This window comes from Bos mutus, chromosome 20, assembly GCF_027580195.1.
Source record: "Bos mutus isolate GX-2022 chromosome 20, NWIPB_WYAK_1.1, whole genome shotgun sequence".
Taxonomy (NCBI): domain Eukaryota; kingdom Metazoa; phylum Chordata; class Mammalia; order Artiodactyla; family Bovidae; genus Bos; species Bos mutus.
Genome location: NC_091636.1, coordinates 40755439 through 40895820, shown reverse-complemented (window position 1 = coordinate 40895820; position 140382 = coordinate 40755439). Strand labels below are relative to the sequence as shown.

The following is a 140382-nucleotide window of genomic DNA, read 5'->3' as shown; positions in this document are numbered from 1 at the left end:
ATAGAAAAAGGAGAATTTTAGCAGCAAACCACCAGGATTTCACGTATTTTCCTGAGTCAATTGACGCTATAATTTTTAGCCTTCTGCTGTGATTCTTCAAAGCAGGTCCCTGGTCTGAGTTCTGGGAGATGATGCCAATTTATGATTCAACTTCTGACCCTTGTGCACAGGAGTCATCTTTGAGCATTTTGAAGGACTTAAACTCACTGAATTCCTTAAACAGAAAATTACAGAAACTTAGAGCATTGTGTTGTGATCTCAGTCGAGATGAATTTCCAAAAGGAGTTTTTATGGTTGTTGTTGTTTGTTTTCAAACAAACAATGATACAAAAGGCCAGGAAGAGAGATTCAGTTTTTCTTCAGAAATTTTAATTTCCATGTTTTCAGTTTTGAGTATTTGGGCCTTGCAATAGCTATGAGCAAAACCTTTTCAATGCCCTGATGTCCTAGAATTAAAACAAGCCTCTCAATCATTCATTCCTACAGTAAACATTTATCAAGGGCTACTTGAATGGGCTTTCCTGGTAGCTCAGTTGGTAAGGAATCTGCTTGCAGTGCAGGAGACCTGGGTTTGATCCTGGGTCAGGAAGATCTCCTGGAGAAGGAAATGGCAACCCACTACAGGATTCTTGTCTGGAGAATCCCACAGACAGAGGAGCCTGGTGGGCTACAGTCCATGGGATCGCAAGAGTTGGATATGACTTAGGGACTAAAAAGACGCTTACTCCTTGGAAGGAAAGTTATGACCAACCTAGACAGCATATTAAAAAGGAGAGACATTACTTTGTCAACAAAGGTCCATCTAGTCAAGGCTATGGTTTTTCCAGTAGTCATGTATGGATGTGAGAGTTGGACTATAAAGAAAGCTGAGTGCTAAAGAATTGATGCTTTTGAACAGTGGTGTTGGAGAAGATTCTTGAGAGTCCCTTGGACAGCAAGGAGATCCAACCAGTCCATCCTAAAGGAGATCAGTCCTGGGTGTTCGTTGGAAGGACTGATGCTGAAGCTGAAACTCCAATACTTTGGCCACCTGATGCAAAGAGCTGACTCATTGGAAAAGACCCGGATGCTGGGAAAGACTGAGGGCAGGAGGAAAAGGGGATGACAGATGATGAGATGGTTGGATGGCATCACTGACTCAATGGATATGAGTTTGGGTGAACTCCAGGAGTTGGTGATGGACAGGGAGGCCTGGCATGCTGTGGTTCTTGGGGTCGCAAAGACACGATTGAGTGACTGAACTGAACTGAACTAGCAACTAAATCACCTGTATGGGTAGCAGTGTACCAGGTAGGTCTTAAAGGATGCAGAGTGGGAATGGGTGTCCTCCTAGCCATCAGAGGTGAACTGTCAGGACCTGCAGTGGGGTGAACAGTGCCCTGAAGGAGCCCACATTAGAAGTGAGGCCAGTTTAGTGGTCTTGGTGATAAGAGTAGCTACGTGGTTTAGAGCAGTTTGGAAAGATATGGGGTTATGTGTTCTTTGGGACCTGAGTCACTAACTGATCCACAGTGATATGAAGTAGGATGTGAGGTTGTAGTTGAGCAGAACTGTATGGAGCCTTCTAGGAACAGAATCCCCCTCCCCCTATGTCCTTTGCCTGCCTCTTGTCTATAGAAAAACTTAAGCCTCCCTGGGGTCCATGGGGTCGCAAAGAGTCAGACATGATTGAGCAACTGAACTGAACTGAACTGGGGGTAAGGAGAGGAGAAGGTGGGGAGAAAAGCAGGCATTTGTACACTGATGCAAAGGCAGAGGAATCTGAAGGGCAAATGGAAATGACTGGGAGGAAAAACCTCAAAGTAATGAGCGGTTGTTGTTTAGCTGCTAAGTCGTGTCTGACTCTTTGCGACCCTATGGACTGTAACCTGTCAGGATCCTCTGTCCCTGGGATTTCTTAGGCAAGAATACTGGAATAGGAGTCCATTTCCTTCTCTAAGGGATCTTCCCAGCCCAGGGATGGAACCCGTGTCTTCTGCATTGGCAGGCAGATTCTTTACTATCCGAACCACCAGGGAAGCCCGAATGAGCTGATAAACACAGAAAGGTTCTGGTACAGAGCCTAGCAGGGCCAGTATCTCTCCTGGAAAAGACTCCAAGGCTTTGGTGATATTATGAGATGAATTTTTATTGTCTGTAACACTTTCTGTGTTTAGTCACTCAGTCGTGTCCTACTCTTTGCGACCCCACAGACTGTAGCCCGTCAGGCTCCTCTGTCCATGGGGATTCTCCGGGCAAGAATCCTGGAGTGGGTTGCCATGTTTTAAAATCTCCGCCATCTTCCTTCTGCTTTGTCTTTCTCCCTTCCCCGCACGCCCCCACACCTCTTTCCCTCTCTCTAACCACCCATGGGAACTTCCCCCACTCCCTTCATTTAGCATTCCTTTGAGTCTTCAGAGCTTAGCTCATTCAGTTTTGTCTGCGAGGTGGCAGTGCCTAACTCAGCCAGCAGATGTCACTGTCGAGTAGTTACGGAATCCGCCCCCACCAAGTCTCAGGTCAGAAGCTTCAGGTTCCCTTGGATGGATTTACTCCCTGCTTGGTTGGCTTCTGTAAGGTCTAAAACCTGTGCATCATATTTACTCGAGACAGTGGTGTGGCCACCTCTCCACTTCAGATATGACGTTCAAGAAGCGATCTCCCCGGGGTCTGCGATCCCCAGCTTTCACCGGCCCCCAGCGGCAGCACATTGCCTCATGCCCCAAGAAGTCACAGTTGCCCTTCAAGGCTGGTTCAATGGCATTTAATGGTATCTAACCCTGGCCCATTGCCCTCTGGACTTGGATCTTGAAGTTGTGGCCAAAATGTTAGCTCCGAAGATGGAGACGGGATCAGGTACCACGAGGTCCCGAGGGCAGGAGCCAGTCTGAGTATGTCCCGTCACTTGATAGCAGACAGGACTCTTCATCAGCTACTCAGGACTCCAGGCGCCAGGCAGCAAGTTGAGGTCAGGGAGTTTGTTTTATCTACTGATTTGGAAAAATATTTAGCCTCCCTGGAACAGGGATGTGCATTCCGTGTGCCTGAAGCCATGAAATTTGGCAAGTCCCATATCAGATGCCTAAAACCGTTATACAACTCAGTCTAATTTAGAGTGTAAGGCTTCCAGAGGGAACCAAGTCTCTCCCTTGGTCCCAAAGTTCCTGCTGGCAATTCTTAGGGTCCAACACTATGAATCCATAACAATAAAAATGGTAATGATAATAATAACCATTGCTCAGATTTGACCTACAGTTCAAGACACACAGCTTTGAATAATCAGAAGCTTGATTCAGCCCAGAGGGAAATATGAGTACTTGTGTAATAATTTGGCCATTCTACAAATGAAGACAAAGGTACTGAGAGTGTGAACTGTAGTGAAAACATCTCCCGAGTGACTGTTTCTTCCACAATTGGCTCTGCCAACGAGAAAACGAAAACCATTTTTCTTGCCATTTTTCAAAAGAGAGGTCATTCCGTGTCTCATATAATCTTTATTCAAAATTGTCTTAACAGGGTTTAATCCTACTTAATTTTGCATGGTATATACAGATCTGCAAGAGCAAGTACTTAAAACTCTGTTCTCCAGGGAAGTAACACTTAAAATGGAAAAGTCAACTTACAACTAGAACGTCTAACATATAACTTCCACGTGATTTAACGGTACTTGTGTGTGTGTGTATGTGCACAGAACTGCAGAAAGAACATACATTTTAGACTTAAGTAGTTTTGTGTTCAACCTGCTACTCAGCAGATTCTTCAGTTTTCTCATCTTTATGTACTGTTCCTTACACAGAAGTGTATTCCACTAATTTTGTAGAATAAGGGAAAAAAGGTCACAGGATAGAAAAAGGGTACAAAAGTTAAATAAGTTTGGGAGGTGCTGGGTTGAAAAAAGTTCAACTGATGCTTTAATTATAGTATCACTCAGAGCCTTTAATATATTAAAATAGAATGAGACTATCACAGAGGGAGAGCAATAGACAAAGCACAATGAATATCCTGCTGCTGCTGCTGCTAAGTCGCTTCAGTTGTGTCCGACTCTGTGCGACCCCAAGACGGCAGCTCACCAGGCTCCCCCGTCCCTGGGATTCTCCAGGCAAGAACACTGGAGTGGGTTGCCATTTCCTTCTCCAGTGCATAAAAGTTAAAAGTGAGAGTGAAGTCGCTCAGTCGTGTCCGACTCTTAGCGACCCCATGAACTGCAGCCTACCAGGCTCCTCCATCCATGGGATTTTCCAGGCAAGAGTACTGGAGTGGGGTGCCATTGCCTTCTCCGAATGAATATCCTAGAGTTGTCCAAATTTGGGGCAACTATGGAAAATCTTTCTCCTAGAGCATCTCATAGAATTCAGGGAAATAATGACTACATTCCTCAGTGCTCTTCAGGTTGCAAATGATAGAGACCAGACATGAGCTTAGAAACCAATAGCTTGGGGAACCAAATCAAAGGCAGGGCACAGGTGGAGGCAGGTAGCCTCATGGCTGGCTTGAGCAGCTTATAGTAGTATTTATCGTGAAGTGACCATGTGCCAGGCACCAGTCAACAGATTCATAATTTGTTCAACCTCGCCACAGCCCCACGAGTTAAGGACAAGTATTATCTTCTTTTCACAAAAGTGAAGATCAGGTCCGGAGAGGTTGCGTCCCAGGCAGTCTGACTCCAAGCCCACACCTGGAACCATTGTTCATTGTGTGTCTCCAAGGACTTAAATGCTGTTAAAGTTTAATTTCTCTGTGACTCGTGTACCCTTGAGTCTCTTTCATTCTCTTCAGCTCTCCCCATGAGATTAGAGACCCAGCTCCTACCTCTGAGATCGCCCTCTCACCTCCTTCCTACAAAATGCTCCTCCCCCTTAATGTTCTATTAAAAAACCTTCTGCAGAAGAATTCTGACTAGTCCCTGACTTGAGGTCAGGTGGCCAATGTGGGGACAGGAGTGTGGGGTGTTCTAATGAGCTCAGCTCACGTGCCAATACTGTGGCCAGGAGAGTGGAGAACTACAATTAGCCACACCCGCTATGTCAACAGGGTCCTTATAGGGTGATGGGAGCAGTTCTCTAAAAGAAGGTGTGTTTTCCAGAAGAGGCCTGAGGCACTGACATTCTGAGCTCTGACACAACCCATGGTCTTATAAGATCACAGGGGAGATGTATGAATAGTGGCCCACATATTTCCAGGCACCGGAGTAGGTTGTTAGCTCATTGCAGCTACTCTTCCGGTTTCAGAAGAGAAATATCCTCCTTTGATTGGGGCTGCTAAACTAAGCAGGTGGAAGAAACTAGCTGGGAAGAGTGCTTTGTATGAAAGCCACAGAGTTAGAATAAGGTGTGACTTTCAGGCCAAGGTCCACGTCTCAGGGGACAGGCCAAGCTGAAGGACAGACAAAACCAGGTCAGAAGCCCAGGGAATGGGGCAGCAAGATCCAGCTTTGTCATGAAACACAAGATATGTTCAGAGGAAACAGGCCAGAAGTCAGCATGCAGAGGTCTAATCTTGGTGAGCAGGTACAGGCTGCCCAAAGCCAGGTTTGGACATGCCCACTTGGGCTGGAGCCCAGGAGGCTGAGGTTAGTCCTCAAATGTAGAAAGGAGGCAGAGAACAATGCCTCAGATTTCAAAATCTGGGACTGACTAGGGAGCCAAGTGATACCAAAGAGACTTTCCTCCAGTTCCTATAAGGGAGAGTCAGCACAAACCGCACTCTGATTTGCTTCGACCATCTATGCCCACTCATCTGAAGGTCACCATGGACCCCTTGCAGGAATGGGCTGTCAAATACCAGAGAGTGATACACACGGGGCCCTTGGTGCCAGTGGCTTCGGTTCTGACTGGCAGTCTTCAGGGCAGTCTTCGTGTCAGCCACTTTGTTGTCAGGATCGGTAGGGAGTGGGGTCCTCTTGTTTGTGAGACTTGGTCCACATTTGTCAATTGATCGTTTCGTACTGCTGCTGTGATCAGTTACCACAAACTCAGAAGACCTGGGGAAAAAAAACAAACATGAATTTATTATCTCATGGTTCTGGAGGTCAGAGATGAGAACAGGTTAAAGTCATTGGACTGAAATCAAGGTTTGGGCAGGGCTGTGTTGCCATGAAATTAAAAGACGTTTACTCCTTGGTAGGAAAGTTATGACCAACCTAGATAGCATATTCAAAAGCAGAGATATTACTTTGCCAACAAAGGTCCGTCTAGTCAAGGCTATGGTTTTTCCAGTGGTCACGTATGGATGTGAGAGTTGGACTGTGAAGAAAGCTGAGCGCTGAAGAATTGATGCTTTTGAACTGTGGTGTTGGAGAAGACTCTTGCAAGTCCCTTGGACTGCACAGAGATCCAACCAGTCCATTCTAAAGGAGATCAGCCCTGGGATTTCTTTGGAAGGAATGATGCTAAAGCTGAAACTCCAATATTTTGGCCACCTCACACGAAGCGTTGACTCATTGGAAAAGACTGACGCTGGGAGGGATTGGGGACAGGAGGAGAAGGGGATGACAGAGGATGAGATGGCTGGATGGCATTATGGACTTGATGGACATGAGTTTGAGTGAACTCCGGGAGTTGGTGATGGACAGGGAGGCCTGGTGTGCTGCGATTCATGGGGTAGCAAACAGTCGGACACGACTGAGCGACTGAACTGAACTGAACTGAACTGAACTGTGTTCCTCCTGCGGGTTCTCAGGGAGGCTCCCTTTCTTTGTCCTTTTCAGCATCTAGAGGCTGCCTGCATTCTTTGATTCTTGGCCCCTTCCTCCATCTTCAAAGCCAGCAGCCCAGCGTCTTCCAGTGTCTCTAACTCTGAACCTCCTGCCTCCATCTTATAAGGACCTTTGTGATTACCTTGGACCCCAGCCCTTTATAATCCATGATAATCACCTCTTCTCAACGTTTCTCGCTTCATCATACCTGCAAAATCCGTTCTGCTGTGTGAGCAGACACATTGACAGTGTTTGAGGATTAGAAGTGGACCTCTGTGGGGAGAAGCACTGGTGAGAGCCCACAGCTGCCATTCACCTGTGAACCTCCAGACAGCCCTGGCCTTTGTCATGTGCCCGTCATTGTCACGGTGTTTCCATTGGTCCGCTCCAGATTTTAGAAGCACCTTTCTGGGTGCTTGCAGGATGAGAGCTGCACACCCTGGACGTATGAGGTCTCCTTCTTTGGGAGGATGTGGGTAGAAGGGCCATGCTATTTCCCGAGCTGGGGGGCTTCTGTGAGAGCCATTGCATGTGGGAGAGGCCCTAAGCACCCCAACCTTCCCTGACCATTGTGTTTTCCTCCATGAAGGGGAGACTTTCTCAGCAACCTCTAGTCTCTAGTTACAGCCATATACATTGCTATACTTAAGCAACCTTTATGGAAAAGCAACTGGGATGGGTAAATCTCTCTGGAAAAACTCTCATGGCTGTGCTCCAGGAAAAATGCATGAGAATATTTACCAAAGTCTTGTTTGTAACAGTGAAAAACTGAAAGTAAAAAAAAAAAAACAAAAAAAACTGAAAGTAACTAAAATTTCTTTCAATAGCAGAATGGACACATAAATTATTGCTATACCCTACAGTGATCAGCATGAATGGCTTAGAAGTATGCATATTGATATGGAAAAATATTTAAAATATAGTGTAAAGTGAAAAAAACCCAAGTTATAGAATTATATTGTTTAAAGTCATAGGACGTACAAGTGTAAAATTATGTTTGGTATGGAAGCACCCCAGCTTCTAAATGGAACTGGGTTCCAAGTGAAAACGGAAAAATGGAAATATTTATTATAGCTAAGTGGTTGGGACCATGGGTTTATTATTCTCTATACTCCTCTGTTGGAGAAGGCAATGGCACCCCACTCCAGTACTCTGGCCTGGAAAATCCTGTGGATGGAGGAGCCAGGTGGGCTGCAGTCCACGGGGTTGCTAAGAGTTGGACACGACTGAGCAACTTCACTTTCACTTTTCACTTTCATGCATTGGAGAAGGAAATGGCAACCCACTCCAGTGTTCTTGCCTGGAGAATCCCAGGGACTGGGGGAGCCTGATGGGCTGCCGTCTATGGGGTTGCACAGAGTCAGACACGACTGAAGTGACTGAGCAGCAGCAGCAGCAGCATACTCTTCTGTATATTTTAAAATATTTAATAATAGAGCAATAATTAAAAATTTAAGCATAAGACATAGTTATTTGGGTTATTTTTGAAAGCAACTTTTTTTTTCTATCAGTTCAATTCAGCTGCTCAGTTGTGTCTGACTCTTTTCGACCCCATGGCCTGCAGCACACCAGGCTTCCCTGTCCATCACCAACTCTGGGAGCTTGCTCAAATTCATGTCCATCGAGTTGGTGATACCATCCAAACATCACATCCTCTGTCTTCCCCTTCTCCTTTCTTTCCCAGCATCAGGGTCTTTTCTAAGGAATCAGTTTTTTTTTTTTTTCTATAATAAAATGTTAAAAAGAAATTTGAACTAGTTTCATCATGGAGTCAGACTACATACTGAGCCAATGAATGATTCAGTTTTTCAACACTTTACCCTGTTTAAACATTGATCTGAGTAATCAAATGTCAACTCTTCAATTATTATATAATTAGTAATTTTCCTATTTGTCTTTCTAAACAGCGTGGTTAATGAGAATGTATTCTCTTGTTTTCCTTTTGTACAAAATTCTACATGGAAAGGGGGGTAAAGGGAGTTTCTCTATCTAGAATAATTCTTACTGAAGCCCTTGCTAGTATGGTAATTACTGCAAGGACTTGCTTTAGCAGGATCAATGTTCCAGAATTTTTCCTCCAGGGACTTATGTAACAGATATTAATTTTCTCCATGGAATTGGATGTAGACATATGCTAGATAAAATTTTTATATTGAATTCAGAATTTCTTCACCCTGATAATATTCAATTTTGAATATGACTTTATCCAGATACTAAGATGAGAATCCAACCTTACCAGTTCTACATTTCTATCTTATACAAAATGCTACTAGTAAATATGAAAGCAACTGTCACTTAGAAATTTAATCCAGTCTTCCTGCCTATTCTCTAGTCACCTGGTACTATGTACAGTCTTTACTCTGCAAGTATCCTGTACTATTTCTCCAATTCTCCCAAATTACAAGGATGAGATTCTTGACAGTTTGTGGGGAAGGAGAATTTAGAGTTGAAAAACAAGATTTTGAGAGTTCCAAAAGTGCAGTCAGAAGTGAACATACAACCGTTCTTATACATTTTGTAGTTGCTCTCTAGAGAAGTAAAGATAATGCTCCTCTGTGCAAAATTTGAGATGCATCTTTTTCTCTGGGTGGACATGAATGCAATTGGCTACATGCCCTTTTGCAGTACACAGCCTTCCCAACCATACATAGCAGCTCTAAGAGGGATTATCTCTAGTGTTTTATATACATCTTAAAAGAGTAAATATGCTACAAACAATTTAAACGTGCAACCCCTTGCTTGATAGAATTTTGTAAGTGCCTCTTTGCACTTGCAACAGTAAGAATGCAATTGGCTTGGGTCTGCTGAGATAGCATGTACAATAAGAGGCATTTTTTTTGGCATCTGTTTCTGCATGTCTACTCAAATAGTCTTAGAGTCAGGACTGTTGAGTCATTTCTCCCACTCACCCAGAGAGGTTCCAACCATGATGTCCCCAGCAGAGACTGGGGAGGGGTGGTGGGGCAGGCATGTACTTGGGCCAGTGATCCATACAGGGTTCAAGCAGCATGACAACACAGTGATGCAATGGTAAATTGGTTCTGCACACAGATGGCACCCTTGAGTAGAAGTACAGTAGCACCAAGTTATGTCTTCTAAATAATTTTGCAATGCCCCGTGCAAGCTCATCCAGTCAGTGGAACATCAGCAGTCCCAGGCAACAGGAATTCTGAAACTCAGTAAAGCATGGCACCTAGAACTTCCTATGAATGGAATGCATGATGAATTTCTGTTATTATTTAATACACCTCCCAATAATCATCTAGGATTAGAAAATTCCAAAAGGAAATAAAACCTGGACAAGTCTTTGTTGAATTTGTTCGGATCATTGTCTCTGTTTCGATTAGAGTTGATTTAGTGTTTCTACATGTACTTTAGAAATATAATACACACATACATAATATATAAATTTAACATACACACATATATATATGTATGCATGCTAAGTCGCTTCAGTTGTGTCCAACTCTGTGTGAAAAACCTATGGACGGTAGCCCACCAGGCTCCTCTGTCCATGGGGATCTCCAGGCAAGAATGTTGGAATGGGTTACCATCCCCTCCTCCAGGGAATCTTCTTGACCCAGGGGTCAAACCAGCATCTCTTGTGTCTCCTGAATTGGCAAGCTGGTTCTTTACCACCAGCGCCGCCTGGGAAGCCTGCACACATATACACACGTCCACATGATTTTGGACAATCACTCAGAAAATTTGCAAGTGCAGCACAGGGTTAATCTTTACGACTGAGACTTCTCTTTTCCCCTTTGTAATTAATAAGTATTTTGTGGGGAGAGAGTCTGACACTATGTAAATACCTGTACCTATTAATTTGTAATTCAGTGATTGTTTTATCAGTGTGAACAGGGGCATGTATGTTTGGGTAATAAACTATTACTACCGTAATTTATCTTGATATATTAGCCTTGTTTTGCCCCCATTCAAGCTGGATTTTGTGTCCTTTGGGCATCCCCTCATTCTTTGAACACTTCTTGCTTTTTCTAGCATAAGATGATCCAGGCTTATCGTCCACTTTCCCCGCTCCAGCCTGGAGCTGCTGTTTCCTCAAAGAGCCTTGGTTTCTTTCAGTGGAGGCTGGTGTTTGGAATCCAAGAACCCTAGGTGTGCTCATTTCTCTTGGGGTGTTTTTGCTCCAGGCCCTTTTAATGGATAGCTTTTCTGTCTGTCTGTCTGTCTGTCTCTACACACACACACACTTCTTATATACTATTCATATATATATATATATATATATATACACACACACACACACCTCTATCTGTATTTATTGCTATGCAGTGCTGTGCTTAGTCACTCAGTCATGTTCTACTCTTTGGGACCTAATGGTTTGTAGCCCACCAGGCTCCTCTGTCCATGGAGATTCTCCAGGCAAGAACACAGGAGTGGGTTGCCATGCCCTCCTCCAGGGGATCTTCCCAACCCAGGGATCGAATCCAGGTCTCCCACAACACAGGCAGATTCTTAACCATCTGAGCTACTGGGGAAACCCAAGAATACTGGAGTGGGTAGCCTATCCCTTCGACAGTGGATATTTCTGGCCCAGGAATCAAACCGGGTCTTCTTTACCAGCTGAACTACCATGGAAGCCCCATCTACTGATATATCTACCTATTTATTGAAAACTGTGACTTCACATCCATATCACCAATTCCAATCCACCCACTGAGCTCATTTATTCCTTTCCATATTTGCATCTTTCTTCTGCACAAACAACCAGGCTCCATTATCTTTACTTTATTTGCTCCTTTGATCAACCTTACTGTATTTGTACACGCTACCATCCCTTCTCTGCCAGAGGCTCTCCTTACTGCATGCGGACATCCTTTGCTGGGCTGCCTTTCCACACAGACATCCTTCTCAGCCTTGCCTCAGTGCCCCACCTGGCACCTCCTCCCTCTGCTCCCTGTGCAAGAGCTCTGTATCCTCTCGGACTGTGTGTGTGCTGTGTTCTCCTTGCTGAACTCTGACACCTGCTCTGGGCCATTGAGGCTCTTTCCTCTTCTGGTGCACAAGCCACCTTGTTCTGCCTCACCTGAAAGTCTTGGGAGGAAAGAGAAGGGAAGCAGAGGAGGAGGGGGGTAGGAAGAAGAGGAGTTATATGTACTTTTGAATAATGAAAAGCCCCTAACCCTCACCTCACCCAATAATCACTGAGCCATTTTAAAAAGTAGCATTGATTTGAAGACATGCTACATTGTTGGCCTTCCTGGCAACTCCTGCCTCTGCTCAGCCCTGGCTATCAAGCCCTCTTATGTATGTCTTAGTCCCTTCCTTCTGTATGATGCCAGAGCACAAACCCAAGGAAATAGGCTTCTCTCAGCTTCCTGTATCTTCCTGCCGTCCTCCCTGCAGAAATGCCCTGTGATTTACCTTTGTTTATTATTCTCAACAGTCCCATTTCCACCCCTGCTCTTCCTTATCTAAATATGCCCATGGATTGACTTGGGTTTACTGGAATCAAAATTCTCAGGCTCGCCAAAGAGCTGGATAGCAATCAAGGTTTATTGCCAGAATTTGTGTACCAGGAACTCCTGACTGAATTTCCATACGTGTTTATTCCTGAGTCTGGAGCTTTCCTTAGGTAACTATTTCTATCTTTTAAGCCTTGGCATTGTACCTAGTACATGATGGGCAGTCAGCGTGTATTTGTTAGATTAGAACAACTGATCCTGCTTGATATACTAGCCTACATGTTCCAACACTTGAGCTGAAACTAGAAAAACTGTCATTTTCAGTCTTCTGATAATGTATTAAGTTGTCCCCGTGCTCTGGGGATAACCAGTCAGAATAGCTGTTAGTGATGAAAAGTGGAGCAGTGACCCTCCTCTGGGATGGAGGGCTGTGGGGTAAATCATCTTGGAATCACACACACAAGGGCTGTTACTGGGCCAGGCTGCCTCCCCACTTTCTTCCCTCCAGGAAGGGGAGGGCTTTCTAGATCTGGACCCAGGACATGATATTCCAGATATTGGAGCGATGTGTGTTCTTGCTACCGTATCTGAGTGGAGACCCTGACGAGCCTGGCTGCACACACGGGCCACACATTCCCTTCCCTTGTGTGGCAAGAGACATGAGAGACTGTGTCAGGGTCAAGGAACTTTGCTGGGAGCAAAGGGACTCCACATGGTGTTGAAGAGAGAATAACCCTCTTGGCAAATGTACTGATCTAGAATGTGTTCTGATGTCTTTGGGGGCTAAGGAACAACATCCAGTCCCAGGGGGAGAGGATGGAGTCTCCCCTGAAAGGAATGGGCAGTCTGACCACCAGTTGTCCTGAGTAGAGGTTAGTCCTGGGGAAGGAGGTGGGAGCCTTAAGAGGAGCGGGAAGAATGTCCTTCTTTCCCCAGGCCTTGGGTAAGTCTGGCCTGGATGCTAAAAAGCGGAAGCTTCAAAAACCTTGTGTGGTGGTGGGGTGTGCGGGGCTCTGTGCCCTGAAGGCAGATGGGGAGGGATTCAGAACAGGTGGTGTCTGATTCTCATCTTTATGTTGTACTCCTTTTCTGTGATTTTGGAAACACACATAAACAAGCAGACAGACACAAACATAATTCACAACACCTAGATTGGAAGGAAAATATCCTTGGAGCTATGGGTAGATTTCATCATCTATATATTAAGAAAAACAGGATACATCACATAGGTTTGGCACATTCCAGGTAGTGCTAGAGGTGAATCCGACTGCCAATGCAGGAGACTTATATAAGAGACACAGATTTGGTCCCTGGGTTGGGAAGATCCCCGGGTTGGGAAGATCCCCTGGAGGAGGGCATGGCAACCCACTTCAGTAATGTTGCCTGGAAAATCCCACGGACAGAGCCTTGTGGCCTTGGCAGGCTACAGTCCATGAGGTCACAAGAGAGTCAGACATGACTGAGCGACTAAACAACAAAAAAATCACCCCATACTTTTCTAGATGACCCTGGGATGGAAGGAAATAATGTTCTGTTGAGCACCACTAAAGCCTTCATTTTCACTTGAAGATAAGTAGGGTTGATGAGTTCACATAATGTGTCAGATTGCAGACCAATAAGAAAGCCAAAAAGGAAACCAAGTCATCTAACTCCTACAGGTAAATCTTATCACCCTTTTTACCTGGATAAAGAAACAAGTTGAGTGGTTAAGAACATGCCTTACACCACACAGTTCATAAATGTCAGTGCCTGTGTTCAGTCCCAGACCGAGCTGGTTTCAAAGCCCACCCATTGTACTTAAAGCCCACCCATTGTACTTCATCACATGATGCTTATAAGCGGATTCGTATCCAGATAGGAGATGAAGACATCGTATCTAGATAGGAAATGCTTGACACTTTCAGCAAGATGTTTCCTCCATTTGTTGCTCACAACTAATCCGGGGATCATCCAGAGATTTTCTGATATTTCAAAAATTATCTAATTTTCTTTTATAAGTTACTGTAATTTTTACTCATAAGCTACTGTAAAAGTGAGAGATAATATATAAACCTCTAGAAAATTTTTTTTGTTATTACCTACTTCTTAACTCATTTTGAATTGTACAAATAAACTTGCCCAATCCTACATTTTTTCAGTATGACCAAATTCATCAAGGGAGTTTTCATACAGAGATATAAAATGTCAATGTCAGGGTAAAATTACCCTGAACGTACTCCTATTAAAGGTAAATCCTTTAAATACCTGATTGTGGAAATTAATGATAACTGTATTTTGTGAAATGAAGCTAAATATTAAGAGGAGGTTTCTGTGTAGACGTTTTTCACAAACTTAGCATTTTGACTACTGCTAATTCTGTTAAGCATCACTACGAACAAAGCTAGTGGAGGTGATGGAATTCCAATTGAGCTATTTCAAATCCTGAAAGATGATGCTGTGAAAGTGCTGCACTCAATCTGCCAGCAAATTTGGAAAACTCAGCAGTGGCCACAGGACTGGAAAAGGTCAGTTTTCATTCCAATCCCAAAGAAAGGCAATGCCAAAGAATGCTCAAACTACCGCACAATTGCACTCATGTCACACGCTAGTAAAGTAATGCTTAAAATTCTCCAAGCCAGGCTTCAGCAATATGTGAACCGTGAACTTCCTGATGTTCAAGCTGGTTTTAGAAAAGGCAGAAGAAACAGAGATCAAATTGCCAACATCCGCTGGATCATGGAAAAACCAAGAGAGTTCCAGAAAAACATCTATTTCTGCTTTATTGACTATGCCAAAGCCTTTGACTGTGTGGATCACAATAAACTGTGGAAAATTCTGAAAGAGATGGGAATACCAGACCACCTGATCTGCCTCTTGAGAAATTTGTATGCAGGTCAGGAAGCAACAGTTAGAACTGGACATGGAACAACAGGCTGGTTCCAAATAGGAAAAGGAGTACGTCAAGGCTGTATATTATCACCCTGCTTATTTAACTTATATGCAGAGTACATCATGAGAAACGCTGGACTGGAAGAAACACAAGCTGGAATCAAGATTGCAAGGAGAAATATCAATAACCTCAGATATGCAGATGACACCACCCTTATGGCAGAAAGTGAAGAAGAACTAAAAAGCCTCTTGATGAAAGTGAAAGTGGAGAGTGAAAAAGTTGGCTTAAAGCTCAACATTCAGAAAACTAAGATATGGCATCTGGTCCCATCACTTCATGGGAAATAGATGGGGAAACAGTGTCAGACTTTATTTTTTGGGGCTCCAAAATCACTGCAGATGGTGACTGCAGCCATGAAATTAAAAGACGCTTACTCCTTGGAAGGAAAGTTATGACCAACCTAGATAGCATATTCAAAAGCAGAGACATTACTTTGCCAACAAAGGTTCATCTAGTCAAGGCTATGGTTTTTCCTGTGGTCATGTATGGATGTGAGAGTTGGACTGTGAAGAAGGCTGAGCACAGAAGAATTGATGCTTTTGAACTATGGTGTTGGAGAAGACTCTTGAGAGTCCCTTGGACTGCAAGGAGATCCAACCAGTCCATTCTGAAGGAGATCAGCCCTGGGATTTCTTTGGAAGGAATGATGCTAAAGCTGAAACTCCAGTACTTAGGCCACCTCATGCGAAGAGTTGACTCATTGGAAAAGACTCTGATGCTGGGAGGGATTGGGGGCAGGAGGAGAAGGGGACGACAGAGGATGAGATGGCTGGATGGCATCACTGACTCGATGGATGTGAGTTTGAGTGAACTCCGGGAGTTGGTGATGGACAGGGAGGCCTGGCGTGCTGTGATTCATGGGGTTGCAAAGAGTCGGACATGACTGAGCGACTGAACTGAACTGAATTCTGTTAATCTGTCATCAGAATCATGCTGTCCTTTAGAACCAGTGCACACAAGATTGCCTTTTCCTATATGGATGATCTGAGAGTTACTCTTCACTGAAATATTCTCAGTAGTATCTGTTCATGTTTCCAATCCACTTGTAAATAAGGCATAATCATAAATTGCCGCTGCTGCTGCTAAGTTCCTTCAGTTGTGTCTGACTCTGTGCGACCCCATAGATGGCAAGCCGATTGGGCTCCCCCATCCCTGGGATTCTCCAGGCAAGAACACTGGAGTGGGTTGCCATTTCCTTCTCCAGTGAATCAAAGTGAAAAGTGAAAGTGAAGTTGCTCAGTCGTGTGGACTCTTCACGACCCCATGGACTGTAGCCCACCAGGCTCCTCCGTCCATGGGATTTCCCAGGTAAGAGTACTGGAGTGGGTTGCCATTGTCTTCTCCAAATCATAAATTAAATAGTCTGATTTTACTGGTGAAAATCAAAAGCTTTCTCATTGTTATAACATAGGTGGTCAACCAAATAATCCACAACATGCTAATATATAGTTTTTTGGGTTTATTTTAGAAATATAATGCAAAATGTCAATATTCTTGGGGTACTCTTATCTCACATATAAAAGCATTTCTTCATAACTATCTGTACTCTGTCCTTTTTGAAAAGATGCTGTAGTTCTTAGCGTAACTCAGCCATATAATTTGAAGGAACTTTTAGAATGTCAGTGCATGTAAAATTTGGTTATGTTGGGTTGATCTTTTAAAATAGAACAGAATGTCATTTAGTCTCACTGGATGAGAAATATTTCAACATTAAACACTGTGTTTCATAGTCACTAGATAGTAAAATTTCCCATATGTGTATTTACTCAGGAGAATAGCTAATTATTAGCAATTAATAACTAGAAGGGTGATCTGAATACTAACCTCTGCTTGTGAACTCAATTTGCATGCTTTTTCATACAATTTAACAAATAAATATGAATATATTTATGTGCATAAAAGCTTGGAAATTAGAGCTTTCCCCTACTTAATAGAGGTTATCAGAAGGCTGTAAGGTATTTTTCTTTTTAAAATACATTTGCAGGATATCAAGGGCTTAAGAACTATCAGAATGCAGTGGAAATTTTACACCAAACACATATCTAGCAATTTATAGCAGCAAATCATTGTTATACCCTTCAAAGGGTTTATCTTAGGAGGGTACACATTTATACCAAGGATGATGCCATTGACCTAAACCACTGTTTCTCATACTCGGGGGAGGGTCATGATTTCTGGGGTTCCAAGGACATAGTCTCAGATTCTCCATTAGTTTTTTTTTTTTTTTTAAATATATATGTATATATTTTTTGGTTATGCTGGGTCTTAGTTGTGGGACTTTGGATCTAAAATCTTCATTATGGCATGCAGGATCTTAGCTGAGCGTGCAAATGCTTATTGCAGCTTATGGGATCTAGCTCCCTGAGCTGGGATCAAACCCTGGTACCCAGCATCGGGAGCATCAAGTCTTAGCCCCAGACCACCAGGGAAGTCCCTCCACTAGATAGTTTAAAAGTTGCATTTATATTTCTAAGGTATCTCAAAAATTTAATATCAGCATATTATGGATCATCTGAGTGACCAGATCATAACTGAGTACTGCCAAAAATTTCTATGCTTCTGTTTTCGTTTGTGTTCTTCATTCATTAACATCCAGCAACACCACTGTAATTATCATGGGCTAATAAGAAAAGAGCACAGCTATTATCACACCAAACGAAGGCCAAGCAATGACCTGGTCCTGCTGTCCCAAGCTTTCCCAGGAGACTGAAGGGATAAATAAGAGGGAATTGCGTCATCACAAGGCATGCAGTGGTACAGCCGTGCTGAACTCCAGAATATCCATAGTATAGCGGTCAGTGCTACGTTCACGTTACGAGTCACAGCTTAGCTTCAGAAAAACAGCACCTGTCAAATCTTATGTGAGTAATTTGAATTGTATTGGTTTGTCATTTTCTTTGAATTGAATGTTAAACTTTGATGTGGCTTTATAATTTTATAAGTGCCATAAATCCAAGGATTTTTAACCCCTAGTTTTATGTTGGCCCACATCAAAGTAACATTGCAGTAAAAGTAATTTAAGACAACACTAGATGATCCATGAGAGTATTTCGTTTATAACCTTTCATTTATTTTGTTTATTAAAAGTGGTCCTTTGAAGAAGCAGTGCTGTTAATACTTTAGACCCTTTCTTTAGGAAATGCCTCTATTGTGCAATTCTTTGAATATTTTCAAGTGTATAAATCGTTCTGTCTGATCACAGACATGTTAAAGTCATCGCAGCAGATACTTTGCATTTGCCAGACTAGCACCTGAGAAGCCTCTTTTGGTTATTGTCCCTCTGTTTTCCTTTCTGGAATGCAGTCTTGGTGGAGCTGCCAATCACGGTGCCCCATCCTTCCTCCACCCCCCACCCCCTGGCCTGGGGCAGGACAGGGGATCCAAATGACGTCAGTCAGACTCTCCCTGGAATTTGAAGCTTGAAGCAGAGTGACATGAGGACTGAAAATAGTTGAAGCTGATTCATCCCGACAATGGAAGTCTTAAGAGGCTGTCTGTTATTTCCTGCTCCTTTATTCCCTGGTTTTGCCTGGATTCTGATCCTTTCCAAGATTTGCTGGTCAGCTGCCACTTAAATTCTGTGGACTAACCTGACCTTTCAACAAATCCCTTTATCTTTGATAAATTTAGCCAGAGTTGGTGTCTGTTAACAAGTAACCATTGATGGAGATATAAGAGTGAAGTCTGATATAAAGGGTTAGTGACAATGCCAGGAAATTTTATTTGGGGTCAATAAAATAATGTGGAAACACTGTAGGTAGCATTTACTGGGGCTCCTTATCTGGCTGGTGGTGGTTTAGTCTCTGAATTGTGTCTGATACTTATTCAGATATTTATTCCTCTGGCTCTCTCCCTTCAAGGTCACCTTGGGCTAGCTGTGTCTCTCAACTAAAGGTGGTCTCTTCAGGGGGTCTCTACCCAGTTCTCTTCTGATTTCCAGTGGTCTCTCCCTTACATGTCCCTTTTGAGCCTAATGTATTAACTATCCCTGTGGTTTTCCTACTGTTGTTTAGTTGCTGAGTCTTGTCCGGCTGTTTGTAGCCTCATGGACTGTAGCATGCCAGGCTCCTCTGTCCTCCACTATCTCCTGAAGTTTGCTCAAATACATCTCCATTGAGTTGGTGATGCTATCTGACCATCTCATCCTCTGCTGCCCCTTTCTCATTTTGCTTCAATCTTTCCCAGCATCAGGGTCTTTTCCAATGAGTCGACTCTTCCCATCAGGTGGCCAAAGTATTGGAGCTTCAGCTTCAGCAACAGTCCTTCCAATGAATATTCAGGACTGATTTCCTTTAGGATTGACTGGTTGGATCTCCTTGCACTCCAAGGGACTCTCAAGAGTCTTCTCCAGCACCACAATTTGAAAGCATAATTTCTTCAGTGCTCAGTCTTCTTTATGATCCAGCTCTCACATCTCACATTTCTCACACTACTGGAAAAACCATGGTTGGTTGGTGGTTTAGTTGCCAAGTTGTGTATGACTTGTGACCCCATGAACTGTAGCGGTCAGGCTTCTCTGTCCATGGGATTTCCCAAGCAAGATTACTGGAGTGGGTTGCTGTTTCCTTCACAGGGGATCTTCCTGACCCAGGAATTGAACCTGCATCTCCTGAGTCTCTTGCTTTTCAGGCAGATTCTTTACCACTGAGCCACCTGGGAAGCCCCTCATCTGGCTACTCATTCTATAAACACTATTGAAAGAAGCTGTGGAGCCTCGTGGCCTTAGGATCAAATAGAGCTTGTTTTTTTCATTTCCTAGCTGTGTGACCTTAAGCATGTTACTTAAACTCTCTAAGCCTCAGTTTCCTTGTAGATAAATGGGGCTTAATAATAGTATATGGGCTTCCCTGGTAGCTCAGTTGGTAAAGAATCTGCCTGTAATGCAGGAGACCCCAGTTTGTGGTATTGTGAGGATTAAATGATACAAAGTATATAAACCATGTAGTAAACATTCAGTGTCTAAAGATTATGATAAATTTGGAGGAGAATTTTATTATTTATCTGTTTTGGCTGTGCTGTACAGCATGTGCGATCTCAGTTCCCTGACCAGGAATTGAACCTGCACCCTCTGCAGTAGAAGTTCGGAGTCTTAACTGCTAGATAGCCAGGGAATTCCGATGATTATGATAATTTTAATATGTTTTATGAAGTCATCATTGAGCTACATGCTGGGGCTGCTAAAATAATCAAAGAAATTAAATCCACTCATATTCTTCTTGGAAAAAGCACTGACTTTGTTTGAAGTGGCACACTGGTATTCAATTTAGGGAGAAAGCAAGGAATTAAGTACCCTCAAGGAAATGTTTAAGTGATAGCCAAGTGAGGATGGAGAGAGAAGATATGTTAGCCAGGGAATGACAGATTAGACATTTCAGACTGAAAAGTGATGTAATATGATCTGGCCTCTCTAAAATGAGGGGACTCTTGCCATCTGTGTTTTATTTCTGGTGTTCTATGTGGGATTATTGAACTAAGAGACAGCACCTGGTGATAATTCATAGTTGCTCACTTTATGCATAGAAAACAGATCCTTGAAACAGATTTTGGGACTGGGTTGTGTATGTGTTCAAGAAGCACAGAGACTGCTTCCTTAACAAGGCAAGGGGATATGGGCCATGGGTAGCTCGTAGCCTGGAGTGGATCATGACCACTTGAATCATCAACGGAGTGGTATCCACAAGTAAAGTGCAGGTGGAGGAGAGAAGGCATGGGGAGATCAAATGGCCATAGGACTTACTTGTTATGGCGACAGTAATGTTTGTAAAGACTGTGGAGTCACCGGCTTTTTCTGACAACCGTAGATGATACGAGAGAAATGGAAACCTCTGAACATAGATTTAAGAATACTCACAGGGTTTACCCATCAATCCCAATCTCCGGATTCCTCTCCACCCTTTTCCCCCTTGGTATCCATATATTTGATCTCCATGTTTATGTCTTGATACTATGCATAAAATAGATAACTAATAGAGAACATATTGTATAGCAGCAGTCTCCAACCTTTTTGGCAGTAGGGATCAGTTTCATGGAAGACAATTTTTCCACAGACTGGAGCAGGAGGGGGTGGTTTTGGGATGATTGAATTGCATTACACTTATTATGCACTTTGTTTCTATTACATCAGCTCCAACTCAGATCATTAGGCATTAGATCCTGGAGGCTGGGGACCCCTGCTGTATAGCACAGGGACCTCTGCTTAATGCACTGTGGTGTCCTGAATGAGAAGGAAGTCCAAAAGGGAGGGGGAAATTGTGTATGTATGGCTGGTTCATTTTGCTGCACAGGAGAAACAAACACCACATTGTAAAGCAACTATACTCCAAAGAAAATTAATTTAAAAAGAAAGGGTACTCATCAGGAACCAGATGGCAATGTAACCTCAGTGTTGGTCCAACTGCAGGGTGAAGGATGAAGTGTTAAAGAGTCAGTGCAATACTCACACTTGCTAGGCCTCTTAGCCTAGGGTATAGGCCTTATCCAGATAACCACGATGGCGTCATCACTCACCTAGAACCAGACATCCTGGAATGTGAAGTCAAGTGGGCCTTAAGAAGCATCACTATGAACAAAGCTAGTGGAGCTGATGGAATTCCAGTTGAGCTATTTCAGATCCTAAAAGATGATGCTGTGAAAGTGCTGCACTCAATATGCCAGCAAATTTGGAAAACTCAGCAGTGGCCACAGGACTGGAAAAGGTCAGTTTTCATTCCAATCCCAAAGCATGCTCAAACTACCACACAATTGCACTCATCTCACATGCTAGCAAAGTAATTCTCAAAATTCTCCAAGCCAGGCTTCAACAGTACATGAACCGTGAACTCTCAGATGTTCAAGCTGGATTTAGAAAAGGCAGAGGAACCAGAGTTCAAATTGCCAACATCCACTGGATCATCAAAAAAGCAAAAGGTTCCAGAAAAACATCTACTCCTGCTTCATTGACTATGCCAAAGCCTTTGAGTGTGTGGATCACAACAAACTGTGGAAAATTCTTCAAGAGATGGGAATACCAGACCACCTTAAAAATCTGTATGCAGGTCAAGAAGCAACAGTAAGAACTAGACATGGAACAACAGACTGGTTCCAAATAGGAAAAGGAGTATGTTAAAGCTGTATATTGTCACCCTGTTTATTTAACTTATATGCAGAGTACATCATGAGAAATGCTGGGCTGGAAGAAGCACAAGCTGGAATCAAGATTGCTGGGAGAAATATCAATAACTTCAGATATGCCGATGACACCACACTTATGGCAGAAAGTGAAGAACTAAAGAGCCTCTTGATGAAAGTGAAAGAGGAGAGTGAAAAAGTTGGCTTAAAGCTCAACATTTGGAAAACCAGGATCATGGCATCTGGTCCCATCACGTCATGGGAAATAGATGGGGAAACAGTGGAAACAGTGACACATTTTATTTTTTGGGTCTCCAAAATAGTGCAGATGGTGACTGCAGCCGTGAAATTAAAAGACGCTTGCTCCTTGAAAGAAAAGTTATGACCATCCTAGATAGCATATTAAAAACCAGAGACAACCAGTCAGAATGGCTGCGATCCAAAAGTCTACAAATAATAAATGCTGGAGAGGGTGTGGAGAAAAGGGAACTGTCTTACACTGTTGGTGGGAATGCAAACTAGTACAGCCACTATGGAGAACAGTGTGGAGATTCCTTAAAAAACTGGAAATAGAACTGCCTTATGATCCAGCAATCCCACTGCTGGGCATACACACTGAGGAAACCAGAAGGGAAAGAGACACGTGTACCCCAATGTTCATCGCAGACTGTTTATAATAGCCAGGACATGGAAGCAACCTAGATGTCCATCAGCAGATGAATGGATAAGAAAGCTGTGGTACATATACACAATGGAGTATTACTCAGCCATTAAAAAGAATACATTTGAATCAGTTCTAATGAGGTGGATGAAACTGGAGCCTATTATACAGAGTGAAGTAAGCCAGAAGGAAAAACACAAATACAGTATACTAACGCATATATATGGAATTTAGAAAGATGGTAACAATAACCCAGTGTACGAGACAGCAAAAGAGACACTGATGTATAGAACAGTCTTATGGACTCTGTGGGAGAGGGAAAGGGTGGGAAGATTTGGGAGAATGACATTGAAACATGTAAAATATCATGTACGAAACGAGTTGCCAGTCCAGGTTTGATACACGATACTGGATGCTTGGGGCTAGTGCACTGGGACGACCAAGAGGGATGGTATGGGGAGGGAGGAGGGAGGAGGGTTCAGGATGGGGAACACATGTATACCTGTGGCATATTCATTTTGATATTTGGCAAAACTAATACAATTATGTAAAGTTTAAAAATAAAATAAAATTAAAAAAAAAAAAAAAAAAACCAGAGACAAGACATTGCCAACAAAAGTCCATCTAGTTAAAGCTATGATTTTTCCAGTAGTCATGTATGGATGTGAGAATTGGACTATAAAGAAAGCTGAGCACCAAAGAATTGATGCTTTTGAACTGTGGTGTTGGAGAAGACTCTTGAGAGTCCCTTGGACTGCAAGGAGATCCAACCAATCTATCCTAAAGGAGACCAGTCCTGAATATTCATTGGAAGGACTGATGTTAAAGCTGAAACTCCAATACTTGGGCTACCTGATACGAAGAACTGACTCATTTGAAAAGACCCTGATGCTGGGAAAGATTGAAGGTGGGAGGAGAAGGGGACAACAGAAGATGAGATGGTTGGGTAGCATCACCTACTCAATGGACATGAGTTTGAGTAAGTTCTGGGAGTTGGTGATGGACAGGAAAGCCTGGCACGACACGACTGAACAACTGAATTGAAAGGCATTGGTGGGACTGGAGTGAGACAGGAGCCATGGCTCGAAGACATTAGGATCCTACAGTGATCAGCATGGTTGAGGACTTTGAACCTATAAATTCCCCTGACTCCCTTTCTGGCAGAGGAAACCCTACCTCTCTCCCCCAAGGGAACAAACCTTCTGCTGCTTAAAGTCTTTGATATGGAAATACCTGGTGCTGTCTCCCAAAGGAGGTCAGTACTCTGCCTCTAGACCTGAAACAAGAGCTAAAATCTAAAAGAGTTCTTTTTTTTTTTTTTAGTTCTGATGGAGAGGCATGAAGGCCAGTCTTTGAAGAGAGAGTTTATACACAGATGTAAGATGTCACTGATTGGACTTGACAAGAGTCTGGGGAGCTGCCTGAGAGCCTGGTGAGAGTGAATTCTGAAGGTATTACACCAAACAGGACAACAATTAAATCTCTTTTGGCCTGAATTTATTAACACTGGGGCATATGCTGATGACACCACCCTTATGGCAGAAAGTGAAGAACTAAAGAGCCTCTTGATGAAAGTGAAAGAAGAGAGTGAAAAAGCTGTCTTAAAACTCAACTTTCAAAAAAACAAACAGTATGGCATCCGGTCCCATCACTTCATGGAAAATAGATGGGGAGACAATGGAAACAGTGACAAACTTTATTTTATTGGGCTCCAAAATCACCACAGATGGTGACTTCAGCCATGAAATTAAAAGACACTTGCTCTTTGGAAAAAAAGCTATGACAAACCTAGATAGCATATTAAAAACCAGAGACATTATTTTGCCAACAAAGGTCCATCTAGTCAAAGCTATGGTTTTTCCAGTAGTCATGTATGGATGTGAGAGTTGGACTATAAATACGACTGAGCGCCGAAGAAATGATGCTTTGGAACTGTGGTGTTGGAGAAGACTCTTGAGAGTCCCTTGGACTGCAAGGAGATCAAACTAGTCCATCCTAAAGGAAATCAGTCCTGAATATTCATTGGAAGTACTGAAGCTGAAGCTCTAATACTTTGGCCACCTGATGGGAAGAGTCAACTCATTGGAAAAGACCCTGATGCTGGGGAAGATTGAAGGCAGGAGGAGACGGGGATGACAGAGGAGGAGATGGTTGGACGGAGTCAATGGACATGAGTTTGAGCAAGCTCCGGGCGATGGTGAAGGACAGGGAAGCTTGGTGTGCTGCAGTCCATGGGGTCGCAAAGAGTTGGACACAACTGAAAGACTAAACGACAACAACAAAATTCCAACAGGATTCCAGATTTCACATGTTGACTAGACTTGGCCCTGGTTTGGCAGCATGGTATATTATCCAAGTTGTTTGGAATATATATCACATTCCATATTTATCAGTTCTTCTGCTATCACAGTATAGTTTGGAGAAAGAATGGTTATTTTGATATTCCATGGTAGATGGAATTATGCTAATGGGACTTGATGTTCAGGAAGTAGAAAAATTCCTTGAATGCCTTGGCAAGACACATGCATGCCCAAGCATGAAAAGTAAGCCCCAAGAAAGATTAGGACTTTGCTATCTTAGTACCTTTCTAGAGTCCAGTGATCCAGGTATTTGGGGATACTTCTTTTACAGTGAGGGATTTGTTGCTGCACCCTGCCTCTCTCACCACTAAGAATGAAGTATAAAGCTTGGTGAGGCTCTGTGTGTTTTGGAGGCACATCCCATTTGGGCACCAGTTTTGAATAGGGCTTCTCTGGTGACTCTAGGGGTTCCCTCATAGCTCAGTTGGTAAAGAATCTGCCTGCAATGCAGGAGACCCTGGTTTGATTCCTGGGTCGGGAAGATCTGCTGGGGAAGGGATAGGCTACCCACTCTAGTATTCTTGGGCTTCCCTTTTGGCTCAGCTGGTAAACAATCTGCCTGCAATGTGGAAGACCTGGGTTCGATCCCTGGGTTGGGAAGATCCCCTGGCAAAGGGAAAGGCTACCCACTCCAGTATTCTGGCCTGGAGATTCCCAAGGACTGTCTAGTCCATGGGGTTGCAAAGAGTCAGACATGACTGAGTGACTTTCACTTTCTTCCTGGTGGCTCAGCAGTAAAGAATCCACCTGCCAATGCAGCAAAGGAGACACGGGTTTGATCACTGGGTCGGGAAGGTTCCCTGGAGAAGGAAATGGCAACCCACTCCAGTATTTTTTTCCTGGAGAATCCCCATGGACAGAGAAGCCTGGTAGGCTATAGTCCATGGGGTCGCAAAGAGTTGGCTATGACTGAGGGACAGACTTTTGCTGTTTTTTTTTCCCCCTACTTTAAATGGGGCCTGGAATAAAAAATGTCTCTGCAGTGGGTCTATGCTGTGACCCCAGCTGCCCAGCCATTGGAGCCTTGTGACCTGACAGAACCAGCAGTAAGAGAAAATGACTTTGGGAAAAGATTTCCTCATTTTTATACAAATAATACATACTTCATATAGAAATTTTAAGAATACAAATATGGGAGAAAGAAGAAAATCAATCAACTATAACTTCACAACCCATATAACTTGGAGTCTATCATGGTGCATACCCTCAGTATCCTCCCAGCCCCTCCCCAACTTTTTTTAATGCATGTAAATACTTTTCTTTTTCTTCGGAAAACTAGATCACAGAGAACACAAAACTTTGCAATTTACATTTTTCATTAAGTAGATTGAAAATACTCATTGTTCTTCAGCAACATTATTTTAAATGTCTGTTTCATTTTTCATTGTATGGATGTCTCATGATTAACTTAATCTTTTAGTTACATATGTTTAGATTGTTTTCAATTCCTAGCTACTCTGATAGGTTTTACTGATAAACACATTTCAATTTTTATTCTATTAAATTAAACCCAAACTTAGGAAAGAAAGAAAATTGATATCAGAAAAGTAATATACCTTTAAATGAAAAAATACTGATGTGGAAGGAAATAGAGACATACATTTTGAACTGATATAGAGAAAGGTAAAGCATCCATCTATCCTTTAGTTCAGTTCAGTTCAGTCACTCAGTTGTGTCTGACTCTTTGAAACCCCATGGACTGCAGCAAGCCAGACCTCCCTGTCCCTCACCAACTCCCAGAGTTTATTCAAACTCATATCCATTGAGTTGGTGATGCCATCCAACCATCTCATCCTCTGCCATCCCCTTCTCCTCCTGCCTTCAATCTTTCCCAGGATCAGGGTCTTTTCTAATGAGTTGACTCTTCCCATCTGGTAGCCAAAGTATTGGAGTTTCAACTTCAACATCAGTCCTTCCAATGAATATTCAGGACTGATTTCCTTTAGGATGGATTGGTTGGATCTCCTTGCTCTCCAAGGGACTCTCAAGAATCTTCTCCAACACCACAGTTCAAAAGCATTAGTTCTTTGGTGCTTAGCTTTCTTTATAGTCCAACTCTCACATCCATAAATGACTACTGGAAAAACCATAGCCTTGACGAGATGGACCTTTGTTGGCAAAGTAATGTCTCTGCTTTTTAATATACTGTCTGGGTTGGTCATAACTTTCCTTCCAAGGAGTATGCATCTTTTAATTTCATGGCTGCAGTCACCATCTGCAGTGACTTTGGAGCCCCAAATAGTAAAGTCAGCCACTGTTTCCACTATTTCCCCATCTATTTGCCATGAAGTGATGGGACTAGATGCCATGATCTTCATTTTCTGAATGTTGAGTTTTAAGCCAACTTTTTCACTCTTTCACTTTCATCAAGAGGCTCTTTAGTTCTTCTTCACTTTCTGCAATAAGGGTGGTGTCATCTGCATATCTGAGGTTATTGATATTTCTCCCAGAAATCTTGATTCCAGCTTCTGCTTCATCCAGCCCAGCATTTCTCATGATGTACTCTGCATGTAAGTTAAATAAGCAGGGTGACAATATACATCCTTGATGTACTCCTTTCCCTATTTGGAACCAGTCTGTTGTTCCATGTCCAGTTCTTACTGTTGCTTCTTGACCTGCATACAGATTTCTCAGGAGGCAGGTCAGCTGGTCTGGTTTTTGCATCTCTTGAAGAATTTTCCACAGTTTGTTGTGATCCACACACTCAAAGGGTGTGGCATAGTCAGTAAAGCAGAAGTAGATGTTTTTCTGGAACTCTCTTGCTTTTTCGATGATCCAACAGATGTTGGCAATTTGATCTCTGGTTCCTCTGCCTTTTCTAAATCCAACTTGAACATCTGAGAGTTCACGGTTCATGTACTGTTGAAGCCTGGCTTGGAGAATTTTGAGAATTACTTTGCTAGCATGTGAGATGAGTGCAATTGTGTGGTAGTTTGAGCATGCTTTGGGATTGGAATGAAAACTGACCTTTTCCAGTCCTGTGGCCACTGCTGAGTTTTCCAAGTTTGCTGGCATATTGAGTGCAGCACTTTCACAGCATCATCTTTTAGGATCTGAAATAGCTCAACTGGAATTCCATCACCTCCACTAGCTTTGTTCGTATTGATGCTTCCTAAGGCCCACTTGACTTTGCATTCCAGGATATCTGGCTCTAGGTGAGTGATCACACCATTGTGATTATCTGGGTAGTGAAGATTTTTTTTGTATAGTTCTTCTGTGTGTTCTTGCCACGTCTTCTTAATTAATATCTTCTGCTTCTGTTAGGTCCATATCATTTTTGCCCTTTATTGTGTCCATCTTTGCATTAAATATTCCTTTGGTATCTCAAATTTTCTTAAGAGATCTCTAGTCTTTCCTTACACTAATGTTAAACTTCCTGAACTTAATTATACTTTGGTCATTTAGGGGATTATTTCAGTAATATATCCTAGCAGCACTGATCAATATCCAGGACAAAACCCCATGTAAAATCCACAAACTTTGTAGATTTTTGTCTTGCTTGTTTTTTTTTTTTTTTTTTCCCATATGACAATGAATATCAAAGAGCTCTACTATGATATTTTATTTTTGGTTAACTTTGCCTAAGAATGACTTGCTCAATAGATGCCTTCTGTATTAATCATATCTTTATTTTGTGATACTTTGACATCTTGGAGCGGTCTTACTGTCTAGAGAGAGACTTGCCCCCCCAGGATGAACTGCTTCTTAGAGATGGTAAGCAACTCACCTGTGAGCGGAACTTTCCTGTGTACAGTAATCCATCCAAGGGCCCTGTCCCCAGCCACTAGACACCAAACCAATTTCCCTGCCTTAAAAATTGAGATCTGGACAACAGGAGACCACTCCTACAGCCTGGAATCCTGTTACAAAATTAATTATTCAAATGATTCGATTCTATGCTGTTCAAACTTGCCAGCCCTGCCTCACCCATTCCTTCCCACAGAAACGACAATAAAAGCTCTTTCATACTTTCTCCTTTTCTCCTCTCTCTTGACCCACTGACTGACTTGGTACTTCCCCACGTGGTGCTGGGGGCTGTGTCAAACCCCGTTACTTGGGAAATGTAAGCGGTGAACTGTACTTTCAAAGGCAGTTATGTTCAGTAGTGTGCAACTCTTTGCAGCCCTATGTACTGTAGACCACCAGGCTCCTCTGTACATGGGATTCTCCAGGCAAGAATACTGGAGTGGGTATTGTCATCTCCTTCTCCAGGGGATCTTCCTGACTCAGGGATTGAACCCGTGTCTCATCTCATCTCCTGCATTGGCAGGCAGATTATTTACCACGGAGCCACCTCAGAAGCCCCTTATCACCTCACCACACCTGACTGAAACAAATTCCGGGTACATTTTAGAACACCTTCTTTCTCTCCTTAACTGTAAGCATCCAAAAGCTGCCTGGGGTTCGAATTCTATGCCTATTCTCAATACGCTTTCCCAGTTTATAGCAACATCCAGACAGGGTCCGTTGTGCTTCTGAGGTTTTAGGATTGCCCAAGCCCTGTGTGGGCAAAGTTTCTTCCATAATACAGAATGCCTTTTGGGTATTGAAATTTGTTTTTTAGTTTTCTTGAGCTAGATCTTCATGGTTTTTCCTTGTTCAAAGAAGAAAACAATCTGTTATTTTGCTTCCTCATCTTTAATAGCTGTGACAAAAATACGACTCCCTCAATGCAAATTTTACACAATGTGAATCTTTCTCCAAAGCCCAGTAACTGGCCGTGTAAAAGATGTGTCAACCAAAGGCTCCATTTGATCTCTGTAGCTCTAGCAGCTTAAAAATAACTCCCGTTGAGAAATAGAAGGGTGGCTACTCACGATGACAGTGGGGAACACAAGGACTTTGAAGAACAAGTGATTCACTTGGAGAGGATAAATCAAATAGAATCAAAACCGAATTAAAACCATCTTTTCCTAAAAAAAAATGAGCTTTGAGATTTTGTAAAAAAAAATGACTTGATAAAATTCAGAATTTAGAACATTTAGAAAATCAGGTCAAATACTCAACAATCACTGAGTAACACCCCCACACACTTCAGGCTCAGAACAAAAATGCTCAAGGTTCTCAATAACGTAATGTATGATGAGACAAGAAGATGTATCCTCCTTAGGAATGACAGAGTCATGATGCCTTAGTTCTTGTTTTTGCTTCCTTGGGTGGCACTGGGCATGCATTGAACTTGTGAGGCTCTCGTGTCTGTGAAATAAAAGGAATTTTATTTTAATTCCTGGCTGAATTCTAAAAACCTGACATGTTAGTAATTTACTTGGAATTCACTCTATGACTATTCCATGCTCATTTTTTAGGTCTTACAACAGAAACCCTCAGGAGTAGAGCCCTTTCCTCTTAATTATTCAGTTCAGTTCAGTTCAGTCACTCAGTCGTGTCCGACTCTTTGAGACCCCATGAATCGCAGCACGCCAGGCCTCCCTGTCCATCACCAACTCCCAGAGTTCACTCAGACTCATGTCCATCGAGTCCATAATGCCATCCAGCCATCTCATCCTCTATCATCCCCGTCTCCTCCTGCCCCCAATCCCTCCCAGCATCAGGGTCTTTTCCAATGAGTCAACTCTTCGCATGAGGTTGCCAAAGTACTGGAGTTTCAGCTTTAGCATCATTCCTTCCAAAGAACACCCAGGATTGATCTCCTTTAGAATGGACTGGTTGGATCTCCTTGGAGCCCATGGAACTCTCAACAGTCTTCTCCAACACCACAGTTCAAAAGCATCAATTCTCTGGTACTTAGCTTTCTTCACAGTCTAACTCTCACATCCATACATGACCACTGGAAAAACCATAGCCTTGACTAGATGGACCTTTGTTGGCAAAGTAATGTCTCTGCTTTTGAATATGCTATCTAGGTTGGTCATAACTTTCCTTCCAAGGGGTAAATGTCTTTTAATTTCATGGCTGCAGTCACCATCTGCAGTGATTAGCAGTACCTCTTTTGATGGGCTTCCCTGGTGGCTCAGTGGTAAAGAATCTGCCCGACAATGTAGGAGACATGGGTTTGATCCCTGGGTTGGGAAGATCCCCTGGGGGAGGAAATGGCAACCCACACCAGTATTCTTGCCTGGGAAATCCCACAGACAGAAGAGCAGTTCATGTTGTTGCAAAAGGGTCAGACGTGACTTAGAAACTAAACAATGATGATACTTTTAGTATATGTTGAAAAATAAATGCATGCACTGACATTTTGTAATAAATGAAGTGACCTGACTTCCACAGCAGAAGGCAGAGCACTGAATTCCACCTATCTCACCTTAAAATTGAGAGGAGTGGAGGCTGGGGAGGCTGTTAGGGGGTGAAAAAGCCTGATGAATATTCATTGCAGCCAGCACCTTGGCCTCTCAATTTTCACCCTCAATAATATCCCCATATCTCACAGCCAAACAAGAAAATCACCAAACACAGGGAGTTAGTCCTTATGTACCTAAAAATGCACAGAACAACTCAAATCACATCACTGGTCATAGTAACAGGATTCTGAATCAGAATTTCTTTTTTAAAAAAATTTATTTGGCTGGACCGGGTCTTTGTTGTGGTGTGAGAACCCTCAGTTATGGCATGTGGGATCTAGTTCTCCAACCAGGGATGGAACCTGGTTCCATGCACTGGGAGCTTGGAGGCTTAGCCACTGGACCCCCCCCGCCCAGGGAAGTCCCAGGATTTCTTGATAGGGTCCATTATTTCTCTAATTCTGTGGTGTTCCCATCTCAATATTCCACAGCTGATGGACCACATTGTAAAGTCATCAGTATGACAGTGGAGCAAACAGAGAGAAAGAAAAGCAGAAAATAGGTAGAATACAGAAACATACATGGGATAGAAAGAGGATGGAAACATGAGTAGAGATTAAGTCCCTTGTATCTGTACCAAGTCAGGAGATTGTAATTGGGTTTAGGGACTTCACCATGCCATGGACTCCTTGACTTCAGTCAGTATCTCAGCTTGTTAGTGCTCTTCACTCACTGAGTTGGCCCCAACCTTTAATTCACAGAGTCTGATTCCTGGCTCAGATATGCTCCTGTATCTATTTATCACTTGTATTGATGTGGGAGGAGGCCCCTCCTGGGAGCTCTTGGATTCCATTCATATTTCTCCTGCTCACACTGTGTTTCAGCATACTGAGTTCCCCTTGACAGTCAGGGTCAATCTTTCTGGCCAATTTAGGACCAGTTTAGGACTTATCCCATTTTTTGCTTGTTTACCCATTGGTATCAAGATCCTGAGTAGCCACTGTCAATTGTGAAATCATTCCTTCCTAGGTTCAAAACCAGCAGAACCCAGAGGCACAGAGATGGGAGCGTAAAATTTGAAAGTGGGTCATTAGGAATAACTGCAAGGAGATCTAACTGGTCAGTCCTAAAGGAAATCAATCCTGAGTATTCATTGGAAGGACTGATGCTGAAGCTGAAACTCTAATACTTTGGCCACCTGATGCGAAGAATTGACTCATTTAAAAAGATCTTGATGCTGGGAAAGATTGAAGGCAGGAGGAGAAGGGGACGACAGAGGGTGAGATGGTTGGATGACATCACTGACTCGATGCACGTGAGTTTGAGCAAGCTCCGGGAATTGGTAATGGACGGGGAAGCCTGGTGTGCTGCAGTCCATGGGGTCACAAAGAGCCAGACATGACATGACTGAACTGACTGATGAGTAATAACGAAAGGTGAATCCCATTTCTGTTTCTTCATTCCTAGATCCATGTACTTTGGCTCTGGGAGCAATAGCAGTGTGTATTGACTGAAACTCAAATAGGTCATTCCTACATACTTGAAAACCTTCTGCTTCTGATCAGTGGTGAGTATATGATAAAATCTGCAGATCTCACGGGAATGAGAATATTACCTACCTTTTTTCATTGTTAAGTTAATTCCTTGGTCATAAGGGATGGTGTATGGGATACCAGGACAGTAATTCCACAGATAGTGGAGCTGGCAAAAGCATTGTGAGGAGACGAATCTAAATACAGAATAAATGTACATTTCAGTGAAAATACACTGCTACCCAGAGGAAGGGGTTCAGTGTAGTTAGCCTCCCTTCAGAGAGGTGAATGGCTCACCCAGAGAATGGTCCCTGCTGCGGTCAAACTGGGTACTCACAATAGCACTAGTTAATTCGGTTTTGCCAAAGTGAAAGTAATGAAAGTGTTAGTTGCTCAGTCATGTCTGATTATTTGCAACCCCATAGACTGTAGACTGCCAGGCTCCTCTGTCCCTGGGATTTTCCAAGCAAAAATAGTGGAGTGGGTTGCTATTCCCTTCTCCAGGGGATCTTCCAGACCTAGGGATTGAACCTGGGTTTCCCGCATTGCAGGCAGATTCTTTACTGTCTCAGTCACAAGGCGAAGTCTATTTTGTGGAGGCTATGCATGAACTCTGCTCCTGACAGCACAGGCACTTTATGAGTCTTCTGAACAGCAATGGAGTGACTGGGAGGGAGCTTCTAGACCAGGTCATCTTTCCCATCTGAATAACTAAGAGTGAATCTGGAGGGGGAGCGGGTGTCTATAGACCCACCAGTGAGGAATATCTTCAAAAAACTTTTTGGTATAACAGGAAAGAACACAAGGAAAATAAAAGCAAGTTTTAAAAAGCCATACAAATATCCCAGTTTACATAATACAAGTTACTCAACCTACTTTGATATACAAGTTTGCATTAGGTTCATATGTATTGACCAAAAACTAAAAAATGTGAGTTGATTCACTCCTGTAAAAGAAGCCTGCAGGTCTATCACTGGGGACTCAGACGCTGATTTTTTTCTTTTCCACCATCCTGAGCATAAGGGTTCCATTCTCAAGTTCATTTCATGGTCTAATATGACTGCTGAGCTCCAGCGATCATGTACATTTTCCAGGTAGGAAGAAGAGAAAGGACCACAGGCTTCAGTCTATGCCCTACCTTTAGAAACAACCTTCCTGAAACTTTAACCCAACAACTTCTACTTACATTTGATTAGTCAAACTTTGTTTCACATGGCCATGCTAAGTGTCAAGGGAGGCTCATCAATACAGTTTTTAAGCAGAGAAGATTGCTTCCTTGAATAAAATGGGGTGCTAAGGACAAAGGGAAGAATGAACATTGGATGGACAGCAGCTGTGTTTGCCATAGATTGCTTCCATGGCTCAGAAAACCTGTTCAATAGATGTCTTTCAGCTTTAAAGAGCTGGCAAAAGCCCAAAGCCACATTGCCTGTATTCTGTCTGTACCTTGAGCTCCTTTCTGGAATATCCATGATGGGGAGCTGTCATGTCATGTCATCCAGCATGGGGAGCTGTCATCTTAGAACCCATCACCTCAGTGCTCCTTCAGCCTCCCAGGGTGTCTCAAGCCAGAAGAGCCAACTTTTTTCTCTGGGCTTGTCCTACTTGGTTTCAGGTTTTGGCCAGGAAGTTGTATCTCTTCCCTAGGTGACTCTCAATAAAACTCACCATTGTAAGGTAGTATGCCATGGAAACATCTGTCTTCTAGCATGGTAGATTAAAAAAATTTTTTTAATTGAGTTATAATTTACATACCATACAGTTCACTTTCTTTACTTGCACAATTCAATAGTATTTGAATTGTGACTATGCAAAAGTCATATGCAAAAATTTGCATATGCAAATTTCAAAATTTTTAAAAATTTGTTTGTTTGGTAGAACCGCATGTAGGATCTTAGTACCCTGACCAGGAATGGAACATGGGCCCCTTACTTTGGAAGCATGCAGTCTTAACCTCTGGACCACCAAGGAAGTCCCTGGTAGATTCTTATTTTAACAGCCACCAATGAATCATAGATGGCTTCCCTAGTGGCTCATCAGTAAAGAATCTGCCTGCAATGCAGGGGACACAAGTTTGATCCTTGGGTTGGGAAGATCCCTTGGAGAAGGAAGTGAAAACCCACTCCAGTATTCTTGCCTGGAAAATCCCATGGATAGAGGAGCCTGGCAGGCTATAGTCCATTGGGTTTCAAAGACTCAGACACAACTTGGTGACTAACAACAGCAACAGCAATGAATCACGTATCTGGTACTCCTTCCCTTATGTACCTCCTTCCCCGAGTGACTCTGGGCTTGGCTATGGGACATGCTCTGACCAATGAGGCATCAGCAAATGTTGGGTCAGAGACTTGCTATGTGCTCTTGTACTGAAGCTTGTGTTCTTGGATCACCTCTGTGTAAGAAACCCAGGCAATCTTGTTGGAGAGGTTAGCCCCAGCTAACGTGAGTGAGGCCCTCTTGGATTTTCCAGCCCCAGATAAACTACCAGATGATGGTAACCACGTGAGAAACTGTAGATGCAAAAACCCCAGAAGGACCACCCAGCCGAGTTCACTTGTAGAATTATGAGTAAATAAATGGTTGCTGTTCTACGCCATTACATTTTGAGGTGGTCTTTTATGTAGAAACAGAAAACTGAGACTTATTGGATATTGCTCAGAGAAGTTATGGCTGGGATTAGGGTTATGGGTTGATCATATCCCCTAACCACAAGGCTGTAGTTTTAAGAATATATTCTTCAATGAGCACTTGTTGTTTTTGGCCACTCAGCATCCATTTCACCCTAGGTAAGAACACTAAGATTTTACTCAGGGCAATCAATTATTTAATTCTCACATGTGATTCTTTTGGCCACAGTGTTTGGACGGCTTGAGGTAGATGACTTAATTCAGACAATTAAAGGTCAGGTCTAGGACTTTTGGTCAAATTCTCTTTTCCTCTAGAAGACAGACTATGAAGTTATGAAGGATCTGAGGATATTGTGGCCCTCCATTTTGGAAATTAAGGCATACCAAACAGCCACTGGAAGCATACTAAATTTTGTAAAGAAGTTCCTGAAGGAAGCCTTCATGTAGAGCTAGCTGGTGGGAGTGTAAATCGATGCTGCCCTTCTGCTGTAATAGGCCATAGTAACCAGAGTAAAAACACATATACCTTTGATGAAACAGCATATACTCCAGGGAAACACTCATGTAAGTCCATAAGGGAACACAGATAAAGATTTTTAAAGAGCAGTTTCTTGTGGCAGAGAACTAACACAGGTACCAAAAACTAGGAGAATGGAAGTTCCCTGATCGCCTAGTGGTTAGGATTCTGGTCTGTGACTCCTGTGGCAGATTCAATTCCTGGTAGGGGAACTGAGATCCAGCAAGCCATGCAGCTTGGCCAATATCAAAAAACAAACAAACCAATCAAAAAATGGGCAGAATATGAAATCTAGAAAGATGGTAGTGATGAAACTATATGTAGGGCTGCAACGGAGACACAGACATAGAGAACAGACTTGCGGATGCATTACGGGAAGGAGAGGGCGGGACAAGTAGAGAGCGTAACGTGGAAACATATACATTCAGATCAGATCAGATCAGTTGCTCAGTCGTGTCCGACTCTTTGCGACCCCATGAATCGCAGCGCACCAGGCCTCCCTGTCCATCACCAACTCCCGGAGTTCACTCAGACTCACGTCCATCGAGTCAGTGATGCCATCCAGCCATCTCATCCTCTGTCGTCCCCTTCTCCTCCTGCCCCCAATCCCTCCCAGCATCAGAGTCTTTTCCAATGAGTCAACTCTTCGCATGAGGTGGCCAAAGTACTGGAGTTTTAGCTTTAGCATCATTCCTTCCGAAGAAATCCCAGGGCTGATCTCCTTCAGAATGGACTGGTTGGATCTCCTTGCAGTCCAAGGGACTCTCAAGAGTCTTCTCCAACACCACACTTCAAAAGCATCAATTCTTCAGCGCTCAGCCTTCTTCACAGTCCATCATATACATTACCATATGTAAATAGCTGGTGGGAATTTGCTGTATGACACAGGGAGCTCAAATCTGGTGCTCTGTGACTACCTAGAGGGGTGGGATGGGGTGAGAGGTGGGAAAGAGGTTCAAGAGGGAGAGGACATATGTATGTCTGTAACTGATTCATGATGATGTATGGCAGAAACCAATACAATATTGTAAAGCCATTATCCTTCAATCAAAAATAAATCTTAAAAAATGGGCAGAATATCTAAATAGACATTTCTCTAAAGAATACATACAGCTAGACAAAAAGCTCATGAAAAGATGCTCAGTATTGTTAATTATTAGAGAAATGCAAATAGAAATTACAGTAAGATTCCACCTGACATGGGTAAGGATGGCCATCATCAAAAAAATCTACAAACAATAAATTCTGGAGAGGGTGTGGAGAAAAGGGAACCCCTCTACACTGTTTATAGGAGTGTAAATTGTTAAAAACATGATGCTAAAAGTATAGAGGGTCCTTAAAAAGCTAAAAATAGAGCATATGACCCAGCAATCCCACCCCTAGGCATATACTTAGAGAAAACCATAATTCAAAAAGATACACACACCCCAATGTTTATTGCATCATTATTTACAATAGCCAAGAAATAGAAGCAACAAGAATGTCCATTGACAGGAATAGGTAAGGAAGATGTGGTGCATTTTTACAATACAATACTGCTGCTGCTGCTGCTAAGTCGCTTCAGTCGTGTCCGACTCTGTGCGACCCCATAGACGGCAGCCCACCAGGCTCCCGGTCCCTGGGATTCTCCAGGCAAGAACACTGGAGTGGGTTGCCATTTCCTTCTCCAATGCATGAAAGTGAAAAGTGAAAGTGAAGTCGCTCAGTCGTGTCCAGCTCTTAGCGACCCCATGGACTGCAGCCCACCAGGCTCCTCCATCCATGGGATTTTCCAGGCAAGAGTACTGAAGCGGGGTGCCATTGCCTTCTCCACAATAGAATACTACTCAGCCGCAAAAAGAGTGAAATAAGCCATTTGCAGCAACATGGATGGACCTAGAGATTGTCACATGGAGTGAAGTAAGTCAGACAGAAAGACGAATAGCATATGATATTGTCTATATGTGGAACCTAGAAGAAATGGTACAGGTGAACTTATTTACAAAACAAAAATAGAGTCACAGATGCAGAAAACAAAATTACGGTTACCAAGGGAGAAGAGGGGGAGGGATCAACTGGGAGACTGAGACTGACAAGGACAGAGAAGCCTGGTGTGCTGCAGTCCATGTGGTTGCAAAAAGTTGGACATGACTGAGTGACTGCACAACAACAACAACAAATATTACTGTACACAAAACAGATACTAATAAGAACCTACTCTACAGCACAGGGAACGCTACTCAATACTCTGTAATGATCTATACGGGAAAAGAATCTAAAAAAGAGTGGTTATATGTATATGTATAACTGAATCCATCTAACATAGGTCCGTCTAGTCAAGGCTATGGTTTTTCTAGTGGTCATGTATGGATGTGAGAGTTGGACTATAAAGAAAGCTGAGCGCCGAAGAATTGATGCTTTTGAACTGTGGTGTTGGAGAAGACTCTTGAGGGTCCCTCGGACTGCAAGGAGATCCAACCAGTCCATCCTAAAGGAAATCAATCCTGAGTGTTCACTGGAAGGACTGATGTTGAAGCTGAACCTCCAATACTTTGGCCACCTGATGCGAAGAGCTGACTCATTTGAAAAGACTCTGATGCTGGGAGGGATTGGGGGCAGGAAGAGAAGGGGATGACAGAGGATGAGAGGGTTGGATGGCATCACCCACTTGATGGACATGGGTTTGGATGGACTTCAGGAGTTGGTGTTGGACAGGGAGGCCTGCAGCTCATGGGGTTGCAAAGAGTTGGACACGACTGAGGGACCGAACTGAACTGATAACTGATTCACTCTGTTGTACATCTGAAACTAACACAACATTGTAAGTCAACTGTACTCCAATAAAAGTTAATTTTAAAAAACCTAGGAGAATGAACAAGTAAAATGTGGTAGAACACATCAGTATTCAAAAGTAATAAAACTAAGTTTTAAAATGCTGAGGGCCTCAGTATACGCCCTCCCTTTAGAGACAACCTGAGGTGGCCAGCAACATGGCCACTGGGAGGCCCCAGTGCTCACCTCCCCGGTAAAAACAACAGTATATCATCTCATCACATTGCACACTTTAAATATGTCTGATTATATGTGACTATTATTCCATGCTAAAGTTAGAAAAAAGAGATGAGCAGTTCTAAAAATTAAGTAAAACAAAGGTAATGATGTAGAATTTTCTTCTAATAGTTTTGTTAAGATCTATCCTTGATACTCTATGCGAACATATAAGAAATAGCGTAATACAACTTCTGTACTGGAATAACACATGCATGCACAAGAAACACTCTTTTTCAAGAATACAGACTTATATCTATGGCATATATGGAATGTGAAGGAAGAAATGAAGGGAGAACTTGAAATAAGACAAGAACCTTGCAGATTGATCATGAATGTGCCAAGAATGGAGGATATGGTTAATTAAAAAATGTGTACATGAAGTTAAACAAAAACCCCAAGGTGATTCACTAGAACATGAATGACTCGCAATTTGAGACAATTTGTACATTTATATACACTCAAATATGAGAGATTACCCAAGAGGAGAGTCATTTCCACATTCTACCTCCAGACTTCCAAAAGCAACAGGGTTCAAATTAAAATAACTCTTACTATTTTCCCCAGGCAGTTAGTAAAGGGAAAAAGAACAGAAAGACTGAAAAGGGAATAATTTTGTAGGAAGGATGAAGAGAAAAGAAGAACATTTAATGTTAGAGGAGTTACCAAAAATTGAAGTAACAATGTTAGCTTGATTAAACAGTTTTCTCCACTAATGTCAGGGTGAAATCTGATGTCACAACCTGATCACCAAAAATACGAGAGGGCAAATGTCAGGAATTTTCCTGATGTTTTCCTCATGGCATACTATTCTATTTTAGTCTTATGCATCAGCTATCCAAGATTTAATACCTCATGGAATGTACTTGCTGGAAAGAAACAAAAAACTATATCTCACAACATTGCACATGATGGTAATACAAATTTTCCTCATCATCTTTAATTACTGTTCATAGCATTATAAAAGATAATGATTTAAAAAAATTTTTTAGGATACTGATTTTTCTCTTAGCAAGGAAATAAAAATTAGGTATGAGTGATGAGGTGCTGGTATATCAATGTATGAAGATCTCTTGAAGTTAGTATTTAGGATCTTTGGCTTCTTATATTGCTTGTGCAATCATAAGTACAACATGATGATATCTGAATGTTTAAAAAATTATTTTAGAAGTTATATCTATGAATATATAAATATGAGCTAACTTCTCTTTGAATTATATTTTTCCTTTCACTGCTTTATTATTTCTCTTTTAAATTCTGTTTTATAGGAAACTTGCATTCTTTGGGTTTATTACTGGTAAAGTGAAATTTCGAGTGCTTACTTCATCATGGAGGATTAAGGAAAAAAATAATCCCAGCTCTCATGGAGTTTACATTCTAGTGGATTCAGTTCAGTTCAGTTCAGTTCAGTTGCTCAGTCGTGTCTGACTCTTTGCGACCCCATGAATTGCAGCACGCCAGGCCTCCCTGTCCATCACCAACTCCTGGAGTTCACTCAAACTCACGTCCATCGAGTCGGTGATGCCATCCAGCCATCTCATCCTCTGTCATCCCCTTCTCCTCCTGCCCCCAATCCCTCCCAGCATCAGTCTTTTCCAATGAGTCAACTCTTCACATGAGGTGGCCAAAGTACTGGAGTTTCAGCTTTAGCATCATTCCTTCCAAAGAACACCCAGGACTGATCTCCTTTAGAATGGACTGGTTGGAGCTCCTTGCAGTCCAAGGGACTCTCAAGAGTCTTCTCCAACACCACAGTTCAAAAGCATCAATTCTTTGGCGCTCAGCTTTCTTCACAGTCCAGCTCTCACATCCATACATGATTACTGGAAAAACCATAGCCTTGACTAAACGGACTTTTGTTGGTAAAGTAATGTCTCTGCTTTTGAATATGCTATCTAGGTTGGTCATAACTTTCCTTCCAAGGAGTAAACGTCTTTTAATTTCATGGCTGCAATCACCATCTGCAGTGATTTTGGAGCCCCCCAAAATAAAGTCTGACACTATTTCCACTATTTCCCCATCTATTTGCCATGAAGTGATGGGACCAGATGCCATGATCTTTGTTTTCTGAATGTTGAGCTTTAAGCCAACTTTTTCATTCTCCTCTTTCACTTTCATCAAGAAGCTTTTCAGTTCCTCTTCACTTTCTGCCATAAGGGTGGTATCATCTGCATATCTGAGGTTATTGATATTTCTCCCGGCAGTCTTGATTCTAGCTTGTGCTTCTTCCAGCCCAGCATTTCAGTGCTGATTAATTTGGAGTATTAACTGTTCAATATCATGGCATAATAATAACAGGAAAATTAGTTTTATACAATTTTTTGATTTTCACAAAATGTAATAAGATGTCCACAAGGTGAAATTTGATCTATTTTTGTCCTGATAATGTTTCTCTTAAACATTGCACATTTGACTATTATGATTGACTATCACACAGATTTAAATATAACTTGGGTCAGATCATATCTTTGAACAAAAACAAGTGAATGTCTGATGCAATAGGTTTACGCTATAGAACACCACCATCCTTGACACACTGAAAGTCGCTCAGTCGTGTCCGACCCTATGGATTATACAGTCCATGGAATTCTCCAGGCCAGAATACTGGAGTGGGTAGCTGCTCTCTTCTCCAGGGGATCTTCCCAACCCAGGGATCGAATCTGAGTCTCCTACCTTGCAGATGATCTCCTGCATTGCAGGCAAATTCTTTACCATTTGAGATAGAGGAACTTGGTGGGCTACAATCCATGGGGTCGCAAAGAGTCAGACACGACTGAATGATTGAGCTTGCATGCACGCAGGCAATATTCCATTGTGTATATGTACCACATCTTCTTTATCCATTCATCTGTCGATGGATATCTAGGTTGCTTTCATGTCCTGGCTATTATAAATAGTGCTGCTATGAACATTGGGGTACATATGCCTTTTTCAATTATGTTTTTCTCAGGGTGTATGCCAGTAGTGGGATTGCTGGGTAATGTTGTAGATTGATTCCTAGTTTTTAAGGAATCTCCATACTGTTCTCCATGATGGCTGTATCAGTTTACATTCCCACCAACAATGTAGGAGGGTTTCCTGGAGAAAGTAGCATTGACCAGCAGACACTATCATGTGTAAAATAGATAGCTGGTGGGAAGTTGCTGTATAGCGTGGGAGCCCAGCCTGACACTCTGTGATGACCAAGAGGGGTAGGGTAGGGGGAGGGGAGGCAGGCTCAAGAGGGAGCGAACATAATTATATTTAATAATACATAATTGTGGCTGATTCACGTTGTTGTATGGCAGAAACCAACACAACATTGTAAGGCAATTTACCTTCAGTTAAAAAATAAATTTAAAAAAGATCCAGCACAGCCAAAAATAAATAATTTAGCAACTAAACAACAATAAATACATAAATAATATTCTATTTAAAAAAAGAACAAACGTGTGAAGGGCAGCCGTGGGGTAGCAAATATGAGCTCTTGTTCTCTTTGCCCTACTATGTAGAGGACAGAACACTGAACAAGCTGCTGTCTCAAGCTTACCAGGAAATGTCTCAGTTTGGGAATCTAGGGCCAACATCAAGTGTTAGTCATTCAGTCATATTTGACTTTTTGCAACCCCATGGACTGTAGCCTACCAGGCTCCTCTGTCCATGGAATTCTCCAGGAAAGAATACTGCAGTGGGTGGCCACTCCCTTCTCCAAGGGATCTTTCCCATCCAGGAATTGAACCTGAGTGTCCTGCATTGCAGGCAGATTCTTTACCATTTGAGCCACCAGGGAAACCTAACATCAAAGTGATCTGCCAAAAGAGTTCCTCCAAAGAGGCCACTATTACAGAGCGTTAAGTAAAGTCTGTTGTGATCAGGCAATAGATAATTCCAAACAAGGTATGCATAAGTAATCTTGGTTTTGGGTTTTGAATTCATTCATTCATTCATTCCATGATGAATTTATGGAACATCGTTCAAACACTTACTTGGTATAGTGCTCTTCACCAGGCATTGAAGGGAATGTAATAACAGCTGCTATTTATTAATTTCCTACTTACACAAAGCACTGCACATCTTTTTTTTATTTTTCTGGCTTTTCTACAACACCAGGACAAGATTATTATCTCCATTTTAGGAGGGGAAAACTGAGGGAAAGGGAAAACTAAAGGGCAGATGCTGCTGCTACTGCTAAGTCGCTGCAGTCGTATCCAACTCTGTGCGACCCCATAGACGGAAGCCCACTAGGCTGCCCCGTCCCTGGGATTCTCCAGGCAAGAACACTGGAGTGGGTTGCCATTGCCTTCTCCAGTGCATGAAAGTGAAAAGTGAAAGTGAAGTCGCTCAGTCATGTCTGACTCTTAGCGACCCCATGGACTGCAGCCTACCAGGCTCCTCTGTCCTTGGGATTTTCCAGGCAAGAGTACTGGAGTGGGGTGCCATTGCCTTCTCCGAAAGTGCAGATAGGTGAGGAGATAACCTTGGGACACATTGTGAGACTTCTAAATGCCTTTTATTCCCACAGGATATTGCCCTGAGAACTGGATCCCCACCCAGACTGGCTCCTTGTAAATGAAAATAAAATTTCTGGAAATAAAATCACATGTGATCACGACCTCAAAGGATGCTGTGGGAACTCAGATGGGAGAAGTGATTGTTGCTGAAGTTTGGAATAGTCAGTAAAACCTTAAGAAAAAAAAGAGAGTAGGATGCAACGACTATGCACTTTGCCCTGAGGAAAATTCTCTAAAATCCCGTTTCATATTTTTACATGCCTTCTTAAGTCCTTTTTGACATAACGCCATGTACAACTATGTAAACCAATTAAATGGAGTCAGAATTGGCATGGATGGAGTTGAGGCACATACACTTATCTTTGTGAATCTCATGATTTATATTAAATAACTGGTCTATAAATCAATGGTGAGAATTCTTGATGTAGCTTGCCAATCCCAGAAAACCTCATGCCAGAAATTCAGACTAAATCACATTTGAGTTCTACATTTTTCAGAAATGTTTCTAATGTCATTCTATCTCAGAAAATTTCCAAAGAAATGAAGAGAGATTGCGGTTGATGGAAAGTGAGGAGGACAGTTACAAATACATTGTAATACAGAAACAAATCTGGCAATAAGGAGCTAAATCTACTGGAGCTGCATTTTCAAAAGGGTCCTTCGAGACCACACTTAACTGCATTTTCTGATGAAATTAAATCATAAGTTTAAATTTAAATAAATGTATGTAATTGCTATTATTATAGTGCTGGGAAAAAAAAAACTGTAGATTTGTATAAAAGAAGGGAAGAGATCAATTAACAAAGTCTCTGCTAAGGAAAGCTAAAACCTAGAGGTAAGTTTTCAATTTAATTTTTTGGCCATTTATTGATTTTCTTCCCATATCTCCCTCTAAAGAATCAACTGTATGTTAAAAACAAAATCTCAGCACTCATTGAATTACAGAAATCTTCTTGAATTACATGTAATATTCTTTCATGTTTTCTGCCTCTAGGGGGAAGTGTGTTTTCAACAATTCTGTTCCCATAAGATACTTTCTTTGTGGGCTACAGGCTTCATAGCATTATTCTTCAATATGACTTCAGGGCTGGCTTAACAAGGAAAAGGAGAGTCATTTTGAAAGTCACTTTAGAAATTGCAGCCAGGCTTCTGAGGGAGATGGTACAGACTGTGACAACTGGTGGAGAAAACTTCGTTCTGATGGCATGTATATTTCAAACAATGGCTGGTTGAGGTTCCCTATAGAATGTTGTTTTTCCTGTTGGCAGAGTAATGCCATAGAGACATGATTTCATTTCACAGATGGAAAAAAACAGCTGAATACTTCATAGAAAACTTGCCACTTGATTTTAATAATAAAGTTAAAAAACAAGATTTATAGATATTGATGACAAGAGATCTAAATCTTATTAAAAGTGTGTTGGTTTCTATAATATCACATTTAGGGCTAACATTGCTTTTCATTTGGCTAATTTTATTTTGCAGCATTTCCCTGTAACTTTCTTTTGTTTTCATTTGGAATTGTAGTCAGAAAGAATGCATTGAGTGAAAAGGTTAGTAATCTTTTGAACGTTAAAAAAAGTGCTTCTCTCTCCCACTCCTGCCTCCCATTTCAGTGTTTTACAGAACTGAAGAGAATAATGTTTAAAAATCGAGTCCAAGGCATGAGTTACTCCTTTTTTCTTTTTTCCTACCTACATGGTTTGATTCATCTTTATGATCATGATGCTGCAAAAATTAGACTACAATCTATTAGTATCTTTCTTACTATGCTGCAAGTTTTCAAAATAGCAACATATAAAATAAATTTTTGATATAAAATGTGTTACTCTTAAATGGCATTAAGCTTTGTTCCCAACCCTTTTTTACATGCTGTAATAAATATTCATTTCTAATTCAGTGCCATTAAAAATTATCTTCCAGGGGGTGAAGAGGCATATAAGTATGACATTTATATTATTTGGCCTAGATTCCTCACGTAGAGAGCAAAATGTCTCAGGTTAGGTGACTTCTAAGGAGATCCAACCAGTCCATTCTAAAGGATATCAGTCCTGGGTGTTCATTGGAAGGGCTGATGCTAAAGCTGAAACTCCAATACATTGGCCACCTTATGCGAAGAGTTGACTCATTGGAAAAGACTCTGATGCTGGGAGGGATTGGGGGCAGGAGGAGAAGGGGACGACAGAGGATGAGATGGCTGGATGGCATTATGGACTTGATGGACATGAGTTTGAGTGGACTCCGGGAGTTGGTGATGGACAGGGAGGCCTGGCGTGCTGCGATTCATGGGGTTGCAAAGAGTCGGACACAACTGAGCTACTGAGCTGAACTGAAAATTTTTCCAGCCATAAGATTGGAGAACTCCATGATACTCACACACACTCTCAGCTGCCAGGGTAAGTCTGATGGAAAGAGAATAAACTGATAATGTTAAGTCCATATACTTATATTACTTGGCAGTTCTTCCTATAATCTTGTGCCTATTTTCATTTGAAAAACTTAAAAAAAAATCCTAATTTCTATAAAATGATTGAGTCATGGCAATGTACTGTACAGCATAGTGACTACAGCTAGTAACGCTATATGACATACTTGAAAGTTGTGAAGAGCAGATACTAAAGTTCTCATCACACAAAATTTTTGTTTTCTAACTACATGGTGATGATGTCAACTAGAGTTGTGGAGATGATTTCATAGTATATACAAATATCAAATCATTGCGTTATATCCCTGAGGTTAATATAATGTCATATGTCAATTATACCTCAATAAATACATCCTAATTTCTGCTCAATGGAAAAATGTAAGGGATGTTTTGAGCACTGGATTCTCTGGTTCAGCTGCCTAGTTTGGGGGCTCTTCCCTTACAGGGCTTAGTTTGTCAGGGCTCTTGAATGACAAACTGGAAGCTGAGAACTCTGATGCAAAGGCCACTCAGAGGCTGTGATACTCACTCCACCGTAAAGGCATTGCCCTGCCCGTGACCCTTGGCGCGAATGGGCAGCGCCTGCAGGGGGAGAGGCGTTCTTGCCCGGGGTCACCCCAGCCCTTCCGACTAAGCTATGCTACACCATGCGCAGCATCAAATCGCCATTGGCCAGTGTTCCCCAGACACAGAGCAGAGCGAGCAGTAATAGCAAACCCTGGTTCCTCCACGTCTCCTGGCAACCAGTTTCGAAATCTATTAAGACCCTTGGAATTCGGGATTTAGCCTCTCTCTCTCCCTCTCTCCCTTCCTTCCCTCCGTTCCTTCTTTCTTCTTTCTCTCTTTTCCTTCCTAGGAGTTCAGGGTTTTTTTTTTTTTTTTTAATCACTGTGAAAAGCCCTAAATCTTAATTTCCAGTGTGTGAAAACTACGTTTTTTTGTGGAATTAAATTGTATACGGATGCCTCGTTTATTACCGGTTAGCAGCTCTAATAAGATAAATGAAAGTTTTCACAGGAGTTAGAAGATCCTACTTGAAGATTCAGGGATCGCAGTGCAAAATCTAAAAGCCCTGCAGGGTGAAACGTTACTCATCATTATATTTATGGTGCCAGAAAGAGCGATAAGGAGGGTGCTGGTAAGGCTGATGAGCGCTGATGCCTCAAGTTGTAACATCTCCGGAAGCCCCAATTTACCTTTTTCATCCTCATAAAAGAGAGCGATTGCTCTTTGAGGCCTCGGCTTTCAACAAAACTAAAAAAAAAAAAAAAAGACAAAAAAGCGAACTCGGGATGATGGCATCGGGGATACAAGTCGGCTACAAGTTTCTGCCGAAAGAGGGCGTTGGTCTAAGACGAATAGAAATTTGTGGACACGGATGCCCAGTCAAATGAAAGACCTTTGAAAACATTTTCTAATTTATTTTAATTTGTGGGACTTAAATATCAGAATTCACCAATCGAATACAGCACGTTCATACTGCAAATGACCTCGGCGCGTTACCACGATCGAAGGGTCAAGTTCCCTTTGAACCTGCCCTGCAGCTCGGCGGACCCTGGGGAAGCTCCTCCGGCCACCAACTTCTCCACGACCGTGTCCATCCTCGTTTCCCCCGCTGCTGTGCCTGCCTGTGACAAGTGACAAGCGACTGAGTCTTGGCCGCAGGTCCTTCCTCCGCATTGCAGGATCCGGAGCATCGGGGAGAAGCGTTGGGATTTCCGAGCGCACGGATGGCCGCTGATGACGCGCCTGCACCCGGGGGACCCTCAGGGGTGAAGCTTTAGGGAGAAGGTCTCTTTATTTAGTTACCTGGCTTAGCTTAGCACATAAAGCCCAGAGGACGCCTTGGAGATGCTTTTCAAGCTTTCTGCTACCTTCAGAAGAACCGTTTTTCCCTTTGGAAGCAACAAGTTTCGCTTTTCTGCTCACTGCGCGCCGCGGGAGATGTGGGTGCGCTGGGACACTGGATCCCGCGCGGCACGGCGACTCCGGCGCGAACCCGCGGGGCTCGCGGGGAGGTGGCCGCCAAGGGTGGGGAGCGGGGGAAGAAGTGGGGCGAGGACGCCCGGCAGCTAGGCGTTCCAGGCCCTCGACCCAGCCGTCTGCCCCGGGACCTTGGTCCCTGTTTCCTGACCTTGCGCCAGGGGACCGCGAAGGTCGAGAGCCCGTCCCAAGTAGGCGCGTCTGGAGAGATTGTGGCTGGAGTGAGAGAGAGGTGAGAGCAAACGGGACCTAGGGTGTTTGTTTGTTTGTTTGTCAACCAAACCACCAATTTCTGGGGCCATCCCTTTCCCTTAATCCTGTTTTTTTTTTTTTTTTGTGTGTGTGTGTGTGTGTGTGTGTGTGTGTGTGTGTGTCTGCGCGTGTTTCTTTACTTTCAAACACATTTCCATTTTTAAAGCCCGGAGCTGGAGACAGAGCTGCCGCGTGCCGGGCCAGGGAGAGGCGGGGACCCTGGTGGCGGTGTAGCTTTGTGGGGGCTTCCGCGGCTGTAGAAGTGAGCGATTGCGGTTTTAAGGAAAACGCAAAAGGACTGGCGGGGAGTGGGAGTGAGGGACAGGGAAGGGGTGGGAAGAGTAGGGGTGCGGGGAGGAGGAGTCCTGATGTAAGAATGTTAATAAGAGACTCCCCTAGCCCAGCCCCCACTGCTCCCCACCCCCACCCTCCCCACCCGCTGGAAATACCAGCCCGGCCTCTGCGCGCCTTGTGTGGTAACACGCTCCGCCGCTGCCACGCTATTTAAACGCGGGTTATGGATCCGGGAACCGGCGCGAATCAATGAGATCAAACGCGAGGGAGATGCACCGTCAATTACAAGCACTTGGACAAGTCTAACTTTTTCTTCTTTTACAAATGCTCTTTCCAAAGCAACCTTAGCAACGCCCATATAAGAAGCCACCTCTAAGCAAAATAGTATATATCAAGGGAGGGCTAATCTATGTATTTATAAAAAGTATATATATAAATATACTATAGGAGTACAGGTTTACACCCAGTTAACTTTTTCTTTTTCTTTCTGTCTTCTTTCTTTTTCTTTTCTTTTTTTTTTTTTTAAACGAGTGGCATTGCAAAGGAGGACTCTTCCTCTCTTTTGGCGAGTTAGTGAAGGGGGTATTCTTTTATTTTTTCTTAGAGCGCCCAAGGGGGCGCAGGAACCTCGGAGAGGAGTGGGGAGTTAAGAGGTAGGGTGGGTGGGGGGCAGAGGGCGAGTCCGCAGCGAGGGCAGGCGCTTTCCTGCGGCACGATGCCGTCCCTACTGGTGCTCACTTTCTCCGCGTGCGTCCTGCTCGGTTGGGCATTACTGGCCGACTGCACTGGCGGCGGTGGCAGCGGGGGCGCGGGCCCGGGCCGCGGGCGCCGGGAGAGAGAGGCACTGCCGCCGCAGAAGATCGAGGTTCTGGTGCTGTTGCCCCAGGACGACTCTTACCTGTTCTCCCTTGCTCGGGTGCGACCGGCCATAGAGTACGCGCTGCGCAGCGTGGAGGGCAACGCGACCGGGCGGCGGCTCCTGCCAGCCGGCACTCGCTTCCAGGTGGCCTACGAAGACTCGGACTGCGGCAACCGCGCACTCTTCAGCCTGGTGGACCGCGTGGCGGCGGCGCGGGGAGCCAAGCCGGATCTCATCCTGGGGCCGGTGTGCGAGTACGCGGCGGCTCCGGTGGCTCGGCTAGCGTCGCACTGGGACCTCCCCATGCTGTCTGCCGGGGCCCTGGCAGCCGGCTTCCAGCATAAGGACACGGAGTACTCGCACCTAACGCGCGTGGCACCCTCGTACGCCAAGATGGGCGAGATGATGCTCGCCCTGTTCCGCCACCACCAGTGGAGCCGCGCCGTGCTGGTCTACAGCGACGACAAGCTGGAGCGGAACTGCTTCTTCACCCTCGAGGGGGTCCATGAGGTCTTCCAGGAGGAAGGCTTGCACACGTCCGCCTACAATTTCGATGAGACCAAAGACTTGGATCTGGAGGACATCGTGCGCCACATCCAGGCCAGTGAGCGAGGTGAGCAGCAGTGCGCCCCGGGTCCCGGGCCCTAACCCAGCCCCTTTCCGAGGCTCTCCCTACATGCCTGTTGGCTCCCCTGGAGACCCCACTACTCCCTGCTGCACTGAGGATCAGGGTAGGGAGCGCCCACCGGGACTCGCCCGAGTGTGCGTAGTCTGGCTGCGACGACCTTCGACCATACCCATGGTTATGGTGGGGTGTACGTAGAGGGTCCTGGGGAAGTGATGAAGCCTGTGGGTGGGGCATGTGAGCAGGCAGACTTCCCGGGCTCGTGCCCTGGTCCAACAGGTGCTGTCAAACCTCTTGGGTTTTTTCTTCCTCGTTCTTCTGTGTCCGGCGCCGAGTTAGGGGCTCACTGCGGGAACCCGCCTCCAACTACAGTCTCAAAGCGTGACAAGGGCCAAAGAACTTGTTACCGGGTCCTTTTCCGACGTGCGCCGGCTCCTAGCGAGGAAGCGTACACTGAGTTCCACAGCCCGCGCGCCGCCTCATGGTCAGCTCCGGTCTCCGGATTTCTCTTGCTGCTCCTTCCACAGACCTCAGCTTTCTTTTAAAGACTCATTGTATTGGCCTTCTCATTCCTTCCATGGCCCCTCCAGCCCCGTATAAACGGGCTTCTGTGGTTTCCATAAAAAATGCCTTGCAGTGTCTGGACCCTGGTGACACCCATTGCCCCCTGCGCGTTCAGCGTCGTGGTCTCCAGTGCGCCAGCAGCTAGGCTTTGGGAGAGCGCGCGCGCTGGAGAAGCGGGCACTGGACCTCCTTTCCCTCTCTAGTTTTCTCTGTGGGTCTGTGGGGGTTTGGAGCTCAAGGTTGAGGATAGTGGCTGTGGTTCTAGGGGATGGGAGGAGAAGTGGGTGGTCACGGATACAGAATCGCAGAAGCCCCCAGTGCGGCTCATTTTACTGCCCAGTAGATCTGTGCGAAGGCGGGCGGAGAACCCAGCATAGCGCAGTTCCCTCCTTACCAGTGTCAGGTTTGGGGTGCAAACGCTCGCTCGCGGGATCCCGCCGGCTCCCGCTCAGCGCTCACGCGCCTGGATTGTCAGTGGCGCAATCCCAGTAAAGCTCCCCACTACCCACGCGGGGAGACGGAAGGGGAGAGGGGCAGAGCCAGGCGCAGGGCTAGCCTACGACTTGGCACGGCTGGTCACCTGGGCGCTGGCCATGGGATCAGCGCAACCGGAGGCAAGGGGTCTCGGAAACAGGTGAGAGAGGGTAAAGACGCCGCGGAAGAGGGCTCTGCGGCCATCCCCTTCCCAATTTGGCCACCCCGCACTCGGAGTGAACCGCACTCTTTAGAGTGAAGAGGCGCGAGGTGTTGACAGAGGGGAGGCATGGCCAAGTTTTGAGCGTTCGTACTCCAGGCTGTCTGCGCCGAGTTCCTGCCAGCCAAGCAGGCAGGGCGCCGGCTTTGCTGATTATGAAAAAGGGCACTTGTATCCAAGGGCGGCGGATTCGCCACGCCGGGCCGAGAAAATCACATCTACTTCTTTCCTGTTCTCAGTCCCCAGGTCACTGCAGACCCCGAAAAGCGTTCTTCAGCTCTCGGCTCTCAAGGGCTTGGAGCTAGACTTCCCAGCTTGGGCTGGGGATGGGGGTGTGTCCCCCTACCGGCAAGAACCGCGGTTGGCCAACGTGTTTGTGCTGCCACCGCCCTGAAGGTCTTAGTGCCCGCCGTGACTCCCTGCGCACGTGGCCTGGGATTCGTGGTCGAGGTCAGCCCGGATGAGGGCATATCGAGGCCACCGGGAACCCCTCGGCCTCACATGGTGTGTGGCTGAGCCAGGGGGTAGGGAGGGGTGGGGCTAGAGGGCTTCGAAGAGCTTGGGCTACAGTCTGCGGCGGCTATTTTTTCAATTCCAAAAAGCAGATGTTCCCAAGTTTCTTTACTTTTTTTCTTCAAAGTTTGAATTTAGTGGTCACAGTTTGCTTGGCTGACCCGTATGTTTTGCAGGTGATAAAGTTACCATTTTTACTCTAAAAAATATTTCTGACAGCGACTTGGCAGATGTTCAGAAATAAAAAATGAAAATAATTTCTCCCCTTAAGCCCTCCTCCCTCAGCAGAAATTCCCTACACTCAAGACAGAAAGATGTTTGGTAACAGCTGTCTCTGGGGGTCTCTTAAGTTTTACTGATCACCTTTACTTCACCAAAAGTGGTTAATGGGTTAAATAGGGGCCCAATACAATGAGTAGAGTTTGAATTTTCAGAGCTCTTAGCCTGCCTCAGGCATTCACTGGCCAGGGAGCTGGGGCTGCTATCAGACTCCAGTTATAACGGGGGTAGCCAGGGTAGTCTGTTTAAGTTGTGTCTGACTCTCCCATGGACTGTGTGCAGCCCACTAGGCTCCTCTGTCAATGGGATTCTCCAGGAAAGAATACTGGAGTGGGTTGACATTTCCTTCTCCAGGGGATCTTCCTGACCCAGAGATCGAACCCAAGTCTCCTGCTTGGCAGGCAGATTCTTTACCACCCAACTGCCAGAGAATCCCCAGTCAGGGCATATCTACAGAGATAATATCCTTTCCCACAAAGTGAGACCGCACCGTGGGAAGAGAACCCAGAGGTGAGAAGCAGACCCTTTGGATCTGGCGGCTGCACTCAACTGCTGCAGGGCCTGCCCTAGTCATTTCCTGACTTTCTCAGAGTTTCCTCCTCTGTGAAACAGAGGTGGGGTGAGAATCAGGCCTGTTCAGACCAGTGTTTGGTGGTTCTGATTTCTGCTCAACTCAAGTGTAAAATGGAACGGTTTTTGTCTTTGAAAATTCCACATTAAACATCATAGAACTAGGGAGTCTTTTTCCTCCCTCTTTTGGAGATACATTTTTAGCACTTTTTTTTTTTTTTGGACTTGAAGTTCACCTTTAAAATCAGATCACAAAAGTTTTAATCTCTTAAAGGGTTAAACTAATAATGCCACCATTTCAATAATATGACTAAATTTTAATTTGGCTATGTGTGTGCTATAGAATTAAACACTGAGGGGTATTATTTATTCTTCTTAGGGATTTAATATCAAAGTCAATAATAAGCATTTTTTTCTCACAAGTCGTAGCCAATGTATATCACTAAAATACATGCATGTGAGCATACATTGTTTTTAAAAAGTCAACTACGCCCTCAATATTTAACACTCAATAATAAATTTATTTTTATAAAGAGGCATTAAAAATATTTTTTCAAGCAATAAAAGTGAGCAGTTGCTTTGTCATACATATCATAAGATGCAGAACCAGAATTATTGTGCACACAACATTTTTGTATGAAGAACTGTAGTTCTATCTTTTTTGGTTATTAATATGTCATTATTCTTGGCCTGTATAACAGCTATGGTGATAAAAGCATTTAATCAATACAAGAGTGATTTATTTTTAGAATAGGCTGGGGTAAATGACCGAGCATTTGGTCAGAGTTTGTAACCAAAGATGTTAGACTTTCTGATTCAAGACTCTGTTTTTGTTATCCCTTTTCTTGTATTTACCACCTGTCATTTAAAAAAAGTTCCTCTTACTTAGTTATTTCTTTGGATGCTCCCAAATACTGTTGAGTTTTAGTTTTAAATTTCTCCTGTCATATTTTCAATTTGCAGCACATGGCATATCTTGCTTTGCTTCCATGGAAAAACATCTCTTTTCCCTTCTAAGTTTAGAATTAAGTAGAAGATGGATGTAGGCATCAGTTGGAGAATATGAAAATATCATTTTTATTATTGATAAAAAACCTATTGCAGAACATGGATTTAGATCAGTTACCAAAAAGGGCCTGCCTGCTATTATTTTCCCCATGAATTCGGCTGGGTCATCCTCTAAATCACAGCTAGTATGGCACACCCCACTCCAGGACAGACCTCACTACAGGGCGAAAGTTACCCATGATGTGTGCTCTCTGCAAGCAGATGCACCTCAAAGAGGAAGAAAGGGCTGAGTCCAGTATGCCCAGTTTTCTCTTCTAGACTCAGCCATCAGACAGGTCCCTCCTTTCCCTCTGGAGGTGGGAAGAGGGGGGTAAGTGAAGGCACACAAGGAGATGAGGAGTGTCCTTCTCTTAGAGATTGCTCCAGATGGAAAGCTGAAATGGGTGAAAGGGTATCTCCCTCATTCAAATATGCTTCCTGGATTGTTTCGGGGGTCCCCAAATTGACTTCTCTAGCCACGTCTTTGCAAGTGATTGCAAGAACGTGTTGCTATAGGGAGAAGCCACTTACAGAAGACACTGTGGGAATCAGGGAGTGGAGGGTGACATGGAACCCCACAAGTTCTCCAGCAAGGAGGGAAAAATGGAGCAAAATGATCAAAAGCCTATCCGGAAACTTGGACTCACACCACCATTTCCTCTTTTAGAAGTTTTAACAATTTGACCCCCAAAATTAGTATTTATTTATTTAATATGCTTAAGTATATATTTAAATACGTACATTTTAAATCTATTTAAGTACAGAAGGAATTATCTGAATTGACCTCCACTTAAGCAGCTTTCAGGATTAGCTGATGCTCTCCTTTTCTCTATAAACTTTTTTGGCTGCTGGTGAAAGCTGGTAGCTAGTCTTGCTTTTCTGAGGTTTGCCAGCACACTTCTCACAAATCTGTTTATACCAGTTGTACTTATTATAAGTATGCAGTTTAATTAGTCATTATGTAAACTGATGAAACATGAGAAGAAGAGAAAGCTATTTTAGTGAACGCTATTTTAAACCTTCCAAAAGATTGTATAAAGGCGTGTTGCTAAAAATACATGCTGTTGAATTAGGCATGAATGAAAAAGCCATGACAGATTGGGGAGCATCCCACAAATCTAGAAGGACTCTGCGTTCTGACTGCTTGGCCAATGTTTTTAAGTGTTTGCTCCAGCTTAAACTGGGTGACAGTGTGCACTATGGGTTTTCTTTTCTGGAAGGAAAACAATACCTAGCCCACGAAGTTGGGAGTTAGGATTTCCTTTTGAGAGCTGGACTACATTTGTCCACATGTCCATTTCATTTGTCATGAAATGGCTGAGATCTAAAATAATTCCAGACTGTTTAGATCGGCCCAGTGCTGCTCCAGGTCACTCTTGCTCAGTTTAAGCAGGTACTGACATTTAAAGAAAGAATGTGCCCATTGGAGGGGGTTGATCTTGGTGGTGATGAGGAAAGAGAGGAGATGGGCCAGGGCTGTAAAAATAGAAAAGAAGTGACAGGCCAGTGTAGGGCACGGCCCATCTAGGGCTTGGGGAAGCATGTGCTCCGGCCTGAGGACACAGACTGTTCGGACCTGAGCCAGGTGTAGCTCTCCCATGGATGCTTCAGGTTATCAAGGCCTGATGCCTTTGGATGCCTGGACCCTTCAGCTGACCCTCCTCATCCTTCTTGCATCCTTACTAACATCCTGCTGTTTACAATTTGGCTCCTTAATTGGCACCTCCAGGTCTATATTGACACAAACATATTTGTGACTATTTTGGTCCTCATTGAAATTAATCTTCATTTCAGATTAGCTAAAAATATCTAAGTTAGGTTATTAGAATTCTTTTCCCCAAACAATGACTCTACACTTTATGTGCTAACAGAGTCCTGTTGGGGAGTGATCTAGAACTAGACTCTTGACTATGATCAGTTGATAGAAAAATGATGACTGCAGTTGGACAGTCAGCCAGAGCTTCCTGGAGCCTCTTGGGATCCACTTGTCCAGCCTTAGCCCAGGCTGTTTTGTGGGACACCTTGGCTCTTTTGTCTTCCTTGGTGGTGCTAGTGGTAAAGAACCTGCATGCCAATGAAGGAGACTAAGAGAAGTGGGTTCGATCCCTGGATTGGGAAGATCCCCTGAAGGAGGGCACAGCAACCCACTCCAGTATTCTTGCCTGGAGAATCCCCTGGACAGAGAAGCCTGGTGGGCTACAGTCCATGGGGGTCACAAAGAGTCAGGCTTGATTGAAGTGACATAGCTCACGCACATGCATAGGTTCTTATCATTTAAGGGACTAGAATCTAATGAGAGCAGAACAAACATTTAGGTCACAATGAGTAATGAGAAATTTCTTCAAAAACTTTGTTACTGATACATCTTGGAATTCGACTATTTATTCTAGATATATAACTATATTTCCAGGCACAAACAGCACTTACTCCCGCAGTTAGACATCTTAAGAAGTTTGGTATGGTTTTAAAAACTTGCTCTGCAGAGCTTTCAGCCTGTACTCTGAGCTGTTATGTCGTAAGAAATGTCAGAGTCATGACCAAACACTCTGAATTAACCTATGCAGTAAACGAAATGTCAGCAAGCGCCTGGCCCTTGGCGCAGGTTGCCAAGGCGGCTTTGGCACAGCCTGAAGTTTGTTCTGCATCATTCCTCACCCGTGCTTTTACAAAGAACAAACACACGGCACGGGGCCGGCGCGTGTGGTGATAATGCGGTTATGGCACCCAGGCCTCTCCTCTCCTCTGTCTGTGCAGAAAAGCACAGCGGGTGCTGTCATGGGGGTCAGGGGCCGTCGACAGTGATCCAAATAAGTGGATGAAGGCCAGGTCTCTCTTCCCTTTCATCCCTTGTAGTTGTTACGTGACAGGGAACAGTATTCTGCAGCTGCTTAAAGCCTCTCGGCTCTGACAGTGTGGATGTGAACCGAGAGCGTGTGGGAAGGGACCTGGAATCTTGGTAACTATTTCCTCTATGTGTTGAGACAGCTTTAAAAAAAGTGTTCTCAAACATCAGAAAGCCTGTCCCACCTGCTGCATCCTCTGATTTGCCAAATGAAAACCCTTCGAGTTGTTTTCTGAGGAAAATGTATTTGCTATGCTGTGCTAAAGTTTCTTCAGTCGTGGCCGACTCTTTGCCACCCCATGGACTGTAGCCCACCAGGCTCCGTTGTCCATGGGATTCTCAGGCAAGAATATTGGAGTGGATTGCCATACCCTCCTCCAGGGGATCTTCCAGACCCAGGGATCGAACCTGCGTCTCTCTTATGCCTCCTGCATTGGCAGGCAGGTTCTTTACCACTAGCACCACTATGCTGCTGCTTCTGCTGCTGCTAAGTTGCTTCAGTCGTGTCCGACTCTGTGCGACCCCATAGACGGAAGCCCACCAGGCTCCCCCTTCCCTGGGATTCTCCAGGCAAGAACACTGAGTGGGTTGCCATTTCCTTCTCCAATGCATGAAAGTGAAAAGTGAAAGTGAAGTCGCTCAGTCGTGTCCGACTAGTAGTGACCCCATGGACTGCAGCCCACCAGGCTCCTCCTCCATGGGATTTTCCAGGCAAGAGTACTGGAGTGGGTTGCCATTGCCTTCTCCGCTCCACTATGCTAGTAAGGTATAAAAAGCAGTTGACATGTCTCACTATCTTATATTGGGCCAATCTGGGAATTTACTTGAAGTATTTTAAAAAGATTTATTTTGAAATAATCTTGTGTTTTTGGAAAGGATGTAGGAAAGTATAAAGCACCTCTGGCTTGCCTTCACCCAGATTTTCACTAGTGGTAAATGTTCTGCCACTATGCTTTGTCATTCCAAATCTCTCCCTTCCCTCCCCTACCCCTTCCAAATATATACTCACATACGTATATATGCACAAATATTGCTATCTTTTTATGAACTATTTGAGGGTAAGTACAGTCATCATGCTTTTGTACCCCTAAAAATTGAAGTGTGCACTTCCCAAGAAGAAGAACATTCACTCATAGAACCACAGTAGAATTATGAAAAGCAAGAACATTAACACAAACATAATACTATTATCCAATTTATAGACTTATTCAAATTTCTCCAGTTGTCTCAACAAAGTTATAGAAAAACTTTTATTATTATTATTTTTGAGGCCCAGGATCCAATCCAGGATCACACAGTGCATTCAGCTTTCTGTTTCCCTGAGTCTCTGCTAGTCTAGAACGTCTCAGGCCGTTTTTGTTTTTCATGAAAGTGACCATTTTAAAGGGTGTAGGTTCACTGTTTTAGTCACTGTCTCCCAAACTGGGTTTGCAGCTGCTTCCCTCTGATTAGATTGAGGTGGCCAGTTTTGAGGTTTGGGGCTCCTGATGTGTTACAGCAGGGGGCTCATGAGTCTGCTCACATGGTGGGTACCGTTGGCATCCATCACTTGGTTGTGGTGGTGACAGATAGCTTTCTCCACTGCCAAGTTACTCTTCTGCCCTTTGTAACTCATGAGTAATTTGTGAGGATTCTGTAGGACCTTAGCAGAGCCCTGGTCCACATCAGATGCTGTCCTCTGTGCAGGGCCATTTCACGCATCCGTTTTTTCCTCCCCACAGTGGTGATCATGTGTGCGAGTAGCGACACCATCCGGGGGATCATGCTGGCGGCGCACAGGCACGGAATGACCAGCGGGGACTACGCCTTCTTCAACATCGAGCTCTTCAACAGCTCCTTCTATGGTAACTCTGCCTCCGGTTTCCCCTCCTGCTGCTGCTAGGCTGTCAAAAAGGGGTTGTGAGACAGGGCCAATAACTCGTTTCAGTCGATATGATTTCCATAGGTGGTGGTGTTCAGTTGCTCAGTTGTGTCTGACTCTGCGACCCCATGGACTGCAGCACACCAGGCTTCCCTGTCCTTCAGTATCTCCTGGAGTTTGCTCAAACTCATGTCCTTTGAGTCCGTGAAGCCATCCAGCCATCTCATCCTCTGTTGCCTCCTTCTTCTCCTGCCTTCAATCTCTTCCAGCATCAGGGTCTTTTCTGATGAGTTGGGTCTTTGCATCAGGTGGCCAAATTACTGGAGCTTCAGCTTCAGCATCAGTCCTTCCAATGAGTATTCATGGTTGATTTCCTTTCCATAGATAGGATTTTGGAAATTTGTGATTCTGAATACTCCCACTTCTCCTAAATTCTCAAGCTTTTCTCCCCTGAGAATTCAGAGCAGAAAAATAGCACCACCTATGAGTCTATGGGACTAAATGATCATAAATCCAGGCCCTGAAGACTCCTCCCAGTGCATTTTCAACTTTGGGTTGCTACCATGGTGGACTGCTGGAATATTTTTATCGAGATTTGGATGGAAATTTTAGAAGCATGGAATAGACTAACACATCAACATAACAGAACATGTCAAAGCGTGTCACACATAGCATACATATGGTTTCACAAAACTTTTAAGTAATGTGATTGCATGTTTCTGCAGATATATTTATACATGTCACACATATATTTGTAATGAACCATAATGTGAAACGAGAAATAAATAACCATTTCTGTAAACTGAGGTAAAATATTTTGGAAGTTGCTGCTACTAACCCCTCCTCCTTCCAGATCGTTGTTGTTGTTCATTCACTAAGTCTTGTCTGGCTCTTTGCCCCCATGGACTACAGCACGCCAGCTTCCCTTCCAGATTACTCCCTCTTAAATTTCTCTTATAAAATGTTCAGGGGCCACTAACAGATATGATCCAAAGCATTTAATTCCTTAAAATGGGTCTGGAGAAGTTCCCAAGGTACCTGCGATGGAGGCTGTCTAAGTCTTCAAGATCACAGGTCACAGCATTTCCTCCCAAGTGTGATTAGGATTCTCTCTGAAGTCAATAGTGTAAGGCCATGGAGCATTTTCTCAGGTACCACACACTGGCAGTTACAGGGAAACTGTAAGTGTGTATATCACAAATGGCATGTTTGCATGGAGCTCCACTTCCCTGCTATTGCAGTTGAGGTGTAGTCAGATGGGATCTAAACCTTAGAGCATGTGCCTCAGTTTCCTGCTTTGGTATACTGGCTTACTTAAGCTATCAGGCCAGTTCAGTCACTCAGTCGTGTCTGACTCTTTGTGACCCCGTGGACTGCAGCATGCCAGGCCTCCTGGTCCATCACCAACTTCTGGAGTTTACCCAAACCCATGTCCATTGAGTCGGTGATGCCATCCAACCATCTCATCCTCTGTTGTCCCCTTCTCCTTCTGCATTCAATCTTTCCCAGCAACAGGGTCTTTTCAAATGAGTCAGTTCTTCGCATCAGGTGGCCAAAGTATTAGAGTTTCAGCTTCATCAGCATCAGTCCTTCCAATGAATATTCAGGACTGATTTCCTTTAGGATGGACTGGTTTGATCTCCTTGCAGTCCAGGGTACTCTCAAGAGTCTTTTCCAGCACCACAGCTCAAAAGCATCAATTCTTTGGCACTCAGCTTTCTTTATAGTCCAACTCTCACATTCATACATTACTGTTGGAAAAACCATACCTTTGACTAGATGGACCTTTGTTGGCAAAGTAATGTTTCTGCTTTTTAATATGCTGTCTAGATTGGTCATAACTTTTCTTCCAAGGAGTAAGCGTCTTTTAATTTCAGGGCTGCAGTCACCATCTGCAGTGATTTTGGAGCCCCAAAAATGTAAAGTCTGACACTATTTCCACTGTTTCCCCATCTATTTGCTATGAAGTGATGGGACCAGATGCCATAATCATAGTTTTCTGAATGTTGAGTTTTAAGCCAGATTTTTCACTCTCCTCTTTCACTTTCATCAAGAGGCTCTTTAGTTCTTCTTCTCTTTCTGCCATAAGGGTGGTGTCATCTGCATATCTGAGGTTATTGATATTTCTCCCAGAAATCTTGATTCTGGCTTGTTCTTCCTCCAGCCCAGCATTTCTCATGATGTACTCTGCATGTAAGTTAAATAAACAGGGTGACAATATACAGCCTTGACACACTCCTTTCCCAATTTGGAACCAGTCTGTTGTTCCATCTCCAGTTCTAGCTGTTGCTTCTTGACTTAAGTACAGATTTCTCAGAATGCAGGTCAGGTGGTCTGGTATTCCTATCTCTTGAAGAATTTTCCACAGTTTGTGGTGATCCACACACTCAAAGGCTTTGGCATAGTCAATAAAGCAGAGGTAGATGTTTTTCTGAAACTCTTTTGCTTTTCCTATGATCCAGTGGATGTTGGCAATTTGATCTCTGATTCCTCTGCCATTTCTAAATCCAACTTGAACATCTGGAAGTTCACGGTTCACGTACTGTTGAAGCCTGGCTTGGAGAATTTTGAGCATTACTTTGCTAGCATGTGAGATGAGTGCAATTGTGCGGTAGTTTGAGCATTCTTTGGCATTGCCTTTCTTTGGGATTGGAATGAAAACTGACCTTTTCCAGTCCTGTGGCCACTGCTGAGTTTTCCAAATTTGCTGGCATATTGAGTGTAGCACTTTCACAGCATCATCTTTTAGGATTTAAAAGAGCTCAACTGGAATTCCATCAGCTCCACTAGCCTTGTTTGTAGCGATGCTTCCTAAGGCCCACTTGACTTCGAATTTCAGGATGTCTGGCTCTAGGTGAGTGATCACACCATCATGATTATCTGGGTCGTGAAGATCTTTTTTGTACAGTTCTTCTGTGTATTCTTGCCACCTTTTCTTAATATCTTTTGCTTCTGTTAGGTCTCTACCATTTCTGTCCTTTATTGTTCCTATCTTTGCATGAAATGTTTCCTTGGTATCTCTAATTTTCTTGAAGAGATCTGTAGTCTTTCCCATTCTGTTATTTTCCTCTATTTCTTTGCATTGATCACTGAGGAAGGCTTTCTTATGTCTCCTTGCTATTCTTTGAAACTCTGCATTTAAATTACTTAAGCAATAGATCAAAACTGGGTGTTTATCCTGCAAGCCTCAAGTCTTCAGTTTTATCCATTACAGGGGAAAAAATTACTTTTGCTTCAATAACTTTTCTTTATCCCCATGAGAAGTGTGATTTATTACGTTCATTCACAATGATCTATTGCTTCAGATCAGATCAGTCGCTCAGTCGTGTCCGACTCTTTGCGGACACGACTGAGCGACTGATCTGATCTGATCTGTGGACACGACTGAGCGACTGATCTGATCTGATCTGATCTGATCTGCGCACACGACTGAGCGACTGATCTGAACTGATCTGATCTGATCTGATCTGAAGCAATAGATCATTGTGAATGAACGTAATAAATCACACTTCTCATGGGGATAAAGAAAAGTTGTTGAAGCAAAAGTAATTTTTTCCCCTGTAATGGATAAAACTGAAGACTTGCGGCTTGCAGGATAAACACCCAGTTTTTCTCTCCTTGCTCTCATCATTGTCCTTTCCCGTCTCTTTACATAAGCAGAGTGGCAGTTTTGCTTCTTGGCCCAAGATCAGAATGTAACTACACTATTGAATACAATTTTGAATTCATTGAGATACTGGTAGAGATTTGTGAAAAAAGAAAACAGTTTATTGAGTTTAGCAAGTTGGCTACTGCAAACATAGAATTTGGAGACAGTGCATGAGAATGCAAGTACACAAAAAATTAGGTACTGGAATTTCTTTCATCTCTGGATAAAGCTTGCATTACTTTTTCCTGCTCATTACAATACATGAGTATTACAGAAATTTTGAGAAATGTAGAAAAGCACAGGGAAGAAAATAAGTTGCTGCAACTCTACTATCCAGATAAAAGTACACTGATAATATTTAGGTGTACAGCTTGTCTATTTCATTAAAAATATGAATTTATGGAAAATATTTTTCAATAAAATGATCACATTATCTAAGTATAGTTACATAGTATTTTATAATGCTAATATGTCATCTTAATCAGTCTTTTAGTTTTTGGTGTTTTTGTTGTTTCCAGATTTTTATTATAAGAGCAATGTTATATTGAGTTGCCTCGCTGTGGGGATGCATTTGTGCGTACACATGTGCTGTGCTGTGCTTAGTCGCTCAGTCATGTTCAACTCTTTGCAAGCCCATGGACTATAGCTCGCCAGGCTTCTCTGTCCATGGGAATTCTCCAGGCGAGAGAACTGGAGTGGTTTGCCATGCCCTCCTCCAGGGGATCTTCCGAACCAAGAGATCGAACCCAGGTCTCCTGCATCGCAAGCAGATTCTTTACTGTCTGAGTCACCAGGGAAGCCCAAGAATACTGGAGTGGGTAGTCTATCCCTTTTCCAGTGGATCTTCCTGACCCAGGAATTGAACTGGGGTCTCCTGCATTGCATGTGGATTCTTTACCAGCTGAGCTACCAGGGAAGCCCATACACATACAGACATTCATATATATATGTGTGTGCAATCTGTAAGACGTGCTTCTAGAAGCAGAATTTCTGGGTCAAATGTTATATGCATTTACCTTTTGATGGATATTGCCAACTTGTCCCTTTAAAAGGTTTGCCAATTTACACTTCTGCAACAACATATGAAAATGTCTGTTTTCCTGCATCTCTGTCAATTCTGCATCATCTAACTTTTAAATTATTTTATTTATTAAAATTTCTTTTTATGTATATAACAAAGTTTTGCAGTTTTCTTTATTTGAATTTCGCATCATTCTTGCTGAGTTCATTCTTAGATATTTTATGTTTTCTGATTGTTGTTATGATCCTGACCTCTTCCTATTACATTTTGTAGTTGTTACATAGAAACAGGAATTCTACATATTAAACTTTCTATTCTAATAGTTTTTAAAATCATTTTCAAATAATAGCAATAGCTAGCTGTCCATTTTGGTAGTTGAATATTATTTTTCATTTTTTACTCCATTGACAATAGCCTCCAGAATAATTTTGTTTAACAATGGTGGTACTTAATTTTTAGTATCTTGTTAGAAGTAGATGTTAAAATACTCCTTGGTTTATTAAGTGTGGTTTAAAAAAATTGAAAGTGAGTGATGAATGTTATCAAATACATTTTACCTATACTTTTAAATAAATTTACTAGTATTGAGCCATTATAATATTCTTGAAATTAAACATAGTCTGCATGATTTTTTTTAGATGTATTGCCGATATAAGTTTTTAGTATTTTATTTAGGATTTTTGAATCTATATTCACGAGTGAGATTAGACAGTTTTCTTGCCCTTAGCTCAGTTCAGTTCAGTTCAGTTGCTCAGTTGTGTCTGACTCTTTGCGACCCCATGAACTGCAGCACACAAGGCCTTCCTATCCATCACCATCTGCCGGAGTCCACCCAAACCCATGTCCATTGAGTCAGTGGTACCATCCAACCATCTCATCCTCTGTTGCCCCCTTCTCTTCCTACCTTCAATCTTTCCCAGCATGAGGGTCTTTTCCAATGAGTCAGCTTTTTGCTTCAGGTGGCCAAAGTATTGGAGTTTCAGCTTCAACATCAGTCCTTCCAATGAACACCCAGGACTGATCTCCTTTAGGATGGACTGGTTGGATCTCCTTGCAGTCCAAGGGACTCTCAAGAGTCTTCTTCAACACCACAGTTCAAAAGCATCAATTCTTCAGCACTCAGCATTCTTTATAGTCCAACTCTCATGTGCATACATGACCACTGGAAACTTAGGTGGTACTCCCCTATTTTAATAGGGCGATATTGCAGGCGGAAGATCCAGGGGATCTTCCCAACCCAGGGATTGAACCCAGATTTCCCTCATTGCAGGCAGATTCTTTACTAGCTGAGCCACAAGGGAAGCCCAAAAATACTGGAGTGGGTAGCCTATCCCTTCTCCAACGGATCTTCCCAACCCAAGAATCGAACCGGTGTTTCCTGCATTGCAGGTGGATTCTTTACAAACTGAGCTATCAAGGAAGCCCTATTTTAATATCAAGTTAATATTAGCTTTATAAAATCAATTGGGACACTTTCCATTGTTTTTCTGCTCTAGAACAGTTTGTGTACCATTAAGACTATTCCTTGAAAGATGGAAACAATTCAACTTTGTCTCTGGACCTAACATCTTTTTACAGGTAATTTTTTGAAAATTAAAAAAACTTTTGAAATAATTTCAGGTGTACAGAGAACTTGCAAAAATAACACAGAGTTCATGTATACCTTTTACTCAGATTTTTCTAGTTTAAACAATTTATATAACTATAGTGCACTTATCAAAATAAAACTAACATTGGTACAATACTAAGAACTAAACTACAGGCTTTATTTGAAATTTACCACTTTTTCTCCTAATGTTCCTTTTCTGTTCCAGGATTCAGTCCACTGAGTTGTGTCTTCTTAATCTTCTCTAATCTGTGATAGTTCTTCAATCTTTCTTTGTTGTTTATGACCTAACACTTTGAATAAGTCTGTTATTTTGTAGACTGTCTCACATGATAAGTTGAGTTTATACATCTTTGGCCAGAATACTACAAAAGTAGTGTTTGTCCTTCTCATTGCGTAATATCAGTGAATGAGAAGATATATATATATATAACTTACTGTTGGTGATTTTGGGACAACTTTTTTTAACTTTTAAAAGCTTTTTTAATATGGAAAATTTTAAATGTACACAAAAATGGAAGGAGCAGTGTAATAAATCCCCATGAATCCATCAATTAGCTTCAGGTATTGATACATGGCCCATCTCATCTCGTCTATATCATTTTCTTTGGGAAAACTTTTTAAAAATTTAAATTTATTTTTAATTGGAGAATAATTGCTTTACAATATTGTATCAGTTTCTGCCATATATCAACATGAGGGACAACTTTTTAAAGCTTATTTTTTCACTAGTTCAGTTTTTCTTCTTGAAAATTTAACTGCATGGAGTTATACAGTGTGCTCTGATACAGTCTACAAAGTATCCTTGGTGTTTCTTTTTTAAAAAATAGTCTTTATTATTGTTATTTTTTATTAAAAAAATTGGCTATGCTGAGTCCTTGTTGCAGTGCTCAGGCATTCTCTATATATTAAGGCACGTGGAAGCTTCTCTATAGTTGTTAAGTCACCTATCGAGGGCTTAGTTGCTCTGTGGCATGTGGGATTTTAGTTCACCAAACAGGGTTCGAACCTGTGTCCCCAGCATTCAAAGGCTATCCTTGGTGTTTTTGCTTATATCCCTTTCTTTTGCCTTTTAAAGCCTGGTTGCTTAGGCTTTGAGCTCAGCTGTCAATGTGCCTGAGAGGCTGTGCCACAAACCAGCTCTTGGCAAATTGATATCACCCTGCCCTCATCCTCAAGCTTTAGTTTCTTCTAATAATAATAATAGTGCTTATCTCATGGCATCAGGCAGAGTAGTAAATGGTGTGGTATGTGTGAAATGCATAGAAAACTTCTTGGAACATGATGAGTGTTTAGTAAATGTTAGTTATATTTACTATTAATTTCAATTTACATCAACAGTTACATATAGTACTTTAAAAATGATAATTTTGAAAAAAATATGTCTGTACATTTTCCTGTAGTGTAGTTTTATAGCTTGATTTAGGCCATACATTGTTCTTTTAGCAAATTAATCAGCTTTTGTCTAATACCTCATAAGGACCTGGGTGCATTAGGAAGTATATCTGTATGCAAATAACCAAGACTCCTAATTATAGTAATTTAAACAAATGTAGAGATTTATGCTCTCACTTGTAAGAAGTCCAGAGATGGGCAAACCAGGGCAGAATGATGGTTCCATAAAGTCATCAGGGATCTAAGCCTTTTCGCGTTTTTGGCTACCTCAGTCCTAGTGAATGGCATCCATCCTCAAGATGATGAATTCGTGGCTAGAATTCCAGGGATTAGATCTTAATTCTAGGGAAGGCAGAAGGGGAACATGAGAGGCAAAAGAGATCCTTTCAGTTGACTCAATTCTGTTTGAAGGGTTCTCTGGAGGCCCCACTCATTATTTTTTGGTTACATATCATTTGCTACCCCTCGTTGAAAGGGGGAGGCAGGAAATGTGTGCTTTTAGCTGGTCTCATTGGTACCCCAGATCAATCCAGGAATCTATTACTGAGGGACATGGGAGAATAGATGCAGGGAGGCAACTGTCCGTGTTTCTCACAGTCCCTGAAGCGCCTTCCCTCCTCAGAGCAGAAGCAGCAAACAGGATCTTACAGAAGGCACAGTGACCTACCCAAGGCTCTGGAGTCTGCTGCTCACAAAGGGCCTTCTCTGAGATTTTACATCCTAAGAATCAGCGTTTCCCACGTGGCACAATGGTAAATAATCTGCCTGCCAATCAGGGGACACAGGTTTGATCCCTGGGTCGGGAAGATCCCCTGCAGAAGGAAATGGCAACCCACTCCAGTATTCTTGCCTGGAGAATCCCAGGGACGGAAGAGCCTGGTGGGCTACAGTCCATAGGGTTGCGAAGAGTGGGACACGACTAAGCGACTAAACTACCACCAACACACATGTTCACGAAAAGTTATCCAACACCCTCCTCTCCCTGTGCGTCTTCACGTGAAACTCTACACCACTGTTAGAAAAAGGCTCTATTTTAAATAATCTTTGAGATTTTTTTTTTAAGAAACATATTGATAGTGTGCCCATATTTACTGATTATCTGATTGTCTTGGTGGGCACTCAAAAAATTTCTCAGGTCTGCCCCCAATTATATTGTTACAGGAGTTCTGAATTTATTATAAGGAATTCAAATGATGGAGAATAGATTGAAAGCATAGATTTAAAAAAAATCTAGAGTGAAATTGATATATATTGTTCTGTAGAGTTTTGGATGGCACTTGTTGGCATTTCCATTCCCTGGCATTATCTTGTCTGGATGTAAGTTTAGATGGAAAGTCATTTGGGTGATCCTGTCTGGGGCTCTGTTGTATTGTAGCACTTCTCCTGACTTCCTGAGAACTCAGAGTGCACTAGTTAAGGTGAGGATGGAAGTATCCCAGGGCTGGTAATGCACTTAAATTACTTGACTCACTAACAGTAGGATAATGACAGGGAAACTGGGGAGGAATTGGATTTATATTTTGTTGTTAAAGTGATATGTTCCCAGGTGGCGCAGCGGTAAAGAATCCACCTGCCAATGCAGGAGATGCAAGAGATGTGGGTTCAATCTCTGGGTTGGGAAGATCCCCTGGAATAGGAAATGGCAACCCACTCCAGTATTCTTGCCTGGAAAATTCCATGGACAGAGGAGCCTGATGGGCTAGTCCATGGGATCACAAAAAGAGTCAGCCACGATGGAGCAACTGATTGTGAGTGCATGCATGGTATAGTCAGTTTGGAGTAATGAGAAAAGAGAATTCTCACACAGTCTTGTGGTCTGTGTGGTCTTGAGGGAGAGCTGAGTATTGGAACAGCGGGAAAAACTGACACCTTTTGTGGGTTATTAGCCAATTTTTGTAGCCTCAAGGCAAAGAAAATTCCTGTTGGAAGGGTGGCATTAGGTGATTGGTTAGGATGCTATAGGGTGGGTATGTTTACCTAGTATGGGGTCAGGGAGCTGGCTGGTTTCGATCAGGATTCTCAGGGCAACAGTTCCTATGGGGCTTGGTCTGTTTGGGAGATGACCTTGGTACAGGGCCTTGGCACAAGACTTTATGTCTGTGACCTTGGTACAGGGCTCCACGAATCTTTCAACTGTGACAGTTGTTAAACCGCGTTTAAACACTTCCTTTTCTAATCTTTCTTCCTCTGTTCTTTTTTTTTAAAGCACTTTTGCTCTCCCACTGAGTTTGCAGTTTTATTTATTTTTTAAAATAATTTAATTTATTTTTGGCTGTGCTGGTCTCATTGCTGTGTGGGCTTTTCTCTAATTGTGGCAAGCAGAGGCAAGTGCCGAGTTGCAGTGCTTGGGCTTCTCATTGCCGTGGTTTCTCCTTTTGCGGAGCACAGGCTCTAGGGTATGTGGGCTCAGTGGCTGTGGCTCCCAGGCTCTAGTGCTCAAGGGTTGTGGCACTCAGGCTCGGCTGATCTGTGGCACGTGGGATCTTCCCAGACAAAGCATCCACCCTGTGTCTCCTGCATTGGCAGGCCGATTCTTTACACTGAGCCACCAGGGAAGCCCCCCATTTTCACCTTTAAGTCTTGGAACATCCTAAACTTCGATGAAGTGAGGAGGAGCAGGCATGGCACCGGTGTTTGGAGGCTGGGCTTGTGTTTGAATCCTGACTTCCCTGGTGGCTCAGATGGTAAGGAGTCTGCCTGCAGTGCACGGTTTGATCCCTGGTTTGGGAAGATCCCCGGGAGGAGGAAATGGCAATCCACTCCAGTACTCTTGCCTGGAAAATTCCATGGACAGAGGAGCCTGGCAGGCTACTGTCCATGGGGTCACAAAGAGTCAGACATGACTGAATGACTTCACTTTCTTTTCTGTGTATTAACCAAGTGACTTCAGGCATGTTTAAGCCTCAGTTTCCTCATCTGTAACATGGGGATCATACTTCAATATTTCTTATAGAGTGTATATATATATATATATTTTTTTTTTTAAATGAGGATTAAAGAATAAAATGCTCTAGGCAAAGCTGTTCACAATGGCTTCGCTCAGTAAGTGGTGCTGTTATCACTGGTGGGAGGAACTGGACCAGCGAAGGTCAAGGCAAGCATGTAACATTTGGAGAGAGTGGCTTAGGCAAGGAGGCTGATGCTTTTCTCTCACTTAAATGGCTGCCAGAGGTCAGGAGCCACAGTGTTCTGCAGCCATCCTGGTTGTACTCCAGGTGTCATTTCTTGAATGTGGTCTGTGATGTCTCAGCTTGTCACTCAGCCCACATTTACCAAAGGCTTACTATGTGCCGAGTCTTTGGTAAGTTTGGAGAACTACAGGATGACATGATTATCCCAGTGTGGGTACCACCAGCCTGAGCCAGCTACCTGGCCACAGGATTGCCAAGTCTAGGGCTTGGTGCTGAGCAAGATATTTCCTCTTTCACAAATACTCTGTACCCTTCTCACACAAAATGCAAGCTTGCATGCATGCATGCTAAGTTGCTTCAGTCATGTCTGACTCCTTGCAACCCCATGGACTGTGACCCACCAGGCTCCTCTGTCCATAGACTTCTCCAGACAAGAGTACTGGAGTCGGTTGCCATGCCCTCCTTGAGGGGATCTTCTTGACCCAGGGATCAAACCTGCGTCTCATGCCTCCTTCATTGGCAGGCGGATTCTTTACCACTAGCGCCAGTTGGGAAGCCCAAATGCAAGCTTGGACCTCCACAATGTTTAAAACCAAACCAAATAAAGCAAATGTACTTTTCTTTATTCCTGAGAAATCTACCAGAGTCACCTTCTCTGCCTACCCTCTCATTAGCTGCCTTCTTTCTTCTCTTCTTAATCCCTTGTTCAGGATGACTGTAGGAGTAAGACAATAGACCCATCACTCCTCTGAGAGTGCTGGGTCACCACTGACACCCTCACCGCCAAAGCCATCCGCCTTACCGCAGACCACGCTTACGTGGCTCTAAAGCAGTGCTGGCCAGTGGAACCTTCTGTGATGCTGGTGGATGCTATTCTGTGTCGCCCAGTACAGGAATTATGGCCACATATGACCATTGTACGTTGAAAATGTGGCCAGTGTGACTGAGGAACTGAAATTTTAATTTAATTTAATCTTGGTTAATTGAAGTGTAAATAGTCACACATGTGGCCTGTGGCTGGTATATGAGGTCAGCTCTAGTTCTTGCCCTATTGCTTCTGTCCATTTCTTTCTGGAATCCCTGTTGTTTTTTAGCCTTGGTGGCACAGCATTCTTCTGGCTTTCTGTTAGCTCCTCTCACTCCTGTGCCCATTAAAACAGCACCCCCAAAGGGTTTATGTTCACCTTCCGCCCTCTCCTCTTGAGTTCTGAGTGTAAGACCTGTGGACGTGACCTCCAGCACTTTCTCTAGCCCTCATTCTTCTTGCTGGCTTCAGACCACTCTTTCCATCCGCAGCCTGGTGCTGCCACGTGGGTGTTCTGCAGTCAGTCACCTTGAATTGACCGTGACCCTAACTGAAATCACTATCATTTCCACATCCACTAACCCTTTCCCCTCCCTCTGGCTCTGCTGTTTCCTCTGACAGCCGTTGGCCTTTCCTCTCTGGCATCACCGGTGACGCGCATCCTTCTCGGCTGTCGTTCACTCCCTCACTCTTGTGGAGTCTTCACATTCCTCTTGCACAGCCCTCTGCATTCATTCTCAAGGGCTCGCCCTCTTTTAATGATTCTAAAAGCACATGCTGCTGAAAATTTGCTAAATTCAGAAAAACACGAAAGGAAAAGAAAACTTGCCTGTGATTTGAACCACCTGGAGACCCATGTACAATTTTTTTTTTTGGGTGGGGAGCTGTGACTTCGCACATGTAACCTCTTGTAACCTCTTGCCTGGATTACTGTGGCTCTGAACCCTCAGTGTCTCCCCAGTCTAATCCACTGCTATTTCCCTAGGCATGAGTCTAATCATGTCATTCTTCTGTTCCGCTCGTAAATCTCCAGAGGCACCCAGTTGTCTGTTGAATTAAATTTGTCCCCACTGATGGGGCATCACGCCAAGCTGACCTCCGCTTTCCTAGCTTTCAATGGCTCCGTATGGGAAAGGTTACTGACGTAATGCAACAAGAGACTCGCTCAAAGCAGGAAGTCATAGTATCAGTTTTGCTTGTGACTATATACCTGTTTAATTTGGCTTACATTTATTAGTCATTTTTATTTCCATTCTTTTTTTTCTAGAAAACAAGATTGTGGTAGACAGCTGTATTGTACCAAATTTCGCTTCTTTCAAAATAAAAAAATGCTTTTCTCCATATTATCATAGTAACTGAGATAGTTGCTATTTCCGGTTCTATGTGTATTTTCTAATTATGCAACAGAATACGTTATAGGGTTATTTCCTTTCTTGTGCCCTTGGAGAGGACTCATACCCAAAGCTGAGAAACACTGACTCTCTTTGCCCAAGAAGCATCATTCCTGCTGACTCTTCATACCTTGAGTCAATTCAAAATGAATCAATAAACATGGATTGCACTAGAAGAAATGGATTCCGTCATGGGCTGAAGATCTTCTGGATGTTCTTAGAATTTGGGGTCTTTCTAGCAAATGAAATTTGGCCCCTTGACAAAAGGCCATGTTGTCTGTGTCTTGAGCACACAGCAGGGTTGACCCTGGCCTGGCCAATGACAGTGACACACAGCTCACCCGCTCTCTGAGCACTGGCGTAGCTGTAGCCTCATCAGTGTTCAGGAGGTTTTGTCCGGGAGAAGAAGGAGGACAACTTCATCGAGTTTTGTTTGGTGGCCTGAAATTTAATCTTGTGCTTATTGCGAACGGATCTAGCCCTTAATGAATTCTGTCCTTGGCTCTATCTTATTTATCTTTTAACAGCTCCCTGGCACATAGTAAGCAATTAATAAATGGTTGCTATTATTAGGATTATGACTAAAGAGAGGTCTCCACAAACAAATTCTTTGTCCCTGTCTTTTCTCCTGCTCCAGACTGAGGTTCCCAGCTGCCCACTGAATGTTATACACATTTGCACCTTTGCCTGTGCCATTGTAGGTCCTGCCAAGCATGCCTTTCCATCCTCTTCTCATCTTATTAAAATCCTATTCACACATTTCAGGCCAGGTGGATGCCTCTTTCTGGCATGAAACTTCCTTCATTGGAGCTGGTTACCTCTTCCTCTATGCTCTGTGTGGTTTCCATGTGCCACTTGCTACCCTGTGCTGATAAAGAGAAGAAGAATGATTCTTATCCATGTAATTCGCCTTTGCTTTTGTGAAAGGGAGAGCCATGAAACAGCAGGTTTCTGAATGCCTTGGTTTCCAAGAATGCTGGGGTGGGCTTCCATGCCCTCCTCTAGGGATTCTTCACAACCTACGGATTGAACCCAGGTCTCCTGCATTGCAGGCAGATTCTTTACTGTCTGAGTCACCAGAGAAGCCCCTATCTGTAAAATAGAGAAGATAACTATACCCAATTTTCTGTAAAATTGTATCCCAAAATCTGTAAAATTAATATGACCAACCTAGACAGCTATTAAAAAACAGAAACACTACTTTGCCAACAAAGGTCCATCTAGTCAAAGCTATGTTTTTTTCCAGTAGTCATGTATGGATGTGACAGTTGGGTCATAAAGAAAGTTGAGCACTGAAAAATTGATGCTTTTGAGCTGTGGTGTTGGAGAAGACTGTTGAGAATCCCTTGGATTGCAAGGCAATTAAACCAGTCCATCCTAAAGGAAATCAATCCTGAATATTCATTGGAAGGAATGATGCTAAAGCTGAAACTCCAAGACTTTGGCCACCTGATGTGAAAAACTTATTCGTTGTAAAAGACCCTGATGCTGGGAAAGATTGAAGGCAGGAGGAGAGGGGATGACAGAGGATGAGATGGTTGGATGGCATCACCGACTTGATGCACATGAGTTTGAGCAAGCTCCAGGAGTTGGTGATGGACAGGGAAGCCTGGTGTGCTGCAGCCCATGGGGTTGCAAAGAGTTGGGCATGATTGAGCAACTGAACTGAACTGAAATTGTACCCACAGTCACACAATCTTGAGAGGGTTAAATGAGTTTATACCTTAAAGTGTTCAATAATGAGGCTTTTATTATTATTATAATATATATATGCTCAATAAATGCTAGCAATTTTTATTTTGTTACTGCTGATGCACTGATGAACTTGTCTAATAAATAATCTTTATGATGTTGCCAGCACTAAAGAGATACATTTTCAAGTTCACCTAAGCTACTTTTCATCCTGAAGAGATTTGAGAAATAGTTCAATAATCTCAAATCTCTTTTTCTTTTAGTACCAATTTTATAATACTTTATAAATTCATTTTCATACGTAGCCATCCTTGCCTTCCACATCTACATAGCATCGGGTTTATTGTAGCATGTTAACAACTTGGTTGACCTTCATAGTTGATTTTAGGTATTGAATAATTAGGTATTCAATAATTAGGTATGATTATTATGTATTTAATAATAAGTGAATTTGTTGTTCAGTCACTAAGTCGTGTCCAACGCTTTGTGACCCCATGGATTGCGGCACTCCAGGCTTCTCTGTCCTTCACTGTTTTGTGGAGTTTCCTCAGATTAATGTCCATTGAGTCCATAATGCTATCTAACCATCTTTTCCCCTCTCATCCCCTTTTCCTTCTGCCCTCAATCTTTCCCAGCATCAGGGTCTTTTCCAATGAGTCAGCTCTTTGCAGCAGGTGGCCAAAGTATTGGAGCTTCAGCTTCAGCATCAATCCTTCCAATGAATATTCAGGGTTGATTTCATTTAGGATTGACTGGTTTGATCTCCTTAAAAAATAAGTGTGAATGGAAAGGGATAAACTTACTTCTTACTCCTGCAGTGCTGTAATTCTTGAGGGCCTAAAATTCCAGTTACATGGTTATTATAAGGCAATGAATCTAACAGTGCTTTTCTCTGTCTCACATTTCAAAGGAACACGTGTCCAGAGGCCTTCTTCTCCCTTGGTGATATTGACTTTGTCACTTTACACCCAAGTGCAAAACTGTGACAATACCTCCTGCCCCAGCCGCCAAAAGAAACACAGAAGCATATCGTGGTAGAAAAGGGAGAATGGCCCCTTTGTGGTGACTGGCTTGGAATTATAAATATTTTTACTTCTCCCGTAGGAGATGGCTCGTGGAAGAGAGGAGACAAACACGACTTTGAAGCTAAGCAAGCGTACTCATCCCTCCAAACAATCACTCTACTGAGGACAGTGAAACCTGAGTTTGAGAAGTTTTCCATGGAGGTGAAAAGTTCTGTTGAGAAGCAAGGGCTCAGTGAGGAAGATTACGTAAGTGTTTGATTAGGAGCCTAGACCTTCAGTATCCTCAAAACAGTCGTCAAATTAAATCAGATGTGATAAAGCATCCCGTTCTGAATCATTCAGATTCCTAGGTTCAGGTCTGAATGTCACTGTTGCTCTATGTGTGTGTGTGTGTGTGTGTGTGTGTGTGTGTGTTTCCTGGCCAACCTTCCTCTCTCCTCCCCATTTCGCCCCCATCACCCCACCCTTCACTTAAACTTTTCCAGCTGCTGCAGGAAGAGAAGTTGCTTTCTGTGGGTGATTGTGGTCATGCTAAGCAGAGGTCTGGAGACTTCCCTCACCTCTTCTGCTAGCAGCATGTTGGGAGAGAAGACAGATGAAGGATTGCCAAAGTTTGGCATGCCTAACTTTTCCAAAGCTTGGTGGAGGAAGGTATTTTGGATTTTAGAAGGCTCCTTCTTTAGGCCCTCTGTCTTAGCTTCGTGGCCCATCTGCTTCGCTCGCTTGTGGCCCTGTTGTTGCCTCTTTCCGCTGCGGGCTGTTTCCTACTGAAGTACTCCAGAGCATCCCACTTCATGAGTGTGGTTGCTACTCAGCATCTTCCAAGATGCGTCTTCTAACTCCGACTGGAGTCAGGAGCTCAGAGGCCAGGCTCAGGATTAAGCAGCAGGACTTCTCACTGTGTGATCCAGGGCAAATTCCTCAGTCTTCCTCATTTAGACGAGGGTGGGAGGATCATAGATAATCTAGCTGAAATCTTTAGTCAGATCAGATCAGATCAGTCGCTCAGTTGTGTCCGACTCTTTGCGACCCCATGAATCACAGCACGCCAGGCCTCCCTGTCCATCACCAACTCCCGGAGTTCACTGAGACTTACTTCCATCGAGTCAGTGATGCCATCCAGCCATCTCATCGTCTGTCGTCCCCTTCTCCTCCTGCCCCCAATCCCTCCCAGCATCAGAGTCTTTTCCAATGAGTCTTTAGTACTATCTGGTCAAAAAGTTGGAACCCAATGAATGGTGCCTCTTTTGTACTATTGTTATAAGATCATACTTGTCTTTGTAGGAATTTGCTATCCAGTGACATATAAAGGGTCTTATAAACAGATATTAATGTCTTAAATGCCATATATATACATGTATATAACACATCACTTAAAATATCTTTTGATTTTCTAGATCAGCACTGTCTTCTAGATATGTAATGTGAACCACAAGTGTAATTAAAAATTTTTTGGTAGTCACATGTGAAAAAGTTAAAATCAGGTGAAATTAATTTTAATAATACATTTTATTTCACTTAGATATAAAAATATTTCAACATTTAATCAGTGTAAATTATGATTGAGATTGTATATATTTTTTCTTATATGAAGTCCAATATGTATTTTGCCCTTGCATGCTAAATTATTTCAGTCATGTCTGACTCTTTACAACGCTTTGGACTGTAGCCCACCAGGCTCTTCTGTCCATGGGATTCTTCAGGCAAGAGTACTTGAGTGGGTTGCCATGGCATCCTCCAGGGGATTTTCCAGACTCAGGGATTGAACTTGCATCTTTATCTTGTGCACTGGCAGGCAGGTTCTTTACCACTAGCACCACCTGGAAAGCCCATTTTACCCTTACTGCTGCTGCTGCTGCTAAGTCGCTTCAGTCTTGTCCGACTCTGAGCGACCCCGTAGACCGCAGCCCACCAGGCTCCACCATCCCTGGAATTCTCCAGGCAAGAACACTGGAGTGGGTTGCCATTGCCTTCTCCAATGCACAGAATATCTTAATTCAGCTAAAGTGCTTGACCAGTGGCTGCCATATTGGACATCATGGTCTGAATTATGAAAGAAGTAGGGTTTCTGTAATAGAGAGGGGGCTTCCCAGGTGGCTCAGTGGGTAAAGAATCTGCCTGCAATGCAGGAGATGCAGGAGACTTGGGTTCCATCCCTGGGTTGGGAAAATCCTTTGCTGTACTGACTGCAATACGGTAGTTACATTTGGGAAAGCCACCTCACCTCCCGGGCTTCCCTTGTGGCTCAGATGGTAAAGAATCTGCATGCAATGAGGGAGACCTGGGTTCCATCCCTGGTTTGGGAAGATCTCCTGGAGAAGGGCATAGCAACCCACTTCAGTATTCTTGCTTGGAGAATCCTCATGGACAGAGGAACCTGGTGGGCTATAGTCTATAGGGTCGGAAAGAGTCAGACATGACTGAAGCGACTTCAGTTCAGTTCAGTTCAGTTCAGTCGCTCAGTCGTGTCCGACTCTTTGCAACCCCATGAATCGCAGCACGCCAGGCCTCCCTGTCCATCACCAACTCCCGGAGTTCACTCAGACTCATGTCCATCGAGTCAGTGATGCCATCCAGCTATCTCATCCTCTGTCGTCCCCTTCTCCTCCTGCCTCTAATCCCTCCCAGCATCAGAGTCTTTTCCAATGAGTCAACTCTTGGCATGAGGTGGCCAAAGTACTGGAGTTTCAGCTTTAGCATCATTCCTTCCAAAGAAATCCCAGGGCTGATCTCCTTTAGAATGGACTGGTTGGATCTCCTTGAAGCGACTTAGTACTCTGTAATAGAGCCCATGTTTTTTTATAGAAACTTATAGGCTGTAGTCCATGGGGTCGATAAGAGTGGGACACGACTGAGCGACTTCACTTTCATGTTTCACTTTCATGCATTGGAGAAGGAAATGGCAACCCACTCCAGTGTTCTTGCCTGGAGAATCCCAGGGACGGGGGAGCCTGGTGGGCTGCTGTCTATGGGGTCGCACAGAGTCAGACATGACTGAAGCGACTTAGCAGCAGCGGCAGCATGATCGTTTGTCATCGTCGGAATCCTTTGCCCCAGGAGCATGGAAGGGCACAAAGGCCATCATGACTCCTTTAGTAGTTCTGCCAGAGGTGGTCTGTGCCAATATTGAAAGCATCTGAGTCTTTTACATATGCCATTATAGGCTATTTTGCTTTACTAAATTCATATTAATTTTCTGCTTCATATTAAAAACTCAAAAATGGTGTCATCTTGTCTAATGACAAATTTTGTCTTCTTCCTGAAGTTGTTGAAGTTCAAATATTTCAGTATAGGTTGGCCAACACTGATGATATTCAGCAGGTGACAGTTGGCATTCCACTGCTCCACCAGGTATATCTTCTTGATCATTAGTTATCTTGTGTTCAACATATTAAATCTTATTTTAATGGTGAAGTGAAAGTTGCTCAGTCATGTCCGACTCTTTATGACCCCATGGACTATACAGTCCGTGGAATTCTGCCAGGCCAGAATACTGGAATGGGTAGCCGTTCTCTTCTTCAGCGGATCTTCCTAACTCAGGGATTGAACCCAGGTCTCTATTTTAATGGTAGTCTGGGCAAGATCTTCCTGAAAGGTGTACCTACTACAGAGATCCAGAATACATTCCAATCAAAGACTGCTGCTTTAGAGATTATTTGTAGTTGTAGATTATAATACTACTTTTCTTTGATGGTGGGATCATTAAAACAGATTTCATTTTATTTATTTTTTGATACTTAGCATTGGTGTTTATTTAGTTTTGCCACACCATGCAACATGTGGGATCCTATTTCCCTGACCAGGGATCCAACCTATGCCTGATGCATTGGAAGCTCTAAGTCTTAACCACTGGACCACCTTGGATCTTATAAATAGATAAAAATGATCATGTAAAGTAGAAATCGGAGCTCCTCCTAATGACTTTGTCTTTCTAATTATGTGTGTTTTAGCTGTGCTGTCTTGAGTGTCATTGCAGATGTTTGTTGGGTTAGTTTAGACAGGTGGTTGTGGTGGGTACCATGAAGGAGGGAGCTATGGGGCCTGACATTGGTTAGAGCTTGATCTCCTGCAGCAGGAGATGCCGGAGCAGACTAGCAAGACATGGTGGTCTTCATCTTAAGGCTCAGCTCTTTCCTGGGTCTGTTTCTCTTGTTTGTACTAATGGGTTGTCTCATCTGCTTACTTGGAACTTCTGTTCATGACATTTGTCATGAGTTTTACAGTCCTGGCTATTGATCTCAAACCCAGAAACTTTGGTGGACTCTCTTGATTACTTCTGAATTTTTACTGTGCATTTCCTAAGCAATCACCTGAACTGTGAATGGTAACAGTTTTGTTTCTTTCTGATTCTTCTTCCTTTAAGTATGCTTAAGAGCATACTTAGTTACGTAAGTATTCTGAATTAAAATTAAGTAAAATTAATTAAATAAAAACCTTTAAGGATACTGGCTAGGATCCCAAGGCAATATTGAATATAAGTAATGGTAGTGGGTGTCCTTGCCTTCTTCTTAACTTTAAAATGAAGAATGTACCAGGGATAACATTTTGGCAAGATCTTTCAAAGTTCAAAGGCACATACTTAGCAAATTTGTATCTAGGGATTTATCGTTTAGCTATGTAAAGCACTTGGAACAATAAAGCAGGTGCTGAAGTATAAGCACTGGCATTACAATTGTACAGAGTATTCACTGCAGCATTATTTGTTATGGCTGAAAACTGGAAATAATCTAATTAATTGCCCATCAATAAGAGACTATTTATATAAATTATAACATATGCATGCAATGGGATAGGATGGAATTGTGAAAAATAAGGACAAATCTCTGTGTACTCAGGTGGAAAAACCAGCATGATATATTAAATGATAACAGCAAAGTACAAAATAGTGTATAAATAGTAAAAGAAAAAAATAAAATGAGCATATAACACATTTCGTATCTGCTCATATCACCATTCAAGTGTGATTTGGGGAAAGAGTGGAAGTTCTCTTTTATTTTTATTTGTTGGTGAGTTCTGTTTTGGCAAAATGATGCCCTTTATTAGGATAATTGAAATAAAAATAGCACAGAAAACATTAAGATTCATGTAATGTACATTAAGGGAAGGATCTGGACACAGATTTTTTTATTTCAAGTATAACTATTTGCAATGTTATATTATTAATTTCTGATGTACAGCAAAGTGATTCTGTTATATATGTTTTATATATATAGTGATTCTGTTATATATATATTATATATGTATATATACATTCATTTTCATATTCTTTTTGATTAAGGTTCCACAGATATTGACTATAATTTCCTGTGCTATACAGTAGGATCTTGTTGTTTATCCAGCCTATATATAATAGTTCGTATCTACTTATCCCAAACTCCCAGTCCCACTCCCCTACCCCTCCCTTGGCAAACACATCTCTGTTCTCTATGGCAAGACACACATTTTCATTGTAGGCATTATAAACTGTTGGATATCCTTGACTCCATGTCATGCATATTAGCATTGTGGTTGTCATATTAGCACGTGGTTGGCGTCTTTGGAAGGCTTGTGATCTCAAAATGCAAAAGTTTGAAGCTTTAAAAATTTTATAAGGCTATATTTAAATATTGGAAGGATGGAGTGGCAATAAAATACAATTATTATTATAATTTTAAAATAAATAATTTTATTTTAAAAATAAATAAAAAATTTTAAATAAAATTATTATTATATATTTTAAACTTACCAAATTTTATTATCAATGTGATTGTTTCTCCCCTCTTTTTCTCTCTTTCCTTCTCTCTCTCTCTCCCTCCATCCATCTCCAACTCTTGCTTTCTCTTTTTTTAAAGTGACTTTTTAATTGAGATAAGAGCAAATTTACATGTAGTTTTAAGATGCAATACAGAGATATTCCTTATATATATTGCCTGCTGCTGCTGCTGCTGCTAAGTTGCTTCAGTCGTGTCCGACTCTGTGCGACCCTACAGACGGCAGCCCACCAGGCTCCCCCATCCCTGGCATTCTCCAGGCAAGAACATTGGAGTGGGTTGCCATTTCCTTCTCCAATGCATGAAAGTGAAATGTGAAAGTGAAGTTGCTCAGTCGTGTCCGACTCTTCGCGACCCCATGGACTGCAGCCTACCAGGCTCCTCCGTCCATGTGATTTTCCAGGCAAGAGTACTGGAGTGGGGTGCCATAGTTTTCCCAATTGGTAGCATTTTGGAAAATTTCATGCATCATCACAACCAGGGTATTGACACTGATAACAAGGCACTGATTTGACTCAAATTTTCTCAATTTTATTTGTACTTACGTGTGTATATATGCATGTGTTGGTATAAATTCTATGCAATTTAATCACCTGTGTAGGTTGAGGTGATTAAATTTTATCAAATACCTTTTCTACATCTGTTGAAGTAATCAGATTTTTTCTTTATTCTCTTATAATGTGGTGAGTTGTGTTACCAGGGTTTTCCCCCTGAACCCCAGTTGTACTGAGATATAATTGACATATAACAGTATAAGTCTAAGGACAACATAAGGATTTGATATTTATGTATATTGAGAAATGATCACCATAGTAAGTTTAGTTAACACTCATCATCTGGGATAGTTACAAAATTTTTTCTTGTGATGGAAACTATAAAAACTATTCTTTTAGCAACTTTCTAATGTATAATACAGTATTGTTGACTATGGTCATCTTGTTGTATATCACATCTCCAGAATGGATTTATCTTATAATCGGAATTTGTATCATTGGACCTCCTTCATTACTAGAGTTTTTAAATTTTAATAATCTCCAAGCAACTTGGAATAATATTTCTGCTCTCTCTCTACATCAAGTCTTGGACTCTTCTATTTCCCGGTTCTTATCTTGGAGAATATAATCGCAGTTGAACCTATACACGTTTGTCAGGGTGGAGCTTTCCAGGCCATTGACAGCCTGTAAACTAGCCTTTCTGGGTCAAAAGTCTGCTCCTGTCTCGCTCACCTCTGGTGGGTGGTTGGGTAGGTATATGTGTGATATGATGGAAAATAAGATTGCCCAGGGTTGGGCTGTTGTTGGGGCTTTGGGTGTTGTGTATACTGTCATGTCTAGTTGTTAGCACTTGTATCTTATGACACTGTCTCCACCATCCCTGTGGGTGATACAATAGTATTTATTTATTTATTTTTTGGCCGTACTGGGTCCTTGTTGTGGAATGTGGGATCTCTGGTTGTGGCATGTGGGTTCTTAGTTGTGGCAAGTGAGATCTAGTTTCCTGACCAGGGATTGAACAGGGCCCTCTGCATTGGGAGTGTGGATTCTTAACCCCTGGACTGCCAGGGAAGTCCCAGTAGTATTTTTAAAGTATATTTGTTCTTTTACTAGTGAATCTGGTGAAAACCTAATCTAGTCGATGCATCATGTTTTAATAGGGCCCATTATATCCGGGGGACAGTATAGTGTTTAAATGTGCCAGTTTCCTTTTCATAGACCTTGATCTGCCTCTCACTGTTTTTATCTTGAGCATGTTTCTGAAACTGTGCCTTAGGTTTCTGACTATAGAGTGGAGATAATAATTTTGAACTGACAGGTTAAAAGAATTTCAGCATTGTATATAAATATTTAAATATATTGAACACAATGCCAGGCACTAAGTAAATATTCAGTGGATGGTAGCCATTATTTCCCTTCCTTTTGCTTTTTATATTCCAGAGCAGTGTAACCCATGTGTCTGAGGTTCCTGCATATAGTGTCCTCTTTAGCTCCCCTGTTCATCCTTCAGATGTTAACTCAAGTAACACTTTCTCAGGACATTTTCCCTGATACTCCAGACTAACTCATGCACTCTGCTCCTTGACATCATAGCCTACCTCTCTGGTCGTAACCACATGCCTGTGTGTGAGATTTTTAAATTACTTCTGACTTCCTCTACCACACTGGAAGTTCCATGAGAGCTGTCTACTCTTGCCTCCCCCTTACTATATGCTTGACACTTAGGAAGCAGCCAATAAGTTATTATTGAACAGGAAGACATCAGACCCAGCCCCCCTCCTATACAGTGGTCAAGACTGAAGCCCTGGGAGGTGAGGTGTGTGTGTGTGCTTTGTCGCTCAGTCGTGTCCACCTGAGCCTACATACGGAATAGATTGTGACCCTGTAGACCATAGCCTGCCAGGCTCCTCTGTCCATGGGGATTCTCCAGGCATTCTGAAGTGGATTGCCATGCCCTCCTCCAGGGGATCTTCCCAACCCAGGGATCGAACCCAGGTCTCCCACATTGCAGGCAGATTCTTTACCATCTGAGCCACCAGGGAAGCCCAGGAGGAGGTGGCTTTCCCAAATGTAACCACTGTATTGCAGTCAGTACGGCACTGTTGGGTGGTGACAGAGTCCTGTGCTTAGACCTTAGCAGGTGCATAGCGCCAGGAGTTCAAATCCACTCCTACTGTGGGAGATGGTACTGGGGGGTTAGTTTTTATAGTGGGGATTCTGAAGGCCATCTGAGGGGGCATCAGAAATCTAAAGTTAGCAGTAAAGTCCCATGGGAGAGGCCCTGTAGTATCAGTAGAGCTTCCAGCGGCTCAGACAAGTGCTCGCCAACTGTCTGTCTAGCCTTCTCTGGTGGTTTTTATTGGGTTGCCCACATGTGCAGTGGCTCTCACTCAAGGGTGTCTTAATGGAGCTGTTTGGCTTCTGCCACCGAATGGTTTCAATTCTAGAGCACTGGTATTTGGTTTTAGAATGCGCTGTGTGGTGGCCAAGCCAAGATTAGTGGCGTCCCCTGACTCCCAGTGCAGTGACTTTCTTTTTCCACTACATCAGTCTGACCTTTTTAACAACAATGTGCCCAATACGAGGGCAAACCCATGACCCAGAGATTAAGTGTCTCAGACCCTACAAGTGAGCCTGGCAGGCAGCACAGGCAGGAGCGCCCCCTTCCTTTCCCTGCACCCCGCTTGCCCACATACACACTTTTAAGGTATCAGTGTCTCTTTACTCTTTCACATACTAGACAAAGTCTGATCAGGACTTGGTCTTCTCTCCATCTGCTGGGATTTATTTTGCATGTTTTCTTCTGAAGTGTAAACAATCATGTCCTAAGTCATCAGAGGCTGTTTATTGAGCACCCCAGGGAGCATGGCTGTGAACTTGATCCTGGACCATGTAATGGTCCCATCTTGGGTGGGATCTTCGTCACCTAAAAATACTTGAGCAAGGATATAAATATCCATGAGCTCTGGGAGCTACAGAGGCTGCAATTCTGGTGCTAGCATGGACGTAAAACATCATTCACTTCAGTGTCAGCACTCTGACACACTGACGGCATTCACACAAGTCTGGACAATTTATCTTTTAGTAGACCAAATGTGGCACATGTGTGAAAATATCCATGTTTCAAGAGAAATGAAATCAAACACAGTGGAGTGGGTTCACTTAGTTCTTTAGTAGGAGGCTCCTTCCAAATTCATCCAACTTTCCATGACCTCTTTACGTAGATGACTTAGGGTGCATTAACTCTTTATAATTATGTACAAAATTTTGTATGTAAGTGCACATGTGTATATTTCTCTCAAGAAATATGCAGCCTTCATCTGACTTTTAATGGCATCAATCTCACAAAAAGGTGAGAATCATTGAATTAGACCAGGGTTAGTCAGCATATCATTTGACCTGTTATTGTCCCAAACCCTGTTTATTCACACGGATAGTCTACAGTGTAGTGTAAGCAGGGCTACATTGAAAACTCACTCCCTTAGAAGAAAGTGAAGAAACACCTAAATGCCCTACTATTTTTTAATCTTATTCTGAAACCATTTGTTTTATTCCTGAGATGGAAGGAAGAGATACTATTCATTTAATCATACTTTCATTCTGTACTAGGGAGTCAGTCTAGTCTTTACACCTACCAGTGTTTTCACATCTTTAAGAGGGAGACTTAAATTTGTCCCAGCTACTATTTCTCAGTTTAGCCTGAGCCAGTGCTGGAGACATCTTTTCCCGTCTGGCAGCCGCCCTGACTCCCCGGTCCTGTAAATCCCGCTCTTGGCTTTGCCCCATGCTCCTATTGTGTTTGGCACTTCCGACACCCATTCAGCGGCTGGCCCTTTAACAGCTGGCTCTGCTCTTGGGTGAAGCTCACCCTCTTTCCTTGATGTTGTAGTTGTTTAAATCAAAATAATACATGAATTTCTAGATTGCGTACAATGAAAAACGACCTACACTAAATTAAAAATACATTCATAGTACTCTTAAACACGAGTCTCCCATTCTGCTCTACTCCACTCCTAACACCCATTCTTTGGAGGCCATAATTCTTAATGTTTTTATTTGTCCCTGCTGTTTCCCTTTATAGTAAACTAGCTTATTTATATTGATGTTTTTAATATTATAATTTTTGATATTATGTTGCAATTTCCTAAAATGGAAAAAGATTTAACTCCTTTATACACTCTTCCTCTACCAATACTACCCATCCTACCAATATTTTATGACATAATTTTCAGTTAAAGGTATAGTCACAGAATAAAATCTGAAGAAAGACTAAAAAATAGAACTTTTATTATTATGACATACATATATGTGTATATAAATATGTATGTATTTACAACAGAATCATGTAGTATTCTATGATTATATTTCCTTCCCTACGTAGCTTTTTGTTTTTTCTGGAGTTAGTAATTTCCTTGGTTTTTTATTTGCTTCCATGTAATTCTCACTATTTCATTCTCATTCCTTCAGTCAAAATTTTTAGAAAATGATGTTTCTTTTTTTTTTTCTATTGTCTTCCTGCTCTAGTTTAGAGTAACAGCTTTCTTTCATATCAAACTTTAGTTCTGTCCTGTACCAGATCCTTCTTTTTCTTAGATACCACATCTCCTTCTTTGTTGAATTTCAACTTAGTTTTGAAGGACAAAGAGAGTATGAGTGGAAAAACTTTTCACACCTTGCATGCAATCAGAAAATATTTTTTTTTGTTATATTTAATTGATTACTTATCTGGATATAAAATTGTAGTTTGAAGATTATTTTCTCTAAAAATTTTGGGGTCATTGCTCTATTTTTTTCCAGTTTTTGGTATTACCATTATGATTATTTATCTCTTTCATACTATTTTCTTTTTCTCTACTTCTAGAAGCATTTAGTACTTTCTCTGTATCATTGGTTGAATCAGTTAGGATCCAGTCAGGAAAACAGAGTCTACACAAGGTATTTCAACAGAAGGAATTTAGTAGGAGAAGCTAACTTTAAGGTATAAGAAAAGCTAAGACACCAAATAGAAGAGTAAGGCAAGCCAGCGATTGGCAACAGCAAAGAGCCATTACTGCATCTAGAGCTAGAAGGCTCAGAGAAAATACAGTTTTACCAGGAACTCCAGAGTTAAGGCTGCTCATGAGAGCTAGAAGCAGGGAAGAAGCATCGCCCTGCCAGAGAGGCTATCTAAGGCAAAGAGAGAGGGAGCACTATCCTGGGTTTCCCTCCTTTCTGGCTCTTTAACCAGTGCTTCTTGTTGGCATCTTCATGCAAAGATGGGCTCGATAAAGGACAGAAATGGTATGGACCTAATAGAAGCAGAAGATATTAAGAAGAGGTGGCAAGAATACACAGAAGAACTGTACAAAAAAGGTCTTCAAGACCCAGATAATCACGATGGTATGATCACTCACCTAGAGCCAGACATCCTGGAATGTGAAGTCAAGTGGGCCTTAGGAAGCATCACTATAAACAAAGCTAGTGGAAGTGATGGAATTCCAGTTGAGCTATTTCAAGTCCTTAAACATGATGCTGTGAAAGTGCTGCACTCAATTTGCCAGCAAGTTTGGAAAACTCAGCAGTGGCCACAGAACTGAAAAAGGTCAGTTTTCATTCCAATCCCAAAGAAAAGCAATGCCAAAGAATGCTCAAACTACCACACAATTGCACTCATCTCACACGCTAGTAAAGGAATGCTCAAAATTCTCCAAGCCAGGCTTCAGCAATACGTGAACTGTGAACTTCCAGATGTTCAAGCTGGTTTTAGAAAAGGCAGAGGAACCAGAGATCAAACTGCCAACATCTGCTGGATCATCGAAAAAGCAAAAGAGTTCCAGAAAAACATCTATTTCTGCTTTATTGACTATGCCAAAGCCTTTGACTGTGTGGATCACAGGAAACTGTGGAAAATTCTGAAAGAGATGGGAATACCAGACCATCTGACCTGCCTCTTGAGAAACCTATATGCAGGTCAGAAAGCAACAGTTAGAACTGGACATGGAACAACAGACTGGTTCCAAATGGGAAAAGGTGTACATCAAGGCTGTATATTGTCACCCTGCTTGTTTAACTTATATGCAGAACATCATGAGAAACACTGGGCTGGAAGAAGCACAAGCTGGAATCAAGATTGCTGGGAGAAATATCAATAACCTCAGATATGCAGATGACACCACCCTTATGGCAGAAAGTGAAGAGGGACTAAAAAGCCTCTTGATGAAAGTGAAAGAGGTGAGTGAAAAAGTTGGCTTAAAGCTCAACATTCAGAAAACGAAGATCATGGCATCAGGTCCCACCACTTCATGGGAAATAGATGGGGAAACAATGGAAACAGTGTCAGACTTTATCTTTTGGGCTCCAAAATCACTGCAGATGGTGATTGCAGCCATGAAATTAAAAGACATTAACTCCTTGGAAGGAAATTTATGACCAACCTAGATGGCATATTAAAAAGCGCAGATATTACTTTGCCAACAAAAGTCTGTCTAGTCAAAGCTATGGTTTTTCCAGTGGTCATGTATGGATGTGAGAGCTGAGAGCCAAAGAATTGATGCTTTTGAACTGTGGTGTTGGAGAAGACTCTTGTGAATCCCTTGGATTGCAAGGAGATCCAACCAATCCACCCTAAAGGAGACCAGTCCTGGGTGTTCATTGGAAGGACTGATGCTGAGGCTGAAACTCCAATATTTTGGCCACCTCATGCGAAGAGTTGACTCATTGGAAAAGAGTCTGATGCTGGGAGGGATTGGGGACAGGAGGAGAAGGGGATAACAGAGGATGAGATGGCTGGATGGCATCACCGCCTCGATGCACATGAATTTGGGTGAACTCCAGGAGTTGGTGATGGACAGGGAGGCCTGGTGTGCTGCAACTCATGGGGTCACAAAGAGTCGGACACGACTGAGCAACTGAACTGAACTGAACTTGTTGGCTGAATGAACCAAGAATAAGCTGACAGGGAAATGCAACCTGGATGAATCACCCTTCTATGATATAACACAGCAAACAGATGTAGGGAGGGAAATAAATTGGAGATCTAATAGGTAGACTGTTGGCTCAGTGGTGTTCTGAAATTTCATGATGGTGAGTTTTGGTGTGGGTCTTTATAAATCTGTACTAATCACTTTGTTTGCTCTTTCTGAAAAATTTTAAAGTTGGATGTCATGTCTCCTCAGTTGATTCTTTAATTTTCTCTTTTATTGTTCAACTCTGCCAATTTCTTTTATTTTCTGAGATTGCCACAAATTTATCTTCCAATCTGTCTATAGAATTTTTAATTTTTGCTATCAAAATTTTAATTTACAAGACCTCTTTTTCATTCTGAGTGCCAATACACTAACCCTGTTTACTGGATGCAATATCTTTTTTTTTTCCTGAGTATACCCTTTCATCAGTTCAAGAATATACTTCTTTCACATTTTAACTTATCTAAAGTTGGGATTCATTTTGTTATTGGTGGGCTGTCACAATTTTTTCTGTCTAAGGGCACATAGGAGAAGGAAATGGCAACACACTCCAGTGTTCTTGCCTGGAGAATCCCAGGGACAGAGGAGCCTGGTGGGCTGCCGTCTATGGGGTTGCACAGATTTGGACACGACTGAAGCAAGTTAGCAGCAGCAGCAGCAGCAAGGGCACATAAAACAAAGGTGCTTCTTGTAATTGCAGGCATTTCATATTTGTTGATATTTTTAAAAAGTTTTATTTTATTTCCTGCATTGCCCGTGTCTTTCAAGTTTTTTTAAAAATATTATTTTTGAATTCTTTCTATGTTGTATTATAAGCTTTTCTTAAACTGTTGGTAATCCTTATCTAAGTTCTGTGTGTATGGGAACTTGTCTAGTGGTAGATTTTAATGTAGGGTAATAAGATGTCATGGAGAAGGCAATGGCACCCCACTCCAGTACCCTTGCTTGGAAAATCCCAGGGATGGCAGAGCCTGGTGAGCTGCCGTCTATGGGGTCACACAGAGTCGGACACGACTGAAGCGACTTAGCAGCAGCAGCAATAAGATGTCAAGTTGGCATTTTCAAAAGGTCGTCTCAAATATGATTATATGGAGGTTGTTTCTCTTAGGGTGGTCTGTTTCAATAAATAATTGTTCTCCAAATATCTTCTTGAGAGTCATAAGGCTGCCCTACATTCTGGCAGCCTAGAAAGGGGGGACTCTTACCTTTAGGACTGAGGGCTTTTCACTTATACCTCAATTTTCAGCTGTGATTATACCCTCCTGGTCAGACATTCTTTGCATCAACATTTGGGAGTAGGGGATCTGACATTTAAATGTTCTTTGTACAGATTTTCAACTAGCCCCGTTATTTCCCACCCCACTGCATCCTTGCCTCCAGAGGTAACTAGTGTCTCCAACTCTAGAACCTCTAGACTGGAGTTCCTTACTTCTTGTTGGAGTTCCCTGTCATGCTCCCCCACACACTTGGATTTAGGTTTCTCAGGTCTGTTGAGTTACTTACCCCTTTCCAACTTCCAAATTTTATCAACTCTCCTCATCCACTGTTTCCTTCCTATATTATTTGAACTTTTAAATTTACATCTTAAAAATTTCATTGTCATTTTCGTGGGGATTTTGCAGGGTATGTATGGTTAAGTGGTTGTGACTACCAGCAGTCTCTGTGGATTGTTGAATTTCAGCACCATGCAAGTAGGCAGAGATGGTGGTGCCATCCTATTTATTTTTGGGAGTGGTGGTCGTTGTGAAGGGAGGGGAAAAGAGAGAGTGTGTTTGAGAGAGGGAGTTAGTGTATTTCTTTTGGTCCAGAATGTCCTTATTCCTTTAGAAATTCTCTTTTGGTTATAGTTTCTCTTCTGGTGGCTACTTAATCCTGATTTATTAGCTCAGTGCTTACTTTCTTACCCTCACAGTTATGCCTGTCCTCTCTGATTCTTGAAAAGGAACTATACAGAGGCAACATCCATTAACAATAATACATACTCACTAAGAAAAGGGCTGTTCTTTTCCAGTTTTATCATACTGATGTAGGAAGGCTTCATTTTACTTTGTGTCCAGGGGTGTTTCCTCTAATATAGCTCTTGTGCCAGATTCATTTGAAAAAGGAACATAGATAAGAATGTCGTCTAGGAATCCTGATGCCAGCACAAGTAGAAGTCTAAGTTTTAAAGTAGATTTTTAAAAAGCTAAGTTGGCTGACTTTTAAGGTTGAGAAATGGGATATTTACATAAAATAACCTATTTATGTCCTGGTGGGTTATTTGCAACTTATCACGATGCAGTGGCAGCGGTTTTACACCTTTCATAGAATCAGAAAAAAGTTGAAAACATTGGAATACATAGACTTGTTTAGAGGGTTCCAACTTGGGATTCAGTCATCTTCCAATGCACCCTTGAGTAGTAGAGACCATCTCCTCTGAACAGAATATGTTGGGCTTCCCTGGTGGCTTAGACGGTAAAGAATCTGCCTGCAATGCGGGAGACCTGGGTTTGATCCCTGGGTTGGGAAGACCCCCTGGAGGAGACCATGGCAACCTAGTCCCATATTCTTACCTGGAAGAATTCCCATGGACAGAGGAGCCTGGGAGGCCACAGTCCATGGGGTCGCAAAGAGTCGGACATGACTAAGCACAGTACCCTAGTGATCTCCAGTGTCACAGGCAGCATTGTTTTAGACCCAGAGGCAATCCAGCTGGGAAAGGAGCTGTAGGAGAGAAGGCTGACCCTGGACTTGGGCTGAGAAAGCCCTTGGCTTGGTGTCTTTAGTTCTTGGGGCTTCCTCTGTTGTAAGACCAGAGATCCCATTCCTAGGTTTCTATTATTATATGTACAAAGTGTTTTTCTAACTTTAGTGTTAATTTAGAGGTTGTACTTCATTGTCACTATCTGGGTATGGAATTATTACAGTAAAGCATTCTGCTGCTTATAACATTACATCATAAAAGTCTCTTGGAGATTTTCATTACTCCAACTTTAAAATACAAATGACCAACTTTTCTTCAGCTTCAAACTGGTCATCATTCTGCAGCCTGAAACCACCTGTATGTGCAAAACTCATCTTTGTATACAAAAATTAAGTAATTGTAATGTTCTGCATCCAATTTGCATTTGCAAGGATCCAGCTACAAGTGTAGTTTTGCAAAGACAAAATTAGAGCCTAGTTTTTAAGAGTGTATTAGAAGCTTTTTTTTAAAAAAAGTATTTTTCCAATTAATCTCAGAGATGGTTTTTTGACGCTATTGTCAAAGAAAGGTTTTGTAGTTATAGAGAAAGTGCAAAGTCCATTTTTTTATGAAATAATGCCGCATCCTTGGTACTCTGGTTTTCAAATTCAGTTTCATACTTCTTAATGCAAGCTCTGTTTTTGACTTGGGGTAGAATTTGGTAAATGCTGTTTTTATTTCTAACCAGGTATCCTGAAAAGGGGGTGATTTTATAACCTTGGATATTTGCTCATTTGAGGTTAGCAGGCCACCCATAGCTTGTTTTTTCTCTTTATTTAAAAGTTGAAAATGTAACTAATTAAACAAATATTCCAGCCATGTCCGATGGCACAGCAGTATTGTTAGGGAGGTAGGATGTGTACTGGGCAATCCCTCTCTCCCAGGTCTCCCTCTGACACTCAGAAAAGAAATGGGGGCCTGAAGTCTACACCTTATCTAGCCACAGTATTCAAAAAGAGATAGGGTTTAATAAATCATTGTTTAGATAGGTGAAGCATTGCAGTTTGGAAAGTCCAAGATGTTGAATAGTACACATGTTATTTCCTTCAATGAGAGGAAAGCCCAGCAGTAAATCTGTCTAATCCAGCTTGTGTTTTGACCCTGGTTTTGCACAGAGGCAGTGTGGGAGGTGACATTAGTTGAGAAGTTATCAGTTCAGCAGTAAAATCTTGGCTGGGCCTTTCCCTTCCTCTTGTCTTAAAGTGAAAGTGTTAGTTGCTCAGTTGTGTCCCACCACCAGGCTCCTTTGTTCATGGAATTCTCCAGGCAAGAACACTGGAGTAGGTAGCCATTCCCTTCTCTAGGGGATCTTCCTGATCTAGGGATTGGACCCAGGTCTCCTGCATTGCAGGAAGATTCTTTAAGATCTGAGCCACCAGGGAAGCCCCTCTCCTCTTGTCTTGTATATCATTTAATTGGAACTGTATACTCTCACTGAGGGCTTCCCAGGTGGTGTGAATGGTAAAGAACCCACCTGCCAATACAAGAGACACAAGAGACTCGGGTTTGATCTCTGGGTCGGGAAGATCCCCTGGAGAAGGGCCTGGCAACCCACTCCAGTATTCTTGCCTAGAGAATCCCCATGGACAGAGGAGCCTGTTGGGCTACAGTCTATAGGGTCTCACAGAATCAGACATGACTGAAGCGACTTAGCTGGCATGCATGCACACACTCTCACTGAAATTTCCAGTTAGCTCTTCAGTAAAACCAATGAAAGAAGGAAAAAAAAAATAATGCAGCCAAGGCAAGCAGGATCTGCCCCACTTCTGGTGAGAGTGTGCACAGGCTGCTTTTGTGTCTACCAGGGCTGCCTCAGAATAGAGGACCTGCCCCACACTACCCTGCCCTGTGCCCTCACCCTCTTCCTTTCAAGTCAGCCGGAGAATAATTTGTCCAAATGAAAAGACCCTTTCAGGCACTGGAGGAGGGCTTTGCTAATTGTATTTGAAAGAATAAAAGCAAACCACAAGTTGACTTTTAACAACAGAAAAATAATGTATTCACAGGCCAACATATCAATAAGATTAGTTTTATTAGAAAAATGTAATCAGGCAGAATGAGGATGCCAAGAGGAATGGCTTATTAAAAGCCATTCTCTTTTTTCTTCTAGCTAAAGAAATTATCAGTCGACTTGGAAAACACATTTAAATAAAGATGTCCTAAAATCTAAAAAAAAAATCACTTTTTTCCTTGACCTAAAAGAGAAAATGCTTTAAAATTGTCTTTCTGTAATTTTAAATAGCTTTAGTTGTGCTACTAAATATTAGAATACCAAAATATTAGAATTAGAATATTAAAAAAGTTGGGACTCTCCTGGCTAAATCATCTTTATTTGATTGTAAATAGGCATTCATCTGCTTGTGATTCCCACATGTTGGCAGATGTGGGTCTATTCATTGCTGTTGAACTGGTGCAATTGGCAAATGTTCAAGGAAGCTCCATAGCACCCAGGAGAAATGGTTTTTCCACGCAGTGGACCTCATTTGGACCTGTCAAGTGACAATCACTGCGTTTTGTTTTTGTTTTTTACTGTTATGTGCAGCGATGCAATTTTAGTTAGAAAGGTATTTTGCAATAATGGTGACAACATACTCAAATATGCACAACTAAAATAGCAATGCCGTGTGGAAATGTTTCACAACGAAGGCCAAGCTGCTTTCCTTTGTTTTTTTTTTTTTCTGAATTGTCACTGAATGGAGTAGAAGGGCCAAACTCTTTAAAGTGGAAGCACATTCTTTTTTTTTTTTTAATTTTATTTTATTTTTAAACTTTACAATATTGTATTAGTTTTGCCAAATATCTAATGAATCCGCCACAGGTATACCCGCGTTCCCCATCCTGAACCCTCCTCCCTCCTCCCTCCCCTACCCTCCCTCTGGGTCGTCCCAGTGCACCAGCCCCAAGCATCCAGTACCGTGCATCGAACCTGGACTGGTAACTCGTTTCATACATGATATTATACATGTTTCAATGCTATTCTCCCAAATCTCCCCACCCTCTCCCTCTCCCAGAGTCCATAAGACTGATCTATACATCGGTGTCTCTTTTGCTGTCTCGTACACAGGGTTATTGTTACCATCTTTCTAAATTCCATATATATGCGTTAGTATACTGTATTGATGTTTTTCTTTCTGGCTTACTTCACTCTGTATAATAGGTTCCAGTTTCATCCATCTCATTAGAACTGATTCAAATGTATTCTTTTAAATGGCTGAGTAATACTCCATTGTGTATATGTACCACAGCTTTCTTATCCGTTCATCTGCTGATGGGCATCTAGGTTGCTTCCATGTCCTGGCTATTATAAACAGTGCTGCGATGAACATTGGGGTACACGTGTCTCTTTCCCTTCTGGTTTCCTCAGTGTGTATGCCCAGCAGTGGGATTGCTGGATCATAAGGCAGTTCTATTTCCAGTTTTTTAAGGAATCTCCACACTGTTCTCCATAGTGGCTGTACTAGTTTACATTCCCACCAACAGTGTAAGAGAGTTCCCTTTTCTCCACACCCTCTCCAGCATTTATTGCTTGTAGACTTTTGGATCACAGCCATTCTGACTGGCGTGAAATGGTACCTCATAGTGGTTTTGATTTGCATTTCTCTGATAGTGAGTGATGTTGAGCATCTTTTCATGTGTTTGTTAGCCATCTGTATGTCTTCTTTGGAGAAATGTCTATTTAGTTCTTTGGCCCATTTTTTGATTGGGTCTGATTAAAGACAATCTCTTTAACAAGTGGTGCTGGGAAAACTGGTCAACCACTTGTAAAAGAATGAAACTAGAACACGTTCTAACACCTTACACAAAAATAAACTCAAAATGGATTAAAGATCTAAACGTAAGACCAGAAACTATAAAACTCCTAGAGGAAAATATAGGCAAAACACTCTCTGACATACATCACAGCAGGATCCTCTATGACCCATCTCCCAGCATATTGGAAATAAAAGCAAAAATAAACAAATGGGACCTAATTAAACTTAAAAGCTTCTGCACAACAAAGGAAACTATTAGCAAGGTGAAAAGGCAGCCTTCAGAATGGGAGAAAATAATAGCAAATGAAGGAACGGACAAACAACTAATCTCAAAAATATACAAGCAACTCTTCTTTTTTTTAATTAAAAAATTCTTTATATTTAATTTAAGGATAACTGCTTTACAGTGTTGTATTGGTTTCAGCCTTACATCAGCAGAAGCACATTCTTTCTAGAAGAGTCAAATCACTTAAACTATGGACTAAAGACACATTGCCAGTTCAGTTTCCAGAAAGAACATATATCAGTGTGAACCATTGCACCCATTAGCAAAGAAGCATGGAGGCAAAACTGTAGAGGAAGAAAGCTCAGATTTCTGTTTTCTGCCTTTCTCTTCCCTTTCGATGTCTTTGTGCTCTGGGGGTGTCAGGGCCTCGGCATCCCCCTTTCTCTACTTGGTGAGGAACTCATTTCCACACAGATATTGAGGGGTCAGTAAATTAGCTTTATTACCAGGATATTTCATTTAAAAGAGGAAGCTGGAAAAGGAAGACAACGTAAATGAATCTAAAGGTGATATTTTGCTTTCGGGTGGAGGAGATGAGCGAGTCTTTCAGATGTCAGGGTTTAGTTTTTCTACAAGAGAGCTCTACTCAGGAAACATTACTTTAGTCGGGCCACCTGTGGCTGGAGCAGTGTGGTGCTTTCTGAACATTAACTCCTTTACATGAAGCTTAGCATTTTACTAATAGAACAGCAAAGCCCCACATTTCACATAACTTGACAGGAACCAGGAAGGATCTCATGTGTTCAGCCTTGCAACTTGGAAGATGGGAGGCCAACAGGCCCCTGTCAGTTTCGCTCGCCACTGCACTGACAGAGGACTCTGGTGTTTGATGCTGGCAGCAGCCACAGGTTCTGGAAGTCCTCGGGCAGAGTCGGTTTGTAAGGCCTGGCCACAGATGCTGCTGTCCGTGTTTGTGGATGTGGCGGAGGAGTTCAAGGTCACGGTTCAATAAATGTTCATTGATGGGCATAAAACAATGGATGACCCCGGGGCATGCCACCTTGTGTGCCCAAGACTTTAATCTGTGAAATGGAGAAAACCACACCAAGTTGCTCTTGGACGTTGTGAAAAATGATTGTAAAAGGGTTTTAGAAGCTTAAGCATTTTGAGTGATGGTGTCCAAAGAAAACAGACCCAACCGCAGAGAGCAGAGCATCCCCATGGCCCTGTAAGCAGTGTTCAGCAGCAGTGTTGAGTGGCATCCTTTTCGGGTCCAGCCAAAAGAGGGGAACTAGAATAACATTGCTGGGGGCTCAACCCTCATTCTGGCTATGAAATTTGAAGTGGCTTAAGCTGTAGGAAATTATTTTGGATTAGTCTTTATCATCTGATTTCCCCCTGGAGTGAAATTACTTCATTTTATAAGGTTCTAAAAATCTTGCTCCCACAGGCTGCAATTTAGAGGTAGAGATTTTGCGTGCCTGCTCAGTCATGTCTGACTCTTTGCAACCCTTGGACTGTACCTGCCAGGCTCCTCTGTCCATGGGATTCTCCAGGAAAGAATACTGGAGTGGGTTGCTACTTCCTCCTCCAGGGGATCTTCCCAAGGTAGGGAGGAAGTGAGCAAAGGATTTTGTGTGTGTTTGTATAATGAACAGTTTAACAATTGGCATAAATTTGGGACCTGTGTTATTTATTTCCTTTGCCCAGTTATCTCTGGGATAATTACTAAATCACTGCAGTCAGCCAGCTGTGTTTTTATCTTATCCTTGAGATCTTAAAGAGATTTCATTTTTTTTTTAAGTAAATAGTCCTACATCAAATTGCCACTCTAATTTGCCCACTGTTGCCCTACAAATCATAGTCATTTCAATTTGGGGCCATTTTTTTCTTTTTTGTAACTCAGCAGTGACTGAAATCTACTCAACAGTATATTTATAGTAACCATATGTCTATGAATTCCTTGGGTAGGACAGATTTCAGATATAGCTCATATGCTATCTATATGCACATGCATTTTTGTTGATCACTTGACCCTGCTTATTACCAGGCATGCAGTTAAGCCTGCAGACGGTTTTGATCGAATGCCCACCACTGCACACTTACTGAGTGCTTCCTTCAGGCAAGGCACTGTGTCCTGTGAAGACAGTTCAGCACTTATGTGGGTGGCTCTTGAAGGATGGGTAAGACGAGGTGGTACAGAAGAGCTTCCTCAGAGAGACCAATAACAGGAATCCCAGCTTAGAAATAGGATGCAGTAGAAGGCAATGGCACCCCACTCCAGTACTCTTGCCTGGAAAATCCCATGGACAGAGGAGCCTGGTAGGCTGCAGTCCATGGGGTCTCTAGGAGTCAGACACGACTGAGTGACTTCACTTTCACTTTTATGCACTGGAAAAGGAAATGGCAACCCACTCCAGTGTTCTTGCCTGGAGAATCCCAGGGACAGGGGAGCCTGGGGGCTGCCATCTGTGGGGTTGCACAGAGTCGGACACGACTGAAGCAACGCAGCAGCAGCAGCAGCAGACACATCTAGGGAATAGTAAGCAAAATCACCTGGCTTGAATGAGGGGATTTTGTCGAGGAGGGTGTTTGGAAAGGTCTTTCTTCTTTGAAAGTTGCTCCTCCCTTGGCTGCCAAAGCACCACCATGTCCAAGTCGTCTGCCTGTGTTGTAGACCTTCCTGGTCTCCTTTCATGACTCTTCTTTTCCACTTGCTCCACAAATATTCGTGTTTCCTAGGTTCTTCCCTTGGCTCTTTTATCTCTCAAAACTTTCTGGGCAGCACATCTACTCACTTGAATGAGATGCTCATCTCCATGTGGATAACGCCTACATTTCTATCTCCAACTCCAGACTCCCTGGGAGTGGCAGGCACCCAGTTCCAGTTGCCCATTGGCACCTCTGGCTGAATAATACTGTGTCTACCTGTCTCATCCTTTCATTCAGAATTGCTCCATTCTGAGATCTGCTGAACCAAGTGTAGAAGGGGAGTCAAGCAGGACGGAAGTTTGAGTTCAAAGAATCTGTTCTGTATGCAGAAAAAAGTAGGAGACTGTAGTCAAAAAGAGATTTTCAAGAATTTGGAAAGTGGAACAGTACTAGGTGATGATAAGACCTAGGGTTTTGCTACTCAAAGGGTGGTCTGTATACCAGTGCATCAGCATCACCTGGGAGATTGCAGAAATGAGGAGCCCTAGTGCTCTGCCCCTCAGACCTATTGAATCAGAATCTGCATTTGAACAAAATTCTCAGGTGAGCTGCATGCACAGTTCTGAGAAACTTTGTTCCAGGGTATGTGCCTGAGAGTGAACTGAGGAAGTTCAGTGGAGTAGAAATTCATCAAATAATGGCAGTCAGGGAACCAAGAGGCTACAATATTGAATGAATGGATAAAGCACAGGGACATTGAAATGGTTCGGTATGAGTGCAATAATGTGGGTGGCGAGGAAGAATTTAAGCTGACTGCCAGCCTCCTCAATGTATTATGTCCCGGAGTGAGGGAGGGTCCTTGCATCGGATGACAGTGATATTTGATGTGGGATTTTTGACATCTTAGTTCATTGGGAACAGAGCCTCTAATTAGGATCTTTCCCCTTTCAAGTTCTGTTGCTGTTGCTTAGTCACTGTGTTGTCTCTGATTCTTGTAAACCCTTGGACTGTAGCCTGGCAACCTTCTCTGTCCATGGGATGGCCCAGGCAAGAATACTGCAGTGGGTTGCCATTTTCTTCTCCAGGGGATCTTCCTGACCCAGGGATTGAACCTATGTCTCCTGCTTGGCAGGCAGATTCTTTACCACTGAGCCACCAGGGAAGCCCCTCTAAGTTCTGTGCTTCAGGGCTTAAAAAATATAACAAGTCCTTATATAATGGTAAATTGACTTTATAAGCAGTGGGCTTATACAAATCAAGCCCTTTGATCAATTTACTTCTTCTTCTTTTTTTCTTTTTTAAAGCAACCCTGGAGGTTTAACAATCTGGTATCCAACATCACCATCCCTCCTACTTTTGATTCTGTTTTCCTGACAGTTAATTAAAAATGTGTTTGCTGGGGCAAATTTTTTCTTTTTTTCTCTCTCCTAATACACATGAAACATCTTGAAAATCTTATACATGTTAGAGAACTCATATTGGTGCCATATCCTTGGGTATGGGTTTGGTCTTTAAGGAGATGCTTTGCTTGATAGACAAATCAACAGTGATGATGAAGGTCCTGATTTGGAGTCAGGAGATTTAAGTTCCAGTCACAGCTCTATCCTTACTATCTGTGCGACGTTGAGTGAATCAGGCAACTGTTACGGCCTTCAGGTTCTCATTTACACAACATGCTGGTTGGATTATATGAGCTCTGAGTTCCCTCTGAGTTGTAAACTTGTGATTCTGTAATTCTTTTAGGCTGTTAGGAATGCCTATAAGGTTAAAATTATGCATCTCCCTAAGACATGTGGGCTGCCGCCTATGGGGTTGCACAGAGTTGGACACGACTGAAGTGACTTAGCAGCATAGCAGCAGCAAGACATGTGCTCAAGAGTCTCTCTTGTATTGTGGCCAATATATTTATTAAGCTCAGTGTCGTTCTATCCGTGATTCCAAATGAAGACACATCTGCATCTAGCATACTCTGCATAGTTCTGGTAGCTTTCTTAGGAGAAATGAGTCTCCTCACAGAAGCAGAATGTGTTAGCCCTAAATATTTTAAAAAAGAAATAGGGTATCTTTTAGTTGCCCAATTAGGTGAATTAATTTTCTTATGAAATAGACTGAAAAAGATCAATCTCTTCAAAATGTCACATGATCCAAACGTGTGAAGACTGTGGGGCATTCCTTGAAATGTGAAGACGTAACTGAATTCTCAAAACTGTAGACCTGAAGGGATACTTTCAGGATAATTACAAGGAATGACTATTTTTCCTGGTAGTTAGTAAGCATATGAAACTCATTACTTGCCTAGTTTCCAAAGGCTGTCTTCACATGGGTTCCAGAATGATTTAGATGAGTTCATTATGATGGATCCCAAATGGGATTCAGAATGTGTTGATCTTTTGGTGTGAGGCCCCATTCTTTAGAGCTGATATCTGAGATATACAAATGCCTTTAAAAATTATTGCTTAAAAATTTTAGTTCAGTGATAGAAAACAGAACTTGATTGGACAAAACAAGAACGTTGACCTTATGATTATGTATTTTCTTATAGCGGCAACTGTGGACAAATTTTCCAGGCTTGTCCTGGAATATTCATTTAGGGGATTAATTAAGAAAACTTTTTACTGTGGGAAACTTTCAGTATATACAAAAATGGAGAGCACAGTATTGTGAAACTCCATGCTCTCATCACTTAGCTTCGTAATTAGCCAAGTCTAATTTCATCTCTAATATTTTCCCTACCCTTACCTTCAGTTTAGTTCAGTTTAATCGCTCAGTCATGTCCAACTCTTTGAGACCTCATGAATTGCAGCACGCCAGGCCTCCCTGTCCATCACCAACTCCTGGAGTTCACTCAAACTCATGTCCATCGAGTCAGTGATGCCATCCAGCCATCTCATCCTCTGTCGTCCCCTTCTCCTCCTGCCCCCAATCCCTCCCAGAATCAGGGTCTTTTCCAATGAGTCAACTCTTTGCAGAGTTTCAGCTTCAGCATCAGTCCTTCCAATGAACATCCAGGACTGATCTCCTTAAGGATGGACTGGTTGAATCTCCTTGCAGTCCAAGGGACTCTCAAGAGTCTTCTCCAACACCACAGTTCAAAAGCATCAATTCTTTGGCGCTCAGCTTTCTTCACAGTCCAACTCTCACATCCATACATGATCACTGGAAAAACCATAGCCTTGACTAGATGGACCTTTGTTGGCAAAGTAATATCTCTGCTTTTCAATATACTGTCTAGGTTGGTCATAACTTTCTTTCCAAGGAGTAAGCATCTTTTAATTTCATGGCTGCAATCACCATCTGCAGTGATTTTGGAGCCCAAAAAAATAAAGTCTGACACTGTTTCCACTGTTTCCCCATCTATTTTCCATGAAGTGATGGGACCAGATGCCATGATCTTCGTTTTCTGAATGTTGAGCTTTAAGCCAACTTTTTCACTCTCCTCTTTCACTTTCATCAAGAGGCTTTTTAGTTCCTCTTCACTTTCTGCCATAAGGGTGGTGTCATCTGCATATCTGAGGTTATTGATATTTCTCCCGGCAATCTTGATTCCAGCTTGTGCTTCATCCAGCCCAGCATTTCTCATGATGTACTCTGCATATAAGTTAAATAAGCAGGGTGATAATATACAGCCTTGATGTACTCCTTTCCCTATTTGGAACCAGTCTGTTGTTCCATGTCCAGTTCTAACTGTTGCTTCCTGACCTGCATATAGGTTTCTCAAGAGGCAGGTCAGGTGGTCTGGTATTCCCATTTCTTTCAGAATTTTCCAGTTTATTGTGATCCACACAGTCAAAGGCTTTGGCATAGTCAATAAAGCAGAAATCGATGTTTTTCTGGAACTCTGCTGCTGCTGCTGCTAAGTCGCTTCAGTCGTGTCCAACTCTGTGCGACCCCATAGACAGCAGTCCACCAGGCTCCCCCGTCCCTGGGATTCTCCAGGCAAGAACACTGGAGTAGGTTGCCATTTCCTTCTCCAATGCATGAAAGTGAAAAGTGAAAGTGAAGTCACTCAGTCGTGTCCGACTCTTAGCGACCCCATGGACTGAAGCCCACCAGGCTCCTCCATCCATGGGATTTTCCAGGCAAGAGTACTGAAGTCGGGTGCCATTGCCTTTTCCTTTCTGGAACTTTAGGCCCTGGTAATTGTGAAGCAAATCCAAGGCATCCTCATTTTGTCTTAAGCATTTTAATATTTATCTAAAAGATTAGTTTCTTTATTATTTAATTAAAATAAAATTTATACCCAGAGAAATCCAAAGCTCTTAATTGTACACCTTGATCACCTTTGATCCTTGTGTATGTCTGTGCAACCACCACTCCTAGTAAGATATAGATTTGCATGACCACATAGTTTCCCCATGTCCTTTTCCAATCAGTTTCTACCTCCATAAGCAACCTGTCTCCTTCCCTCTACCTTTAATGAGGTATAACTGACAAATGAGTTTAAGGTATACAAGTATAAGGATTTGGTATATGTATATATTGTGAAGTGATTATGACAATAAAGTTAGTTAATACAACTGTCACCTCATATATTCAGTAGTTACCTTTTTGATTTTTATTTTCTGGTGGTGAGAACATTTTAAGATTTACTCTCTTAGTAAATTACATGTCTACAATACAGTACTGTTCACTATAGTTACCATGCTGTGCATTAAATCCCCAGAACTTACTCATCCTATCACTTAAAGTTTGTGCCCTTTTACCAACAGCTCCCCATTTCTCCCACTTGCCAGTCACTGGCAACCACCATTTAACTCTCTTTTTCTGTGAATTTCACTTTTTTAGATTCCACACACGTGAGATCATTTAGTATTCCCTCTTTCTCTGTATGGTTATTTTACTTTACCTAATGCTTCTCCAAATGTATCCATATTGACCCCAATGGCAGGATTTCCATATGGTTGAATTCTGTCTATCATTTATCTGTCTGTCTTTCTCTGTCACAGAAACTAGAGCACAAAGCTGTTTTCAAGTATGAGCTGGCTGAACATATGTGCCAGTTGGATAGATGTCATAACTAGGCAAGACATGGTTTGGACCCTTACTTAAGAACTTGCCCACTCAACATTTTCTGGACTTTAGACCCCATACACTGACCAAGATCTCTTCTTTCTGTTTAGAATGTTAGAGTCTCCATCACAGGATAATAACAGTGTCCATTCACACAGTTTTGTAAGGACTAAACACGTGCTATTGTCATGCTCAGTAGCTTCAGTCATGTCTGACTCCTTGTGACTCTATGAACTGTAGCCCGCCAGGCTCCTTGTCCATGGGATTTTCCAGGCAATAATACTGGAGTGGGTTGCCATTTCCTCTTCCAGGGCATCTTCCCAACTCAGGGATTGAACTTGCGTCTCCTGCATTGCAGGCAGATTCTTCACCGCTGAGCCATCAGGGAAGATCCTAAACACAGTAGAATTTAAATTCTAGTAAGTTCAGCTCCTAGAATATAGGAGATGTTCAATATCATAGCTATAACCTGGAAGTAAAGAGCACTGTTTGACTTTGTTCAATCTGGCATTTTGTGAACTTGTTTAACCATGATAGTGCTATTTCTGGAAGCATCTATTAACATTTTAAGGAATGCTGCTGCTCTATGGAATCCAGGTTGGAAACCCTGAATTAAGAATTGAACAAAATCAAGCTGTTGACTGTTCACAGTGAGTGAATAAATCAGTGCTTGCTTAAACTAGAAGTTGGGCTTCCGGATCTTAGCTCAGTCCTCACCACATGTTGCTTGAATAAAAAGGAGAGGTTTCATTTTAAGATACAAGACAGAATCAAAAAGGTGGCACTAGTGGTAAAGAACCTGCCTGCCAATACAGGAGACATAAGAGATGTGGGTTCGATCCCTGGTTGGAGAAGATCCTCTGGAGTAGGAAATGGCAACCCACTCCAGTATTCTTGCCTGGAGAATCCCATGGACAGAGGGGCTTGGCGGGCTACAGTCCATGGGGCTGCAAAGAGTCAGACAAGATTGAGTGATCTGTCTATATGAAACCTGGATTTTTGCTCATCTCTTCCTTCTAGTCACATCTCCAGGTGACTCAAGAAATTCAAGGAAAGCTATCTGAAGTTCTCTGGATCAGCTGTCAAGGATGTCATCAAGTTGGATAAGTTAGAATTTACATGGTCCTTCTGATTTTGGCCTTTCGGAAACAATGAGGCCAGACACTGTCCTCCCGTGTTCCCTTGTCTCTGTCTCCCTCTGCCTTGGTCACCCTGCTTCATGTCTTGGGGCTGCCTTACTGCCCAGCAGGTGGCTGCTCCCTGCCCCTGCCCTCCACCTTGGGTGGGGTGTGTGTGTTCACCCACCTTGATGTTGTGTCTGACAGAGGAACTCAGATCCCTGGAAAGTGAGGCCAGTGAGTGACCAGAGCAATGTGTGGAGGTCGGGTCCCCAAGCTTTCCAGAGGCACAGATGGTCGAGCACAGGTGGGACATCCAGGTCAAGGACAGACATTGCTCACTTGATCACCTGAAAGCCAGGGACGATTATGTCATTAGGAATGTGCATTTCTCAACTAAGCCTTTAAGAGCGATGGGTGAGGAGAAGCATCCTTATATGACATGTGTGTGTGACACGTTCAAAGGGCACACATATCAGATGACTGAATTCCCTGCGTGAGCCATGGGAGAATTTTAAAAAGTCATTCTTGTGCTTGTGCTCCACACCCACTAATCCCAGGAGTCCAGTTCCTGTTCCAGGAGTCCAGTTTTCCTCCACTTCATTTCTCAGGTGGCTCTCCTGGCTGGGGTTGGTGCACGGATGTGATCTGCAAGCACTGTGATACCTGCGGGCAGTTTGCACTGCTTTTCTCTTCATTAGAGGGACAGCCGGTTGCGGTAGTGTGGAAGATGCATGAGGGGTCAGAACCAGACTTAATGATCTCCTCAGGACTGCTGTTGTTTAATGATCCATTTTGTCTTAGGTAATGAGAAAGAGAAAAAAAATCTGCTTTTATTTGCAGGCGTCAGCCACATTTTAGGCTAGCTGATCCGAGTTAATTTACCAGTCTTGGGCATTACTCTGGGGGCTAGAGCCGAGCCTGGGATGGAGACAGTCATTTATCAACTTAGGGCCCACTTCCATCCCAAAGAAGTCTGCCAGGGGATACGGTGGTTCTTTGGCCAAGCATAGGGCTGGACCCCGGCTCCCTCCTGAATCTGCTGTCTGACGGTTAGAAAGCCATTTGCCCTTTGCACGAGGATAGTGTTCTTCAGAGTTCACTAGGATAGGGAGGAAGGTTTTCAGCTTCAGTTTCCTCAAGGCTAAAATCAGACAGCAAGTGACCAAGTATGAATTCCCTGAAGGCAGGCCCAATAGAAAAGAGCAGATGTTGGGGGTGTCTTCCAGTAAGAGTGAGAACTCCTTTTTTGATGTTGAAGAATTTGTGATATCACTTGATTTATTGTTACCCTATATTGTAGATTTTTAATTTTATGATTCAAAGAAAATTGCATAAAAATAGACAGTATCTATATGTTTCTTGTATGGAGGTCACGTGTGTAGTGTTCATCAAATGCCTAATATCCTTTAACCTTTGACCTCCCCATGCAGCATGCCCAGGCCAATTTTTTCTCATCCAGTGGCCTGGGAGGGCAGGACAAGGTTCATCTTCAGGGTCTTGTTTCTCATCATTCCAGATGAAGCTGCCATTGTTCTTGCTCTGATAGGGAGAAGCAGGTCCTGGGCCATGTCTCCTCTTATTTACTTGCCATCACAATGTCCCTGTCCCTGATGAATGGATACAGAAGCTGTTGTACATATACACAATGGAGTATTACTCAGCTATAAAAAGGAACACATCTGAGTCAGTGCTAATGAGGTGGATGAACTTAGAGCCTATTATATAGAGTGAAGTAACCCAGAAAGAGAAAACAAATAGCATATTTTAACACATATATATGGATTCTAGAAAGATGGTGCTGATGAACCTATTGGGAGGGCAGTCATGGAGATGCAGACATAGAGAACAGACTTATGGAAATGAGATCAGGGGAGGGAAGGAGAAGGTGGGATGAATGGGGAGAGTAGCATGGAAACATATATGTAAAATAGTTAGCCAGTGGGAATTTGCTGTTTGATACAGGGAACTCAAACCGACGCTCTGTGACAGCCTAGAGGTATGGGATGCTGTGGGAGGTGAGAGGGAGATTCAAGTGGTAGGGGACATAGGTATCAGTTCAGTTCAGTTGCTCAGTCATGTCCGACTCTTTGTGACCCCATGGACTGCAGCACGCCAGGCTTCCCTTTCCATCACCAATTCCCAGAGCTTGCTCAAACTCATATCCGAGTTGGTGATGCCATCCAACCATCTCATCCTCTGTCGTCCCTTTCTCCTCCTGCCTTCAATCTTTCTCAGCATCAGGGTCTTTTCCAATTAGTTGGTTCATCGCATCAGGTGGCCAAAGTATTGGAATTTCAGCTTCAGCAATCAGTCCTTCCAATGAATATTCAGGACTGATTTCCTTTACGATTGACTGGTTTGATCTCCTTGCAGTCCAAGGGACTCTCAAGAATTTTCTCCAACACCAGGACATAGGTATCCCTATGGCTGATTCATGTTGATGTATGGCAGAAACCAACACTATATTGTAAAGCAATTACCCTTCAGTTAAAAATAGTTTAAAAAAGTATTAAAAAAAAGTCTTTGTCCCTGACCACCTCTTTGACTGAAGGAGAGGTTAAAGGTCACCTTTTTTTCAAAAGACTTGAAAAATGCTGCCCAGCACCCTCCACTTTGCTCATTTGCACTGGGAACCATTGATTTGTGGTGAGGAAGGTAGATTCACCTGATGAATACTTGAGTTCATGTGGATTCCACTAGCCAAGCCCTGGGACAGCCTCCCCCTGTACTCAGCTTTGGTAGGTTTCTCCCAGTTGCCTCCATCTGAGAGCTTTATAGGCTTTCTTGGATGTCTAGACAGCCCTGGGAGCCAGATACTGCCAGCCTATTCATTCTCTCTTTACACAACAGCTGAGGCATGTAGCGTTCTCTGCTGACTTGTTTGGAACACAGCCACTGAGGAATTCACCTATGAATTTGTCTCCCCAAAAAGAAATGAGAAAAGACTCTGTCCACAGTTATAGGAGCCATGGTAGAAATGGCAACTGTTTATGCTCAGTTAAAAAAGAACTCTGCCTCTTTTTTTTAAATTGAAGTATAGCTGATGTACAATGTTATATGAGTTACTGGTATCAATATAATGGTTCATGATTTTTAAAACTTTAGTTCATTTGTAGGTATTATAAAATATTGGCTATATCCCCCATGTTGTACAATATATCCTTGTAGCTGATTCCATATCTGATAGTTTGTACTGCTTAATCCTCTATATTACTTCTCCTTCCCTTTTTTCTCCCCACTGGTAACCACTAGTTTGTTCTCTATACCTGTGAGTCCACTTTGAAAAAGAACTAGATTTCTATTCTGCCTTCCCCATGATGGAGATTTAAAAAGAAACCACATTAGCAGACAGACATGGCTAACAGGTACTATCAGAAAGAAAAGTCAAAGGCAAAAAATGGCTTTCTTTTGCATGGAATAGCCCAACTCCAGAGGATAAAATCAAGGGAATTGAGATGAAATGAAGGGAGAGCATGCTTCCTTGTTCTGGCAAATTCCCCAGAATGAATGAAAGATGGTGAATGATGATCATCTTATTTGAACCATAAAAGCAAATCATTATTACCCTGGAGCTGGTCCCTCTTGGGGGTTAACTTCACAGCTGCCTTGTGTGGAATCCGTCTCTGCACCCATGGGGAATGGTGGTGCTATGTAGGGAGACTGGAGACTCCTAGGGATCATGGACTATATGGTTCTCTTAACTCCATTTGGTGTCCAGCAGGGGAATGGCTACATTTACAAATTTAGTGAAGGCTTCTTTCTTGCTGGAAAGTGAAAGTGTGTTAATCACACAGTTGTGTCTGACTCTTTGCAGCCCCATGGACTGTAGCATGCTAGACTCCTCTGTCCATCAGATTCTCCAGGCAAGAATACTGGAGTGGGTAGCTGTTTCCTTCTCCAGAGGATCTTCCTGACCCAGGGATCGAACCTGGGTCTCCCACATTGCAGGCTGATTCTTTACTGTCTGAGTAACCAGGGAAGCCCTGGCTAGAAATGAGGCTTAATACAAGAGCAGGTCAGTCAGAAGAGGGAATCCTATTTTCTTCTGTTGGTAATGACACCATGCTTTGTCAGTCAGGATTTTGAGGTTTGGGTGTTCTGTCCAGAGGCAGGGGGTAGATCAGATAAACTTACAAAGCCTTTCAGCCTGGAAGGCCAGTGGAAAGAGTTCCAAAGGCAACTTAATACTCTGGATTTATTTTTCTCCCTCGCTTTTTACAAAAATTTGCACTTCCAATTTGCAGTGTCTATAATGTGCTAACGGGCTTTCCTCCCATTAAAAAACACGTGTGGATGTGAGAATGTTTCTCCTTAAGAAAAGACGGTCTCTGGGGCTTTGCTTCTGGCTTGAGGTCCTATGAGGTAGGTGTGAAGAACCCTCCCCCGCAGTGGGTGGGGGTGTGAGCGAACCTCACTGGGGGCCAGCAGCTCTCCTGCTAATTTTGGCAGGAGAGGGAGACACTCAGCTACTTGGCGAGGAAAGAAAGTAAATTTTGTGATTCATTTGCAAATCGAGATAAAGTGAGTTTTCAGACATGTGTTCAGAGCCTGTCTATTCTCTTCTACCATTAAACCTGTGTGTGTGTATGTGTGTGTGTGTTTGTGTATATTAGTTGCTCAGTTGTATCCGACTCTTTGTGACCCCATGGACTGTAGCTCGCCAGGCTCCTCTGTCCATGGAGTTCTCCAGGCAAGAATACTGGAGTGGGTTGCCACTCCCTTCTCCAGGGGATCTTCCCAACACAGGGATCGAACCCAGGTCTCTCACATGGCAGGCAGATTCTTTACTGTCTGAGCCACCACGGAAGCCCTTAAACCTGTTAGGACGGAGGTAATCCAAGTTCACGTTTTTCAGTCAAATCATTGTTCTTCCCATTCTGGTGCTTTGGGTGGCCAGTGGCAGCATGGTGGCCTCTGGATTAGGATTTTGAGAAGATGGAGAGAGAGAAGTGGACAGGTGATGTCTAGCAGCTGAAACTTTATAGTCTGTGTGGAGGCTGTCTTAGGCTCCCAGAACAAGGAATATAGATGGAAAGCTTCCAGAATTCTAGAAGGTTGAGAGAGAGTGATGCTCTTTAGGTCCTCAAAGTAAGGAGTCGATTAGATCAGAGCTTTTTAAAAGCACCTTATATTCACCATATCCCACCATCTGTGATTCTTCCTGCTATAGCAGGGTGATTTTTATATAATTATCAAAGAGAAGATAGATCTTTTGAAAAAATATTTTTTATTGTAGCTTGAGGATTAAATCACACAGCTCAAGTCCACTCATGAACTCATTAGCATACATACTTTCTCAAGCCATGATGACTTCATGGGCTAAGTGAAAATTTCATTCCTTTGGAAAATTGAATTAGTCTAGCCAAATCAGCAGAAAATTATCTTTGACTAGTAGGTGTTATTTCTACACCATTCTGCTTTGCCTAAAAAAATAATGACCCTGAGACTTCAGCTAGATGGCTAAGCAATAAAGCCAGTGTCTGCCATTTTCTTTCACAGTCCCAAGAACTGTTGTAGATGTTTTACACACACTTGTTCATTAATCCCCAGAAGAGCTCTAGGAGATAAATTGATACTAAACTCTCATTTAATCGATAAGGAAATTGAAGATTAAAGAGATCAGGCAACCTGTCAAGGCTTGGATTAAACTTTGGGTGTAGCAGCTAAGTGATGGCTCTCCTGTAAACTCTACTAGTCTGACCTCTGCCTCTCCCAGGGGGTCAGTAAAACTGACCAGCTGCACTCATCATACTTGGGTGGAATTAAGGATGAGGCATCGTGGAAGATCCCTGTTTGGGATATGAAAGCATGAACAGGGAGTCTTAGTTTCCATGAAAGTGGGTCAGTAAGATATGCTGTAACAGTAAGTAGATCACTTATTTTCTGAACACTGCTATTAGGAATTAGAAGCCTTAGCAAGATCCTTAGGTTTATAATTCTCTGTCTCCAAACGATAAGAACAAAAGGTAACAGTGAGAGCTGACGTTTGCAGATTTTATATCTGCTAATTCATTTAAAATGACAACAACCCCTTGAGATAGCTATGGCTATCTTCCTCATTTTCTGGATGGGGAAAACTGAGACCCAGAGTGGTGCAGAAATAGCCAGGAAGTGGCAGAGCTGGGTGTGAACCCAGGCTGTGTAAGCATTATTCTAGCCTGCCTGTCAGCAGCAGCACTCGGCTTTGGCAGTTCTGAAATATTTGCTTCTGTGATGCATATAGGACTTAGTCATTCAGAGTGGGATGAGGCTGAGAAGAACTGGACATTGAGCTATGTCTTCTGTGAATGTTCGTGTATTTGAACCAGGTGGCTCTCCTCCTCTGGGTTTTTTTCCTAGGGATGGGGCAGGAATGTCCCTCACAGGGCTTCCCTGTGGTTGTCTGTGGGATACCCAATTCACCCTGCTGCATGGAACTGTGTTCTTGACACACTCTTCTGAAATAAGAAGGCTGGAATTTGGGGGTACTCTTCTACAGAATCTGTAACTCTTAAGTGTTTCAAGATTGTATTTGCTTATTTCATCTTCAGTGAACATTAATAGGTTTAAATGTGGTATCAGAACTTGCCAAATGGTGCTTATAGAAGGAAACAGGCTCAGAAAGATTAAGTGACTTCTCCAATTTCACACGAAGTTGTACGTTACTGAGTGCAAAGGCTATCTTACTTGAGCCAGGACTCAACCGAGATAAACCAACGGCCTGTTTCTGCTCTTGTCCTTGGAGCTTGGCAGGGACCGGAAGTAGGGAGGACTCAGATGCACTGGAACTACTCAGAACACAAATGGGAGAGAGAAACTGAGATGCTGATGCTGATAGAAGAGAGGACAGAGAGGGGAGAGCCACACCCACTCCTCTTTGCACACTTAGGCATCTGTGCTCCTCAACTAGGCACGTGATAGTATTTGAATATGAATGAATGGATCCCTACTGTCCCTTCAGTTCTGCTCCATATTCAGAGCATGGAAAGCAGAAGGGTTGGTGAGGGTGGAGAAGACCTCAATGGGGAGATGGCTTCAGGTAAAGAGCAGACGTGGGAGTAGAGGGCATGTGTTCAGAGGTATCTGTGGGCAAAGGCTGATTGAACCTGGAATACTTAACGTGGCCCACAGGTACATTTTCCTTAACTTCGGTAATATCTTGTCTTTTCTCCAAATACTCAAATGGGGAAAGAGTTTTCCTGACATGAGCCAGTGCCAGGAAAATTGTAGCCTTTTCTTTGTTAGTTGCTCTTCTGCACATTTCTGCCATTGCCATGCGCTTCGAGCCTAACCTGTTAACCATTTGGATTCTCTCACATTATTCCTGAATGTGAGTCATGTGGTGTCTGGGCTCACCCACCTGGGCTTTCCTTTCCAGGTGAACATGTTTGTTGAAGGATTCCACGATGCCATCCTCCTCTACGTCTTGGCTTTACGTGAAGTACTCAGAGCTGGTTACAGTAAGAAGGATGGAGGGAAAATTATCCAGCAGACTTGGAACCGAACATTTGAAGGTGAGGATTCAGTCTACAAGCTCACAGCATTCTGCTGCCAATCAAGTTGCTTTCTTCCTGGTTCTGTTTTTCTCTCTTACAACTATGGGACCTTGCTAGTATCTTAGTTTTCCCAGCTATAGAAGGATAATAAGTCATGATCGACCTACTTCACAGGCTTGTGAAAATTAAATGAGATAAAGCTTATGAAAGTGCTTTGAAGGAGTCCCACTGAAATAGGAAGCACCTTGTTTCCTGACGGCAACAATTCTTTGCTAAGTCACTTCAGTCATGTCTGACTCTTTGCAACCCCTGGACTGTAGCCCATCTGGCTCCACTGTCCATGGGATTTTCCAGGCAAGACTACTGAAGTGGGTTGCCATGCCCTTCTCCAGGAGATCTTCCTGACCCAGGGATCGAACCCCAGTCTCTTGTGTCTCCTGCGTTGGTGGGTGCATTCTTTACCTCTTTACCACTAGTGTCACCTGGGAAGCCCCTAGGCTTCTTTATTTTATTTTTTTCCCTAGGCTTCTTTAAACGTGTCATAAGCCTCATTCACAGCAATCAGTTTGTGAAGAGTTCTGTGATCAGTTTTAGAAGGAATTATCCCAGGTACACTTTCCTCTGTTCCAAACATCTGGAGGTTTGAGATGATGAGCAGGTCCAGTTGAGCTCTCTCCTTTCAATTTTTGAAATGGTGAATACTGGTTGTTGCTTTCTTAGGAACAGAGGAATTATAAGAACAACAAAAGAAATGGCATGTCATCTCCTCACTCAAGCAATTTTATTGACATTTAAAAATTGTACAAGAGTGAGACTATTCTTGGCTGGAAAGTTAAACACTACAAAAATGTACAAAATGAAAAGTGAAAGTTTTCCTTTCCACCCTAGTCCCCTCTCCCCAATGTAATGGCTATTAAAAATTTCCTATGAGTCAGCCTAAAAATATTCTGTGCCTCCTGCCAGCACATATGCATTTGTATATCTTATCTAAAAAATTTACACAAAAGGGTCATACTAGGAATGCCATTCCTCATCTTAGCTTTTTCACTTGTATGTCAAGCAGAAGAATTTTCCATATGAGCGCTCATAAATTCAGCACATTTTAAAATGATGGTTCCACATTTTTCCATTGTTTGGCTGTACAAGGATTTCTTTACCCAGTCTTCTATTGATGGATACTTCAGTTGTCTAGGTTTTGCTATTATGCAAAATGCTATCATGAGGTTACACATCTTGATGAATTTCTGTGAGTACACCCAACAGGGAACAGTCTTAGTCATGGCCTATCTGGGTCCAAAATTATATTGGTGCCTTTTAAAGTGCGTTGTTGTTCTGTCACTAAGTTGTGTCCAACTCTTTGTGACCCCAGGGACTGTAGCATGCCAGGGTTCCCTGTCCCTCACCATCACCCAGAGTTTGCCCAAGTTTATGTCCATTGAATTGGTGATGCCATCCAACCATCTCAGCCTCTGTTGTCCCCTTCTCCTGGAGGAGGGAATGGCAAACCACTAAAGTATACTTGCTGTGAGAATCCCATGAACTGTATAAAAAGGCAAAGTACATTAGATATTGCCACATAGCTTACAGAAAGGTCTACTAGTCCATATTCTTGCTAATGGTGTATAAAATACTAGTTTCCTCTCACATCAGTTCAGTTCAGTTCAGTCGCTCAGTCGTGTCCGACTCTTTGCGACCCTATGAACCGCAGCATGCCAGGCCTCCCTGTCCATCACCAACTCCCAGAGTTTACCCAAACTCACATCCATTGAGTCAGTGATGCCATCCAACCATCTCATCCTCTGTCGTCCCCTTCTCCTCCTGCCTTCAATCTTCCCCAGCATCAGGGTCTTTTCAAATGAGTCAGCTCTTTGCATCAGGTGGCCAAAATATTGGAGTTTCAGCTTCAACATCAGTCCTTCCAATGAACACAAAGGACTGATTTCCTTTAGGATGGACTGGTTGGATCTCCTTGCAGTCCAAGGGACTCTCAAGAGTCTTCTCCAACACCACAGTTCAAAAGCATCAATTCCTCGGTGCTCAGCTTTCTTTATAGTCCAACTCTCACATCCATACATGACTACTGGAGAAACCATAGCCTTGACTAGAAGGACCTTTGTTGACAAAGTAATGTTTCTGCTTTTTAATGTGCTATCTAGGTTGGTCATAACTTTCCTTCCAAGGAGGAAGCGTCTTTTAATTTCATGGCTTGCAATCACCATCTGCAGTGATTTGGGAGCCCCCCAAAATAAAGTCAGCCACTATTTCCACTGTTTTCCCATCTATTTTCTATGAAGTGATGGGACCAGATGCCATGATCTTCATTTTCTGAATGTTGAGCTTTAAGTCAACTTTTTCACTCACCTCTTTCACTTTTATCAAGAGGCTCTTTAGTTCTTCTTAACTTTCTGCCATAAGGGTGGTGTCATCTGCATATGTGAGGCATATTTCTCCCGGCAATCTTGATTCTAGCTTGTGCTTCATCCAGCCCAGTGTTTCTCACGATGTACTCTGCATATAAGTTAAATAAGCAGGGTGACAATATACAGCCTTGAAGTACCCCTCTTCCTATTTGGAACCAGTCTGTTGTTTCATGTCCAATTCTAACTGTTGCTTCCCGACCTGCCATCAGTCAAAAATGAGGATGAGACTCAATATTAGAACACCCAGTTGCTGGAGCCCTGGGGACATCAACTTCATATTCACTCACTCATTCATTCATTCATCAGGTATTCTTGAGCACTTCCTATGTGCCAGGCACTGGGTTAGTTCAGTTCAGTTCAGTCGCTCAGTTGTGTCCGACTCTTTGAGACCCTATGAACTGCAGCATGCCAGGCCTCCCTGTCCATCACCAACTCCCGGAGTTCACTCAGACTCACATCCATCGAGTCAGTGATGCCATCCAGCCATCTCATCCTCTGTTGTCCCCTTCTCCTCCTGCCCCCAATCCCTCCCAGCATCAGACTCTTTTCCAATGAGTCAACTCTTGGCATGAGGTGGTCAAAGTACTGGAGTTTCAGCTTTAGCATCATTCCTTCCAAAGAAATCCCAGGGCTGATCTCCTTTAGAATGGACTGGTTGGATCTCCTTGCAGTCCAAGGGACTCTCAAGAGTCTTCTCCAACACCACAGTTCAAAAGCATCAATTCTTCGGCACTCAGCTTTCTTCACAGTCCAACTCTCACATCCATACATGACCACTGGAGAAACCATAGCCTTGACTAGATGGACCTTTGTTGGCCAAGTAATGTCTCTGCTTTTGAATATGCTGTCTAGGTTGGTCATAACTTTTCTTCCAAGAAGTAAGCACTGGGTTAAGGAGCTGATAACTCAGCAGTAAATTAAAGATGTTCCTTGCAGTAAGCTGAGCTTCTGTGGAATAAATACACCACTTCAGGGGCTGGAAAGTGAATCAAGTTAAGGGAGATAGAAAGTTATGGGAGGGATATAGTAGGGCTACTAATTTAAATAGAGTTCAGCGAAGTTCTCTCTGATAAGTGGCAGTTGGGTACAGACCTCAGGGAACTGAGATACATGACACAGCTATTTAGGAGAGAATAGTCTAGAGGTAGTAGCAAACACAGAGACCCTGAGTGTAGCTGGGGAACAGTGGCGAATGCCCTGGGAAGAGCCTGTGGGCCTGTGTGGCTAAAGCAGTATTGGAGTTGCAGTGTGAAGTGAGCCAAAGACAGTGTGAAGTAGGACCAGACTCTGTGGGCCTGGAAGCTACATTGAGGACCTTGAATGAGATGGAAGCCACCAGAGGGTGTCAAGGGAAACAGGATCTATCTTGAGTCTTTAAAAGGGAGCCCTCTGGGATCTGGGTGGAAAATAAACTGTAGGGTGTGTACAAATCTAAGAGTTGGATCACAAAGAAGGCTGAGTACTGAATAATTGATGCTTTCAAATTGTGGTGCTGGAGAAGACTCCTGAGAGTCCCTTGGACAGCACGGAGATCAAACCAGTCAATCCTAAAGGAAATCAACACTGAATATTCATTGGAAGGACTGATGCTGAAGCTCCAATACTTTGGCCACCTGATGTGAAGAGCCAACTCATTGGAAAAGATCCCGATGCTGGGAAAGACTGATGGCAAGAGGAGAGGAGGGTGACAGAGAATAAGATGGTTGGATAGCATCACTGACTCAATGGACATGAGTTTGAGCAAACTCAGGGAGATAGTGAAGGACACACCAGGGAAGCCTGGTGTGCTGCAGTTCATGGGGTCACAAAGAGTAGGACACGACTTAGCAACTGAACAACAGCAATGCCGATGGATATCATCTGAGGACCACTGACATACAGGTCACTAACCAGGTCAGAAAACCAGCATCCTAGCCACTGACTGTCACCTCAGTCCTTTCATTTTCTCCTTGGTCACCTGTACCAGGACGGGTTGGATCAGCTGATGACTGACAAAGGCCCTTTCAGTTCTGCATCATGCCAACAATTTGAGCCCTTGAATGTACTGGGGCTGTGCCTGTCTGCCTTACCAAGATTAGATTCGGGGCACATACTGTGTTTCTCACTTAGGACTCTCCTCTACTCTACTGCCTCACCTTGTTCTTGGTCATTAGAAAGGGTAAGATGGTATAGAGGGGTCAGGTTCCAGCGAGAATTATCTGGGCAGCAGCTATGGTGACAGTTGGTGGATTTCATTTCTCCTTGCTAGTTTTAGTAGATGCCACATCTTACTCTAACCCAGAGTGGCATCTGCTTTAACTTTGAACAGATTGTGGGATGTGAACAAATCAAATAACCCTTCAGGGTTGTCTTGCTTGACCTCTGACAGCTTTAGTTGAGGAGCTGAAGTCAAATGGGATCAGTCAAGGGTCATATTAGGACAGAATCAAATTTCCCAGAAGTTGTGTCCCATGCCCTGAGAGCTGGCATGTGTGGATACAACCTTGGTAGGCCACATCCCGTTCCTAGCTGTTCCTCTCTGCATGGTGTGGTCATTTGCTCTTGGTCTTCCAAGGGAGGTTGTTAAGGGAAGGGCAGGTGCCCATGATGGCTGGAACTCAGTTTTGCATAAAGGGCATGGACTAAATTTTCCTGTGGGCCAATCTGAGGCTTCCTTTCTAGAGCTGGTCTACACAGACAATACTAAATGAGTCCCAGAATAATCAGCTGTATAGTTCAGTCCAAACTTAGAATCTCATCTGTCCAATGTAAAGATAACTGAAGCCAAGCTAAGTGTTGACCTTGAATTGTTTGGGGAGCTCGTTCTATTTGCTAAACAATGATCAACCTGAGGGTAAACCCCCAAAGAACTATAAAAAATCCCTAACTGTTCTAAAATTAAAAACAATTAAAATTTTAATAGTCACTGTAAGTGACCACTAAGTTGTCAAGGGAAAAATACTCTGGATGTTATTTGACAAATTTGGATTTTATTACCGTGAAACTTATGACCAACTCTCAAGACTTTCAATAATGGCCTGGGAAGAAGCTGAATTTCCTCACTGTGGGAGAGGTCAGGGTGACAGGGTAAATAGGACTGTGGCTCAAACCCTGAGCTCCACTGCAGGCCAATAGAAAGGAGGGTAGGAAGTCTAATTACTTATGTACAGGAAAATTCTGCTGTCAGCCTGACGCTCTCACCTTATGTAGAATACTCTCAGGTGAAGTCTCACTTGCTAATTGGCCACCCTGAGGGTTCACACCCCATTTCTTGGCAGAACTGTAATAGCTTAAAGCGTAATGAGGTCTTGGATTACTAGGGCCACCTTGTCTTATAAAATACTCTGCAAAACACTTAGCAGAACACACCATCATAAATACCTCCAAACAGAACAGCATATGGTTTTGGACAGCCAGTATCTTTGGAGATACATCTGTATCTATTTTTCAGTGGCATTCATTACTTAAAAGTTGTATAGATTGTCAAGAATAAGCCAGCTTGAGATACGTGTATCCTCTGTAAGCAGTCTCTATTAAGAAGACAAAAAAAAAAAAAAACCAAATTAGGATGAATAGTAGCTCCATTCTGTTTCCGGCAAAGTAGACCAAAGTCTGGAAAAATCAGAGGGCCTTCAAACCACAACCCAGAGGAGAGCAAACCCAAATACTTGCTCTCTCCAAACCACACTAGAGGATGGAACTTTCCCTTGGGACTCCTTTTCCCAGACATTCATTTTATTTCCGGTGAGAACCAAATCAATAGAGACCCCAATTAAGAACTCTACTGAACTCTGCCACAGTTTAAAATGAAAGAAAACAAATACTTAGGATGTGGCTGACACATATATTCTCTTACTTAGTTAAGGAAAATGACAATATAGACATAGTGAATATCAGCTGATGATATATACATGTTCGCTTTTATTGATTAGCTTCTGTAAGCCACCATTGCTAGCCTAAGCAAGCCTAACCCTTTGTGTGGCAGTCCGGGCCCTCCACGCTCTGGCCTCCCTGCTCGAGGTTTACAGCTCACTGTTCCCTTCCATACACATGAGCCACCTCCCCCCAAACCCCTCTGTCCCCTTGATTCCTTTCAGCATTTGTGCCTTTGTAAATACTTGCAAGGCTGCCTTTCTGCCTAGAGCACTCCCACACCCTGCTGGCTGCTTGTCCAAATCAGAGGCTTCACCAACATGTCTACTAAAGGTCTGCTCTTCTACTGGGTCCTCTGCGAGTCTCCAGCTAGATGTTCCAGCCCGTCTCCTGAATGGTGTGGACACCATCCTAGGTCCTCTCCCAGATTCCAGGCATAGCGATAGTAATAACAAAAGAAGAAAACAACTGACTTCTCTGAAACCCACAAGTACTTTACCTGTGTTAGCTCCCTTAATCTTTTCAGCAGCCTCTTGGCAGAAAGGTACTATCCTGCTTTTTTTTCCAGTTCTGGAGACTGGGGCTCAGAGGTCTAACTAAATCCTTGCCCAAGGTCACAGAGCTAGGAAATGTGAAAGCTGGGATTCAGATGCAGGTGGTCAGATTCCTGCGCCAACAAGATAAATTCCTAGTCCAGTCTCTTGAGCAGACATTGTGTCCGGTTCATCTTTGCCTCTGCTGCAGTATTGAATCCAGCCCCTAGTAATTGCTGGATAAACAATGAATGATTTATTGTATCTATAGGAGATGATGAGTGTTAACTAAACTCATTTCACAATATTTTTGTCAAACCTTTATGCTGGACTCTTGAAACTTACACAGTGAGATACGCCGATTACATCTCAATTTAACTGGAAAACAAAGATAAAGCCCCTCAAAGGATGGATGCATGAACACAAGTGGGATAAACTAGCTCTTCTTTGGTTCTCGGCTCCCGTGACCTGTGAAGCAGGCCCTCTGCTCTCCTGTGCATTCAAGGAGCCCACACGGAAGCACATTCACTGAATCCTGGCCCTGGAACAGGTTTTCCTTTGTAATGTTTGTCCAGTGATAACATGAACCCATGACAAGTCTCGGAACGTGCTACACCTCTGCTTCTTACTCTGCATTAAAAAAAAAACAAAACAAAACTCTGGGATAAGCATACTGCTTTCAGGATTAGCCTTAGCCTTTTTTTTTTTTTTTCTTTAACATATTCCCCAAAAAAGGTCATTTGTTTCTTTTTCTTTTCATTTTTAAATGGAGAAATGTTAAGAATTTAGGAATGCAGACACAGATGAAATTACAATGTCTTTCTAAATGCCAACAAAAATGCTCCGAGTCTGATGAGATTCCCTGTGGCATGAGTTTGTTTAAAAAATCCTGTCAATTCATTTTCTTGTTTTTGTTGGCGGACAGAGGTATTTTAAATAACCAACTGGAGCTCCTTGCATCTCATCTCCTAGGTATTGCTGGGCAGGTCTCCATAGATGCCAACGGAGACCGGTATGGGGATTTCTCAGTGATCGCCATGACTGACACAGAAGCGGGTACCCAGGAGGTAAGCAGATGGGACCTCCACCCCAGCCTCCTCTGCTTGTTGAGATTCCAAGGAATGTATTTGTCCTGGTATCCAAACAGCTGCCCCCAAAGCAGCTTCCAAATAAAAATGAGCTGAACACTGGGAGTTTCCAAGTGAGGGGATTTCCTTCTGGCTGAGGGTATCAGGGACGGCTTTAGGAAGTGGTTCCTTGTTTATCCTAAGTGGAGACATCCTACCTTTCAGGTGGCCGAGAATCACACCTCAGCCCTAAGATGCAGGACAGTGTCATTGAATGAGAGACTTAAAGTGAATTTGTGTATTTATTTCCTCCCTTAAAATTTGAAAAAAAATTTTTTTTTGGCAGGGAGTAGTTACAAACTGGACCATGCATTAGTATGTCAAAAGATGATGGAGTTTCAGGATAGCATCACTAGAAAGAAAAGGGTGCCCTGGACATAGAGATGAGTCTCTGACACTTACTGGGGTATGAGCTCTCTGCCTCAGCTTCCTCGGCTGTAACAAGGAGATTGTCATATCTCCCTTGCTGACCTCACATGGTGGTCATGAGCACCAGATGAAATGGAATCTGAAGAAGTATTATATAAATTTTGCATGATAAATATAAAAAGAGGATGTGAATCCACCGTGTTTGAAGTCAGATGATGCAGTTCCTTCTTTAATTCTCTGATGGCTCTCACCCAGGGTTGATGACTGCTGTCACACTTCCTGTGACCTGGCATGAAGGACTTGCTGTTCTTCTCTTTGTCCACATGGACCTGGCCTCTATGGGAGGGGCCAGGCCACCAGGATCTGTACTGGCTACCTTCGCTGTAAGATTTTTTTACCCTCGATGATCTGAGTCTCATGTATATTCCAGTCTCTCCTCTATAGAAGGCGGCTAGTAATAGAGAGGGTCACGGTAAGGACTCAGGTGTGAATGTGTGTAAAGTACTTGGTACATGCTCAGTACATGCCAGTGACTGTTGGAGTTTGGTGATTATCTAGAATTCTTTTCATTCCAACATGAGAGCCTGTGGGGCCTCTTTCAGGAGAGAGAAGGCAGGGGGTGTCACCGTCCCCCGGGAGCAGGGTGCTGCTGTCCAGACAGTAGGGAGGTGGATTCTGAGAACCTGGGTGCGAAGGTAGTGCTAGATCAGGGATCGGTAGCTGATGAAACAGTTGTTTAAACCAGAAGCTGAGGGTAACACTTGAACTGAGCCATAAAAGAATACTGATTTTTCAGAGGCCACAGGAACTAACTGAAAAGAGTTCAGCTTGGATGTGGGGTGCAAATAGGATGTGTTCAACAGAGAGGAGAAGGTAACCCTCAAAGTCAAGATGGAGAAGAGCCTTCGAACCAGAGGAAGGTGCAGTGGAAGGTTCCTAAAGAGGCTCTTTGATGCTTGAATTCTGTGTCAGGCTTCACTGACCCGGGAATAAGATGGGTCGTGAACTCCCTCTTCTTGGAACAAACTGGGGCCTGACAGATGGCTGACCTGCAGGCAGGAGGGGCACCACTCTCTCCCAGGAGCAAGGGGAAAGCCATACCTTCCGAGGTTACTGCTTTCTGCATAACCACCTTCCCCACCATGGGAAGCCTGTGCTTTCTAAATTATGCTCACTTTACAAGCACTGTTGGTACTTTGATTTACAAAGATTTCAGAAACTCACTATTGTAGTCAGCCTGGAGGGTCTGGGGGCCTACTCTGGGCCTCCTTTGCAGAGAACTTCGACCTTTCAGTTTGTGCATTTTTTTTCTTTTATATAGGTTATTGGTGATTACTTTGGAAAAGAAGGTCGTTTTGAAATGCGGCCGAATGTCAAATATCCTTGGGGACCTTTAAAACTGAGAATAGATGAAACCAGAATGGTGGAGCACACGAACAGCTCTCCTTGCAAAGCATGTAAGTTTAGAGACTTAATTCGCTCTGTTTCATCGTCTGCAGTACCCATATAACACAGGGGTCATTCAGGAGCTCCTGTTCTGAAAAAACAGATTTCTGTCTCTGATGTGGTAAAATCCACGGCAACAGTTCACAAACTGGCATCCACCTTCATTACAGGCTTCTAGGTCCTTTTTCCCTTCTATCCTTTTCCAAGATGGTAGAAGGTGTCTTCCTATCTTTACATCTCTTACCATAGTCTGTTATTATTTGAGGTTTTATACTTTTAGGGAAAATTAAAATATCAAATACCAAATGTCACTCACTATTCATCTATTGTTTCAAAGTTTATTTATTCTCTTACCCACCCAGAACCAAACAATGTTCCTTAGACACCTAAAAATTTACAATTAGCAAGTAAATGTAAAATATGTAGCCTTGTCATAAATGTGGAAGCAAGTGGAGGTTCTTATAAGAAGCTTACAAACGAGAAAGTGGTTGACATCATTGCTTTAGAAAGACCCTTTGATAAGCAAAGTGGGAGAATTAAGTGAGTATCGATCTTTCAGGGAAGTGGTTCACTTTAATATCTGGTGGCTCAGACAGTAAAGAATCTGCCTGCGATGAGGGAGACCTGGGTTCAATCCCTGGGTCAGGAAGATCCCTTGAAGGGGCATGGTAATCCACTCCAGTATTCTTGCCTGTTGAATCCCCATGGACAGAAGAGCCTGGCAGACTACAGTCCATGAGGTCACAAAGAGTTGGACACGACTGAGCAACTTTCACTCACTCACTCACTCACTCATTCACTCACTCATGTGTGCTCCTTATGTTTTGGGAACAGTCTTCAAACTGTGATGCATCTGTGTATATGCAATAAGTGGAAAGGCATAAATGTGTTAAGAACACAGTCTCTGGAGTTACTGGGCCCGGATTTGAAATCCCATCGTGGTCACTTACTGTGACCTCAGGATCATTTCTTCATTTCTTTAAGCCTCAGTTTTCTCAGAAGTAAAATGAAAGAAATGTACCCAACTCTCAGGAATGCTTTGAGGATTAAATACAAGAATGTGTTAAAGACTGTGTCCTAAACTCCTTCTACACAAGCTAGCTATTTATCATTTTTACGTAATATCTGGGACACTACAGAACTTGATTGTTTCAAATTGTTACATTTTCACAAAGCTTTATAAGACATTTTGACGTGAAACTCTGGCTCTGGTGAGAGAACATCTAAAAACAGAACATTAACCCAATAGATTTTTCACCAAATCTCCCAGCACTTGGAAGTGTCATCATCCATCTGTGAAAATGAGGGGAGCCGGCTCAGTCCCATGGTGCAGGTGGTTGTCCTCTCTGACTGGAAACTCAAAAGAATGTGCATAGATCTGAAAACTTCAGTTTCCAGTTGTCCTCAAATCCTTCTTGAACCTGCTCTGTTCCCATTGTGCTCACTGTTTTTGTAACAGTTTGTTCATCTAGTATTTTCTTAAGTGTTTTTAAGCTTTGCACTTGGTGAACAACAACAAAAAAAACCCACACGAAATCACCAGCACCACCACCACGACCACCACTACCACTGCCATCACCACCACCACCACCATGACCACGACGACCACCACCACGACCACGAGTACCACCACCACATGACCACCACCGCTACCATCACCATGACCGTGACCACCACTGCTACCATCACCATGACCATAACCATGACCACCACCACCACCATGCCATCACTGTCACCACCAGCACGACCACGACCACCACCAACCACCATGACCACGACTACACCACTGCAACTACCACCACCACCACCACCACCACCAATATGACCACCGCCACCACAACAACAATGAACAGAATTGCCTAGAAAAAGTTTCTTAAAAAGAAAGGAAAATTGGAAAATTTGCCTCAAATGGTAAACCGCGAAATATCTTCTAATGAATGAAAATTTTCAGTGAATGAAAAGTCAGAGTGAGGCATTTCTAGCTGTTTTTCAAAATGAACTCAGATTATCTATGTTTCTTTTTCAAGCAGGTGGCCTAGAAGAATCAGCGGTGACAGGAATTGTTGTGGGGGCCTTACTAGGAGCTGGTTTGCTAATGGCCTTCTACTTCTTCAGGTTAGGACTGCTTTATAAAGTTTAAAAATTTACTCTCCTTAATTGCCTTTGTCATTTGCCTTTGCACGATCCTCCTTGTGACTTGTCCATATCTTGTGCTCACCCAGAAAGCAAGGTAGTGGAAACAGCTAAACCTTCCGTTGGTGTGACTCTGGTTTGGTGGTCAGGGGGTTAGCATACGAGGCAATGGATCAGGGTTTCTACTGTAGCCCACTGTGGGCCACAAAACCATTGCAATCTTTTGCTCACAAATATTCTGACCTGAATTCCTCCCACCCACCACATGCATAAGTGGAGACAGAATCTAGACAAAGGGGAAATCAACTTGCCCAGTCTCAGGCTTCCTCCAATTCAGAAATAGGTGGTGAGTTCACTTTCTGTAGAGAAGGAAGTGACTCTGAGCAGTCCACACTCTCAGGAGGTCTGTGCTCAGTCTTTGAGAGCCCATATGCTTCGTGCCCCCTGTGGTTAAGCCCTGAGTCTTATAAACTTGTAATATTTATGTGTGTTCAAGATACTGATAGTTTCACCTCTTGAGGGCTGTCCATTCCTTTGTAATCTTTGGGGGTTGAGTTTGAGGCTTATTAAGTCATTGGACCATGATTTTTTCATTTCTGCATGGTAATGTAACTCTGGGTGTGTATGACTCTTTGTGGGAACAATTGCATTCCTGTATACTTCATCTGATCTTTATCTAGGGCATATCCTGGGAGCTGGGGGGAGAAATGTGGCAGAACAGACAGGACTTAACCCGTGAGGCACTCAGGGAAGAACGGGAAGGCTTGTTCTATGGTGTTGGGGAAGCAGGCCAATTTTCCTCCTTGAATAAGGGCAGTGCGCCTTGGGGCATCCCACTTTAATCTCTGACCAGGGCTTCAGAGTCTGTCACTTCTCATTTATCAACCCAAACCCAGACGTCCCTCGAGGGCATTCTTTGTAAGAGAAACCATAGTATTTTGTAGCCAAGTAAGGTTTTATTACTACATTCACTTTCCCTCTACCCAGGAAGAAATACAGAATAACCATTGAGAGGCGAAACCAGCAAGAAGAAAGCAACGTTGGAAAACATCGGGAGTTACGGGAAGATTCCATCAGATCCCACTTTTCGGTGGCTTAAAAGGAAGTCTGTTCTTTTGGCTTGAGATTCTTTAAGGAGATAGATGGGATGAAAGACATCAATGGAATAGAAGGGGCGCTCTTGAAAAACTCATTCTTTTAAGCAGTTAGTCATTTTGTTATAAAATTTCTTTAGAAGCTCAGGAACTATTATTAATCACCATATGCCCTCTGGCCTCTCATCTCATGACAAACAAACACAAGAATATAACATCACTGCTAAATGTTGATTCTGTTTCAAGGGCATATGATTAGATTTATGTTCTGAAAGTCTGAGGTCTCCATATCTTGGTGGCGTTTGGGGGCATTTTACACAAGGCTATAAAATGTGTTTTACTTAAGTGAGATGTTTTATAGCTAGAATAAAATCATTTTTACATGTAGGATATTATTGAAAAGGATTTAACCCCAAGAAGAAGAAAATGTAGTGGAAAACCTCAAGGTTGAAAATGCAGCATTCCTCTCTCTAGAGCTGGTGGAGGGATCTGAGGTCAAGGACTGTTCTGTCTGATATATGCATTCACATCCTGACTTTATGTTTGAAAAAGAATTTCCCCCACCTCTTTCAGTGTCTTGTAAGAGCTACTCTGGAAAGTTGTAATTATGAATGAGATAAGAGGATTTATGCAGAAAAAGCAAATCTAAACGATTTCACTTTTTAAAATATAAAAAACCCTATTTCACACTAACATTTTAAGTATTTTAATCTTATATTTTCCTATTAGAAAATGTGTCTATTTTTTCATTTTGAAGATTAAATTTCACTTATATTTTACAAACATGGGCAATGTGTACAGCAAACCAATAATGATGAAAGGTCCTCTCTTTTTTTCTCCCTGTTTCCCTCTTCCCTGTGGCCATAGCCCAATACGAATTGCTGCTTTAACCACAGAGATCTAGAAATGTGTTCGGATTGTAGACTCTACAGGAATGCATCAGTTTACTTGTTTTAAATGCAAGCTATTTTAGAGATAGTCTCCTTCCAGTTCTGGCCAACTGATGAGTATCAGGATCAAGGGTGAAATTTATTAGAATTAAGTCAGGTTTTATAAAGGGAGGCAACCTTTTTTTCTCAAGAAGAACTTTATAGAGAGTTAGAACTTGGCAGTACGCATAGAAATGATAATTTAATAAATGACATTTTACCAAAATTGACGATGATGATTTTGGTTAAAAGAGGGAATCTAAACAGCTACTATGTTCCCTTTTAGTAAACACCGCAGAACTTTGCAGTCATCCACTAATAACTTGTGTAACAGGGGTTGGGTACGGATATCAGGAATTGGTCAAGGTTGAATAATTATTTGCCGAATCTCAACTTTGCACCAAGTACTCTGTGTGTAGGTAGGTTTAAGCTTAGGTTGCCACTTTCATGTATAATTTGTGGAGAAAACAGACAGTGGGGGAAGAATGGGAAGTTGCCAGATCGGTGTACTATCTTATAATGATATCATGAAGGTGCTTCCTCAATAATGTTTGGAGCATCTGGAAAATAGTGTTAAAGATTATCTTAATGTCTATAAAAGACCATCTACAAGAGGAAAATAGGACAGCTTAAGAAAACAGGGGGGTAGAAATTGGAGCCATTCCTAGGTAGTGATGAAAGCTGTGGTTTACACTGGTAATGGAGGTGGAGGTGGGGCATGTGCGAGCTGCGCATCCTGGAAGTTGGCCTGAGCTTGCTTCCCTGGGGGCATCTGTCTCTTCTATTTCAGCCAGTCAGAGTGAATGGATTATTTCCATGTAAGGCACATTTCCCCTATACTGTTTAAAAATGGAATGCGTGAAGCTGGAGAGCACGATAAAAGGATGAACTCTGATCAACTGAAAGAGCTATGTTGTAGCTCTCCATGCTGAGTGCAGTGGAAAGAGTGCTGGAATCAAAACAGGAGGGAAAAAGAAGGCAAGAGAGGCCAGCTCCAGAAATTCTAACATAGGAAGACAGCTTGGGAAGTGAAATCCAGGAAAGCAAAGTGTGTAGCATCTCAGGACTGCTCGACATGAAAACAGAATGGAAGGGTTGCATCTGTCTTATTTTTGTGAATTGAGAGTTTATTTCTCTCTATTTTTATTTTTCAGTGGTATTTTCCATGTATTTTAGAAGTACTCATTTTCTATTATCTTGTGTTTGTAAAAAAACATTTAAATTTGAGCCTGTGTACTTATTACAGGGAAAAAACTCTCTACCTGGTTGCAGTCTTTGGGTGGAAACATTTCTAACCTTTCTAGAATTTTTATAGGGGTGATTAACTCTAATTTTTAAAAAAAATTTTTTAAATTATGAAAGCATGATAACACATTTATAGGTGACTTGGAAAATATAGAACAAAGTTACATGTAGTTCCAGTATATATTATAATTATTTTTTATGTAGATAAATTAAGATTCTTAGTTGGAGTTTCAATATCAAATTCTCAAAAATTAATAGAATGAATATACAGAGAAGTAGGTGGATATAGTAGACCTGAAAAGCACTATGAACCAATTTTACATAATTAAGATTTATACAATTTTCACACAACAGTAGGATACAAATTCTATTCAAGTTCCCATAGACTATATACTAGGAGACATTGGAACACAGCCAGGGACATAAGACCAGGTGCAAAAATTTGATGGTCTAGAGATATTGAAATCATGCAGAATATGTTCTCTTGTTACTGTGGAATTACGTTAGAGATCAATATCAAAAGATATTTGAATATAACAACTCTAGTATTTTTAAAGCAGATCTCTTTTATTTCTATTTCAGGTAGAAGAATAGTAGTAAACTTAATATTATGATTCCCACATAAAATCTTAAAAGTTTTAAAGGATAATTTAGTCTTTTAAAAATGGTAGAGCCAATCATGAGATGATATGTGGATGCCATTCTCTTCCAATCTTAAAGCAGTTCTACAGTTCTTGAGGTTGATTGCTTATTTACACATCTGTTGTCTACCCTTTCTTCCTTGAAATTGTCATGAAAAGTTGGAAAACCTTTGCTAAAGCTGTAGGTGTTTGGCTCAAGGTTACCTTGGTTTAAGACTTCTGGAGATTTACAACTCAGGATTTAATTTTCTAACTGCTAACATCTTTGACAACTAGTCACTCACATCTAGGCACTCACAACTACTCACTAACATCTTTGACAACTAGTCACTTTGCCAGTAGCCACATATCATATAGTAAGATAAACAAGACTGTAGTTGTTGGATCATTTTATAAATTATTACCCTGAAATCCAGGGTGTTCATATTCCAAAAGGGAATACTTTATCAGTATTTTTTCATCAGGTCTAACATAAGTTGTCACCGATACAGGTCAAAATGAGTATATACTTTTAGTGTATTGACTCTTGGTATTGGAAATAAGTCTAGGTTTTTATGGTCATCATCATTATTTTAGATTTTTTTCTTTGCTGGACTCAGAAATAAAAGCTTTCTCTAAATGATCACTTCTATCCAGGAAGAACTTCCTGTATAGAGTGTATATCTGCCCCCACAGGTTCCCCGAGGAAATCCATGTAAACACTCATTTCTCAGAAGAACCATCAGCTTTTCCTTTCCTGAACCACAGACATAGTTCTGCAGGCTTTAAAATGGTTCTTGACTCTTCAGGGAGGAGAGAAACATATGGAAAATTGATGCCTTCTTTTCTCCTCTTCCTTAAATTCAAAGACTTATTTTGGAATGTTAGTCACGTCTCCCTACTCACAGGATCCTGGGATCACTCATTAATTCAAAGCTCCTGTGCCTTTTGTGCCCATAACTGGCCACTTCCCTTCTGGTTGCTGCTGATTTTGGGAATGTGATATTTGTCCTTGACCATGCAATTAAGGCCATTGTATAGACCTTAAACAGATAGAGACCGGAATTCAGAGTAGGTCCAGTGGCCTTACCACCTTCTTGTGAGTGAGCATGAAGTGTCTTTTTGTGAAAGCTCTTTGGGAGACCAAATAGAATATTATGCCACTGGTATTCAGGGAGTGTCTGTAAACAGAAAGGAATACCTACCTATACTTTTTGGGACACAAAGCATTCAGATCCTGAGTGGATGCAGTCATAAGGCCAAACACCAACGAAAATCAAGTCCCTTTCATGGGTTTTGTTTAGTTATGCCCTGTGGTTCAGTGCTTCATGAAAAAGCTGAAGGTGAGCTGAATTTCCTCCTTAGTGAAAAAATAGGAAACTAATAACATGGAATATGTTTTGGGAGCAGTGTGAAAGCACAGGGCAAGATGGTGCTGTTCAGAGGAACTTGTTTCTTTTTCAGTGCATCTTTAGAACCACCTATAATTCCAAATCACCTATAGGTTCACCTGTAGAACCACTTGTAATTCAGCTCCTCTCCCACAAGAAGAGTCAGGATCAAGCTCTTCCAAAAGAAATGGGAGAGGCCAGTGTTGCCAGCTGCCGCCATATTTACCACCCCTCTCCCCTCCGCCATCCACTGTCCATCATGGCTCCAAAGATAGCAGCTTCATGCCATGCAGGTAGCAGCCTGTGAGTAGGACCTCCATACTTTTTCAAAGGGCAGAAAGAAGACAATGTGCCGGCTGTAAGAATGTGGCTGACTTTTGATCAGAACCCTTACCTAACTTGACCACGTGCTCCTGGGGCAGTTCAAGCCTCTGATGTGCATGTATTCCAATAAAACTGGCTTCAGTTTTCAGCGTGGAGCTCTCGCAAATGTCTTTTGCAGGTGTGCCCCCATAGCTAGACCCTAGGATTAAAATGACTTTCAAGAGGTGCCGGATTGGAGTTTGTTCAGATTTCTCATTAACCACTAATGTTCATTCATACCGAAGCAATTTTAAACCAGCTGATGCTGTTAATGTTCATATTTTAAGCTACTTCAAACACAGTAAAAAGGTTTCAATGGGAGCCAAGGCTCAGAAGTAAAAATCCATATGTTATAATAGCTCTTTGATGTACTAGGCGGTGATTCCCAGGGGACATATTTGAACAAGCAGAATTAAGAGTTAGCAAAAAGTGCTGCATTGCTTTGAGTCACATGTTTAAAGACCTAAATTTCTATGTGCAAGGAATAAAGGGCCCATTCACCAGCGTAAGTCACAACATAGGCTACTGAAGTGGTTTTTATTTGCTGGGAGAACAAAGCTGTCATAGCACATAATACCAAGGCAGAGAAGGTTGAGAAACAGGCACATTTGGATTTTGAGACACGATGTCCTATTTATTATTCAATGTCAAGATCTTAAAGTGTGTAGTGTGGTGTGCCTTACAAAACAGCAGTGAGGTGCCCTTACCGCCCTGGAGATGCTGTGAGTGTGCAGATCTTTCCGCTGGATCCTGGGAATCTGAGCATTGTTCCCTGTGCATGGTGAATAATCGAATCCAAGGGACACAGAACAGACATGTGGGCAATTACTTCTGCAGCCCTTGTCTTCCGGGCCATATTATCATCAGTAATTTACATATTGGACTACCGAACATTATACACTTACCATGAGTCTGGTAGAAAAACGAAAGTAAAAAGCTGACAGCTACATACAGTTTATTATTCTAATGTAAGTAGAACTATCTGCATATAATGTGATTTAATTTATTGTTGTTTTGTGTAGAAAATGAAAATTAATGACTGTGGATATAACCCCTGTTTTGTATAATATATTTTCTTTCTGGTGCAAATTGGTCATTGAAGATATCTCCATTTGGTGTTTGGATATAAACGTGTATGTGTTCTTATAAATGTTTCTGTTAAGCAAGGATGCCACATGCTCACAGGATAACAATGTGTTCTCATTAAAAAATACATCCCACTGAAACCTTTTCCTGTTTATAATTTAACCAATATACACTGCAAATATTCATATTCTCTGAGGACTTCCTGTTCTCCTAGGACCAGTTTAGAGAAAGTGGAAGTGTTAGTTGCTCAGTCGTGTCCGACTCTTTGCGACCCTGTGGACTGTAGCCTGCCAGACTTCTCTGTCCATGGGATTCTCCAGGCCAGAATACTGGAGTGGGTTGCCATGCCCTCCTCCAGGGCATCTTCCTGACCCAGGGATCGAACCCTGGTCCCCTACATTGCATGTGGATTGTTTACTGTCTGATTTACCAGGAAAGCCACAGTTTAAGTACAAGAATGTTCAGCAGATGTGATGAATTGGGCTCTCTCAGGGATACCCATGAAAGAACTCAAGAATTTCTTTCCAGAAAAGGGAAATTTGCAGAAATAAGAGGATATATTATTAGAATGAGGAGTAAACCCTGAATTGTCAGGTAAGGGAAGAAATCTTTGTGAATGATATTTTAAGTCTTTGCAGCTTGAGAACAACGCATAGCTATGTGTTGGCCCCGTTGACTCGTATTATTGTGTCCCTTGCCCACTTTGACAAGGTCCTAAGTCAGTTCTGTCCCTCTAAAATGCTTCTCAGGCTCTAGTGTCCTGGACAAGTCAACAGCCTCAAGCATCTGCAGGCACCTCTGGTTTGTAAAAAGTTGCTTCACTCTCTGGGAGGTTAGTCATGATTTACATTAAGCCCAAGAAATACACAGTGATTCTAGGGCTGGATCAGTATGCCCCAGGTCCTGCTTCTGCTGCTGCCGCCACTGCCAGTGAGGTCCCCTGGCAGTGCCATCGATGTCGCTCACACTGGGTACCAGAGTTTGAGAAGATTCTGCAGCAGGTGGGGGTGTGGGAATGGGAGGCTGGGATGTGGGTGGGTGTTGCGGGAATGAAGGGTGAGGCCAGGAAACCTCCAGGAAACACAGGTTGTCTCAGTCCATTCAGGCTGCTGTAACAGAATACTATGCACTGGGGCTTACACGACAGAAACGTATGTCTCATTGTTCTGGCCCGTTTGGTTCCTGGTAAGGGCTGTCCTCCTGCTTTATAGATGGCTTCCTTCTTCTTGTGTCCTTACATGGCCTCTCGTGTGTGTGTGTGTGTGTGTGTGTGTGTGTGTGTGTGTGGAGAGAGAGAGAAAGGGAGGGAGGGAGGAAGAGAATGGGGAGGAGGGAGGCTTTTTGGTGTTTCTTCCAATGAGGACACTATTCCTATGATGGGGCCCCATCTTTATGACCTCATTTAATGTTAATTACTTCTTTGGAGGCTCTGTCTCCAAATACAGCCACACTAGGGGTTGGGACTACAACATATGAAATTTGAGGAGGACACACACATTCAGTCCATAACACAGTGTATTCCCACTACTTTCCTCCATCACTTTGGGGACCATGGCTTTCCTGAATCTTTCCACTCTCCAACCCGCTCATTTTGAATTTTTTCATGAACACCCAACACTCCACAATAGGCCAAAGATGCCTCATGACTGGCTAATGGCAGGGGTGGGGGGAGGCTGTGTCTCTGGAAGAAGCCTTGGGAGTTCTGCATACCATTGATTTAGGGCCTTATCTTAACCCCAAATCTTGGGCTTCTGAGGTTGATTTAAATAGCAGCTGCTATTGTGCGTCTTTACAAGAATGGCAGCTTAATAAACCATCTCATCACCAAAGGAGAACCAAGAAAAAGAATTCCTTTTGCAGACTTTATGCACCCCTGACTGTTAAAGCTCCTGAAGCCACGTCGTTTGCACTTCATAGATGAGGACTCATGGAGCCGGCCTCCTGGGGTTTATATTTGGGTTCTGACCCTTGTGGCTCACATCACCTGCGTAACAACGGTGCTGAGCTCATGGGGCTGCTGTGAGGACTTCAAACCTAAGCATGCGGTGAAGCCATCAACAGAACAATCCCTACACTCTCCCGCTTCTTTGGATAAGAAGGGAAAACCCTCAGCTGGCCATTTTTGAGGCTTTTCCAGACAATTTGGTTTGACAATATCTAATCCTGCCCTCTTAGAGGATGAAATCAGAGACTGTGAAGAGAAAGAGGTCCCTTTTCTGTACACTGTCCCCCCGGACAGAGGGTCCAGACAAGGCCTAGAGGGGACAGTTCCAGCCTCACGGCCTGCAAAACTCTCACAGGGCCAGAGCAGTCACATTTAAGCCTGTTTTCTCCTCAGTTGGACCAGTGCATCACACCTGCCACACATGTCCTGCTTCCCACCCCCCACTGAGAGGGCCCTGAGGACCCCCTCCCTGGACTCAGCCTCCTGGACCATGACACTAGCTTTTGGGATCAGTCAGAGCAGCCCCCGCTCCCCATCCCACCAAGAAAAAGGACCCTCAGGTGTCCTGAAGGACATCTTTCCCACCAGGGGCTGCCCTCTGCCCTGGTCTCCCTGCGAAGGCTGGGATCTTGTCCCAAATGCAACAGCAGCACCTCATAAGTGTGTCAGTGGATGGGGGGATTTGCCAGTGTAGACGAAAGGGGGTTCTGATTCCACTACCACTTCAGTTAGCCAAAGAGAGACCAGGCATCATGAAGCCTGGTGGAAAGTGACCGCAGCAAAGGCCCAGAATTCCTGGCGCCTGTGGGGCTTCTCACCCCAGGCCTAGGGCCCCAGAGACCAGATGAAGACAGGGCGGTCTCCCCAAAGGCTGCCAAGTGCGGGGAGTCAGCCAGGCCGGTCTGGGAGGCTGCATTCCAGGCTCCGTCACCTCCTCCACATCCCTTCTCTCAGGAGCCAGTGCAGGGCACCCTCTAGGGGGGGTGGGGCGGAGGAGGGGTGGATAGGCTCCATTAAAAGCTTGAGAAGCACCAGCTGTGTGTGAGAGCTATACTCCCCTGGGGGGGCCAGCTTCAGTGCCGTCAAAGGTATTTGATGCTTTCAGACAAAAATCTGGCCAGAGACTATCTAAATAGAACTTGCCACCTGGTGTCTTAGTTATGTAACCTTGATAGCGGTTCTTCGCATTTTATTCAGAAGGAAAATGAAGCATGAGCAACAACTGCGTGCCCGTCCCCCTCCAATTCCAGTGGCTGTTTATGGAGAGCACTCTACAAGCCAAGCCTGCACCGAGCACCTGCACTGGGATTGTTTATTTCACCAGACATGGTTATCCATATGTCACCCCCACGAAGCAGGACTGTGGTCATCCCCTCACTTTGTGTGTTAGTTGCTCAGTTGTGTCTGACTTTGTAACACTATGGACTGTAGCCTGCCAATTTCCTCTGTCCATGAGATTCTCTAGGCAAGAATACTGGAGTGGGTAGTCATTCCCTTCTCCAAGGGATCTTTCTGACCCAGGGATCGAACCTGGGTCTCCTGCATTACAAGCAGATTCTTTACTGTCTGAGCCACCAGAGAAGCCCCCTCGTTATTTTAGAGGTGGGTAAACTGAGGCACAGGGAGACTGAGTAACTTGCCAAAGGTCTCCCAGCTACTACACAGCAAGGCTGGGGTTTGAAGGCAGACTGGTGATCCTATCGAGGCTTGTGATAGGATCAGCAGTCTGCTTGTGGCTGGTGATCACATTAAGTCTCCATCAGTAGACCTCATGCCCTCTTCATTACCTTTCCTGTTCAATCAAATTCCCTCTCTCTTCTTCTCTGTTTCTACTGCCATGAAACAAGGCCTTTATAACCTCACCCCACATGAGCAGGGAGAAGCCTCCTAACTCTTCTGATTTCTAAGCTCTCCTCTTTTAACTCATTTTTCTCACCATTGCCCTGTCAGTCTCCCTAAAATACTGCTGTGATAACACTCCTGTCCTCTTTGATAACCTATAATAACTCCCATCCTCAGAGGTCGATTGCATATTCTGTGCCTGGTGGCCCAGCCCTCCCCCTTCAGTCTCTCTCTATTGCCTTATTATTCACTACCTCTTGTTCAGTCGAATGGTGCTGAAATTGACTTGCTCAAATTGATTTACTTGTCATCTACTAAACATTCCTTGCTCTTTCCTGCCAGCAGTGTTTTATTCCCACTGTTCCTCCCACTTGGAAAACGCTTTGCTTTCTAACTGGGTCCATGCATCCTTCACCTACGGTTTACATCCCAGGTCCTCAGTAAGCTCCCTCATCCACCCTTGCTAGGCTGAGCTCCACACTATTCTGTGACATTTATTGTCTCAGGGGCTATGAATGGGTGGTCTACAGATGTGTTTGGCCAGTCAATGTTTAGACAGAGAAAAAAAAAAAGAAATTTGAGTGTTTTGAGATGGGACAAATGCTCTCCAGTTTGCCGGATCCCTGCGCTCTTGATTTTCTTACACCCAGTTTTCTTTGGGCTTGCAAACTCCGCTTGTACAGCTAATCAGGCAACCAGGTGGAGCATCCCTTCTACTGCCACCTTACTTATCTTTTCAGCATCATAACTTCCAAGTTGCTGGTCTTCAAAGAATTCTCTGACACTTGGATTTGTTTCTCTTCCTTTACCATCTTTGTCAAGTACTAGGTGACTCTGAAATAAAAGATTTCCTGTCCCAGGGGAATTATTACCCCAAAAGATTCCATGTGGTTTTGCAATGTTAATATTCAATACATAATGTTTCTGCTTTGTGAAAATTTTTAAAACTGGGATATTCTTAAATGGTCTCCCACAAGGAGGACTCTAGAGCTTAAAATCCTGCTTTTCTATTACTAACTTTGGGGCCTAGCAAACCTCACTAGCTGTGAGGCCTTCCCAAGCCTCAGTTTCCTCCTTTGTACAATCAGGAGAATAATAATCACTTCATTGGGTTCATGTGGCACCTGATATGACCAGAAGCTCAATAAATCAAAGCTGCTACTATCTTTATAAGGCAGCCTTATTTAACATCTCAGGTTCTTGGGTTCCTGGGGGTGAAGCCTGGCCTTACTGAGACCATGGGGTCTTTTGGCATGGACCTTGCCTGGTGGCTCAGATGGTAAAGAATCTGCCTGCAATACAAGAGGCTCAGGTTTGATCCCTGGGTCAGGAAGACCCCTGGAGAAGGGAATGGCAACCCACTCCAGTATTCTTGCCTGGAGAATTCCATGGACAGAGGCGCTTGGTGGGCTACAGTCCATAGGGTCACAAAATGTCAGACAGGACTGAGTGAGCGCATGCATGTGTGCGTACGTGCGTGCACACACATACACACACACACACACACAGTGTGAGACTAAATCTTGTCTTCTGGGCCAGCCTCCGCTCATCTCCTTTGTGCATCCCAGGAGCTTAAAGATATCTGTTGAGTAAATCTTCACTGGCTGATTCTTTTAAGGGCCACACAAAACCTGTGTCCCAGTGCAGGTTACTGATAGTTCATCTTGCCTTCCTTTGAGTGATCCCTCACATTCTGACTCGTTGGGATTAACAAGTTATCTTCAAACCAAAACTGTTGGCAGAACAAACCTCTCAGACTAAAGCTCTTTTCTTCAAAGGTTTCATAGCTGTTTCTCCAAACCAGTCTCCAATGCTGAACTTAGAGCAGCTAAGTTTAAAAAGGCTTCAGATCAGATCAGTTGCTCAGTCATGTCCGACTCTTGTGACCCCATGCATCACAGCACGCCAGGCCTCCCTGTCCATCACCAACTCCCGGAGTTCACTCAGACTCACGTCCATCGAGTCAGTGATGCCATCCAGCCATCTCATCCTCTGTCGTCCCCTTCTCCTCCTGCCCCCAATCCCTCCCAGCATCAGAGTCTTTTCCAATGAGTCAACTCTTCGCATGAGGCGGCCAAAGTACTGGAGTTTCAGCTTTAGCATCATTCCTTCCAAAGAAATCCCAGGGCTGATCTCCTTCAGAATGGACTGGTTGGATCTCCTTGCAGTCCAAGGGACTCTCAAGAGTCTTCTCCAACACCACAGTTCAAAAGCATCAATTCTTCGGCGCTTAGCCTTCTTCACAGTCCAACTCTCACATCCATACATGACCACAGGAAAAACCATAGCCTTGACTAGATGAACCTTTGTTGGCAAAGTAATGTCTCTGCTTTTGAATATGCCATCCAAGTTGGTCATAACTTTCCTTCCAAGGAGTAAGCGTCTTTTAATTTCATGGCTGCAGTCACCATCTGTAGTGATTTTGGAGCCCAGAAAAATAGTCTGACTCTGTTTCCTCTGTTTCCCCACCTATTTCCCATGAAGTGGTGGGACCGGATGCCATGATCTTCGTTTTCTGAATGTTGAGCTTTAAGCCAACCTTTTCACTCTCCACTTTCACTTTCATCAAGAGGCTTTTTAGTTCCTCTTCACTTTCTGCCATAAGGGTGGTGTCATCTGCATATCTGAGGTTATTGATATTTCTCCTGGCAATCTTGATTCCAGCTTGTGTTTCTTCCAGTCCAGCGTTTCTCATGATGTACTCTGCATATAAGTTAAATAAGCAGGGTGACAATATACAGCCTTGATGTACTCCTTTTCCTATTTGGAACCAGTCTGTTGTTCCATGTCCAGTTCTAACTGTTGCTTCCTTACCTGCATACAAATTTCTCAAGAGGTAGATCAGGTGGTCTGGTATTCCCATCTCTTTCAGAATTTTCCACAGTTTATTGTGATCCACACAGTCAAAGGCTTTGGCATAGTCAATAAAGCAGAAATAGATGTTTTTCTGGAACTCTCTTGCTTTTTCGATGATCAAGCGGATGTTGGCAATTTGATCTCTGGTTCCTCTGCCTTTTCTAAAACCAGCTTGAACATCAGGAAGTTCACGGTTCACATATTGCTGAAGCCTGGCCTGGAGAATTTTGAGCATTACTTTATTAGCGTGTGAGATGAGTGCAATTGTGCGGTAGTTTGAGCATTCTTTGGCATTGCCTTTCTTTGGGATTGGAATGAAAACTGACCTTTTCCAGTCCTGTGGCCACTGCTGAGTTTTCCAAATTTGTTGGCATATTGAGTGCAGCACTTTCACAGCATCATCTTTCAGGATTTGGAATAACTCAACTGGAATTCCATCACCTCCACTAGCTTTGTTCGTAGTGATGCTTTCTAAGGCCCACTTGACTTCACATTCCAGGATGTCTGGCTCCAGGTCAGTGATCACCCATCGTGATTATCTGAGTCGTGAAGATCTTTTTTGTACAGTTCTTCTGTGTATTCTTGCCATGTCTTCTTAGTATCTTCTGCTTCTGTTAGGTCCATACCATTTCTGTCCTTTATCGAGCTCATCTTTGCATGAAATGTTCCTTTGGTATCTCTGATTTTCTTGAAGAGATCCCTAGTCTTTCCCATTCTGTTGTTTTCCTCTATTTCTTTGCATTGATCGCTGAAGAAGGCTTTCTTATCTCTTCTTGCTATTCTTTGGAACTCCGCATTCAGATGTTTATATCTTTCCTTTTCTCCTTTGCTTTTTGCTTCTCTTCTTTTCACAGCTATTTGTAAGGCCTCCCCAGACAGCCATTTTGCTTTTAGGTTTCAATATGATGGTTTGGAAGGATACACTAAGTGGAGTGGAGTGGACATATTGTTGCATGATTGTCACTATCCTGATTGTTGTTATTATGATAAGCTGATCAGTAGTGATCTGTCTTACTACAGAAGCTGCGTGTAAAGTAACTAAACAGTAAACTCAGGTCTAGAAACCAGAGTTTCAAAAGTCTATTTTACTTTTTACACTAGCAGATGAAAGATACCCCATGCTCTAAAAAGAACCTTGAATGTTAGGATAAATTTCCCAGCTTAATAACAGCCCTGGTGAGAGTTCCGCCCTGAGCGTCTGCTGGGAGATCAAAGATTTTGATTCTTTTAATGGAAATCCTTAAAATATGAATATGTTTTTGTGATCTCAGCTAAGATTCCCAATTGTCCCTCAGTATTTTGGTGAGGCTGTGTATGCATTGCAAATTGGAGGATTGTTGCTGAAGCTGAAGTCCAATACTTTGGCAACCTGATGCAAAGAGCTGAATCTTTGGAAAAGAACCTGATGCTGGGAAAGATTGAGGGCAGGAGAAGAAGGGGGTGACAGAAGATGAGATGGCTGTATAGCATCACCGACTCAATGAACATGAGGTTGAGCAAACTCTGGGAGATAGTGGAGGACAGAGGAGCCTGGTGTGCTGCGGTCTATGGGGTTGCAAAGAGTAGGAGAGTCAGACATGACTTAGTGACTGAATGACAAAAGAGATGAGATTTTTGAGAGGGAATCAGGATTAAAAGAGAGCATGAGGGTACAGCCCCTATGATGGGATCAGTGCCCTTAATACCACTCTTTTACCAAAAAAAAAAAAAAAGAAAAAAAACCCGCTCTTGTTCATCTCCCCAGTACTCCATCAATTCAGTTAATCACCAGATCTTCATTTTGTCTTTGAAGTATCTATTGAAATGGTCACTTCTCTGTTTGCACTAACACGAACTAAGTCATTAGTTATCATTGGTGGCCAGAGTGGTTGCCGTCATTTCTCGCCTATTACTGCAACAGCTTACTTTCTGGACTTCTGGCATCCACAATGACTCTTTTTTGGATCCCCTCCAACTCTTTCTCCTGCTGTCACAGTAATCTTTTGAAAACATAAATTTGATCATGTAAGCCTTCTACTTAAAATCTTGGGCTTCCATGGTGGCTCAGTGGTGAAGAATCTGCCTGGCAATGTAGGAGACACAGATTCTAATCCTGGGTTGGAAAAATCCCCTGGAGTAGGAAATGGCAACCCACTCCCATATTCTTGCTGGGAAATCCCATGCACAGAGGAGCCTGGTGGGCTACAGTTTGCGGGGTTGCAAACAGTCAGATACAACCAAGTGCCTGAGCAACAACAACAGCAATGGGGAGAATGACACAAAAGGGTAAGATTTAGTGGGAATTTGATAATTGGAAACTTTGCTGTTGAACTTTTTAGACCCCCTTCCCACCTCTTTAAATGTACACCCACTCCCACACATCACGTAGCACATGTGGTAAAGTTGGGAACATGATAAAAAATATAGAAAATAAAAATTTAATTCAAAACAATTGAAATAAAGTAGGCCTTCCAAAGAAGCAGTCTATATCATTTGTACATCACTATCTCTTGTGACATTTTCAGTACTGATATTATATTATAGTGTTCAGTTCAGTTCAGTTGCTCAGTCATGTCCAACTCTTTGTGACCCTGTGAACTACAGCACACCAGGCCTCCCTGTCCATCACCAACTCCCGGAATTCACCCAAACCCATGTCCATTGGGTTTAGTCCAAAACCATCACTGACTGGTGATGCCATCCAGCCATCTCATCCTCTGTTGTTCCCTTCTCCTCCTGCCTTCAATCTTTCCCAGCATCAGGGTCTTTTCCAATGAGTCAGCTCTGCACATCAGGTGGCCAAAGTATTGGAGTTTCAGCTTCAACATCAGTCCTTCCAATGAACACCCAGGACTGATCTCCTTTAGGATGGACTAGTTGGATCTCCTTGCAGTCCAAGGGACTCTCAAGAGTCTTCTCCAACACCACAGTTCAAACACATCAATTCTTCAGTGCTCAGCTTTCTTTATAGTCCAACACTCACATCCATATATGACGAAAAACCATAGCCTTGACTAGATGGGCCTTTGTTGGCAAAGTAATGTCTCTGCTTTTTAACATGCTGTCTAGGTTGGTCATAACTTTCCTTCCAAGAAGTAAATGTCTTTTAATTTCATGGTGTAGAAGCTATCTAAGAACACTCATAGTAGAGCAAAGATAATTTTCAGGGCTTCCATAGAGTAATGAATGCATGCATGCATGCTAAGTCACTCCAGTGGTGTCAAACTCTTTGCAACCCCATGGACTGGAGCTCACCAGGGTCTTCTGTCCATGGGATTCTCCAGGCAAGAATACTGGAATGGGTTGCCATGCCCTCCTCCAGGGGATCTTCCTGACCTAGGGATTGAACCAATGTCTCCTGTGGCTCCTGCACTGCAGGTGGATTCTTTACCACTGAGCCACTGGGGAAGCCCAGAGTAATGGATACAATTTCCTAAACAAAATGAGAAACCCAGCATCAGCCTCCACCTTGGAAACCATTTGTGTGAATGACATAAACTCTGAGACTGGCTACCATCTTTTTTTAATCTCTTAGAGAGCAAACAGTGTTTTTAATATACCCTCATAAAGTCAACAAAATGAATACAATAACATAATAAGTCAATTTCCAGGTTATTATCTGCATGGCCCAGCTGCTGCCTCAAAGGACTGACATTTTCTTCTCTCTTCCCTCACGAATGCTTAGTTCTCCACAGGTATCGCATCTGTGCTTCCATAATGGTATTTCTGACTCAGTTTTCGACTCTCAGTTTCATACCCAACCTCCAACCATCCAAACTTGACCTCCTTTTCTTTCTTAGGAACTCAGGTACATTGTAAATGTTCCTGTTGATGAGCTCAATGTACAGTGTTAATAGGGTGTTCACATAGATGCAATGTTATGTTAAATAAAAAAGAGCAGGGAATGTTCTTCGCGCCAAGCCAAGCCATGGACTCATATTCGGGTATTCAGATTGCAATGATCCCCTGAAGTTTCAGGCATGAGTGATGGTTTCTGCTGCACAAATGAAGGACTGTGAATAGGCACGAAAGAGTGAGTGCAATCCAGTACCCTCTGTAGGCATGGGGCAAATTAGATGTTCACGATTCTCCTCTTTACTATTATCACATACAACCAGGATATGGGGAAGTGTCGGAAGCTTACACTGCTAGTATAACACAGAACTTAAAGAGAAATCTATCTGAGTAACCTCGGTAGACTTTCTATCGCTGTTCTCACATATCATGTAGAAGATAGAGCGTCCAGGCATGGCTCACCTCAATGAAAATCGCTCTCTAATTCTTTCACTCCATTTGGGGAGGAGATCCCCAATATGACCTCGGCTCCTCACCCTTTGCTTGAGAAGCCCATGGTAACTCGCTTCAACTCGTTGGTCCCCAAGGGCTTCATTCTTTAAATCCCATTCGAACATGTACAGGAGACATTCCTGTAGCCTACTTAGGAAACTATTTCTTGAGGAACAGTCATCACATTTCTGAAAAATTATGGTGGCAGCTGATCCAAAATCTTGGCCTTGAACTCCAGCCAATGTTTTCTTGACTCCAAAGTGTCCTGCCAAAACAAAGTAATCGCACAGCTGACAGAACCTCTCTTGTTACCTCTTAGGAATGACCATAATTTACAGCCTGCGCTGCCAACGGGGGTCTCCCAGTGAACACACAGCTACTCTGGGTGCGTTTCAGTGAGTCATCTCAGGGCTAATAACCTCATGTTTACCTTCTCAGGGAAACACGGAATTCCTTGTTGGAGGAGAGCGAACATCACCGATAAGGAACTCTGCTTTTACTGTAACTGTGTGCCCCTTTTTCCTTCCAAGGTGCCTTGCTGGTTTCCTGACCTGACAGTTTGGTGCCATGTCCTGAGGCCTCCAATATTTCTCCCAGATGCTTGT

General features: G+C 42.9%; 1 protein-coding gene across 2 annotated transcripts; it reads left to right on the top strand.

The window, feature by feature from the left end:
- The first annotated feature begins 48321 nt into the window (after nucleotides 1-48321).
- Nucleotides 48322-129008, top strand: NPR3 (natriuretic peptide receptor 3). 2 transcript variants are annotated; one of them, XM_070357673.1, is made up of 8 exons: nucleotides 48322-50017; nucleotides 58260-58382; nucleotides 74194-74360; nucleotides 110143-110278; nucleotides 118038-118132; nucleotides 119883-120018; nucleotides 122038-122122; nucleotides 123128-129008. In XM_070357673.1, exons 1-8 carry the CDS (start codon nucleotides 49261-49263, stop codon nucleotides 123237-123239), a joined length of 1611 nt encoding a protein of 536 aa, XP_070213774.1. In that variant the 5' UTR covers nucleotides 48322-49260; the 3' UTR covers nucleotides 123240-129008. The 2 variants fall into 2 exon arrangements, with proteins under 2 accessions (XP_070213774.1, XP_070213773.1); XM_070357672.1 differs by having other exon boundaries at nucleotides 48323-50017; nucleotides 122035-122122.
- Nucleotides 129009-140382: the final 11374 nt, after the last annotated feature.

Bases quoted from the DNA above. Each gene is read 5' to 3' on its own strand.
- NPR3 (XM_070357672.1), top strand. From the start codon at position 49,261: ATGCCGTCCCTACTGGTGCTCACTTTCTCCGCGTGCGTCCTGCTCGGT. The intron at 58,383-74,193 runs GTAACTCTGCCT...CTTCTCCCGTAG, and splicing joins CTTCAACAGCTCCTTCTATG to GAGATGGCTCGTGGAAGAGA. The intron at 118,133-119,882 runs GTAAGCAGATGG...TCTTTTATATAG, and splicing joins CAGAAGCGGGTACCCAGGAG to GTTATTGGTGATTACTTTGG.